At 42.1% G+C, this 144,179-nt stretch overlaps 1 protein-coding gene across 3 annotated transcripts; it reads left to right on the top strand.

Moving 5' to 3' along the window:
• Positions 1-23,165: 23,165 nt before the first annotated feature.
• LOC137298022 (muscarinic acetylcholine receptor gar-2-like) lies at positions 23,166-135,037 on the top strand. Of its 3 annotated transcripts, XM_067830054.1 has the most exons (5): positions 23,166-23,466; positions 57,881-57,941; positions 80,420-80,484; positions 102,831-102,908; positions 129,404-135,037. In XM_067830054.1, the coding sequence occupies exon 5, from the start codon at positions 129,427-129,429 to the stop codon at positions 131,533-131,535; it is 2,109 nt and encodes a 702-aa protein (XP_067686155.1). In that variant the 5' UTR covers positions 23,166-23,466; positions 57,881-57,941; positions 80,420-80,484; positions 102,831-102,908; positions 129,404-129,426; the 3' UTR covers positions 131,536-135,037. The 3 variants fall into 3 exon arrangements, with proteins under 3 accessions (XP_067686155.1, XP_067686156.1, XP_067686157.1); XM_067830055.1 differs by lacking the exons at positions 23,166-23,466; positions 57,881-57,941 and adding an exon at positions 79,414-79,522; XM_067830056.1 differs by lacking the exons at positions 23,166-23,466; positions 57,881-57,941; positions 80,420-80,484 and adding an exon at positions 98,007-98,323.
• The last annotated feature ends 9,142 nt before the right edge of the window (positions 135,038-144,179 follow it).

Here is a 144,179-nt window from a genome sequence, read left to right as displayed (position 1 = left end):
ATCAAGGATAGTTTCCGTTGGGGCAAGTTCACTTTCAGAATAGGATGCCACGTGTCTGCGAGACAAACACTCAAAATGAAACATGACCATGTGCACGTGTACTTAGTTTCAATATGTACCCCACCACCCCAAAATCCCAAGATCAGATTAACGAATACCCGATAACTGGATATGGATATGTATTCAGAAATAATCTTTCCACCATGAAAAGTTGGCTAATGAACGCCTCACCATATCTACGTGAGGACAATATTCTGATGTCTTATTAAAACTTCTTATGGTTTCTTAATGTGAGAGACGGTCCACAAACCCCAGACAGTATAGATAGATCAACGGCAACCAATGAATATCAGGAGATGGAAAAGGTAACGCGAAGATCAGCGTGTACTTAAACGCTTATATGCAAGAGAATGTGCCCGTAGGAATACCTATCAGAAACATCAATGATTATGAAGTTGGAACTGGTGTATTCAAGCGCTCGTGATGGTATAAACATTTGAAGACGTGTCTGTATGCCACACTGATAAGCAACCATGAAGCCAGGTCTAACGTTCAAATGAAATTGCTCAATTTTCATCATTACAGAAGGCAAATAAGCTTTTCACGTTTTTGTAAAGGACGTACAGTTAGTTTATGCACATCATTGCTGAACTGATTGCACATTCAGTAGCTTCAACTGTTGCAGCCACTGATGATATCGATGAGATATCAGTAATACTTGGATATATCCAACTGGCTTGAAAGCAAATGAACAAATATGATCACACTTACTTACTTTTAGTATTATTATTTATACAGGGTGTCTTTTCTACTTGTGGGGAGAAAATGTATAGAGAGATGCTTACATCAAAGTGAATTCTAAAATGTATATATTCGCATTTCAAGTCTGAACATTTGCATAGTGAACAGTTCTCTTTGGCAGGTCATAGAAGTCTACCACTTTGGTAAAACCACGGGATTAATTCGTACTGAAACATAAATGCAGTGAGTGAGTGACTTTAGTTTTAGAAATATTCCAGTAATACAGTTTAACGGTTGGAGACGTCAGAGTCGACTTCACGAACAAACGAGCCAGCATGTTAAACACGTGAGGCTACCCTTTCGCCCCAAACATAACTGGACAGGGATCCAGTAATCAACAAAGTCCGGCTTGCCCAGAGTGATTGTAGGCAGGTATGTGACTGGGGCACCCTGGGTAGACATATAACGCTGTTTCACATTTTGTCCATTACAACATCAAGACTTGAGTGTCCACCATGGTTCCTGTACGTGGGACTCTTATAACCTGGAGAGTGACCTCTTCATCCTCGTTCTGTTCCTTCGGCGTTATGCTATGGTGTTTGTATTCATGACAGAACTAAACAAATACATTTGATCTATCTCATCATTTCCGGCATGTCAAGTCATGGCTTCACCGATCTGGTTTACACGTGTACACTTGAACAATGTACATTATTGCCAGAGCAAAAACCGTTTACGTTTTTCTGTTTTCCCAAGACGGAAGTCAGATGCGAAAGATATGCAGACTAACATCTAATGAATCTTATTATTATCCATACAGTGAAACATAACCGAGTACATACAAATCACATGTTGTACACGTGTAATAAACCCTAAAACGAATTTTACTGGTCATTTATCCGACCATGACCCCATTGGAATGTGGAACTACTTTTTTCATTCATAACTTTTTACTACAAATATACTACGAATGCTATCAAATACAAAACGTTACAAACAAACAATTTTTCACACACCGTCTTTATTGATATGAGATTTCGTACAACAGTAGCTAGTCAATATGTCGCGTTCTTTTCTTAGTAGCATTACACAGGGAGTTTACGTCCATAGTGCTGTATTCTTCATCACTGTATTCTTACGCGACCTTTATCTTTACGTCAAGCGACAACAGCTTATTTCGTTTTACGTGGAGTTGTTTAGAAATTAAAAATTAGATGCAAGTAGATAATAAAGAAATTAACACACTCGCAAGTGTGCCATATTGTGTCATAGCTCGTGTCAGAAAATTCCATCTAAATAATATGTATTTTTCTGACACTCGTTAAAACAACATGACACTCGTTCGCGTATTAAACTCTATTAATCTGCGCAAGACGACATATTGAGATAATGGCTTTAACACATATGCTTGAGCGTCCCCTGATACAACATTTCTTTTTTGAAAATGCCATCTGTTTAGTTATTCAGTTATTCTCTAGAACATTTACATTTGCATAACACATATCAATAAAAAACTGAAAGCAATAGGGTAACGTTTCTCGAGGTGATGCAAAACTGAAGAATCAGCTTCCAGAGCACATCGGAAAGTATCTCTGTTTAGTGTGATTTACATTGTAGTCACGTTTGCAGGCATATAGCATCTCTGGGTTTGTTGACATCTGCATCATGTTTCTGTACGGTATCTGTGTCTATGACATTTTCAGATGACATTTCGAAACGTTAATGGATGGGGTGGTGTTTAGCCTCGACAATTCTGAATCGTTAATCGATTGTTTGTCTGATCGTCATGGGCAGAAGGTGTTACCGTTACAGCATTCAGACGTTGTTCGTATGTCAGCACATGGGTACAAGACAGGTGTCAACTCCACCAGGACACATTTCTTTCTGATACGTCGTCACCCTACAAGTTCTATTCAGAACTTGCATCAAAACGTAGGATGTTTGAAATTATCAGATCCCAGCGTATCAACCACATCCGTTGAAATCACAGATAGTCATCTGTTTTGGCTTAGTGTAACGTGTTGCCACGTGTTTGGATTCAACTCGGCTTTGACTCCTAAACCGAAAGTTGCAAGCAGCTGAAGACGAGTCTTCCAGCGGATACCTTCTGGCTCCTCCCGCAGGAAGACGTATAAAGTTTCCATGGCAACCATTCATATAAGACCTGTATTCTGTCCACGTATTCCGTGTTCAGATAATGCAGCGGAATGTGTTAAAAGACTTGCTATGTGTAGGTGGAGAGACATGCGCTGTCAATGCTGGTCAGAGTTCTTTTGTGTCCTAACTGTCCAGACACATCCCAAAAAAGTTGAATTTGAAATTCAAACATCTTCAGGGCGGAAAAAAAGTTCGAATCTGACGTTGATCAGTCATGCAAAACTTCAGAAGTTTTGCCAAGCGGTTGATTTATAAATGATTTATAAGTTTTATTGAAGTATCATTCAATAGAAGAAAGCGGAGTAGTACATGGGTCAGAAACAATTGAACACGTTGTGGTGTAATGACTGGAAGAAGATCGTCACATGGCATTTCACGTCGCAGATATCTTCATGGTGTGTGAAACGACTTCTGTTTGAAGCATTTTCCCAAACCAATATTATTTTATGGGCTGGGGATAAATCGTTTTGTCATTATTTGAATGTACAGTTTCAGATTCATCGTTTCAGGTAAGAGGAAAGATATATCGAAACGGTATATGTTATGTCTGATCCAATTTGTATCTTTGTACTGATAAATGAATGTACTAAGTGTTTCGATTTGAACAGATTGAGAAATTTTGAAGGAAGACAAACACATTATAAAGACTGCTGCGGATATTGGTTCAGGTGAAATAAAAGTTATACATCTGCGAATGAACTGTGCATATATAATGCCAAATTCCTTTTAGCACTATTTGTACAAGTTTTCAAGAAATGTAGAGGCCATCGGTTACTGTCATTCCAGAATCTGCGTTTAAAACAGCCTGGTTTTGCAAAACATAAATAACATTTCCAAATTCTACGGATACCAGAGAGATTACTAGTATTTATTCATGCTACCTGGCATTGACATGTCACACTGTTGTTGAATTACAAACAATATTTAATCAGTTGAAATGAATCGACATGGAAATAATATTTCCAGGGCAAACACAACCAGTTTTTTATTGCTTAGGAACGGTCGTCGAGCAGTCTAATGCTTAGTAGTAATGTTATGCAGAAGAATCCCAACCCCCTGTTATGGACACGGACGTGGTTCAGAATTTACTCATCTGTTGGAGAATATGTGGATCTCTATCTCACTGCCGTTTACCTCCACCTGAAGACACCATATATTGGCAGATAAGCCAGAAAGGGCTCATGAGTTTTACACATCGCTATTTTCTGTAAGAATTCGAATCTCAGATTCACCCCAGGACGGAACCTCACCGGCCTTGGTGAAGTTTTGGATTACATACTATTAGTCATTTCGCTACCATTTTCGCCCACACAACAATCCAAGCAGCGTCTGACCTTTGCCCTCTCCCACTTTCCACAGTGTCATGTCACTGGTTTTGTCAGACTCCGCTTCCATTTGTCGTCTTACAATGTCGTCAGGAACCAAGTCTTAATCTACTAACTTTAAACAACAACATGCACGATGCTCTTGTACTGTTACTGTGATATTTCCGTCCATCACGACGACATGATGGTTTTCGTTCACGTTAAGAACTATACATGCTTTCTCTTCTAGTCGGCGCATGGTCAACAACTGAAGTGAGTTCCCCCATTCCGATCTAAAGTTACAGCTGTATTGATGATTTGTAACTGAAGTAATGGACCTTGAATGCTAAAAATACCTGAAAGTGAGAATGTTGATAAGTACATACGATATCTTGTTAAAGGAAGCATTCTCATTCAGTGTGTAAAATATTGCTACATGGCCTATCCCTCGTGTTAATAACCCAACTCCGTGGCAGCGCGGTAGTGTTTACTACATTCCTTCACCATAGTGGTCCCTTGCTGACGTGCAACGCTGAATTTACGGGGGAACATAGTCGTGTCTGTCTTGTATGTTTAATTACCCTCTTGTTGGTTCCATAAAATGCATGGTCTCAGTTCATACACATCAACAACTGCGTTTCTGATCATTTTGCATCACTTGTTGCATGAAGCATTTTCAGTTTGGGCGAAGCCAGTGCTGGTGCATCACTTACACCAAGAGTTGCAGATCTATACAGCTGTATGTAGCTATCCATATGTACCTCAGATACGTGGACAAAACCAGCTCCGTGGAAGGTTCATCTAGACGTATACACCAGACAGAAGCACGTGGGCGGTCTTTGAGAAACAAAAATACCTGTTCGTCCAGTGTGGTGATGAACCAAGCTTATATCCTAAAAAAACTAGGCCATATTTCTTTGCGAACCATTTCGAGTCTTGTAGATAACAGATGTTCTATGTTTCAAATATATATTCTTTCATCTGAAAGGAGTTTGAAAGATATCTCACTGTGAAAAAACATTACAGAGAAGTCTGTGAAACTGGTCAAATAAGTTGTCACTGATAAGGGGAATAAAACAAAGATGATGCGTCTAACAAACGCGTGGATGGGTGTTAGATTCTTTGTTGGTTTATCGCAGTGTAGTGATGATATACTTATGTTCATAGGTAAGACGTCCATAGAGAGTTTCCAGGCATTTGGAATGTAAATCATCGGGATAGCAAATAGACACGTGCTTACCCCGTACTTCGACACGAAGTGTTATCGAAATGTCCGTAATAGATATGTGCAAGTGATGTTGGAATCATTAGTTAAAAACACACACTTAACAGTATCATTCGCAAAAACACTTCCCCAAACGAATTATTCAGTCAGGTTTCGGGCCGTTCCCATCCAAATTCACTTCTAGCGCTTTTTAATGTCGGGGGCAAACCCCGAAGAACGTCAGGTGTTTAACACCTTTGTAAAACATGAGAGTTGACAAAGCCAATGAAGTATAAGTGATGAAACATAATGTGGGCAATTCTGACATTCGCAGCTGCAAACTAGGGTTTAGCATTAGGACGCACAGTGGTGCTGCATATGGCGTAAAACAACATAATTTTCTGTTTTCATTAAATTTTGACCCCAGAGAAGTGTAGTGGATATTCAAACTCAACAAAAAGCTATCTGTTTTTTTCAAAATCAGTGAATTTATGTTACTGGATTTTCTGGTTCATTTAATTGCCTGGTTTGTTTACAGACCGTGCATTACATGTGTCATGCAACTTGTGTCGCTGGCGGTTCTGTCAATGGGCCTGGGCATACTTACTATATTTCCCTGACGCCGGACGTTGCCGTTGGTGTTCAGGGCTCCCGTCGCTGTTTTGCCTCGCGCCCAGTGAAGTCAATCTCGCAGCTGGTTAAGACTGATTGTTCCCTGTTTATTAATATATACGTCAGATTCACATACATGCACTCATACCATGCATCCATGTAAGAGTGGCTCAGTTTCAACTTGCCTACGTTCTATTTACAACCGAAAACGACAGGTATTTAACTTGTTTACATATATATCATTTCATCTTCCAGGCTCCGAAGTGGCTAGAACAGAGCCTCGTGGCTACACTAAGCGCCGTTGTCAGCCTACATTACATGAACAAAATAATGTTTATGATTACTCCGACAGGTTTAAGTCTGTGTCACTGAGAATGCATCGTGGGATTAATCATCACAGGCAGAAAGTTGTCTCTTGATGCTATAGAATGCATCTACCGGGGAACTCAGAGGAAGTCAATATAGCACGGCTAAAGCGTTCATATGTCATTTTCCCGAGTTAAATTACGACTGTGTGAGACGAGAATAGAGCAAATGGTAAGACCGTTAGTTTATTGGTGACTGATTCCACTTTAGTGTGTTAACTAAAGGTAAGCAAGCCACTTGGGTTTCTCAAGCCTGTCTCCTCATTTACCTGGTGAATGTAACAGAATGTGTAATGATACTAGAAGCTGCTCAGTATAGGCTTTCACATAGGCATATCCAACTCCAGAAGGTCAAACTAATGATGGTCTCTTACGTATTTAAATCATGTGTTTCCTTGGCAACCAGTCTTCTCATAATCTGCAGAGTGAAGTATAATCTCTTTTGTCTCAAATTAAAAAATCTACTGAAAGCGTATTCCTAAATTACAACGTAGACCTTTGCTTATTTCAAGAAGGTGAAATGACATTTCATTTACAATATGATATGGTTTAATGTACTCAGCTAATTTGGTTGCTACTGGTGGTTGTCATGGTGGTTGCTTCTGGTGGTTTTCATGGCGGTTGGTTGGTGCTTGTCACGGTGGCTGCTACTGGTGGTTGTCATGGCGGTTGGTTGGTGGTTGTCATGGTGGTTGCTACTGGTGGTTATCATGGCGGTTGGTTGGTGGTTGTCATGGTGGTTGCTACTGGTGGTTATCATGGTGGTTGCTACTGGTGGTTATCATGGTGGTTGCTACTGGTGGTTATCATGGCGATTGGTTGGTGGTTATCATGGTGGTTGCTACTGGTGGTTATCATGGTGGGTGCTACTGGTGGTTATCATGGCGATTGGTTGGTGGTTATCATGGTGGTTGCTACTGGTGGTTATCATGGCGGTTGGTTGGTGCTTGTCATGGTGGTTGCTACTGGTGGTTGTCATGGTGGTTGCTTCTGGTGGTTGTCATGGCGGTTGGCTGGTGCTTGTCATGGTGGTTGCTACTGGTGGTTGTCATGGTGGTTGGTTGGTGGTTGTCATGGTGGTTCCTACTGGTGGTTATCATGGCGGTTGGTTGGTGGTTGTCATGGTGGTTGCTACTGGTGGTTGTCATGGTGGTTGCTTCTGGTGGTTGTCATGGCGGTTGGCTGGTGCTTGTCATGGTGGTTGCTTCTGGTGGTTGTCATGGCGGTTGGTTGGTGGTTGTCATGGTGGTTGCTACTGGTGGTTATCATGGCGGTTGGTTGGTGCTTGTCATGGTGGTTGCTACTGGTGGCTATCATCAGGCGAGTGTTGTGGTAAGTGTGAAGCATGTCCAGCCAGTGAGACGGCGTGTTAAACTGTAGCTCTGGTATTCAACTCATGCATTACCGTGCTATAAAAGGTACTTCAGTTATTAACGTCTTGTGTACTGGTAATTATGTTACAATTCCAGTTTGATAAGCATCATGGACTTATTTGTGATAACAGTTTCTTGTTGAGCCAAATATCGTAACACTGACAATAGTTGTGCAGTCAAAGGGCTGTTTTACGACAGGTAAAGGTACTGGTGAGGTGCCCAATTTGTCCGAGGTATTTATCAGCACGTTGTCGATGTAGGATGAGCGACTTAAACAAGCTTGATTACTGATAACTAAAACAAATCATAGCTCTAACGAGACCACGGGGTAGGTAAGACCTGAAGCGTCACTTCGAAAACCCGTGTTTACTGCACAATATGGGTAAATCCGAGATGCATATTAATTCACTGTGCCACCCGGCGGCGTATACCCATACTCACTGACTCAGAGTCTTAACAATATTATAGTTCATCACTGATTCTTGGTACACACAACACGTTTACCCCACAGTGAATGGGTACCCGGTGGGATGATTCATATGAGTATTAACCTACTAGCGCCTCACAGACAGCACTAGGAAACCGTTGTGAAATGCTCATAATGCTGCATATTGTCAGCGCTATGTTCATGGCGTTATTATCATTATTATCATGTAATCAGACGTCGGCCAGGTTCACATGGCCAAACTAACCATACCTGAGACACACCGGCGGTAGGAGTCGACTTATACAAAGTACATAAAGGAACATAAACACTTCTTGCAGCATCCATCCCGGTGGTATTCAGGTAAGGCTCGTTTCTCAGTCCGAGTGTGATCACTCCGGTGGCGGAAATCGTTGCTTGCCACATCGATGGATTGTTTGGTCCAGGAGCTATTATTTATAGCTCGCCGTCATAGTTGGAATCCATCGTTACAGAACAAGTAAACTAGAACAAAACTGCATACCCGAAAATATAAAATTGACAAAAAAGTATTCACAGTTACAGATGTAGATGTCACATAGCAAAAGTCACGTTAAGCATTGGACTCCTCGTTCAGGAAAGTGTGAGAGTCCTAGACATGTTGAATCAAAACGGGAACAGTACAGAAAAACAGCGTGCAAAATATCTTACCGATTGCTAAAAAGCTATGGGTTACGTTGGTTGCTGTTGTACAGATAAGTGGAATGTTCTCAAAATTAAACACAACTTAGGTGTGGCAGTGCTTCACACCACCGTGTTTCTTATCAATGTTCACGGTAAACACGCGCTTCTTACTGTTGCCGCGGTTTCATCAAATGTAGGGATCACGGCTGCCGTGTAGGTTAGAACGTGCTCTTCATTTGTCAGCAACACACGCGTACCCGTCAAAATATAACTTCGCAACCTCTAATAGCTCGGAAAAATCAGCCATTTCACAAAATTTCTTCACTTTTCTCTGTCGTTTCCGAAAGTTGTTGGCACTTAGGTGCCGCGTGTGTACAGTCTCAAGTGCAATATCGTACATCAGTGACTGTTAACAATCAAATTAATTTCTTATCCACTTTTCTTCTATATTCAAACTCTTCTAGCAAGCATCCCTATTGACATGACGGTGCCGGCCTTCCATACTATCTGACAATGACTAGGTGTTCGTGCATCAAAATACAAAAAACCTCGTTTTGGTTTATGCAAAGGCCTAATCGACATATGTGATATTTTCCTCTTTAATGCACCGATGTCCAAGTATTTGATAGATCGGCAACATTAAATGTGTGAGAGTATGCAGTTCTTTATGCGAGAAGTTCGAAAGGGCTGACAATATCACGTTTCGTCTTTTGCAGATTATTCGTCACTGCCGTTTTAATTGGTTCTAAAAACTGGAAACGTTCCAAGTAATGTCAAACGAACGTGTTATGCAATCCAACACAGGACTGTATGTAGTGAGAGCTGTGCTCTCTGACCTGCTGGCGGCCAAAATATCGCTGTTATATTACCAAGGTCACACATTAGCACCAACAAGGTCATGCAATAAATCCGACAGTGTCGCCAATACAAATGTGCAAGAAGTCTTGTTGAACAGTCACTGGAATATCGATAGAGGTGCAGAGGAAAGTATCTTGGCCGAAGCGTCTGACTTTTTCATCGGACTGAGAGTTCTGCATTGATTACATGTGGAGGTGCAGATTAATTCAGGAAGTAGTGAGCAACAGAGATCAGCAATGGGTTTTGTTAAACAGGAATACTATAACCGTCCGTGGCCCGAGGGTCACGACCATTAGATGCCACGCACCCAATGAACATAAAGTGTTAACGCACAGGCACGATCGTGAGAGAGAGACACACACACTCGAGCGCGAAAACACACACGCACACACACACACACACATACTCTCTCTCTCTCTCTCTTATATTATGTACCCTCACAATGTATAGCTAATCTTACATATGTGGCATTACGTTGTATATTGACATCTACATTCTATACTACGCAACACGTCTGAAAGGAAATACATCTAGATAACAGGTTTACCCAATTTAAGGTTCAACTTGGCTGACACATAAGACCGCTAAGTACACACTTAGTGTGAGGGACAGGGGCAAGTATCTGCAGAGGAGGTTTCTCCACTTAAAGGTTTCTCCTTGGGGATAATTTTACTAAGTCTCCTATGAGATATGGGGGATTTGTTGTTGGTGTTGCTGCTGCGGTTTGAAAATGAGTCATATTGTCATGATGTGATTATCTTGTTAATGCCTTCGTTTCAAAGCCTATTATCATAGCAGATGTGACCACCATATTTACGCCTGGAACAAAACAACCGATGTAGGTCTTGTGCCCCGTGCTATCATAATGATATGGAGTACTCATCACTGTAGAAGAGTATTTGTGGAAGTCTGTAAATGAGTTCTTGGCCAGACAAACCAAAGTGATACCGCGAACAGCACGTCACGTGTGATACAGTAGGGTATATGAAATCATAAACCATCCTCATTTAATAAGAAATTAATCATCGTCACTTGAGTTTACTATGCTCACATGGACTCGATGTCCCGCTTGGAGCAGTTGGAGATGGCTGCCACAGGCAAAATACTGTCTGAGGCATTCAGAAGCCTTATCTGGGTGGTTTCCATAGCCGTCATGGCGAGCGGGCGTTCAGTCAACAAGAATGGATGTCAAAACACTTCAGGTTTAAATTGATTTTAACAATACTCAACTGCAAAACCGTTAGTCCGATTACTGAAGTTTTTAGGTGCCGTGGCTGTCATAAGAGGCTTACTGTCCTCTCTCTGGGTAGTGATTGATCAGTGAGGATGGGGTTTCAGGGCCTGGATCTAGAAGACCACCTGATCTCAAAATGCTCCAAAGACCTTTAAGATCTGTCAGACTTGGTTCCAGCGATGTGATAATAAAACTCATCTTAAAAGATTCTCTTTTGCTCTTCTTATTCCTGCCTTAGGGTCCTACATAGAATTCATACCCTCAGGTAACGTCAAGTAGTTCCTTCTACCACCCATGTAGTGTAACGAAAGATGTTGTTATATCACAGTAATCTATCAAGGGTTGATAACTGAATTATATACCAGTAAATATAATATAGGTTTCATAACTTCCCACACCATTCGTTTAATAACATCCTTTAGCTGCAAATGCTTGTATGTGAGGTTAATAATCTGATGTAAACCTGTTACACGAACCAATAGCGTTTGTCAGTTCCTTGTTACACCCTATACCTGTTTCCACACGACTTACCACCATTTAGCAGCTTAACGGACGTCTGTTGATGTACGGTCTGCATGAGCTGACAATATAATAGAAAGTTATCCGTTTGAACTTGCGGTTCCCTTTTATAATCGTATGAAATCTGTCATCAAATTATGCCTAAAAATAATAACACCGACACAAAAATCAATCTTCACATCACAGAAAAAATGCTGTGGAAACGCAGCTGAAATTGTCTTGTATGCTCGGTTGGGTGGGAATAACAACTGCCGCAGTTACTGCTACGGCCAGGGCAGGATGTGAGCAGATTACTGATCTAATCATAGCAAAATATAGTTCAAAGGCGAGACACAGTAGCCACGATTAAGTTTTTTAATTCGTGAAATTGAAAGTAAAATTGTTATTAGCTCACATTTTCCAATTCATTTGTGTGACATCAAGTTGCTTTGTACATGTGATTGGGATATTAGGCGAGAGAGATGGCGCGTTGAGTGTTTAGAAACAACCTGAGGAGGTCGGCATTGAGATGACAATGCCCCATAATAGGACCTTGCCTTCAAGGGCCAATGTCAAATCTGGAGCTGTACACATGATGTGGTCTTGTACACCAGAATGGTTTACGTCACAGATAATCAAGTCTTGATATGAATGGGTTATTGTTAATATGAAATGACAGTAGACACATTGTAAAGCACAACTTCTACAACTTTCCTTCCCTTCCTTTACATCCCCGAACACCTTCCTCTCTTTTCCCTTCCAGTTCCCTCTTTCTTTCTCCAGTCCTTTCTCCCTCCCCTGTCTGTCCTCCTTGCCTCCCTCTCTGTAATCCCTCTCTTTCTGATGAAGCATGTCAGAATATCGTTAGGAAAGAAAGAAAAATCAACTTCCATATTCATCCCCGTTTTATCTACGTCACGTTACGTTCGAGGGGGCGTATGCTCTGCTCCGGCCAATGTTGGCAGAGGTAATGATGACGGTGTGCTCCTTTAACCAAATGGGTATCGATCGGACAAAAAACATGTAGTCCCTAAAAGTTAGAGCAATTAGCGGGCATGTCGTCGCAGTTGATGTCGTGTGAGAGAAGGTTGTCGGGGGCGCAGTACGTGGTCACATTCAATTTGTCTGTTTGACGTAACTGTCATGTTTGGACATTGACGTTACGCCGTCAAAAGGTCAGGGTTTAGTAAAGTCAAAACCTGCCAAAACTTCCCTTTCAACGTCAAACATACCTAAATGAACGTCGGAGCGTAAAGTAACTTTTTCACCAGCTGTAAGTAGATAACATAAGTTCCCATATTCTCATTTTCCCTCAAAGGGAACCTTAACATAGGCACATGAAAAGAGAAACAGGTGAAAATAAACTGTGATTATTAAAGGTCTTTGTAAATTTCTAAACTTCATTATCTTACAGTGGCCGTTCCATTATTGGTATAAAGCATTTAATTATGTTTTCTTCACGTCGCCTTTGTGTGGTAATGTGTTTAGGCAACTGCCACTCCTTTAGTCTTCTCGGACTGAATCAGTGGATGCCCCTGGTTCCTGTGCTTGTTTAAGGACATGAGACACTCTCAGTTTTCACATGTATAATGTGCACTAATTGCAACGGAACCACAGTAATGACTGTCTTGCATCCACTTGCCTTGACGAATTACAAGCCGCTCATAATTGAACTTGTTAGGGCTTATAAATCACTTCCGGTCCTGAACCGAATCAATATAAAGACAATTATTAAGAGTAAAGTTTTTATCCAATCTGTACGACCATCTGAAATGGTTAAAGACATGAGTTCTCAGCACCCGGCCAGTTATTCTCTTTGGTGTATATCCAGAACAGATTCTGCGCACGTAGTGTTCAAGTCGTGTGGAATAACTCGATTGCGAGATGACGCGCTCTTACCGCTTATTTCCGAGACAAATCTTCTCAGAGGTTTTTTTGGTTGCTTCGATTCTACTACAGCTTGCTCCAACGTCATGGGCGCACAGCACGATTTGACATAATTAAAAGAAAATGTATTTCAGATATCTGTACTGCCCCAAACAATCGCTGATGCACTAGCTTGCTCAGATTTGTACTGTCTGTGCCGTCCGAGGACTTGGTCGTCAGGTCAGCACCAGCGAGATGTTCATGCCCTGTCCTTAATCAACCACGATACAACGATGACGACAGCTTGTTTAATAAGAAACCATCGCTGGTTTATCAAGACCTGGTGATGATTATCTCCCTTAGTTCACGAGCTATCTTACAATTTTAGTTAATGCAAAACAGGCTCTCTTAATTTGTAATTTATTATCAGAGTGTCATTTAGAAAGAGCGATTTACACCAAGATTTATGTTCGTTAGCTGTATTACCGAAGGCGCAGATCCTGAGTTTCCTGTGAGTAATCTCAGCTACGTTCCTACTGATCAGAAAGAGTGCCGGAAAGGCATGCATGCAGCAAATTGAATGAAGTAAAACATATATTTCGAAGTCAGTGCTAGCTAAAATGATATTTACTAGATGTTTACAAACATTGTTGATATAATAATTCTCAAATCTGCAACACAACAGGCACGTACAGTTGGCTGTAACAAAATCTTATTTTCAAAGTTATCACTGACGATAAAACATTATTGTTCCGTTTTGTTCATTGTGCTTGCAAATGAAATGTCCATCTTCTGACATGTAGTTACCGACGGTATTAAATTGAATGTGTTCTTTGCTAAAGTAATACCTGATTACACAAAGCCATTTAGGTAGTAGTCCAATGTAACATGTGTTATATTTGGGAGTACACTTTCTGAGTAAAGAACAAATTCTAGTACTTGTCTGAGTAGAATCCCATTCGGGATTCGAACCCACACTCTCAGTCAGGCACGTAATCGCCAGCACACAAAGTCAGCCTCCTAATCCGCTCAGAGGGGTACACAAAGTACGCAGCCTGGACTACCAGTAGACTAACAACTATTCTCTGATATGAAAATATTTGACTGAAAAAATTCCATAGTAAAGAAAATGATTATTATGAAATGGAGCCCTATATTTTCACCCTGAAGCTAAGGAAATCTAGACTTGCCACATTTTTAGACCAGTGTGGGCTTTCTTGGATATATTTGCGGCAGGGTCTGTACGACAGACTAGACTACCAGTTGTACGACAGACACGATTACCAGTTGTACAACAGACTAGACTACCAGTTGTACGACTTTCATTTTGGAGGCGGCTGACTTTGTGTGTTGGCGATTAGGTGTCTGACTCTGGGAGTGTGGGATTTAATCTTAAAATGTATTAGAATTTGTACTTCCTAAGAAAGTGTAATCCCGAATATAACTTATGTTATAAAGTAAAAATTATTCACTGTTACAAACAGAATCGGCTTACTGATTCCACGTAAAATGATGAACATGATGATCACTATGAGGAAACGCGGAGCATGTTTTGATGGACCGTGTCACCTGACACAAGCACATGGGGCATGTCATATTTCACATGACAACACAACTGGAATATACATTACAGTCACAGTTAGGAATACGACAGCATTCTTTTTAATTGTACATGAACGTTCCTCTGCACGACCACCACAAGCCTTTCATTTCACTTGTAATTCCATAAGATGTCAAACACTGTTACAGAATGATACCCCTTGATAATAGGAGACATTCTGTTTAGAATACTTTAACATAAACTTTGAACAATTTAACGTGCCAACACTGTTGGTAAAACCAATTAATAGAATAAAACACTGAAGGTAATTTATGCCCTTAAGTTAGAACTGTCAGTCAGCTGCTAGTATGCAATGCACTCCTGTAAATATCACGCCAACCAACAAATGGTCAGAGTGATGAGAGGAAGGGTAAGAGGATTCCATCACTGTGTTGTGCACTGTCATTTGTACCCATGTCAGTTCCATCCAAAGATGTAAGCCTTATATTTTCTTCCACTGGCATGTAAGTCTGATGCTTCCTCGTTACCTAATGTACACGATTCCAAATATACATACATAGCGGGATCAGGTGCGTGGTTGAGTCTTTAGGAGACAGTCTCCATTACTCCAGTCGTCCAAAATTTACAGGACAGTTTGCCGCCTGTCACGATATAACCGCCAGAGTGACCAGGACGGTCAAGCAACATCCGAAGCAGATCTTCCTTAGGTTTCTGAGACATTTGTGAGTTTGTCTTCATGACTTAGTGAGTATGTCCTTTGGCGTTCGCGATCATAGCTCAGTAATATCTCTGAACGTGATCCATCACGCCCACCATTAACACAAAGGTTCATTGAGAATACCTGAATGATGTTCATCTCGACACTGCCGACAAGCAATGGGTGGTAGGGAATATGTAACCCTTGTCACTTCAGCAAGGGATCTTGAGATCACCTTCTTCCAGTCATCCCTGCACTTGGAACGAGCAAAGGGTGCAAGGGAATATCTAACCAGGGTCACACCAACTCCCTGGACCGACACGGTGCGTGGCTGGTAAACATGTAATCCCCAGCCACTCCGACACCCTGAACAAGCAAGATCCACTAGGGATACCTAATCTAATCCCCATCCACGTCGACCCCCTTATCCCAGTCAGGGCATTCCACGTACGTCATACCTCCACAATCGATGTTTCCGTGCAATTATTTACTGATGTAGTACATGCAATACGTCATAGACAGGTGCGTTCCATAACCCATTGACACACTGGTAATCAGGAGATAGGGTTTGATGTTTCCAGTACCACCAACTATGTAGGAGGTTAATGAAATCAGGAAGCCTTCGGCCTGCAGGACTAGTACGGAGCCCCGGTCCAAGACCCTGACAGATGGAACTATTCCTGGAGTCCGACTGTGCTCGCCTTATCTGCGTGACAAACGAGCAAATTATCATATGCCATTTGAAAACAGGTTTGGAATCGGTAAGCCCGATACCAGAGTAAGGTGTACTGAGAATTCCAGATAAACATGTCATTGAGAAAACGGTATCCCATTCACACGAGTACCCGCCGCTTGCTCAGTCACTCACCATAAACGTGAATGAGTCTTTTCGTTTTAACCATAAAGAACAAAAGTAAAAACGTGTGAGATCTATAAGTCTGTCCTTTTTTCTATTCGAGGAAATTGAACTGCGTTGTTGTTAACGGCGTTGTTACATGTGGGTGTATGTTATCCTGAAGCTGAGCCGATGGAGACAAGGTAAAACCCGTACAGTCATCACTGGAAATTGTTGTTGTGGATTTGAAGAATGACACACACATGATTTCTTTCCCGCTTAATTAGTTTACTGTCGGGGAAAGAGAGTGTAAACTTTGCTTATGTTTGTCCATGTATGTAGGAAAGTAATTGCTGGGGATAATGCCTCCCTGACACTCTGGGATATAGTAATTACAAATTAAACGATCATTTTGCTCCGATGCATACTTTCGCGTAATGAACTGCTTCAAACGAAATTATTTCATAGACATAGTCATTTCGTTCTGACCAGTTATTTCGCTTCCAAGTCATTAAGTTCGGCTTCCTCTGTGTAAATCAACAAGTTATAGGCAACACAGCTAACGGGACCCATCTCGGTAGTACCACCAATCCTGCTAGCGAATTCGCATTATATCCCCGTCAAAGGTTGTAAGTTACTATAACACCCCAGGGGCAGCGTGGTTATAATATATCACTAACCCCACAGATCAGGCAAAGCGGTCATTACTGGACGATGGGTGCTGGACAGTGGAGGATTATCACGTCAAAGTCGATGTGTTTCAACGGACACACACCTGTGAAGAATCTTTCGAAAGGTGACGAAATTTGTAATTCGTTAGTAAGAATAATCACCTCCAGTAACTGTATGTGAGGAGAATGTTAATACCTGAACAGTTAGTGAACGTTGCTATCCTGGTAGTGAGAACAACGAGTCCTGGGTCGGGGCGTGTGATGATTATCCCTCCACAGTGGCGTCAGGACTGATGCTTATCCTGCAGAGGCCATGAACTCACCCCTCGCTGCAGTGGTGTATGGACATTAAAGATTATTTATGTGGGACTGTGCGTAATGACTCCTTACATGTACTTTTGATGGGATATCATAAAGTTACCCCACCCCCCACCCCCGATCGCCCCATCATCCTTCTCCTCCCCTCGCACCCCCTTGACGACTAACAAAAAGCACACCTCTAAGACTGACATTGGGCAATTTCTGCGTATATTCATCCAAATGATAGTCCTGCATATACACGGTGCCTATCGTCCCGAGTAGATTTCGATTTATTTTGTGGAATGCCTCATTCCGGCCAGTTTTGTCCAGTCAAGCGAGACTGCCCAGTCATCGTAGGCATAATGGTAGGTAGATGTTTAATTGCCCACAGCACTTGCTTTCATGCTCGCATATTACTGCCCCATCACGTGTCGGATGTCTTCGTCTTCATCACTTAGGAACAGTGTAGCAATAAACACGGTCCAAGAAACCTAATCCTCCATAATGGTTACTTGATGAGGCACTGAGCAATACGCCCAGGAAAGCCCTTGTCAATATGTTATGCCATAATACCTTGATATCTGCGCTCTTCACCTAATGAGAAAATGACGACCATATTACAAATCATGAGCCGCGTTAATAAGATACATCAGCTTTTAACCAATTTCTCTCGGTTTATTCCAGGCCATATGTTATAACTCTTATAATTCTACAAATTTCAGAGGATGAATATGCAGCAACTGTCACAAGTAGAATTGCTCTTTTGGGCTTTGTCATGACACAAACGTCTTCATTGTTGTACAAATACATAGAATTTGATGTTCCAACATGAAGCGCCAATACCTGTGTTTGGAGTGAGTGAATGTTAGTGATGTTACGCCCAGTGGTGTTCTGATATCTACTGCATATAGGTTTCAATACGTCTGTAAGGGAACATCGAACACATGAAAATCAAAAAGATGTTGACTTGCAAAGGAAGCAGATTACTGCGAATGAGACAGTGTGTAAGTGGATATGGATATGCACCTACAATATCACTGCGGGTGACACGAGAGGTGGGCTTCATATTCCCTAGCCGGGTAGAACGAACCTCGGTCATTGATGTGACGACCAGCGTTGCTGGGCAAGTACCGTTATGTGCCTCTGTACACATCTGTACAGTTGACGGCAGATAACAAACCCTTGAAGGACTACAATAGACCATCACCCGTCAGTATACTTAAAGACAGGCAATAAATTCATAACTCGTCGTACACCTGGCTGAAGACAGCAAACCCTTATTCGTTGTACACCTGGTGGCAGACAACTAACCCTGACCCACTGTACTCTTGGCGGAAGACAACAAACCATGTACATGTGAAGGAAGACACCAAACCCTGATCCGATGGACACTTTAAGGGTGTTGTCGGAGAAGTAAAATAGATTCAATATCCTGGCTCCACCAAACGTTATGGTACGGAAGTTGCATGTATGTCTGGATGCAGTAGACAGACAATTCATTATCTGTGGGCCGACATATGCGCCGGCCAAGTGATTTACGCAATTGTTTTGTCACTGCAACTTCAAACAGCTTTGGACTTCCAAGTTCAGCCTTGGTTATCCGATCTAACCTGCTGACTGCCAGAACAGCTCTACGGTTTCAGTCAGGTCAACACCTTTTGGCCATAGCTATTGCAGCATCGCACACGCGTAGTGTTAGATTCGGTTGAATGTCACTCGAGTGATTAGGCGGAATAATAGAAATAAAAAGAAAAAAATAGTGGCTGTAACAGGCTAATGATAGCCATGCTTATTGGCTGACACAATTGTGGAGTTACCTCCCTTGGCCTTCTGCATGAAACGGGTAGGTTCATCATCACTTCCTTGGACAGAAAGGTGTCAGACTGGGATGAAAGGAAACATATAGTTGATCAGTTGCTTCTCAAAGTCTGGAACTAACGAAGTGATTTTTGGGTAATAAAGAAGTGGACGACCACACTCTCTCAAGCGATGTTGACAACATCACATCAACAGGTCTGCCCCATCATAACCCATGTACTAGTTCAAGAGGTAATGTTGAAGAAATTGGCTACAGATCGGCACACCCCATTCAACTCGGCACTTCTTGGTGCCTGGATTTGCTGGTCCACCTCTGACACTGAATCAAAGAGACTCACGCATCTCGCACCATTCCAGTCAGTGTGACATGCACATGTCAAGTGTTAAACGTATTATTTGCTTTTAATTGTCAAAATTTAAATCTCTAAAACCTGCGACTTCTGAAAAAGTTATAATGAAGGCTTGTGTTCGGCTCAACCAAGCATCGCGGGTGCATTGATAAAGAAACTGCTTGTCTCAGTTAATGTTGTGTTGGTAAATAAGCACATGGTCATAGGTAGTACATTTCATTAGGTTTTCAATTTTGCGTTTACACGCTTGGGTTGGTCAGGAATCGTTGCATAACATTTTATGTGCACACGTACATGATCTTTTTCCCAAGCTCCTCTTAGCGATAATTCATTCACTCATGATCAAACAGCCTGCATGGAGATTATGTGGCGAAGGTAACATGCGATGCAGAAGAGCTGGTTATTCATGTGAGTTATGCGAGTTTTATGGAAGATCTATTCTTAGAATAATCCATCATATCTTATTTAGACAGATACATGTGCTGGGAGTGCGCTTTACTTTCTGACCGATCGCTTCAAGTGATAAACAGTAAGCAGATTTCTACATAATCGCAAGCAAATCTCCTTTTCAAAATACTTTAAACTCCTGTCTGGAAGTTTAAATAAGAACATCCCCTGTGTAGAGGCAGGTTATGTTGTTAAGATAAGATCAAAACAATACATATCCCGTACGACAAATCCACCATCACGCCACAATCGCCCCAAAATATTGATTTCAACACAAGGAAAGGCTTTGAGTTATTTGAAGAACAAACCCAACTAATTGCCGCAAATTTGTCATCTTGAGTGATATAAATACATTCAATACTCTCGCCAAAATGTCTTACCAATAACAAGTTTTCACTTCACGTCGGCTAAATATTTGCTCTAGCAGTCAGGAAAACGCTTAAAACTGGTTCCGTCTCGTTAGAGACTGCATTAATACTTGAAGCGCAAGTCTCGCGGTTAATGGCCACACCTCGTTAGCAATCAATAACGTTGAACCCTCGATAACAAAACTTGACCTCCACACTTAAGTAGCCTGTCCTCTGGCGGAGACTGACACGTGTAGGGAGAGAATGGCAGAGCCTCGGGACCTGAATACCGCTAGTAGCAACACTGAGTAAGATACGCCGGTATAGTGAGTGTACCCAGGCAATATGTAAGGTACGTATGTACAGTGTACCCTCACACAGCCTTTGGTATCTAGACACAGTGTATCCCGACACTGCGATATAAAAGTATGCATAAATAATTTACCGTGGCACTGCCATAAATACGCATAGGTATAGTATACCATGACACATACTGTGATATGTACGTGTGTACGGAATTGATATGCACGCAGGTACAACATACCATGGCCCTGTGATATATACGTAGCCATAGTATACAGTGACCCTATGATATGTACATATGCATAGTATACAGTGCCCCTGTGATATGTACGTATGTATAGTATACAGTGACACTGTGTACGTATGTATAATATACACTGTGATATGTACGTAGGTATAGTATACCGTGACCCTATGATATGCACATATGTATAGTATACCGTGTCTCTGTGATATGTACGTATGTATAGTATACCGTGTCTCTGCAATATGTACGTAGGTATAGCATACCGTGTCCCTGTGATATGTACGTATGTACAGTATACCGTGTCCCTGTGATATGTACGTAGGTATAGCATACCGTGTCCCTGTGACATGTACGTAGGTATAGCATACCGTGTCCCTGTGATATGTACGTAAGTATAGTATGCCGTGACCCTGTGATATGTACGTAGGTATAGCATACCGTGCCCCTGTGATATGTACGTAAGTATAGCATACCGTGTCCCTGTGATATGTACGTAAGTATAGTATGCCGTGACCGTGTGATATGTACGTAAGTATAGTATGCCGTGACCCTGTGATATGTACGTAGGTATAGCATACCGTGTCCCTGTGATATGTACGTAAGTATAGTATGCCGTGACCCTGTGATATGTACGTAGGTATAGCATACCGTGTCCCTGTGATATGTACGTAAGTATAGTATGCCGTGACCCTGTGATATGTACGTAGGTATAGCATACCGTGTCCCTGTGATATGTACGTAAGTATAGTATGCCGTGACCCTGTGATATGTACGTAGGTATAGCATACCGTGTCCCTGTGATATGTACGTAAGTATAGTATGCCGTGACCCTGTGATATGTACGTAGGTATAGCATACCGTGTCCCTGTGATATGTGCGTAAGTATAATATGCCGTGACCCTGTGATATTAACGTATGAATAGTATACTGTGACACACTGATATATACGTAGGTATTGTATACCGCTACACTGTGTGTGATATATACGTAGGTATTGTATACCGCTACACTGTGTGTGATGTATACGTAGGTATTGTATACGGAGACAACGCGAAATATACGTAGGCTTCGTGTACTCATACACTGTTTTAGATGACCAAGTACATTGTAGATTCTACTTCCGGTGTTTGCTATCCATGCATTTGTTTCTTTAGATATGACCCATAAGGAAAATTACTATCTAACATTTATGATAATTGTATATGATTATGTTTACACCAACGCAACTTCTAGGATCAGTAAGAGATAACTTAATCCTACTTGATAACGAAGCTTGGATAGCGTTTTTGTTTTGTTTTGTCATGATGTCGAACATACATGACCTCGAACATGGTCCGTGCTTGTAGGCATCTGTTCACTATAACTCTTGAAGGATAATTCCTGGCACAGCTGTAGCACAAAGTTAAGGCTGGCACGAGATAATATCTATATCTGTTGTCATGGCCAGTGCGATGATTAATTGGGTGTATATGTATCCCCACTACCTCTGCCTGTTTAGTATATGTTTATTGGCAGAGAACACAAATCAAGCGTATGTCGTCTTGTCTTGTATATTACAAAACATTGAAGGTGAAATACACGTATCCCCCGTTGCAACGTATCCGCATACAAAATACAAACAGTTTATAGAGACAGACACACAGGATCACTGTAGTTACATAGCAATGACAGCGTGTGCTGGTGTAATGGGTCCAGTGGAGATGTTGAGTGCAGGTTGTGGTCACTCCAAGATGCTTATGGGCACATCCAAGAATCAACTGGTCGGGATGTATTAGAAGGGATCTTCGCAGTGCGTCAATATTCAACACTGTGATGTTTGTGAGGTATTGTTTTGTCAAAGAGACACTACTTCATATGTTATGATACAATCCTAAAACACCTGTTTTTAACGAGACGCCTGGCAGCCAGGAGGTCTCTTTCCTTCTCAAACTAATATTTGTAACTCGCTAAAAACTATATTACATATATATTTTTCAGGGAGCGGTGGACAGATCCGGGCAGTTGACCGTTGACCCATCCTCATGTCCAGGAGGGCGACGTCACAAGGAACCGACTTGTGCTTGGAACAGAAACATGTGAAACTTGCGGCAAGGTGTGGTGTACGTTTCTGAGACAATAGACTCCTCTGATCTGAAGGGTCCCCATCCTCCCTAGTCCGGACACACACATGTGTATCGCAAACATTCATTCGGAAGTACTCGGGCATTTCCGGAAGTTGCTAGCTACCTGACACCTGAGAAACTCTGAAAGACACTTCAGAACTTTAATGGTCTGCGTAGTAGCCGACATGCCTTCAGTTCATCTTCGCAGTTCGGTCTCGAGGCATGCTTTCACTGTTTCGAGTTGCGCCCAAACGCCCTGAAAACTTCACTTGGAATTCGAAGGAGAAATTTGATCCACTGCTGAGAGAGCTGTCTATAAGTATTCTATCCCGTGTCTGGCCGGAGAGAAAAACAGATGATCCAAGGCTATTGGAGGGAGGGGACGGTATATAGACACATAACCTCAGGGGTTAACGAGGGAGTGTGAAGAACATAGAATAATCCAACAGGGGTCCTGACAGTGCGACCTCCAGACCAGAGGCACAGTGGGTAAGTAGACACTCGTGTCCTTGGTGTTGCATGTTACTTAGCTTCGTCTTTAGATCGTCCTCAAATAAAATATAAAAATGCAGAAATAAAAATATCTTTAGAAGGTTTGTCACTAAGTGACGGTAAGACTTCAAAGGTATCCCCACACCATCAGGTGGCGCCTTGCCGCGTTGCCAGTCAGGGTATCTTAAAAACAGACCGTTATTCTAGATGCCCCGCGTTTCTCGGCAGGCAGGTGTACTTGCAATGACGTTGTAGGATAATCGGTGAACTGATATTGGGTTGAGCAATCGTGTCAGTAGGACCGTTACAACACTTTAGAGGGTCTGGATTTGTCATAAGAACAGACACCAATGTCAACTGTCTATCGAGCGGCTGTTTATGTATGTAATATAACTATATGCCGTGACCCAACTGAAGGGCTCGTCAGTGATGTTTTACTGGATGGTATGTTTCTCGGTATTTCACAACATTTTTTTTGTTTATCTTGTAAACTACCCTACCTATACATTCGGGGTTATTAAAATACCATTTCAGCCCATCCCTTGTTTACCTGCATCTGTCTGAATAATATGCATGATACGTTATGGCGTGTGCTATCCTGGGACATGCTGACAGGAAAATGAGTCCAGATTTGACTTAGCTAACGTAACAGCTACATGAATGGGCATCCAGCGCGATTGCTCCTGACAACAGACAGTCTGACGAGCGTCCGTCTGTAGGGCTCGGTGACAAATGGAGGTCGCTGCTGTTTCAAGGTACATGTAATTACTTGACTTGAAACACGTCCGTCGTATCATGTTAATACGCAGGTGTATTTTCGTATTTGGAATTATTTGTGGGGGCAAGAGTGACTCAGTAATTATTTGTGGGGGCAAGAGTGACTCAGTAATTATTTGTGGGGGCAAGAGTGACTCAATAATTATTTGTGATGACAACTAGATCACATTCAGCTGAACCATGTGAGTGGAATATATTTTATAAATGGAGTCAGTGAGGCAGTTATTAGTTTAGTAACACGATCATATTCTTAGGTAATACTAACTTAGCATATACAACAAGGTGAAATGTTCATAGTGTTCCTGACAATTGGTTTCGAACTGCACTCTCGCCTGGGTTGTCCCCTTGACCTGTCAGTTGAATCAATGCTCGTAAAGAGATACTGAAAAAAAAGAAGAAATTGTTAATGTGATTGTAACTGTATGACTCTATAGAATTTTAAATTGATGAATATTTTAACTTCGAACAAAGCAACTCAAGGCAGGATGGCTTGAAGCTCCCGGTCTACACAGGACGGAAATATTCTCTCTATTACGTCACCTCAAGAAAGCCAACGGGATCCATCAACAATCATAGCAAAAACTAATAGACGTTATATCTTTTAAAAATAGCGAAAAAAAAGAAAACCCAAAACGATAGGAGCTTTAAAGGATGTGTTCCTGGAAGGTTGGTACTCATAATACTATCAAGAAGAACATCTTCAAATACGTCTTTGTCGGTGTGTGATGCCGACTGATCTAGAGCAGTGCCAGAACGTCCTGTGATGCATCTCCCTGTGTAAGAAGCTGTCGCTGTAACATCCCTTTTCTTTCCATCGAACACTATAATACTGTCTGGACATACGTGATAATGATGGATAGAAATGACGATCTCCTCAATCCTTGTCAGTGGGAGTCTTCATGTTCCTGGCATTGCTTCATTCTAGCATGGAGAGGCTGATAGGACATCTCTCCTGCTTACATGATTGAAGATGCGGGAATTACGTCCCTGAAATGCAATAAGCCCATTGCCCGTTGCTCTATATTCGGCTCCTAACAGACAATAGAAGGCCGTGTATAGGTGACTGATTAAATCCAACATGCCATATTTCTTCCGCATCGCTTACTTCGTTATTCGTTTGTCATGAGTTCACTAAGGTTTGGGGGAAATGTTCAGTGTTCTTATAAGTTTAGCATGGCAGTAACGTTAATACCCAGAAAGGTATTTAATGTGTGATTTACCTTACACGACAGTTGGTAGCACATAACACGCTGAGAGTGGCATCCAGTTATCGCTTATACATAATGCTACAATAACCACACTCCCTTTACATTCCCCTGATGCCGTGTGAAGTGTCAAGTATTGGATATCACACGAACTTTCACATTATAATTGTGTGCCTGTAGTTCTGTATAAACATCATTTAGTTTTTGCATGAGATTGCCAATACCTTTAACTGGTTTATTAAAACCCTCATGATATATAGGAAGTGAATGAATTACAGCTCATCCCCTCCCAGGTAGCGTAGAATCCCCAAGCTATACGCCTTCAATCTCTAACTCCACAGAGCATCAGTTTCGCGGTGCAAAAAGTCTTCTAGTGGTTATAGAATATTTGGAGAGCACTTCTGACTGGCAACTCGCAATTATGAACAAATTGACTCATAGGGATGAAGCTTTGCTCAATCTGTACGTGGTGCCTACTCCCGTACTGTGGAGCCGTGCCTCGGCGTTCTTTTGATGAGACAAGACAGCGACTTTAGCAATGTCTGCCACAAATTCTTGGACCACAGGTCCTTCTTGTATCCCTCTTGGTCCCGCCATATGTTTGCATTACGGAATCACTGCATAAATGAGGGCAAAAACAACACCATAACGTTGTAAGAACGTGTGACTCTCGACTTGACAAACAGCACAGTCCAGTTTGTGTGAAGGGAGAGGACGTTGATCAGCACGAACAGAGGCTTCTGAGGACATCGATGTCAGGTTTACGTAAACGAATGTCGATTACCTATTACTATCCAACCGATAAGACGCTATGCCTAGGCCTCTCTTTATCTCGATATATACTTCCAGACTACATTTTCTAAAGGTTATGCAGTATTGTTAATGTAGAAAGGGTACTGGAATATAAATAAGCCATGGAATTACCTTCTTGATATATATCGGGACTTTTCAGGAGCGTCCTCTGTACCGTTTGCTTCGTTGATTGTAGCGCTGAGCAGGTAATGATGTAGCATTTCACGGAAGTGGCGGTGCTCAAGTCGCAAAAGACGATTCAGTGGGGATGATCTTAACATCTGTACATTAGTATAACAATATTTCAGAGAAGAAACACTGCAATATAAAGTAATATTTTGTCTCTTAACTAAACCCCTTAGCCAAAATAAAAATTTGCTATAGCCTCCTGAAGGAAGGGGTGTGCTATGGGGGGTGGGGGTGGGGGGTGGGGGTGGGGGTTGGGGGTGTGTGTGAATGTCAAATTCAATATACATGTAGATCTGTGAAACAAGATACGCCCATACCGAAACATATGTCCACCGAATCCGCTGACACCACCATAAGCCTTTCGTAGCATGGGGCCCCGATCCATGGAGTACGTCTTCTGTCGGGTTTGAATCTTCAGTCCGTCCCGATTAAAACCCGTGGTGAAACACCGGGATAGTATTAAACCCTAATGTTATAACGGCCAAGGCTTCGGACCTGATCTAAAATGAAGGACGAAATCAAGTTCTCACAACATTCCCTCAAGGGTCCAGCTAGAATCAACGATCTTAAACTGAAACCCCGTGTGACAATAGCACCAGAGCTGATATCGTTTAGTGCAGGTGATGATGAGCTGTGTGAGGCATGCATGTACAGGTCAACATATTCAATACTGAAGAAATAACTCACTGCAAGGTGTTTTATGCCCAACGGGGACCGCAGCACGTGACATGTCATATTTAACATTTTCTCATCGTTTCACGGAGCGCGTCCGAAATGAAACTACTCTCGACTGGGACATGCGTCGGAAGTCGAGTTAATTTGAATGTTAGAGTAGAACGTGGAAACAGAATGCAACAATCACGCTGCTTTGTTCTCCAGGGGATCTGAACTCTACATAAACCAGGTTGTCACGTCTTCTGTCACAGCGTCAGGATAGTGTTGCTCAAGTCCGTCATCGTAGTTACTGGGAAGTTGGCCAACCCGGAAATGGTGCAGCAGAGCAGCTGAAGCACAGGGAACAACAGAAGGGGCTGAGTAGATATACCCGACCGTTGCATTGCATGTGAGGTAAATTCGTGCACACACGAATCCACCAGATTTGTGTGTGTGTTTCCTGTAACAATATTGTGTTACTGAGGTAGGCAAGGCAGGCTTGTAAATGGTCCACAAAGGAGAACATTTTCTTCGCAAGAGGCTTAAGCTGGGCATGGATTTGGTACTTGTAAGTTCAGATTTTCTCCTTTATTCATTGACTAAGGTTAAAGCCTGAGATTAACATGCATTAACTGCATTTTACGTCGTGTATTTTGCCATGTTCTAATGCAGTACACTGAAATCCCCCAAGTTCCGACACACGGTGTGTGAGTGTATCTCTCATAGTGTTGTAATAATACATACAACAACTTCTATACCCCATTGTTCTCTCACAGGGACTGGTGGTATTTGTTTGAAGTGAAGGTAAATTGTTGAGTGCTTTCAACGGATACCTGGCAGGTATGGTTCTTTGCAAGGTCAGTTGGGACAGTTACAGTACTCGTTTTGACTTTGATGATTGGATACAGATTGGATACAGAAAAGTCCAGGCAACCTCTAACAACATTCAGTAAAGAGTCAGTTTTAAACCAGTTGACAGTAACACGTTTCTCACAATTAATATGCAACAGCGCCTTTTTGGATGCAATGAGTACCGGATATTTTGCATGCTGTTGTTGTCGCTAAGACCACTCACTGCGCAGTTCATCGAGACGGATTACTCTATGATGTTAATGCATTCTTACAGGAATAATCCCCTAATTCATTAAAGTTTCCAAGTGTAATCGTTGTGTAAACGCCATATTCTCCCTTAATGATATAGCTATCGTTGTCGTGTTCAAGCATGAAAACAAGGTGAATGACTTACAATATTAATATCTGAAGCCACAAGATCCTTCCTCATCCGTCAACACCACCTTGAAGCTCTGTAAGTCACTGACTCCGAATTAGTCACGTGAGATGTGTTTGAAGTCTTCGGCTCGATTGCCGCAATTCCTTGTTTTAAGTCACTGAATAGGCATTTAAAGTCTTGTAAAGGCGTCGCCACTCACAGATGTAGTATAGTGGAGTAGGTCCATGACTTTCGTTGTTCTTGTTTTGTTCCTTAACATTGACTTCCATTTCAAAATTCGTTTTCGTTTATTGCCTAGAACTGTGTAAACTGGCTGTTCTGTGTAAAGCTGGTGCCTTGAATAATGTACTCCTGGCTGCATATTTCCGAGGTGGGGTGTTGCTCGGGGACATACAGAAAGGGGAAGACATTACATAGGAAGTGGCCTGAGCATCACAGAGCCACTTACCTACTTTATATCATGTTATGTTAAGTATAAAAAACCGTGATGGATTTCAGCGGTCCCCCCTGGTACCCAAGCACTGCCTCTTGCAGGGTTATTTACACGAGACTCTGTATATATCAGAGGGTTTGGAAATTGGTTCGAGTATGCGTGAAGACTCATCCTAAAAGGTTATAATAGAAAACTCCTATATGTGAATATGGCTGTCCTCAGACGGTTTTCGATGAAGACTACAATGGAGATGGAAAATGGAATATGACTGCAATGGAGGAGACGTCTTGGCGCTTGATGAAATCGGTATTCTGTAAACCCCTTCGACCTAACCTAGTCTCTGTGTCTTTAAGGGAAGAAGAAACCCATCTACATTCATGCAGAACTAAGATCCTGGCGTTGAGAAGGGACGTAATGGTGAGTGAGTTTAGTTTCAAGCAAACTCAGCAGTATGTCAGCTATGTGGCGGGGGTCTGAAAATAATCGACTCTGGACCAGACAATCCAGTGACCAACAGCATGAGCATCGATCTGCGTAACTGAGAACCGATGACAAGTGTCAACCAAGTCAGCAAGCCTGACCACCCGATCCCGTTAGTGGTCATTTACGACAAGAATATTCGCCTTTTATGGCAAGCATGGGTTGTTGTAGGCCTACTCTTCCCCGGACCTTCACGGGTCAGCGACATAATAATGAATCATGATGTCTGTGCAGTTGGTCCTGATGTGCGGTCAACACACGCACGTAGCAAACACGTCTGATGTTAGAGGGCTAGTAGACTAACGTTTGGTCTCTCAATACAGTAACAAATCAAATCCACTTAGGTTGAAAAGAAGCACCTGTGAGATGGGGGATAACGGACCATGACCTTAGGAAACCTAGAATTGCTTCATCCAGGTTAGCATTCCATGGTGGGCATGGTAGTATGGAAACTGATGTGGTTCAGGGACTGGGAGGCAGACTAGCGAGAGAAAAATGGAAGCTTCTGCTTCAGATTAATAATACTGAAGCGTGGGTCTGTTTATACTCATGATGTACAGGGTCACACGCACACTGTGTAGAAATCAAACTCAGTAATGATGTCATTGAATATTAATTGACATAGTTGGCTTGCGGCGATGTCATCCTAGTTTAAACACTGACGGTTTTCACCAAATTATGAAGCAAAGTTCACTCAGAATTTCACCACGTATTCCATTTAACCGATTAAAACAAAGCTTAAGTCAAAATTTTGCAATTATCTGAAACTTTTTGAATTTGTCACGTTTTCCCCGAAGCAAGGATGATATTAGAAAGCAATAAAATACTGATTACAACTAACTTGGCTCTAGCGGTTACTTTGTGCAGATAATGACAGATGTTGCCGTAATGGATAGAGGCTCTAAATGTGATCGCTGGTTGGGAAAGCATGGCCGTGCCTACTTTCGCCACGCCTCGCGCTGCGATGTGGACGTGTTTGTCATCTGCACTCACGCTTGTAGCGATCTGGCTATTTGCCGCCTACTCTCCCTCATGGACAATTTTCCATTTGGAAATGGACGTGGTTTTAAAGGAAATATGTTTTGCAGCACATCAGGAAAGAAATTCCAATTTTGATAACATGGGGCGCATACGTTACGACTTGCAATAAAATGGTTGATGTTTGTTCTCGTGCTATCTTGTCGTTTTTGCTCCTTCTTTGGGCTGATGAATCTGACAATGTAATGTTCACCTAGTACCCTGTTACTCTGTATACACAGGAAGGACATTACCGCGAACAATACCATCTTAATTCATATTTTTCTGGTCCATCCAAAGCAGGCAACTATTGCAGAATCCATTAAGTAACCTTACTGCCTTAATGTATAGGTGGAGTGTGACGGTGTTGTTGAGTGTATTGTTGTGCTTTGGTCAATGGTGACTTCACAGCGGAAGGGGGGACTCTCAAGAATAACCAATGGTAACTTCACAGCGGAAGGGGGGACTCTCAAGAATAACCAATGGTAACTTCACAGCGGAAGGGGGGACTCTCAAGAATAACCAATGGTAACTTCACAGCGGAAGGGGGGACTCTCAAGAATAACCAATGGTAACTTCACATTAGAAGGGGTGACTCTCAAGAATAACCAATGGTAACTTCAAAGCAGAAGGGGTGACTCTCAAGAATAACCAATGGTAACTTCACAGCAGAAAGGGGGATTCTCAAGAATAACCAACGGTAACGTCACAGCAGAAGGGGGGTTCTCTAGAATAATCAATAGTAACGTCACAGCAGAAGGGGTGACTCTCAAGAATAACCAACGGTAACTTCAAAGCAGAAAGGGGGATTCTCTAGAATAACCAACGGTAACGTCACAGCGGAAGCGGGGACTCTCAAGAATAACCAATGGTAACTTCAAATCGGAAGGTATCACTCTCTAGAACAATAAATAGAAACTTCACACAGGAAGGGACGACTCTCAAGAAAAACCAATGGTAACTTCAAACCGGAAGGTATCACTCAAGAATACACAGTTAGGTGTAGTGAGGATGCGTGGCGGGGTGTTGGGTGTCTGGATGTGTGACGGTGTGTTGGGTGTCTGGATGCGTGATGGGGTGTACTCGGTTTGACGAGGACGGGATAGTGTCTAGAGACGTCACGAGGTGTATTAAGTATGGTGAGGCCAGAAGAGAAAGGTGAGGCGTGATGGGGTGTATTAGGTGTTGTGAGGACGGAACAGTATAAGTAGAGGTGTGACGGGGTGTATTAGGTGTTGTGAGGACGGAACAGTATAAGCAGAGGTGTGATGGGGTGTATTAGGTGTTGTGAGGACGGAACAATATACGTAGATGCGTGATGGGGTGTATTAGGTGTTGTGAGGACGGAACTCCGTAGAGGTGTGATGGGGTGTATTAGGTGTTGTTAGGACGGAACAGTATAAGCAGAGGTGTGATGGGGTGTATTAGGTGTTGTGAGGACGGACCTCCGTAGAGGCGTGTTGGGGTGTATTAGGTGTTGTGAGGACGGAACAATATACGTAGATGCGTGATGGGGTGTATTAGGTGTTGTGAGGACGGAACAGTATACGTAGAGGTGTGATGGGGTGTATTAGGTGTTGTGAGGACGGAACAGTATAAGTAGAGGTGTGATGGGGTGTATTAGGTGTTGTGAGGACGGAACAGTATGAGTAGAGGTGTGACGGGGTGTATTAGGTGTTGTGAGGACGGAACAGTATACGTAGAGGTGTGATGGGGTGTATTAGGTGTTGTGAGGACGGAACAGTATGAGTAGAGGTGTGATGGGGTGTATTAGGTGTTGTGAGGACGGAACAGTATGAGTAGATGTGTGACGGGGTGTATTAGGTGTTGTGAGGACGGAACAGTATACGTAGAGGCGTGATGGGGTGTATTAGGTGTTGTGAGGACGGAACAGTATATGTAGAGGTGTGATGGGGTGTATTAGGTGTTGTGAGGACGGAACAGTATGAGTAGAGGTGTGACGGGGTGTATTAGGTGTTGTGAGGACGGAACAGTATACGTAGAGGCGTGATGGGGTGTATTAGGTGTTGTGAGGACGGAACAGTATGAGTAGAGGTGTGACGGGGTGTATTAGGTGTTGTGAGGACGGAACAGTATACGTAGAGGAGTGACGGGGTGTATTAGGTGTTGTGAGGACGGAACAGTATAAGTAGAGGTGTGACGGGGTGTATTAGGTGTTGTGAGGACGGAACAGTATACGTAGAGGAGTGATGGGGTGTATTAGGTGTTGTGAGGACGGAACAGTATAAGTAGAGGTGTGACGGGGTGTATTAGGTGTTGTGAGGACGGAACAGTATAAGCAGAGGTGTGATGGGGTGTATTAGGTGTTGTGAGGACGGAACAGTATGAGTAGAGGCGTGATGGGGTGTATTAGGTAGAGGCTGTGTTTAACATCCCTGATGTTAGTTGTCAGTTTCCAAGTCATTATTTTGAAGACGATGAAATATGTACATGTAAGAATTCAGTTAGGCTCAGACTAGGAATACAGGTTCACCAGGCCGCACGACATAACGATGCTACTGAACACAGCATCCGTGGAGGATCTGTTTATACCGTGGGCAGCTACACAACATCAATTAAACGTCATCATCTCCTCAGACGCTGATGATGATAACCTGATGACATGCGAATTAATACATTTACGTCGACAGCTTCCTCTGTAGTGTTTATGTATATTGTACGTGTAGGGCTCCATTTGTGTTAATTATGATCACTTTGATAGGAAATTAGAGTTAAAAGGTAATTCGCGTCTTCGACTGGTAGTTGACATTAATATGCTAGAAAGTCTTTCATGTATATTAAAGCCCCGAACAGCATAATATCTGTGACAGACGCCTCCTTGAGAGATCGTTATCGGAGCTGAGCTGTAATTATAAGTAAGCGATAGGTAATTAATTCTAAAAACACCTACGTGGAACATTTTATGACAAAGACGAGAGCCAGGGTTTGGAAAACATATGTGTTCTATCTACAGCGAAGCGCTTTCCTATTAGATGGAAAAGTGTGGAAAATAGATAAACGCTTAGTCTCTGAAAATATGTAATGTCGATAGAAATAAATAATTCTATTTCAACTGAAAAGGAACCTGAGAGAAATGGGAGATTGGTTTGGAAAAACACTAGATGTCCTTTATTAAGAACATTTTCATTTCAGAAGGTTTTGCACGTTCGAGAAATGTACGTGTGAGGAATTGAGAGACAGACTAGAGTGTTGTGTACATCTTTAGATGTAGACTTTCAACACTGGATCGTATGTGAGTTAAGACTATGACAGTCTTGAGTGTCGATAGGCTGCCCTGTGTCTCGACCTCCCGGATGTAACCATATCCCCTAACAGCAGGTCGAGATGGTTTTACCGGGTCCATTGGCGGTCGCCTCTGGCGGATAATCTGGACCAGATGGTCCGACCCGGAGGTAGATTGCTTAGCGGTATGTTCATGTTGTCAGTCACTGTTGTCGTCCCAGAAGGAGAACGTTCGTATTGCCGCATTAGAGTTTGACTGTGGCATTTACACACTCCTTGTGCAGCCTTAAGACTTATGGAATGGTAACATGTGTAATCGTAATAAAGCTGTACATCGTCAGTATTATCAATATCCTTGTCGACATTAACTTTCTTATTAACGTGTCATCAACGTTTTCTATCTAAATATCAAAGGCTCGTCTCGCACGAGATTAGTTCGGTATTTCAGCGAGAACGTCGTACATCCTATCAGGTTTCCATCAATCAACATAGTGCAGATTCTGGACCTTGACCATTTTAGCGACCATGCGTTTCCATGGTAATGTGGTCCCGAAGGTATCAGTGTATTTCTGGTGTCGTCTGCGTTCATAAATACATCCAGCTACATGTGGTCTGTATGGTCCGTGCATGACTGGGATGTGCAATGTACCATCCAGGTAGTGACAAGACAGTAGGGTCCCCCGCTCGTATGCGGGGATGTGCAACACTAGTAAAACTGATTCCGAAATTAATACATGAATTTCCGTTGTCGGTTTCATTTGCCGTACAAACGTTGTGATATGTTGAAACACGGTGTAAAATCTCACTTGCGTCAAGTCGCGTTTACCGTTTTACCGTGTGCATGTTTCCCTTGGCAATCAAGGGACTGAGATAAGATAGAACGGGACATACTGTAACTACTATTTTTGTGGACCAGACTGTTCTTCGCAGGTACATATTGCTAAATTGTACGATGTTTTTGATGCAAGACACTCACATGATTATGAACAGATCTGAGCACGGTCACGAATAAAATGCACACAATGCAATTCATAGGCCTCGGAAATGCGGCTTCAAGCGTGGACAGGACAGTTTTACTATGATGAATAAAACATATTAACTAGTCTTGATTATCCTTGTGAAGTGTTCCCGTTTGACGGAGGCAGAACTGGGACTATTAATATTCGAATGGATCCATGAAAAATAGTGATGAGACCAGTGATTTCCCAAGAACGAGCATATCATTGTTAACTGCGTTGATTCGGATCGTTAAAGGTCATCATCTCACATGATAATCACTTGGAATTGTCTTACTCCAACGAGACATTCACATGGGAACCGAGAACCATTTGGGAGTAACACGTGATCCCCTGTCAAACATGCGGCATGCGTTAAATCGGATCTGAAGCAAACTATCATGTATTGGTCAGCGAGGATTCTGTCCGTGGATCATTGTCTAAGTACACTTTAATGATATGTGTGTAGTTTTTGTGATATCTATTTGGATTGCCCTGAGCTTCCCTTGCGGTGTCTTGTTTCCATCGCGCGGTGCCATCTCCGCATCGTCTTGCACGGCGATTGGTTTCAACGTCATCCTCACCAATTCCGGCGTTGTTGATTACCGATCTTTGCGGGCTTAAGAGGCAGTGTGTGTGAAACGTTTCATACGATGCGAGGCTAAACAGTCAGATAATGACGACGGGAGTAATTCAAAGCTTTCGATCGTTTTGTCACACGCTAGTTGATCATTAACATCGCTTCTTAAGAAGTTCACCAGGAAGAAAAAACATATTCTTTCGAGGGCTGCTAACCTAAGATCACCCGTGTTAGTTTCTGAATAAGATAGCCATAAATATCGCAACGCTCTTGCCACTTTGTTCTCGTGACCGCCGTGAGTACAGATATGGCACACTATCACCGAATTGCCCACAACTCATGCCACATCATTGTTTACTCTTTTAACCGATCTCCTGGGCGTCACCTCACATGTCAAAACGTCCCCTCTTAATCTCCATCCAATGCAACGACCTCCCTGTCAACGACCATTTTCGTGCCATAACCTCATATCTTAACCTCAACCTCAAACTCCCCATTAAATCACTCACAAAAATGACAACCTCATCTTATCTTTACACCATGGAAAAACTAAACATCTTGCCTGCATCCATTACAACAACCTCCAGGTCTGTTTCCATCCTTCACAATCATCTGCTCATCCTCGGACACAACCTCACTATCATCTACTCATCCACTGGCACAACCTCACTATCATCTACTCATCCCCTGGCACAACCTCACTATCATCTACTCATCCCCTGGCACAACCTCACTATCATCTACTCATCCCCTGGCACAACCTTACTATCATCTACTCATCCCCTGGCACAACCTTACTATCATCTACTCATCCCCTGGCACAACCTCACTATCATCTACTCATCCCTTGACACAACCTCACTATCATCTACTCATCCCCTGGCACAACCTCACTATCATCTACTCATCCCTTGACACAACCTCACTATCATCTACTCATCCCTTGACACAACCTCACTATCATCTACTCATCCCCTGGCACAACCTTACTATCATCTACTCATCCCCTGGCACAACCTTACTATCATCTACTCATCCCTTGACACAACCTCACTATCATCTACTCATCCCTTGACACAACCTCACTATCATCTACTCATCCCCTGGCACAACCTTACTATCATCTACTCATCCCCTGGCACAACCTTACTATCATCTACTCATCCCTTGACACAACCTCACTATCATCTACTCATCCCTTGACACAACCTCACTATCATCTACTCATCCCCTGGCACAACCTCACTATCATCTACTCATCCCCTGGCACAACCTTACTATCATCTACTCATCCCCTGGCACAACCTTACTATCATCTACTCATCCCTTGACACAACCTCACTATCATCTACTCATCCCTTGACACAACCTCACTATCATCTACTCATCCCCTGGCACAACCTTACTATCATCTACTCATCCCCTGGCACAACCTTACTATCATCTACTCATCCCTTGACACAACCTTACTATCATCTACTCATCCCTTAACACAACCTCACTATCATCTACTCATCCCCTGGCACAACCTTACTATCATCTACTCATCCCCTGGCACAACCTCACTATCATCTACTCATCCCCTGGCAGAACCTCACTATCATCTACTCATCCCTTGACACAACCTCACTATCATCTACTCATCCCTTGACACAACCTTACTATCATCTACTCATCCCTTGACACAACCTCACTATCATCTACTCATCCCCTGGCACAACCTCACTATCATCTACTCATCCCTTGACACAACCTTACTATCATCTACTCATCCCTTGACACAACCTTACTATCATCTACTCATCCCTTGGCACAACTTCATCATCATCTTCATCATCATCTACTCATCCCTTGGCACAACTTCATCATCATCTACTCATCCCTTGGCACAACTTCATCATCATCTACTCATCCCTAGGCACAACTTCATCATCATCTACTCATCCCTAGGCACAACTTCATCATCATCTACTCATCCCTTGGCACAACTTCATCATCATCTACTCATCCCTTGGCACAACTTCATCATCATCTACTAATCCCCTGGCACAACCTTACTATCATCTACTTATCTTCTTGCACAACCTCACAATCTATATTTTAGACCGCTTGGTCTTGTATCCATGCCTTGTACACATCTTACCGTCTTATCTTCATCCCTGTAACAACCCCACGGTCATATCTTCATTCATACAGCAACCCCATCATCTTGCATTCATGCTTTATGCGAACCTCAACGTTTTATCTTCATTCGTGCCACAACCTCACCGTCTTTTATCACCACCTGTAACAAACACTCCGTCATATTCTCTATGAACTGTAACAACCTATTTTTTCATCATTCTCACCATTCTGTTCTGTCGTACAAACCCTGTCCTGTGTTCAGTTCGTTCCCTCTAAAAAGCTCCCGGCCAAATCCCCACTTCACCATCGCTAAACCATAGCACAACTCATCTGGACACCCCAATTGAAACAACTTCGTTTTCTCCATATGCGACTGTCTATGCCATTGAATATTAAAGTATGTGTATTCCACCACTCTACACGTCAAGCAGTTTTTATGTTGGCGATGGCTGTTCAGAGAAGTTAGTTAATATCGTAGTCTCTATGGTAGTCTCAGAGTGGCGTACTGCCTATCTGTGGCTGTTGAAACATCATGGGGAAATACGCAGAGTGAGGTACTGCCTACGTGGGGCAGTGTAAACGTCCGAGGGAAATACACAGAGTGAGGTACGTACTGCCTACCCGGCGGAGTGGAAACGTCCGAGGGAAATACACAGGGTGAGGTACGTACTGCCTACCCGGCGAAGTGGAAACGTCCGAGGGAAATACACAGAGTGAGGTACTGCCTACATGTGACTTAATACGCTAGTGAATAGTTCCCTAGCTAGACAGACATACCCGTGAGACGTTGGAGAATAGTTCACTAACGAGACAGACATACCCGTGAGACGTTGGATAATAGTTCACTAACGAGACAGACATTCACGTGAGACGCTGGAGAATAGTTCACTAACGAGACAGACATACCCGTGAGACGCTGGTGAATAGTTCACTAACGAAACAGACATACACGCGAGACGCTGGTGAATAGTTCACTAACGAGACAGACATACACGTGAGACGCTGGAGAATAGTTCACTAATGAAACAGACATACACGTGAGACGCTGATGAATAGTTCACTAACGAGACAGACATACACGTGAGACGCTGGAGAATAGTTCACTAATGAGACAGACATACACGTGAGACGTTGGTGAATAGTTCACTAACGAGACAGACATAGAGGTGAGACGCTGGAGAATAGTTCACTAACGAGACAGACATACCCGTGAGACGTTGGATAATAGTTCACTAACGAGACAGACATTCACGTGAGACGCTGGAGAATAGTTCACTAACGAGACAGACATACCCGTGAGACGCTGGTGAATAGTTCACTAACGAAACAGACATACACGCGAGACGCTGGTGAATAGTTCACTAACGAGACAGACATACACGTGAGACGCTGGAGAATAGTTCACTAATGAAACAGACATACACGTGAGACGCTGATGAATAGTTCACTAACGAGACAGACATACACGTGAGACGCTGGAGAATAGTTCACTAATGAGACAGACATACACGTGAGACGTTGGTGAATAGTTCACTAACGAGACAGACATAGAGGTGAGACGCTGGAGAATAGTTCACTAACGAGACAGACATACACGTGAGACGTTGGAGAATAGTTCACTAACGAGACAGACATAGAGGTGAGACGCTGGAGAATAGTTCACTAACGAGACAGACATACACGTGAGACGCTGGTGAATAGTTCACTAACGCGACAGACATACACGTGAGACGCTGGAGAATAGCTCACTAATGAAACAGACATACACGTGAGACGCTGATGAATAGTTCACTAACGAGACAGACATACACGTGAGACGCTGGAGAATAGTTCACTAATGAGACAGACATACACGTGAGACGCTGGAGAATAGTTCACCAACGAGACAGACATACACGTGAGACGCTGGAGAATAGTTCACTAACGAGACAGACATACACGTGAGACGTTGGTGAATAGTTCACTAACGAGACCGACATACACGTGAGACGCTGGAGAATAGTTCACTAACGAGACAGACATACACGTGAGACGCTGGAGAATAGTTCACTAACGCGACAGACATACCCGTGAGACGCTTGAGAATAGCTCACTAATGACACATACACGTGACACACTGGAGACTGGTTCACTAATGAGACAGAGATACGTGTGGGACGCTGGAGACTAGTTCCCTGGTGAGAGAGACATACAAGTGAAACGGTGTTGAATAGTTCCCTAATGACACATACACGTGAGACGCTGGAGACTAGTTCCCTGGTGAGAGAGACATACAAGTGAAACGGTGTTGAATAGTTCCCTAATGACACATACACGTGAGACGCTGGAGACTAGTTCCCTGGTGAGAGAGACATACAAGTGAAACGGTGTTGAAAAGTTCCCTAATGACACATACACGTGAGACGCTGGTGACTAGTTCCCTAATGACACATACACGTGAGACGCTGGTGACTAGTTCCCTGGTGAGAGAGACATACAAGTGAAACGGTGTTGAATAGTTCCCTAATGACACATACACGTGAGACGCTGGAGACTAGTTCCCTGGTGAGAGAGACATACAAGTGAAACGGTGTTGAATAGTTCCCTAATGACACATACACGTGAGACGCTGGAGACTAGTTCCCTGGTGAGAGAGACATACAAGTGAAACGGTGTTGAAAAGTTCCCTAATGACACATACACGTGAGACGCTGGTGACTAGTTCCCTAATGACACATACACGTGAGACGCTGGTGACTAGTTTCCTAGCTGTGAGACATACATTGGGTTACTGTAGACAGATTCCAGTTTTGGACCCAACGAGTAGTATCTGTCTTAATGTTATCAGACGCCGTTACCACAGTTTACAAAGTGATCCGATGAAGGAGGGCATGCAGTGATTTAAGCCCCAATTTAATAAATCACAGATAAAGACCCAGGTTTAGTTACCCTGATATTAATCCTGTTCACTGCGTTAGAGGACATTTCAGGAACAGCAGTCAAACCGTTTCTGATGTTCACAATTAATTCGTTGTTGAATCAATTTTATTCTTTCGCATAGGGTAAATTGAAATGTGGCAACTATATCGCACCCAGGGACATTGTTGATGGCATCCTCACAATGCAGCCGAAATACATTCAATTACCATGCAAATCACGACAACGGCGAGTCACGATCGAATTGGCGATCGGAGTGTTTGTCAGACGCAGGTAAATTTCACCGTATGGTGGCGGGTATTTAATATGAGACTGGGAATTCCATCATTTGTTTACGCCATACAAACGGTAACAAATGACGACAACACATGCTGTAATGATTTACAACGTTGCTGTAACTAGCCCTACTGCATAGCTGCGCCTGAGGGGGCACGCTTTGCCTTCATATTTTCTGTTTACAAAGGCAACACACAATCCGGGCAACAATGTAATCAGAGTGGCTTCTGCATCCTGAGTTATTTTCACAAGACGCGGACCACTTATTCAAAATGCTCCTTAGGCGTCATAGGTCATGTTCAGAGGAGCTGGTCGAGTTGGCCGGAGAGACTTGGGCCTCACCGAGTGCATGGGGTCAATGGGTGAAATCCAGAAAGCCAGCTTATAAATGGTCAGTGAAACAGGCGACATGATGTTTTTGTTACATATGACGGGACGTTATATATTTAAAGTCGATACAACGACTAGGGAACTATGATTCAGACCGCGACATTATTGGTACCACAGTAGGCCACCAGTGCCTAGAACGAGGTTAAAATGTCGGTCATCCGTCACGATCCATAAACTTAGGAATCTCCAGATTTCCAACTGGCTCTCTCGTAGCACCATGTGATTTCACAATTTGGCACTTCTACAGCTAGGAGTGATAGACAAGTAGTTGTAGGAGCCGCATGATAGTAATACGCGTGTATATGCATTAGCTGATTAATATCAGACGCCTTTAGAAAATATGATGGGTGTAGATTGTATTGCTGAGACCTGTCATATCGAAGAGGCGAGCGATGAGAGTTTTTATACAGTGTGTAGGTTTTGTAGTGAAGAGGAATAGACACGATTTAAAATTTGATGTTTTTGGGAGTTGGAAAGGGAGAAGAACATATGCTTGAGATATGGGGGAGGAAAAATAACTATGGTTTAATCAGATTATTAAGAACCAAAAACAAGTGTGCTTGACATACTGGCGCGCGTGATTTTTTTTTGTAAATTTGGAATAAAACTCAATTTTTCGCACGACACCAACATCGTCTCGGGGTAGTGGTATATACCACACATCACTCAGGACGTAGATGTATCAAACAAGTACGATAAAGTAAGTTCTGTTATATTAGTGGGGTACGTTTGACAGAGATGTCAACATTACATACGTGGTGCTCCAAGAACACTTTGATTCTTGTGATTATTTGGACCACCAAGCACCTGACGTCTGCCTAGTTGCTAGATCAAGCAACACCTGAATCTTCCGGATCTCAGGCTTCATCTGTACATGCTCTATCTGCCGGTGTTGGTTTATATAAGGATTTGTCTGCTTACGTTATCAAGATAACTTATGTGCCCGCACTTCTGTCTCTCAACAAATGCTGTAAGAAGAGCCAAAACACGTCAGCAGGCTGTACACTCGGCAAGGATGGCGTTTATTTAGAACAAAAAGTGTTTTAAGAACTCTGCGATATTTATATTATATGGAAGCATGTGCTTGCCGACACTTGCGCCTTTACGAGCACGCCTGTTTTTGGGTGAACGTTTGCATTCCATTTACCGTCTGAAAAAAATGAGGAAAAAAGAAGGGAGAGCACTCTGTAAGAGAAACAACTGCATTTAATTTACAATACTGGGATAGAAACTATACACTGCTTCTAGGTCCCTTCATAGACCACATGGACAAAACCATGCCATGCCTAAGATGAAAGTAGAAAATTGAATGTCTCAGTAGAAAATTAGATGTTGTGCTGTAGAATATTGGATACAGTCATAAACTTCCTGAATTGAACCCCACATACCTATTTCACTGTTTAATTAGATTCTCCAGATTACTTCGTGTCCAGGTATGACACGAGGGTTGTGTAATGATGAGTGTTATAACTGATATACAGACCAGTACCCGCAGTGGCTGGGGATGCCCAGGTTATTCTTACTAAACATTATGTATTTCCCAGCAATAGGATTTTTTCTTGTTCTATTCTCGTATTCAGACATAATATACTTGCACAGACAAGTAAGTGCAGAGCTCAGTCGTACGCTGAAGGCGCTCATCTTTACTTTCAGATTAGATGAAGTATTGATTTTGTGAAATTCCCATTTGAATGATACAGAGGCTCTCACACATGGCCAAAGACAGACAGAATCGTGACTTATCTACTTGTAAGTGTAGTTTTTTTCTGTGTACGATCCATGTAGAGATACGTCTATCTGAAACGGCTTAATTACTTCCTGAGTGATTTGATGGTGTGTCGTCCGTCGTCAGTTCCATTTGAGAACAGCGTTTCGGTTTGTCTCAATAACCATAGATGGGAACAATGTGTTTGTTTCATTGGAGCTCTGTGTCTTGATCTATACATTTTTCAAACTGATTATAATGTAAATCCGCTTTCGTGCATCATATGTACGTAAGGCTTCATCAACATCTAGAAATACACAGGCCATGATAACGATCTCTGTGTGAATGGCGGGTGTTACATCAAGGGTGGTCCATGCTTCCCACCACCCCAACTCCTGGTGTCACCATTCATTACATGTTTATGACCCATTCCCATACTGACCACAGCTATATGGCCCTTTACACAATGTGGATCTGGCTTCTGATGAAATTCAAGGCTGGCCATGTTTGTGTACGCGCACGTTGTCTATTTACTGCAGGAGTGCACACAATAAAGTTAATTAGCAAAATTTTGTTCCTGAAATTAGCATGTTTACATTCTGTGAAGAATCGTAGGGAGGGGAGAGGGGAGAAGGCGTAACCTCCGCATTGAGCATCATTCCAACCATATGACGTGGGTTAGTAAATGCTCTGGTCTGGGCTGCACAACCCAGTATCTAGATATGTCCGCTCGACTAGCAGCATACAACAAACGAGTCTGACTACCCCAAGGCGTTATCGGCTCTTACCACAAGCATGGGTACTGAAGACCAACTCCGGGGCGGGTGTTCACGGGGTGTATACGGTACAGTTATATCAGCATCGTGCCATGTGTATGATGACACGCGATGAGCACAAGACTTGCAAACAAATATACCAGTCGCATGCAATCATGATTCAATATGCGCTTTCTGCATTAATCCCATTATTGGGATCAGCCATGACGAGCAGATTGCAATAATGGCCGCACTTGTAACGTGTGCCGACCGACATCTCATATCCACAGTGTGTGCCCACGTGCGAGGGATATGGCGATCCGAAACGAGATATATTTGCGATTGTGTTCTGACGCAAATATCAGAAATGGAAAAAGTCAAGAAGTGGCAAGATTGTTGGACAAACTAAACTGTTATTTTGGATACATTAACAATTGCCATGAGTCTTCTCGAATGATAATGAAGTTTTATGAATAGGAGACGAAACTTGCTCCTCTTAAAGCGAGCACGCGCGCGCGCGCGCGTGTGTGTGTGTGTGTGTGTGTGCGTGTGTGCATCTAGTAATAAGTTACGTCTAGTCATACGCTGCTGTAGAGACCGTACAATACGACGTGGACAGAGTTGACTCGGTGCCGTCATTAATACATTATCAATTGTAGTCCGAGATTCAGGATGCGGGAACCGACCGCTACCAAAAGATTCGTTGTAAAAAGATGTTTAAGAAAGAAGTATGTACAACATGTAGCTTCACAGGTGTGTGTAAAAACATCAGGATTTACAGTTGTTGCTCAAAATATATCCAGCATCCTCACAAAAGCCCAGACCCAGAATATGACATGGTCGGTTGATCGCTAATTATTTCTGCAGTCTTAATCTTTCTGTGAAAGTTTCGTTACATAAGCTGGTGAATTTATCAAACAGGTGACTGGCAGTTGGTGGGGTATGTTTGTGTAGAATATTTATAGTAAACCATAAAAAGTGGTAACTGATGAGAAAGCAAGGTGACTCCTCATCATAGCAATAAAAGAAATATAAATACAATAAACAAACATCTTATGCACGAATGATTAGTTCTCCCGAACGTAACTCCATCACAGATTAGATCGTGCAACAACACGACAACCGCTGCTTGGCGTGTCACTCCTGATTTGAAACTTTAAATGGAAATCGATTAATCGACTTTTCGATTATTATTCCTGCCAGGGTTATTTATTATGCTTATCATGAAGTTGTGATTTGCGTGCATTCATTCATTGTTCTATGTGTAAATAAATAAGAGGAGTCCACAATACGCAGATCGCTTGGCTACAGGCAACAGGCAACAGGCAACAGGCTACAGGCAACAGACAACAGGCTACAGGCTACAGGCTACAAGCAACAGGCAACAGGCTACAGGCAACAGACAACAGGCTACAGGCAACAACACACAACAGGCAACGGACAAAAGACAACAGGCTGTAGACTACCGGCTATAGGCTATATGCAACTGACAATAACCTACAGATTACAGGCTACTCCCTACAGGTAACAGTCTACAGATAACAGACAACACACAACAGACAACAGGCAACATGCAACAGACTACAGGCTACGGTAACAGGTTATAGGCTAATGGCATGCTAGGGACTGGTGGAAGTACTGAAGGCGCCGCGACATCAGTTTGTCCGAGTGTGAAGATAGCTGAATATGCTACAGACATATAAAAACAGGAAATTATAAAGCAGACGACCAACAACGTCCCGGGTCAACTATGACAGTAGACTGGCATGACACCCAGATTGTACGACTTGGCGCTATTTGAAAAGGCGAATATCATTGATGTGAACCTTCACCAGGCTTCTGGAGCATGAATCGCAGGTCTGACTAGACGACCACGTTCTTTCGTCCCATACAAATCATCATACTGCAAATGGACGTTGTTGTGAACACAGACATTTGGCAGTGTGTCGGTTATGCTGTGTTCAAAGCGTGCGGGTTGAAGTTTCATCTTTCAGGATGACAACGTCTCCAGCAACACAACAAGCCGTGACTGCCAAGGTCAGCATACCTGAGACAGATCTGATCACATTGATTAAACCTGGCAAGGGACTACAAACAAATTGCAAACGAAGTGTCATAGAATCTTAGAATAATGTAGGCTCTATTACGAACCAGCCCACAGAACCGTGACCCTTGAAATTTCCCATCTTTCGCCAATCGCCCTCTGCCATTATATCTATTGTAGAACTTCCCGATTGTAATGCCATTCCAGATCGTTAGTTAATTAAAAACGATGGGAACTGGTCATTTTCAGTTATGTACGAGTATCCTCTGGTTTGTCTACTCTCGAAGACTATATGACATTATTATGATTGAATGTTCTGAGACTAAATGAGTATTTGCTGTTTCTCCGGTGGTGTGAACACGTGTGGACAGAGGCGTGTAGCCTGGCCAGGACACAACTCGACACCTTTGTTATGATCCGTTAGGGACTCAAGTGGCCGTAAGGAAAGGCTGTCATTAACGACACGAGGTGTTTATTTTTTATTTTGTTAATAACGACTATTTAATATGCAACCTTTGAAACTTTTTAGGGTGACAATTTTGAATATTTTATCACGTTGTGAGGTCAAGTCTGAAACAGCCGGTTGGTTATCCATGGTGTGATGAGTGGCACAATGTTATAGCGCGTGTACCAGAGAATCGAGTTTCAATCCCCTGTGTAATAAATGTTTGGCCTCTCCTTCCTAGCTACCGATTACAACACAAGACACCTTCATAGAAACATTTAGCGGCTTGGCCAGTGTGCATCTTTATGATTATACCAATTATACATTAGAATACTGGTCTTAAGTTATACACGCTTGTCGTAAGAGACGACTGACGGGATCGGGTGGTCCGGCTCGCTGACTTGGTTGACACATGTCATCGGTTCCCAGTTGCGCAGATCAATGCTCATGTTGTTGATCACTGGATTGTCTCGTCGATATTACTGAATGCGGTGTAAAACTAAACCAACCATGTCCAAGATGTTATACTACACCTGTTCACGTTCTCCAATGGTCCCATAGTCTTGTCGGTCTTGTACAACGGCCCACTGCTTATCTCAAGTTACGGACAACAGTTTAGTTTGTGTGATGTTTGTGGTCACTGAGATGTCTTGCTAACGTGGATTGACCGATTAGAATTTAAGAGACCGATGCCTATTTCGGCATTTTTCTTGATCTATAAAGAACGGAACATGTGTTGCACATCAGGAACACGTGGGTGTGTCCAATGCATTGGTGTTCTGTCTGACTGGACAGTTATGATAAAGCCGTTTGGTATTTCATTTCAAATGACATGTGCTAAACTGCATGGTCTAAAACATTTACGACCTTTTCGGCTTTTCTTGGTCCTGTATCGTCAAACTTATTTTAAAAGATGACTGGTCTCAAGGCATTTCTGGCCTAGTACGTGAAGATACACATCAACAAAAACAGTCGTGCTGAGAAACCACGAATCATACAATCAGGGCGCATCGGCAGTTCTAACGTAGGATGAAGGGTCATAGCTCTGCACTGCCATATACAGACATATTCAGAACACTCAATAGAAATCACTATCAATTTTTCTTTATAAGACCGTTATTTGCTAAAAAGGCAGATTTCACTTCCGGTATCTGCTATTAACAACTGCCTATCTATGTACGTTACTCACTAGTATGAAACCATGATAAACTGTGTTTGTTATTCACATGTGTCTACTATTAACAACTGTGTCTGTTTTCATCAGTATCTGGTATCAATAACCATGTGTGTTATTAACAAGTATCTACTATAAACAACTCTGTATTTTATTTATCACTATCTACTATTAACATATGTGTATGTTACTCACCAGTATATGCAATTAACAATTGTGTATGTTATTAACTATTTTACTCTATCAACAACTATGTTTGTTATTCTTCAGGACCCAGAATTTCGAAGCTCACTTAGCGTTAAGATCGTCGTAAGTTAGTGTAAATGTATGACACTTACAACTATCTTAGCGCCAAGAGAGCTTCGAAAATCTAGGCCTAGTATCAAATATTAACGATCGTATCTGTTATTCACCAGTATATGCTATTAACAACTGTATATGTTATCAACGGTAACAAATGTGTATGATATTCACCAGTATCTACTATTAACTATTGTTTACGTTATTTACATCTGTGTTTTTCATTCATCAGTATCTACAATAAACAACTGGATATGTTACTAGCAGTATCTACAATTAACAATTGTTTATGTTATTCACCAGTATCTACTATTACGGACTGTATATGTTACTAACAGTATCTACTATTAACAACTGTATATGTTAATAACAGTATCTGCTATTACGGACTGTATATGTTACTAACAGTATCAACTATTAACAACTGTATATGTTAATAGCAGTATCTACTATTACGGACTGTATATGCTACTAACAGTATCAACTATTAACAACTGTATATGTTAATAGCAGTATCTACTATTACGGACTGTATATGTTACTAACAGTATCAACTATTAACAACTGTATATGTTAATAGCAGTATCTACTATTAACAACTGAACATAGTTATTCACCAATATATAAGTTATTAACAAGTGTGTGTGTTATTGACGCCGATATCCAAGCCGTGGGGTGTGTGCACAGTGACAATCTAAATATTCTGTATCTAAATGTTTGTGGACTGAAAACAAGACTGATTGTTCCAGAATTTTGTAAACCTATAAATGAGTATAGTATTCTGTGTTTCGTTGAAACCAGACTAGATTACTTTGACTCTATTGATATACCAGGCTATGATATATTTTACAACAACAGAACCTCCCGTACGAACAAACGATCGGGTGGTATACTCGTTGCAATCAGAGCCGAGATTAGCAAATACTTTAAAATGATTGAACTAAAATCGGACTACGTGTTTATCTTTGAAACCTCAAGTGATTATCTTCACTTTAAATGTCCAAATATCACCAACGACCGTGTTTAGATTGGAGTTACCTATATAACCCCTGAGAGATCTAGGTATTTTCATGATGATACATTCGCTGAGTCGAACATTGTTTTAGCTGATATATGTGAACGTTTATTCTTAACCGGGGATATAAATGCCCGTACGGGAATATTGGAAGATTATGTATCATGTGACCATGATATTGGAAATGAGGAAATACTTCCAATAGGATTGTGTGATTTTCTGAATGATGTTGATAAACTACACTCATATGGTATTCCAACCCATAGGTGTAATGGAGACAATTCACATGGTTATAAACTTCTTGATTTTTGTAAAAATAATAATTTGTATATCCTTAAAGGTCGGATTGGAGGAGAGGATAAAGGGATTGTTAGAGACACATGTAAAGGTGTAAACGTGGTTGATTACGCCATAGCAAGCGCAGTTATTTGTCAGCCTGTGACTGGTTTGAAGGTGCACGATTTTGAATCATTGTTCTCTGACATTCATTCACCAGTTTCTGTATCATTTTATACCAAGCCTTTCGGTGTAAATACAAATATCACTCCCATTGTACATAGTGAAACTCCCGAGGTCAGGAGATGGAACAAAGCACGTGCAAGGGAGTGCGTTGAAGCTGCAACTCAGATTTAGTTATACAATCAATTGTGAATGTTCTCGATGAGGGTTCTGATGACCCAAACCATGTAATCACTCATGTTAATGATGCCATAAGCAATGTGCTTGTCTCTACAACGGGTAACAGTTTTGGCTTTAAGTGCAAAAAAAACCAACCACGTCTACATGCCTCGAAAAAGGGTAGCAATCAACCATGGTTTGGCAAACAATGTAAAATTTCACGGGGAAAATACTTTGAAGCAAGAAGGATATACGAGTATTGTAAAACATGCCAGAATCTCGATTGCAAAATGCCAGTAAACATTGCAAAAATGTCTTTTAAAGTTTTCAAATAAACATACTAAATCAATTCAGGACAAACTATCACAACTTCTGAAAAATGATTCACGTTCCTTTTGGGAAATACTGAAAACATGTAAGACAGAAACGGGCTCAGAACATTTTCCAAAAATTGACTCTTTTTTTATTTCTTTGAATCGCAAAATGAAGAGCCACCATTAGATTATAACGATGATGATGACCACCCCATGTCGACAATGGGAATAGCGCTATAGTTAACTCGGAAATTACTACTGATGAAATAATATCATGTGTTAAAAATCTTAAAAAAAATAAAGCCTCTGGAATTGATTATGTTGTAAATGAATCTTCTACAACTGATATATTCTTAGGTATTTATGTTAAACTTCTTAATATTGTACTTGGCACTGGTATCTTCCCAGATAAGTGGCTAACTGGTATCATCAAACCAATTTATAAAAATAAAGGCGATCCGAAACAACACTGAAATTTATAGACCAATAACAATATTAAGCTGTTTTGGAACACTTTTCACATCTGTTTTAAACAATCAATTAAATAAATTCATCGAATCTAATGAAATTCTTTCCGAAGCCCAGGCTGGTTTCAGAAAAGGATATTCACTAACAGACCCTATTTTCAGTTTATTTCATATGTCGGAACTATTAAAATGTCGCAAAACGAAATCATATTGCGCATTTATCGATTTTCAAGAAGCATTTGATACCGTCAGGATATCAGGTCTCTGGAAAAAAACTTCTGCAAAATATGATATCTGGGAAATGCTTCAAGGTCATTTTTAACATGTATCAAAATATTAAATCATGTGTCTGTAACGGCGGAAATTATTCTAATTTCTTCTGCTGTAAACAGTGTGTCCGCCAAGGAGAGAAGTTGTCCCCAGTCTTCTTTTCGTTATTCCTTAATGATCTTGAAGATGCTTTAGCCTCAGACTCATGATTTCAACAAGCGTTTAGGTACGCCCAGTACACATTGCTGTATGCTGATCATACCGTCCTTATATCCTCAGACCCTTGTGATTTGCAAAATGTGTTAGATTCTTTTCATAATTACTGAAAAAATGGAAGCTTAAAAATTAACACATCCAACTAAAACATCCTTATTTTCGGTGGAATATATAAGACGTTTGAATACTGGAGATAATATCCTGGAAAATGTCGACTGTTATCCCTATCTTGGCATTACACTACAAAATAATAGCAAATTTACTAAAACCTAACGTATACTGGTCGAAAAGGCAACAAAGGCAATGTTTTTCGCATCAAACCAAGGCAAAAAACGTAAACTTTCCATTGCTTGTCATTTGAAACTGTTTGATTGTATGGTCACCCCTATACTTCTATATGGATGTGAGGTCTGGGGTTTTGAAAATATCTCTTGCTTTGAAAGTGTTCATCTTCGCTTTCTTTAATATCTAGTATCACTTAGGGAATGTACACCTAACTTTATGTTATATGACGAGTTTGGTAGATTCCCCCTAGTAAATGTTATTTAAAGCAGAATGGTATGCTTTTGGGCTCAACTTTTAATCGGAAAATCATCCAAAGTGCGATTCTTAACATATAAAATAATATTCAACGATTGTATATTTGGCAAATGTGAACATAAGTGGATAATGTATCACAAAAGCATTTTCGACCACCTTGGACTGAGTTTCGTGATATATAGCAAACATGGATTTCAATAACTGAAACCTCCTCCAAAGGAAACATTTATAGCATCTTCAAAAATCCATCACTCACATTTGTACCATACCTCAATTTTCTGCATTATAATAGCTTGCTAGAATTCCGAACTTCCAATCATTTCCTTCCTGTCGAGACAGGTAGATGGCGGCGACGAATCCCAGCAAATGATAGGACGTGTACTTTGTGTAACCTATATGATATTGGTGATGAATTTCATTATTTATTTATATGTCCCACATGAGAATTAGAAAGAGAAAAAATATAGTCAAAAGTATTATTACATTAGACCATATATATATAAAATGAATGTCCTTTTTAACACCAGTAAGCTAGGAACTTCAAGAAAACTTTCAATCTTCTGTAAAATAATTGTGGCTCTATCTAAGAAATAGCCTCATTAACATATATGTAATTTCTTCCAATGTACATTTTATCTATCATACAGCTTGTATATAATTTGTACAAATGTAAACACTATTCATGTACCTCTTATGCTGCAGTTTTGCAGCCTGAGTGAAAATAAAAGTTCAGTTTTAGAAACATCACTGTCCGTGATGGCACCAGCAGAAAGAGAACTCATCTCTGGAACCAGGAAGTCATATTGGATGTCAGTATTCCTGACAATATTCCCCAAAATAAAAAAGATGGGTTCTTTTATTCTGGAACATAGACATCTCATTAAGGGCTTTTAGCACCTGACATTTACACAGTAACCAAGACACTGGCATCTTAATGATGCTGCGTTGCGTTGTCCTGAATCCCACAACGTTTTTTTTTCTGGTTAGCTTTCGAGTTGTTTTTTCACTCTACGATGAACACGTTATTTGAAATGTTATTATTTATGATTAACGCGTCATGTTTGCAGTCGTTCAGTGACGCTGATTGACAATCTGGGTAATGCAGAAGGCTGCAGTGTTTGGGAGCCTCCATATTCTCCGGAAAGTTCTTGGTGGGTTCGACTAGGCAGTGTTTCCTGGGAGAAGTCCCATTCGCTGTCTGGGCTGCGTGTAGAGGGGGCGAGGGCCCTGAGCTGATGATGAGCTTGACCAGCCTGACTGTGCCAGGATCACCTGAACCCTCTCTGCTGCATTTCATTTTTTAATCTGTAAAAAATAATAATAATAATTGGCAAGATTCAGGAAAAGCATGATAAATATGCGGACCTCGCCTTTGAAATGTGTCGCTTGCATCCCAAGTACACAGTCGTCAGGCTCCCCATTGTTCTCGGTGCCCTTGGTTTGGTACCCCCTGATCTCTTGGCGCAGATCAGGAGGGTGCCCGGGTTCTCCACCGGGAGCACAGCCCTTCTGACAATCTGGATAACGCAGAAGGCTGCAGTGTTGGGGAGCCTCCATATTCTCCGAAAAGTTCTTGGTGGGTTCGACTAGGCAGTGTTTCCTGGGAGAAGTCCCATTCGCTGTCTGGGCTGCATGTAGAGGGGGCGAGGGCCCTGAGCTGATGATGAGCCTTACCGGCCTGACTGTGCCAGGATCACCTGAACCCTCTCTGCTGCATTTCAATCTTACACTGTAAAACATAATAACAAAGTCCATTTATCCCGCGCATTACTCCATGCACAATGCTCGGAGCGCCCAAACAATCTGATTATTATTATCCCGATTTAACCCAAGCAGCCTGTTAGGCGCTAGAGGGTTAGTGGTTATATGACGTCCTAGAAACTCTCAGGAGTCAAGCGGACAAACACTTTCACCCATCCAACGACTGTCCGAGCTCTGTGGTACTTAACTTCGTGACCTGAGCTTTGCGCACAGGACCACACACCACCACAATTTTCTCTTGTGGTTAGTCATGTTGTAAGGAAAAGCCTCTCTGATGCTAATCTGACGTAACGTTGTAATGAATGACGCCACAATATAACAGGTCAAAATATGAACACGTCATTTAACCAGTGAATGTTTCCTAATAGAAGCCACAAAACCCTTTCCACATTAATAAGAGTCGATTGTGTTCTATATCATGAGCAGATATTTGTTTCAGCAGTATTAAAGCTGTATGATGTTTCCTTTAGGGAAATGCTCTGCAGCTGTGAACGGAATCATGGTGTCAGATGCCGAAAGTTTAGTGACTTAAGAACGTTTGATGCACTGATGTCGACACAATATTTGGGAAAACATCACGGCTATTATTTGTTTTATGGAAGCGATCCGCCACAGAGGTGGTACAAAAAATACCCCCAAATACCTAACTGTGATGCGGCCAAATGTAACAATGTGATTGATAACCTATCCCCAGACATACACAAAAAAGTGTGTTTGATTATTTTTGTCGGGTTAGTGTGTTGGAATATCTATGTGAGAGCCTTGATTTTCCCAACCAATCCAGCCCTGCCCAAATCCCCAGCATGGGCCTTTTGGGCGTTCCCTTGCCTTCCGTCCAACGCAAATACCACCCTGTGCTGGACTGATGCGTGGAATGCAAGCATTGTCTATTCCTGCTATTCTTCGTGTATCGTTCCACGGAAATGGTTCAGTTGAAAGTTACCCTCACATATTTAGGCAGCAGCATGAGTGCTCGACTAGATGATGCCGCTCTGTCGTGTGTTTCTAGAGTGAAGGAGAATGGAATGGAGTTGAAATGGGTTTAATGTCGGGTTCAAGATTACAACACCTGTGTGGTGCATGCACGTGTTTGCTCTCTGGTGGTCTGGTATGAAGAAACAGGACAACGTGACGCACCTTCCTACCGTGGAACGTTGGGAGACGAACGTGCATCTGCAGAAGTTCAGACTAAGATGGTCTTGCTATCTCTTGGGATAATGTAAATAATCTCCACGTATATTTCAACTTAATGTATCTTCATAAGGTATCTCCACAGCGTAGTTTTGTAGTATATCTTCCTTAAGCATCTCCATAGAGTGTCTTCCTACTGTATCTTGGTAGTGTATCTCCATCATATACCTGGGATATTGGTGAGTGCGACCTTAAACAACAAACCATACATTACCCTCCATATCGGCACCATCATCCGTTATGTCTTCCCTAATTTGACACATTCTTCCATTGTCTTCCTTTGTATCCTCCCCAGTGCGACGCATTCCTTTCCCTTTTCTTCCCGTAAATCTTCCCTAGTTCGGTTCGATTCCCTCACACGTCTTCCTTCTTTAATGTCCTCCATAGTTCGACTCATTCCTTTCACTTGTTATCCTGTCATCAAGTTCGACCTTTCATTTGCTCTCCTTTGTACTTTCATTTCACTATGTCTTCCCAAATCCGTCCCATGCCTTTCGACCCGTGAAGGTCCCGGGGTAGAACATGCTTTCAGCAACCCATGCGTGCCATAAAGACGACTATGCTTGTGGTAACAGGCGACTAAATGGACCGGGTGGTCAGACTCGCTTACGTAGTTGACACATGGCATCGGTTAACAATTGCGCAAATCGATGCTCGTGTTGTTGATCAGTGGGATGTCTGGTCCAGGCGCAATTATTTACAAACCGCCGCCATATAGCTGGTATATGACTGAGTGCGGCGTAAAACTAAACTCACTCACTCCATTCCTTTCATTTGCAATCTTTTATGTCTTCCGTAGGTCGGCTCATTCCTTACATTTGTCTTCCTACATGTCTCCCTTAGTTCGGTACGTTCCTTCCTTGTCTTTCTTTATGTCTTCCGTAGTTCGGCTCACCCTTTTTTGGGTCTTCCTTCATGTCCATCCTCGCCCCTTGCCTTCACCCTTCTATTTTATTTCTGCCTTTGCTCTTCCCCTTCCTTACGTCATAATCCTTCCGTTCTTTACTTTAAGTGTTCTTTCAGCTTAGTTCCATCATGAGAGCGCTGTTTGCAATCAGTCGTGAGTAAGGTTAATTGCATCGAATTTTAAGAGTCTGTTTGTGCAGGTTTTTACATGCAATTAATGGTTTTAAAAACGACGAGAACTCCTCTGTGGGAACCAAAAGACTCTGAGCACCGAAACCGTTTTCCAATGATAATACCGCTAGACCGTTCATGTTTGTATTGGATATTGTGATTACCAGCGAGCTTCTGGTGTTCTGAACGATGTTTTAAAAGTGCCATTTAATCTAAACAGATCATTGAGTCACATGTGCTTCACCTTCAGATTTTGTAACCAGGACCCGTTTCATATTTGTTCGCGGCCGAACAATTGAAAAAGATGTTGGAATAAAGAAATATGAAAAAGCTTAATTTATTACCCTTGGTGATTGCGATTGTGTCATTTTCCGCAAAGGATTTAAAAGGTTTGACATGCGGTGCTTGTTTGGCTGTCCTGGTGTTATCATTGACAACAGGACACGACACCAAGATCGATTTTCCTCGATTTAATAGTCTCTTTCAGGCAAATCAGCTTTTTAGAGTTCTGCATTGCGAACTCATGTAACCAGGCAATACATTATTGAAGAACAAAGACATTTGGAACAGTGCCACATCCTCGGCCACATAATGTGCTTGTATGACAGGCAGTAACAGGTGAAGTCCGCCTGGTGGCTTCAAGGGAGATAACTCTCAAACACCTGTCTCATCAAATCAATCCCAAACCCGACACACCTTCAGGTAGAATCAGCACAGAAATGTTGGTACTGTGTGGGAATATATGTGTCTTGAGTCGGCATTGTTATATTGCTCAATTAAAAATGGACGTTGTTTAGCTACATGTGTGTTACAGTCAAATATGAATTAGCATTGGTTGGCTATGTGATATTTATGGAATATAGTTCGTGATTAACTAAGTTGTATAAAATCTGGCGGACTAAATCTACAGCCGCCTATGTAAATGTACATCATTCTAGATTTTAGGATAAGTTGACACATTTCACCAGCCTCAGGTCTGAATCGTTGTCGCCTCTTTTGCACCGGGTTTCGGTGAATATTATGAATTAATTATAGTTTTGCCGCAATACGTAAATAATGTTATTTCCATACAGAAACAACTGTCAATGTGTAACAGAAACAGTATTATCAAGTGCATAGCTAATCAACTGACAGAAACAGTGTTATCAGGTATCGGAGCAACATACTGACCGTAAAGGAACACTGGCATTATTATGACGGAAGAGTACTATGTGCGTAATGGAAACGTCCAATGACGTAACGAAACAGTGTCCTGATTGTCCGTCAGTTGAATCTCAACATTCAACAGCTTCATTTCATGGGTGTAGTCTTTAGGTTTTGTAGCATTTTGTTGTTATTAATATCAATGTACTCACATGAGAGGTTTCTGCTTCAGTGAACTCTGATGTTTATACAATAAACTCACATGTTGTATTCCAGCTCGGTTTAGCCAAGACGATTACCGGTTCTAATGTGAGCCCTTCTGTTGCCAGTATTCATCGATTAATTTATACCTGCATTACCTTCTCCTGAACTCCCATCAACCTTTAAACTCGAAATTAGTCGCAATTATATGATATTCATCAGATGGGGAGAAACCACTAGACGATGACAGATCGCATTAGACGCGCGGGGATGGAGTTATCGGCCAAGTGCGGGCTGGGTGGGAGGTGGAAGGTGCTGCATAGAGTAAAGAAGCCTGTATACCTGGCTCCCTCCAGTAACATACTGCTCGCTGTTTATTGAATGACTGACTCTTTAAGCTCCTGTGTACACCAAGCCACGGATAAAGGGAGACTGAAAACATACTCGGCGACCTGAACAAAGAAATCGACCACCGGTAGATTGACATAAATATTTATTAGGAGTGGTTGGTTAATCAGGGCCAGTCTATACATTAGCATTGAACAGATTATGCCATTAAGGCTGTACATAATCCTACTCGTATATATGATTTGTATGATTATTGTCAACAAAGTATTCTCGATGACGGGAATCAAGGTCCGCGGTGGTGATTGAGTAAGGTGGTCTAATGGATGAGGAAAGGACGTCGAGAAATAATGTAAAGGTCGTGAAGGAAAAAAATGCATGAATGTTGAAGCAAGTTCTGACGGTTAATTCTCGCTCAAGATCTTCAAATATATTTCGAAAATAATGTATATACATTATTCTGAAAAGGATCAATTACGGTAGATTGTGTAGGAACACTAGTCCAGTTCTATCACACCAATAGGTAATCTGGCTCACAAAAACCTGTGGTTAATAAAATGAGCACTACTCTAAGTAGCTCCCTTCGGTGACAGTAGATGAGAGTCCAATAACTTTGGGAGTTAAACCCATAGTTCCTCTTATTGCCTCTATATCCTGACTCTTAAACCTGTCAGACCGGGGCAGTTGTGGAGGTGCTATGTTCTCCCAGCGCGTTGTAAAAAACAGTGACAAGTTATCTGGGAATATCAAATCTATCTATCATGTGTTCCGCTCTGCAGTTTAAAATAGTAGGTTGCTCTTCTCATGGCTGGCCGAAACAATTCTCATTGACGCTGTATACATGTGTAGAATATAAACCCGCTCAGTATTTGTTAATCACTGTCTGGATGCATTTAATGTACCGATAGCATTTTAGATAAATCTCATCCACACATCAAACCAGAGCATCTGTTCCGTACTCATTAACACACAGTAAGACAGTGTTTGTAAGCAGGTGCGCTGATTACATCACTCCTGGTTTTTACAATGTCTTCTCTTGAAATGTAGTTTCAACAAATAGTGTATTGAGTTACGTTGTATTCAGCAACAGTCCAGCTATATGGTAACGAGTCTTTGAATGTCATTTAGAAGTGAAAATACATAAGAATGAAGATTTTTATGGATATCAACTTCTTTATGGATATCAACTTCTTCTCTCATAAAGAAGTTGATATCCATAAAAATCTTCATTCTTATATATGGTAACGGTCTGTACCTAATCGAGTCTTGACCAGACAGTCCAGTTATCTAAAACATGAGCATCGATCTACGCAATTGACATGTGTTAATCAAGTTAGTTAGCCTGACCAGCCGATCCATTTAGTTGCCTCTTACGACAGGCGTCTGTTACTGATGATAAACTCTAACTCGGATATTCAGAGGTGTTTGAGCTGCGTGGATAGTAATGCTATTTGTTAGGGCGCTCAGTTGACAATCTTTTTGTTTAAGCATTTTGATTGATGTGCTCATACTGAAATTCATTTGACAGGTCCCTCTGTGTGCGTATGCGTCCATGGCTTCCAGTAGCGTCATCCCTGCACTTGGTTAAGGTATGTCCTGATTCATTAGTCTACTCGGGGTAGCATCACTACCAATCACATTAATGGATTAAGACATACCGGTTAACTGGACTATGTCTCGGGATGTTGTGCTCGACTGATTCATTTGACAATTAACAATGTAGTAAATGAAATCTGAAAACGCACACGAGGCCATCAGTTGGGTTTGACGTTCATCAGTGTATAAATTAGACATGTTGTTTCGTCATATTCATTGTTTCGGAAATTGCTTTTGTAGAAGTTCTGTGGATGAAAAACATGTTTTCCGAATTCTAGCTAATTTGCTAACTTCCTTTTGCTTTGGGAGGGACGGCCAGACAATGCTGAAATAAAACGACAGAAATCTGCGATCGTGATTTAGAATACCAATCTGTTTTCGGGTTTGTCCGTATCATTGCAGTGTTTGTAGGTCTCACGAAGTTGGCAAACTTAGGAGACCAGAATTGATTTGGGCGTTCCTCCAGGTTTAGACTTACACATATAATACTGGCTGACTGACTTGACCGTCTTCGTTATGGTCGTGAGATACGATAACATGAGAGAGAGAGCGGAAGAAATCTGCCACAAACTTAATTTTCACACCTAACGACATGCCCAGATATACACCATTAAAAAGTAGGGTATATTGGATTTACAAGATTGATAGAATGCAAATGATGAATTGAAGGAGGAAAGAGATGTGGCAGGGAAATTAGATGAAATTGTGACAATCTATTCAATTCCTTTTGAAATGTTTAATATATATGGATATGCATAACCTTTTCTCGTGTGCATTGGCATTGAGTAGTGGTATACTCACAAAATGGAATATCCCCTACTTTTGTGGATGGTATATATAATATACTGTACCAATAATTACATGGTACTAGATGATGTTCTACTAACTCCCTGTACTCATGCTTGTTTAAACGGTCAAGTACTGGTATCATATTCCCAGAATGTTGGAACAAGTGGAATTAGGTGCACATCCGTGAAAACACGCACTCCAGTGTTTACTGAAATGTTGAAGTGGTAGGAGAAGATCAGATACACGTTTTAAGATTTTTTATCTTTGTAAACCGCTCTCCCTTATAAGAAGTGTGACACAATCCTCATGCCTAAATCCATCGGCGTTTGTGATCATGACTAAGCGTGGACGACCTGGACGTGGACGTGGACGACATCCCACTCTTGTTATCTAAGTTACTGACAAAGCAACACACGACGTACTAGACTTTCTCAGCGATCTTGACATCTATGTTGGGTTTGGTGATACACACGTAGTAAGCTTCTATCCGTCTTGTTGATCTGTTAACTTTCCCCTTTACCCATCCCAGCTAGAAAGAGATAGATTGATACATGTTCACACGACTGCATACCAGGAAGGAGGACATAAAAGTTGGACGTCATTGGTGACATGCACCATGTCTGACATAAGTCCCATTTGAACATGTGCTCCAACGTCTCTTAGCTGAGCAAATGATTTGCCGCGGCACGTGTTTGTGTCAGGCATCATCATTGTAGCTGAATGAGCTTGGCTTTACGCGAACACCGTGTATAATGACTGTTTCATAATGAGTCATGTATATACTTCAAATACACTCATAACAGATTAACAAGTTTGAGTTGCACATTTCTAACTGACTATGTTTGCACGAGAGAATTAGTATGATTATGAGAATGTTTCTGTCTCTTTCATTTATACCTTGTATTATATGTAGACTTATTAATTCAGATATCCGTGTATTCGATACGTAGATATTCAGTGAGTTACAGCATGATAGTTTGTTTCTTTGACATGTAGTGTATGATATTCGCGATGGCTAGGGCACAGGAGCCATTGTATGGCATGTATAAGAGTGAAACGATTGTTTCGGACCTGTATTCCACTTGATATGATATCTAGCACTTGACTTCCTAGACACACGCACAACAAACACCGGAGATCAATCTCCTAGCCTTAACCCCCAGATGCACCTTTCAATGCTCTAACAAGGCTACTGACTAAACGGTTTTTGCAGGAGGTTAAATCTAATCTGCCTGTTCCATTCTTTGAGGATGGGTTTATAATCACAGTTCAAGGCATGGTCAATTTCAAAGCAGCTGATAAAGGTAATCAACAGGTTAACTGGTTGGAGGGATGGTGGCTGGTCTGGCATGTTCTTCCGTGTGGAAATATAGAATGACAGAGTTCCTTTGACCCTCGGGTAATCAAGTAATTAAACACATACAAATCTGGTTCACTTCCGCCTGTCTTCACATGTATACCACAGTCTGGTGGTCTTTAAGCTGATTTCAAGAGCAATATGTTTCAAAAGAACTCTGCTGGAGTAGTGTCGTGTTTCGTGTTGTGAAATAACATGGTGTTTTAATGTGAGTACACATTTGTGTATATACATAACATTTTGCCATGTGTCACACCTGGACTCAGCGCCAGGTACATTGGTGTTCAAGGTGATACGTTACCTGGGGTTCATACAGCTGTAGTAAAACTCATTACACTGGTGAATGAACCTCCGTCAGCCATCATCGTTAGACCTTTGTTGCCCATTACATAAGCAAAATCACGTCAAGCAAGACACGTTAAACTCTTCAGTAGACTCAAACCGCGACCTTCGGCGTGATAAACGGACGTTTGAGCCAGACGAAACACCATCCCATGTCAGATGAACGAGTGTTTGATAATATAAGCATAAATAAAGATGTCAAAATACGTAGTTCAAGTCACATCGACGACACGTCACTTTCTCTGGCGTAATTGCCAGCAGTGTTTCCATAAGGTATTGGAGACGCCAGCTACTCCTACATCATGTTCGGTAATGTATCAAAATGATTTTTATTCATAAAACGAGAGATAAAATATGATATCCAACTGCGACAGGTATACTTTCCCACGTAGTACACATATGCGCGTTTCGTCCAGACATAGTCAAATGGTTTTGTCGTATGCGAAGATAAACTTCTGTAAGCTTCATTTTAAAAGGGCATGTATATAATGGCGCCATTAACTTGTAAGCCCTTTGATGGCTATTTTAGGATACCGGCGAGACTGCTTGTTTGTGGATGTCAGAACCTCCAATAGCAGCTGAATTCACACAGAGGTTGTAGGCACAACGCCCCATTGTTCTACCCCGAACTTCATCACCCGCCGTCAATGGCTGTCAGATTGTTTATTTACCATATCTTTTATCGTCTGTCAATATTTACTCTCATCGCTTAACCTTACAAATAGATACACTGTTTCTCGCTCCTAAACCCGCCTTGCGTGACATTTACACGAACAAATGCCCATCAAGTGGAAATAGTCGCCGGTAGACTTTCAGACCAGGGTCAAAGTGGAATCGAGGCTAACAGGGTCAAAACGAGGCTTTAGAGTCACTCCTTTCACAAATAACACCTCTGACCCGTCTGACGTCACATTGATATCATAGCAGTTGGCTGGCGACGAAATTCACATAAAGGCTGGATTAATGAAAACAGGGATAGGAGCAGTTCGCTTCAGTGGTCAGTCCGATTTAATTTCACGCCGGATCTGCCATTTCTAGCTGTGTGATTTCATTAATGAACAAGGTGGTCAATACCAGCAAACAAATCTGTGTAATAATGAACGCTTGGGCAACTTTACGTATAACATTTTTCACTTTTGGCATATATCCTTTCTAATTATTGACTGATAGCATCATTTCTGCATATAACTTGTCGCTGACGCCCAGATTTTACCACGACTAAAACAGGCTTACAGTATCCAAAACACATTTTTCGGGCAATTAATTTTTTTAAAGTGACTCATATTTACGTCAACTGTTTACACTTACATGTAATGTCGAGCCCGACAGTGCAGGTTATAAAATGTCCTGATAACCGAAAGATATGGCAATACTAGAACGCTCAGTTTAGAAATGAATCCCCTGACATATCGGCAAACATTAAACTGTGCTGTGGTGAAGGAAATCCAAACTGGCCGGGAAATGGAAGATAGGTCTCAAATCCAGGGGGATACATACAATCTCAGCATCTCCCATCACGGGGACTTGCAACTAAACGATTCCTACACCGTTGGATACAGCCAGTGGTATGTTCAACCTCTTTCACGATAGTTGGCGTCAGAAGGAGCTCAGGTCACAACCTTCCGAGTCATGAAGAATCTATGAGTTTTACATTAGAGCGCTTGCATGCACATCATCACCCCCGACAACATCGTGCACGTTTTCTCATAACCCGGAACCATGGGGCCCAGTGAAAGTTAAAATAACACAAAATATGTTATCGTGGAGAAACGCGATCCCAGACTGAACTATCAGTTTGAAGGCAACGCTGATGGTATTAAGCAACTTCTTATCCCTGCCGCGCTCTGAGGTAATGTCCAAAACCGATTTCCCCTTGATATATTTCCTAATAGATGAACTGCCTATGGCTATTATGAATTACTTGTCTCAGCTAGAATGACTTTTGTCTAGGTTTGACATAAAATATCCGCCGGTTGCTCCTCATCTACAAGCAGGATACGAGATTCTATCCGGCGCTTAGATTAGTTTCATATAATCTGACGTTTGATCCTTTCGCTACCTTATCTTGACTTTGTTAGCCAACTGCCTGCTGCATTACACACATGCAGATTAATGTTAAGTCGGAGTTGTTTGGATGTACAACAGTACACTTAGCCGAGGTCTTTTGGAAACTGAGGTCTTCAGGCCTGCTTTTTGACTGAAGCTTATTAAATGTTTGCACAGTCACTACGCTGAGTTTAGGTCCCGATATAACGACGAAGAGAACGGTCAGACATGACAACAGCGGGTCTAATTACCCAGGATTACCATGAACATTGGTAAATTTGTTCTTGTTTAACGTTGCGCTCATCAATACTACAGCTTTAGGACGGCGTACATGTCGCTGGGGAACAGCCCCTGCCCCGCATTATACATGACAAAATACAGGTCACATTAGAACTTTGGGATTGTTTGTGATATTTCCGTTCAGATTAATCCCGTCTTTAACACCCTTAGTCGGGAACTACCCCTTCAGTTTACGTATATGTACATCAACGGTCATGTCCACTTAATGTAACCCAGTGGGACCATCGTATAGAGTACCCAGAATAATTTCATCTGACCTCCAGCATCTCCAGAACCACCTGCATCCCTGTGTGCAGTATTGCCATACTTAGGTCTGATCTCACTTGTCATACAAAAATTATGACTTCAGTTAGTTCTCATTTTTTTTTCGGGAAACTGTCGAATCTCAGTTTAAGAAATCCTTTTCGTCTTCATTTTACAATAACCTATTTTACCTTATTCTGAATTTTCCAACAACATGTTTATATCACGATTACCCCACGGACCAACTCGAGTCACCTCCCCGGACTCTGCCTGACACAGAGGAAACAATGGCCATGATCTGGGCTGTCCAAATTGTTTCACTGAGATATATACCAGGTTCATTAACTATCGTTTTCTCACTCCTGCAAGCTCGCAGGCCTGGAAAGTAGTAGTGATCAAGAACATAAAAAAATCTTCTATCGGATCCATCAAACCAAAACAAAAAAAATGACACGCCAAGTTTGCAGATCACGCCTTCTCTTCAACGAGTTATCCATACCTCGGCTTCAAGTTTAAAGGCATCCGGCATTACAGGAAGGCTTTGTAGGTGTATTTGGATACAGTAATCGGTCTGTTCCGATGAACAGTTGTCTGCTGTCGTAATAGAAAGGTGCACTCAATATCGCGAGGATTGAAAACACATCAAAGGACAGTTGCCAAGTAAAGGCAAAGTGTCGACGGTTTTAAGAGGTAAGATCATTTACATCACTACTGCTAATTCAGGTATCCACCTATATACCAGTACACCTGATCTTGGGGTAGAGCTTGCTCTTGTCCAGACTCAAAACACGTTTCACGATACGTGCATTGTCAGTGAAGTGGACAGACGTTTTTCAACTAATCTTTTCCATCAGCATTAACGTGAAAGTTTTTCCTGGTTAGAAACGAAAGCAGAGATCGTGGGTACTATGTGTTTTTTCTCGAGCGATCTTTGCCTACTTTTTTCGGATCATGGCTGTTGCTGAGACAAGGGGGCTGGTATATCAATTGGAGAAGAGATAAAGACACCGAGAAGCTCGATAATGGGAAGGGTTCTGGGAGGAATTCAAATCGGCTGACTTGGCCATAGACGAGATAGGATAAGAGCACTCCCTGGCCTTATCACTCAGTACAGCAATATTTAAGTAGTTAGTATTAGGTTCATGCCAGATATCCCGAACTCTAGTAAGTAGAATACGACAAGGCTAGTTTCAGCCATTTGAACAAGTCTAGTAGTGTTTCAAAGAATTACAAATACACCAATGGTTTCCGCAGTTTTATCATTCCTTTGTGCCACTAGTACTTCACGGTTATTTGTATATAAATGTTGTTGATGTAGTGGGTATTATAGAGTCTCATCTATCGGAGATAGATATATGATCATGGATAGGGGTATATTGGGTTTATGTACACTGCATACATTGGCCAGGATAATCCATGCTTCATCTTACCCCTTGGACCCGACATTTGCACGGACAGCGGGTTCTTGTATTGACCATGAATATCCTAACATGTCATGAATTATACCGAAAAGTGTTTAGACGTACAACAAACAATAACACGGACCGACCCCCCCTTGGTCATTCCGCGCAGCCGCTGCGGCAGGAAAGAACTCGCGGGATCTTATTTCGAGATATTGAAATGAAACCGAGCAAGATATGAACTACTGATCAACTGTTTCAATGGGAATACAACAATGATTTCAATGGGATCCCATCCCAGAGCAAGCAATAGGCGTGTCTGCCTCGTTAAAGCTGCGACAGGCAGTCTAGTACAACCCCCCCCCCCCCCCCTCATCTTCAGACATACATTACTTTTAGTCAATAAAATAATTTACTTGATAACTCTTTTGTATATCTCCTAAAGTTCGTACTACGTACTATAAGGGTACCATAGTCTGAAGACAAAGGTTAAACAAATGTTTTAATGATGACAACTCTAAACAAGTTCACATCAAGCTTAACATGTGTGGGCTTGTACTTTAATTACTCCTGTACAGAAACACTACTTGATGTTGCTTTAATGTACAAGTAATTGATTTGCCCTGGCTCGCCACGTGACATACGTTCCGCTTCCATTTTCTTTGGTACGGGAAGAATCCAATATTCTAATAGAATGGAATGAAAAATATACTCGTGTGATTGAAAGTTTTTGCCTGTATCATCCTTTTAGCCGAACGGTCGAATCATTAGTTCAGCGAACTTTTTGGGGCAGATGTGCTCATTTTCACTTGAAACCCCGTGACTAATGTTACCAGTATGTGAGTGGTTTTTTTTTGGTAGAAGCAATAAACAGACTTCTGTGTTGGGATGAAAGTGGTATATATTGTGAGACTGGATATGACCAGTAGTCCCATCCGCCTTTTATCAGATTAGCTGTATATACGTTAAACTATTTGTGACACTCTAACTGATGTACCAACAGGGCTGTGTATTAACTTGACTATAACCGACCTGTATTCATATGTATCCGAGATGTAGTCGGTAAAGAGTCTGTGAGAAGCCGTGTAAATCACACCACACACAGGGAGCACATTTAGACACAGACCACGTTGTGATCGGCGCATGGATTTACCTGTACACATCTATCTCTGTGTACGTGCCTCAGTGGGTGGGATGTGTACGGCTGTACTCACATGTAACTAACTTGTGTCATTTTAGTTTCATTGATAGTTTTAAGTTGGATCTATTCTTTCCTCTTCAAATGAACTACGTCGATGGTTGGTGCGGCTTCTAATCATCATTTAAAACGTGTCACATAAGTAAAGCAAGATTTGATAGTGTAGGGGTCAGTTCCGTGATCACAGTCGGAAAAAACATGGACTGAAATCATTGACAAACGACGTCGTTTCAGGAGCTTAAGTGCACGTACGTAACAGACGTCGTATAAAAAGATGATGATGCTTGCAGCAACAGTCACATCGTGTAGTCGTCACGTAACGTAGTTGTAACGACACGTCCCGGCACTCACCACACAGCGAAATACCCCGGATGTGTCAAAAGAGGTATTAGTGTGACAATGCCATCGGTTCGTCATCTTTTCAGTACCAGATATTGCGTACGTCGCGGATATATCTCAGGAAAACCCACTATATTAGCAAAACCTCATTTGCCAGTACATACATATCGACCCCAGGTTTAACCATGTTCAAGTCCAGGGAAACCATGCCATGGAAATTGTGGAGTTCGTAAGCATCCTAAACCATACCAGCTACAGTCACACACTTACGTGCGCTTAATGATACACGGATATTACCATGCTGTCTTTCCTGACACTATTTCATCCTAGAAGAATTTTTAACGTCAACGCACTAAAAAAGAAAAGTATTGATAATCTGCTGGGCAGCAAAAACTGAACAAGAGTGTATGTTATTAATGAATCACCGGTATAAAGTGAAGGCGATAATAAAATCTATTGTCTATAGGACGTGTCATGTCAAGAGCCGATGGTAGTCTGTTTTATTTCCGACTCGTCCTGATTATGAGCCGTGGACTGACAGCACCATCTATGTTCGCTAGGATTTCCCGTCTGGTTTCCCTCCACATTAAACAGACATAACAGTTGCAAGTGTTGACCGTGCAACTACCACCCACACACATGTAAGACTGACATCGCAATGACCACAGTCGTATTTGTGTTCCACCGAAATCTAAATGGCATTGCCTCTATCATGTTGATTCTACATTAAGCTTCTTTACAATACCAAGGAAGAACCTCAGCATATCATGTGTAAGGTAAATAATTATGACTATAAAAGACATCAAATATCCCCATTATCTTAAAACATCTCTAACAAACCAAACCGAATTCCACAACTGGGCGTAATGGCTTGTGCTGTTGTTGTGGCAGTATTGTACCAGGAACCATCTGAGAATGGTGCTCCCGGACCTACGGTCTGAGGAATACCATATCCTTCAACCAGCTTATGCCTTGTTAATCTTGTTATCGTCAGTTGATCATATCATTGTTTTATCTCTGTACTGCCGACCACCAAGTATCGCCTTTTAACATCTCCTCGTGTGACGCAGCCAGGATTGAACTAGCAATCCGCCGCTCTCTTTAACGTCAGATTTGAAGCATTTCCAAAGAATGTTAACTGATGAAGGTTTTTTCCACAATGTTACCTAATAAAACACTAATGTTCCTAAACTTGGCTATAACTATGGACGTATCATTCAACACTGAAATTGAAAATCAATACCTTTATGTACGTAACTGCCTACAAATGGGAACGAAACGATCCTTTTATCAAAAGCAGACAGACTGTTTTAAAGAGCAATAATTATACATGAAATACACGGTAATCAAGCTAAACAGTCATCACAGGACTGCACAAATGAAATGAGTGGAATTTAATGAAGCCAACTTAACCTTCACGAAATAGCCAAAGCTTTCAAGTCTTTACATTTCTATTTCTGAAATTCCACTTCACAACACACTGAACATTGAGTTCATAGCTTCCCCACCGTCGACTACCTCATTCTACATGGAGCAAATCGGGTTGCTGTTACTTTATAAGCTCATGATACGCCTCCATTCCCGCCGCCGGGCAGTCCTTGTACGTAATGTATATACAGATCCACAACTACTTTTCAAAGAGTCTCTAAACTTATTGATTTGATCCGATATTCATAAAGATAAGTATTCGCGTCAGTTGGGCCCGATTATTGCCATTGATCGATTCCCATAATTCACAGGCAGTAAAACTATTCCATGTTTTACGAGGTAGTAGATGGCCACATTTTGTAACAGTGTGTTCCCCACTGTCTGTATGGCCGTGCGCTGTGTTAGTATTCATAGATGTTATGAATAGGCTCGAGTTTAAGTACAGCCCTTTTATAGGAGGACCAATGGGGTGAGTGAGCGAGGTGGGTAATTACAGAATGTTCCCACCACATTTATAGTTTTATACCCTGGCTATATTGCCTCCATCTCGCACATTTAATCATTATAAATATTTGTGTTTCTCCCAATCATTCGGAAAGTAGCTTTCGCCACAACGGTTTTGGAGGCTGTCCAAAATGTAGTTATGGGGATGATTGGTACAGCGTCTTGAGAGGGATTTCTTTTTTTAAACATTTATATCTGGTCCAAAGTTGACTTGCCGAGTCGTCCTAATGGAAGTTAGAAGCCAGGATTTCAGAGGGACTGCTGACAGCTCTCAATATGCTGGTGAGTTGCCGTGAAGGCGTGTTTGAGTGTTAGACAGACAGACAGCATTAGGACCGGGTTTACAATTTTGCACACCCGTTTCCGTTAGCAACAGTGCTGGTCATCGGTTCAGCGACGTTCACTTACTAACTGCGCCTTGGCCTCCGCTCCGCTTGACGAAACGGCGGCGACTGTCATATCTTGATTTATCATCGAGATGCCCAGCGCTGGATGGCGTGTCTATCTTTGGCCTTAAAGAACATAACTGTTGCTTCACATGATCAGTTGGTTTCGATTGAAGAAAACGTACACAGACAGATAAGTGTTCCTGCTGTGTACTTCTTTGACCCTTGCAACCTCTCGTCCAACACAAGTCTCAGAAACACTGCATGAACTTGCCTTGAATAATGGAACTTGAAATCATGGCATATAAGGAATTTGAGTTTCATCAGTTTGACTGTAGAAAGTGAATACGATATCAATAAGTTTCATACGTAAAAGCTTTTCTGAAATATTGAAGAGCGAATATTGATACCGATGTTCGTGGTATGATTATGAGCGAGTGAGTAAGTGCGTTAGTTAGTGAGTGTTTTTGTACATAATATTCCAACTATCCCATGACAAGGGACACCCTTCACATATTGCCGTAAGGAGTGACCTGTACAACTAGACTAACCCACCGCGCCAGCTGTTGCATTAAGCTGCAACTAACACGCTCATTAATAAAAATAAGGAAATAAAGACTTTCTCTCTCTCTGTTCCCCAATCTCTCTCTTGCTTGCTCTCTCTCTCTCTCTCTCTCTCTGCCTATCTCTCACTCTATGCCTGTCTGTCTTACTGTCTCTCTGTCTCTCTCTCTCTCTCTCTGCCTCTCTCTCTCTCTATGCCTGTCTGTCTTTCTGTCTCTCTCTCTCTCGCCTTCCTAATTACCATATCCAAGCTTCCACGAATGAGAGTCAGTTTCAGGCGTCAGTAACAGGCAACAACAGCGTCTATGAACCGGTACAACGTGCACGTGGCGTGAAAAGTAAGACAGTGTTGAAAATCGTGTAAATGGATCACTGACAGTTAGTGACAGCAGGAGTGGTCAAGAACTGGGAAAGCCTCTCCTCCGGCAACCGCACCCAGATAACTGACAAAACCAGGGAAATACGGATAAAAAACGTATTATACAGAGGAAACATGAAAATAGTATTGCTTGTTTCGCAGTGCTGATGCAAGTTGTTCAGACCTTTGTAATGTTTGTTGCAAAGTGGTCACTACCTTACAGTTACCAGCAATGTTGAACAACAATGAAATCATTGTACTCTTTGCTGTGCCTTACAGTGAAGTAATTGTACTCGTTCCTTTACTGCCTGCAGTGCACATTATGAAATCATTGCACTCGTGATCCGTCAGTGTAATGAAAACGGCGTAGAACAGCGTGTGATTGCACATTAACTAGCCGTCTTGCATTACATTCATATGACCTGCTTTGAATCGGAGTCGTTAATTGCTAATGCTGTGGGGTGATGGTTATGGGAGTGTTAGTTCACATATCATGGACGAGATGATGGAGGGATTATGCCTCTCACATCGAGCTTTATCCTAAAGCCTTTTGATAACCCGCACAACGAGCAAACCCTTTGAACATGCAGCACAACATTAAAAATAATGTTTTTCACATTAACAAGAAATTACTGCAAAAAGTGAACGATTAGTAAATTTCTGTTTAGGAATCACCATTAAACAGTTATAATACCAGGTGCTCGCCTAAATGGTGAGTGGATCCTGCCCGGTGAGTGGTATCCGTCAATAGTGCATGCAAGGGCAAGTCAGCTGCTTACTCCCGTTAGGGGAAAAGAAAAAGTTACAACGAACAATACTCATTATCCGCATGCGACAAATTTGTTGAATGACCCCCACGTGTCTTACATGACCCCCACGTGTCTTACATGACCCCCACGTGTCTTACATGACCTCCACGTGTCTTACAGAAATCTCTCCCTGGGCTTCTGCGTGTCACTGAGAGTTTGTACATGGAGTGATAGACCTGTGGTTACACGTGGACAGCGTGGGGTTGAGTTTGGGTTCATTTGGGCTTTACGTCACATTCATTTTCGAGGCAGAAGGTGACGAGATCGTCTGCACTCATTTCCGTTCTGTGCCCATGGTCCAAAAGAATTTTGTCTCAAAAACATATACCTTCATTCCATCAACACCCAAAAGCAGAAAATGTCATATCACCAAAATCAAAAGCAAGCATTTTGTTATTCTGTTTACAATAAAATTGAAAAAAAAATAAAATAAACAATTTATGATACAGGTCAACTTCACTGAGGTAATTTACGATATGTTGCCCGCTCACACGGGAAAACAGATCTTTCAGATTTCTCGCAACATAATAAGATGGACTGCTTGGAGTGACATATTCTGTGTGAGTGAGGTTCCATGTTCCACTGTATGCGAGCTCACAAAGTAGAATAAGTTATTCTGTATGTCTCGAATTTAAGCAGCCACGCGCCCACGTAAATACGGTGGACGTAAAATCATTTTAAACGATACATACATCCCAACCCATCTCAGTCTTCAGCCAGTCATGTTTCGTCGATGAGTCAAATGTATGTGAAGAGTCTCCAGCAGGAACAAAGTGGCGATCAGGTATGAGCGAATGCCAAAACGCTGGCGTGATCCGTGATGCAGTAATGTCACCGAGATACAGTCCATAACCTCTAGAAGACCACATGGAAATCGTCAAATGTTTGGAATGCCAGCTCTAATAACTGATTGACTGACGCGTTGATCATAGCTATATACAGTGTAGTACTGTTACAATGACTGTCTATAACAGATTATGAGTGCGAATATGGTTGCACACTGAACATCCCGGAAACTGAGTGATATAGTTGTTCGTAAGCCACCTGTCATATATATCTCAATTTATGTCTACTGCAGTTCATAAAACCTGAATTAAAGCCAGGCCCAGGCGTCTAATTGGTATCGATTTCACGAATACATTTGATAGTTTTACACATGAAGGTCCATAACTCACGATAGAGTGACTTTATATGCATTCTTATACAGGTGCTGACTTCCTCACATTTACATGGACACAATAGTGTTATAATATTAACAAGTGAATCACACACCTTTGTAGAGATAAACTGATGTACAATAATGCGATTATAACTACAGCTAAACGAGAAGATACGATACAAGTAAAAAGTCAAAAGTATGGCAATATAAATTATTACGCGCACAAATAAAAGTGACGCGTCGATGCTCGAGAAACATTTCACTTTCTTTATTTAGCCTACTAATTTTCCAGTTATTTTCTAATTGAATTCCATGAACTGGCAGGTCAAGGATCAAAGGTCCGATCAATGATCATTCTGTTGATCTCTGGACTGATTATTTACAGACCGCCGCCATTTAGCTGGAATAATGCTGAGTGCGGCGTAAAACAACAGCAAACAAATGCTACCCCATTCTATGGTACAGGAAGTTGAAAATGGCAGGAATAAATAACCATTCACTATTAACTACAAGAACTAACTACAGTATATATCACCGAATGAAAATTACATTCCAAGGAGGTGTCATTCGGCACTACCGTTTACATGTACAGGTTGTCCGTAGTATTGTTTCCTGAGAACGATATTGATTTCCTTTGTCTCAGACCTCATATACACATATACAGTTCGCCGCTAGTGAAAACCCGCTTCCTTCTCGAGTTAGCACGATTTGATTACTGAAGGACATTGAATACCATTATGCAAAACTATCTGGTCAGCAGCTTCAGCAGCAGCAGCAATACCCAAGTGCGTCCATCAATTGTGCCTTTATTAGAGTATCACTGTCGGTAGGGAAGTTGGATGCTTTCCGGTAACCTGTCGTATTAAACTCAATTACAACGAAAATAACGCATGCGTTCTAACATAGTGTATGCACCTGCCGAAAGGGACAAGTCAGTGTATCGTTCAGGGTGCTCGTTTCTGTGATTTGGAATTACAACTATTGGAACGTGGAGTCGACAAATATGTTATGCAGGCTTGTCAGTGACGACTGGATGCTAAAACATCTTTGCTCACCCTATACTTAGTTACAAGGAGGAACAGAGAAAAAGTTGAGCTGTTAGTTTGATAGATTGTGTTGTGGAGAAATGGCACTTACTACCTGCTCGACGCCTAGAGTGACTTTACACAGTATCACTCCAGATTCACCTAACGTTTTCCTTGGCTGTTTTGAAACTGTTTAGATGTACGAGTGGCTACAGGAACCCATCATGGCGGGTGTAACGTGAAGAGCAGCACTCATGCAAGCAAACAAACCAAGGCTGATATACAATAGTTTTATTTGAAGATGCACTTTAGTATCAGGGCCTTCCTAATGAATCACCGTTATGGGATCACGTCAGGGATCTACGTTCAGCTATATTCAGGAACATGTCTATATAGGGAGAGCCGATGACTCCAGATTCCTGCACTCGGACGCAGGCCAAGGAATCACAGCCAAAGTAGCTGATATGATATAATTATGTAGATATATTCAATTCAGGGTGGGTTTGAAAGCAGCCTATTGACTAGTGTTTTCGACAGTGATCATTAAGTGTTGAACTGTGTCAGCATCCAGCAGCCAGTGGTAATGGGCTGGTGGCATCCAAATGTAGATCTGTTATGAATGTTTAACACATTCGGGCCTGGTCGACATCGTGGATATGTTTAAAATACTGATCGGTATTATGTCAGTCCACACCGCTGGCGGGGTCTTGTGGGTAAGGACGTCAGTACTAACCAACATCATCAACACTCTCAGAATAGGTATTCATACGCACATTCTGTTACCGTGTTTTCAAACACTCGTGGTTCGCGTGCTACTCAAAACGCTATTATCTGGTGACTACAATGTTACATAAGCCCCTGAGAGTTGCGATGCGAATGGCACGTTATTCTGACGCAGGCATAACTCAATCTTTCGCATTGTTACCTAATTCCTATTGTTTGGCCGCCTAAGCTTCACTGTTAGCCCATCGCTATTTGCATTGAAAGCATGCCGTGTTTTCATTCGCGTATCAAGCCTGCTTCAAGGGCTGAGAGTCTGTTTGGAGAGTAAACGTTATGTCATGGTGTTTTTGCGAGGTTATGAATATTTCCACCCTAGTGCAATGCTGCTTATGTCGACACCAAGCAACAGCTGTCAGTCAGGCTGTATGATAACTAGATTCACGCTCCAGCGTGACGTTTCCTTGTTTCCCGAGTACCTCGCCAGGCAAGAACGCCGGTTTCTTTGCCACCTGTCAAATAGCGTACTCCCAACAGCTCTCAAGTAGAAGAGTGTATCTCGAAATCTTAACATGTTCTCTGTGGTCGACTCCTTTCGGTTCAATTTTCAATCTCTTATTTTTAGTCTCGGATAAATCTAGAAGCCGACACTTCGACCGCTTGATGGGATATAGAATGGAGTAGAGTAGGTTGTGTAATAAGTACTCTGGTGGCAAATTGATTTCCATTACAGTCGCAACCTTATACAGTGTTGGGATGGAGGTTGCCCATATGTACAAATCTGTATTGAGAGCAGCCTGGGTTCGAATCCTACATACAAAGTGGGTTGGAACCCATAAAAGCACTTACATAATGTAAATCTTTAAAAGTCGACAAATGACGACAGAGACGGTTGGAAAGAAATGCCAATGGACTGTGCAAGACAGACGTGATTGGATGTATTCATAATTGCTTCCAGTATCTCACCACCCATGGGGATTCTGGGACAGAATAGGTCGTGCTTGCCTGAAATATTGACTAGAGTTTGGATGGGCTCAGGCCACGTGACATTGGTCATTGTGTGTAATCCTTGCTTTTGAAATCAGAAGATTGTTGACTGACGCGTGGTCAAACAAATAAACCTATGACATCTTCTGGTTGCCAGGTAAGTCATCAGTACATGGTGCTAAATTCGTAAAGTTGCTCACATCACTCAGAATAGCTGTAATGGTGGTTGAATCATCTTGAAGGTGCGGACATATCCAAACATCATCATGACTTGAATGTTGGCAGTATACGTTGTGAACAATGTAAAAGTTCAGCCAAATAACTTTATGCGCATTCTGCAAGTGTCGTGTGTGTAGCTAAATAGCTTCCATAAGCGATGACGTAAACCTCCTCGTGACGTCACTGGATATGCCTCCCCACTCCTCCAATAAGTAATGTTGCAGCTGTTTTGGTTGCTCAGCAGGGTAGGACACTGTTGTATCAGTAGCCAGAGAGTGCCATCAGTGACAGGCCATGTGATCGTTACAGCCAGACAAAGATGGATACTTTATTGTTGTTGAAAGAGTCCTCGATTATTCCAGCAGTCAGACACGTCGCATTGTCCACCAGGAACAGTATGCCCGCTTCTTCCAAGAGATGGGAGACAACTCCATTGAAAACAAGAATGGGAACCACGAAAGGTTAGGAATTCAGTTTTCACGGATGACATGACATTTCATGTCACCAGACATGGCGCCTACTTCCGACCATCAGGATAGAATATGGTGGCCTTGGTGTCGTGGCTGTACAGAACCCTTGACCAATCACGTCGCTACCATTGTTGCCTAGTTGGGATCCACTGACATCTTTTTACGCCAGTAGTGAGGGATGAAGACCAAGCCCGCCGAGATCTTGGCCTGAATTCAGGCATCCCTTAAAATTGGCTGTCTTTCACCCTTATGTTTTAGCTGATACGGCGTGGTATCTCCATCAGCGCCATCCATTGGTCGTCTTTCACCATTATGTTTTAGCTGATACGGCGTGGTAGCTCCACCAATGCCATCCATTGGTCATCTTTCACCATTATGTTTTAGCTGATACGGCGTGGTAGCTCCACCAATGCCATCCATTGGTCATCTTTCACCATTATGTTTTAGCTGATACGGCGTGGTAGCTCCACCAGCGCCATCCATTGGTCATCTTTCACCATTATGTTTTAGCTGATACGGCGTGGTAGCTCCACCAGCGCCACCTCTTGGTCATCTTTCACCATTATGTTTTAGCTGATACGGCGTGGTAGCTCCACCTGCGCCATCCCTTGGTCGTCTTTCACCATTATGTTTTAGCTGATACGGCGTGGTAGCTCCACCTGCGCCATCCATTGGTCGTCTTTCACCATTATGTTTTAGCTGATACGGTGTGGTAGCTCCACCAGCGCCATCCATTGGTCGTCTTTCACCATTATGTTTTAGCTGATACGGTGTGGTAGCTCCACCAGCGGCATCCTTTGGTCATCTTTTACCAATATGTTTTAGCTGATACGCCGTGGTTGCTCCACTAGCGGCTATGAAGCGCTTGCGTATGCGTAATGCTTGCCAACGTAACGTGTGCAGAAGCTGGCCCAGCTGGGGAGGCGGCTCGCCACGTCTTCTGTTTCCTCGCCTGTCCCTGGTGTTGCCGTGTAGTCTTTGGCTAACGCAAAATCTCTATTCTCATGGAAACAAGTAACAGTACACAAAGACAAACGAAATGTCGCTGGAGGTTGCGTAGACGTCCAATGGATTGTTCTTGTTAATCTCTCGTCAACCTTGCCAGTACTGCTGTGGTCAGAAAACAAATGAATTTATGACTGAATGCATGCATGTTGTACATGCATCTCGATTCTGATCTGTGTTTGTGCCAACTGTAATGTGAAAAACATGTTCATGTTTTCCTCAAAGTTGACTTCCGCTGTGTGTCTTAGAAAATAAGGTTCAAATGCTCCATTGCGTTTGCCTTTCAGTATATGTGGAGAGCCAACCAAAGCCAGATGGGAACAAATCTGGGTCTTACTACTACTACTACTACTACTACTACTACTACTACTACTACTACTACTACTACTACTACTACTACTACTACTACTACTTTGATGATGGTCACTCTCCTACAGTTCTAAATCAGGCTACTGGAAGCTGCCAGTGACTCAGGGTGAACTCGCGTGAACTGTATGTAGAGAATACGAATGTTTGCTTGGAGTCAGTGTGACACTTTATTCCACTAAAGCACCATGAATCATCCCCTGATTGAACTAATTTGTTTTTCCTAACAAGAAAATAAATATGGAATCAGTGGAGTAACTGATCTGTCTGCGAACTTTATATAATGTTCCCAGAAAACTCGTTGAGCATGACGCCGTTTAATTTCTACTGATATTCTTCAGCTTATACCGCTAATGGTTATAGCACGTGGCTGTGATATAATGTTTACCAGTAGAACGTTTGCAGAAAAAAAAAATCAATAAGTGCTTCCGAGACCCGAGTTCATGGAGGCAATAGGATCGAGTCAAAAATGTATATGTGGTCTTTGATGTTAAGGACGTGAAAATTTAATAAAAGGTACCCCGTTACCGAAGTCTCCTCCATTTCCACGTTCTCAAGTTCTTGGCGAGATCGGCTAGTCTTCTCTACGCACGGCTGTGGAGAAGCGGCGGTGCTCCTGAGTTTACCTCACTGTAGCCTTTGGTGTGAAAGTAATTCTTTGATGTTGTTGTGTCACGTGACACATCCCACGGTATACGTAAGTAGTCTGTCACCAGCTTACGTAAATCATTAATGCAACCTCACCCAGTCACAATACATACAGATGATAAAAGATTCTCAAACACATCCTTTGCTTTGAGAGATATACGGGAGCACACGCAGCTGCCCTTTTAACAGTGGAGGTAATGTATATAGTGGAATAAACTGGTACTTGACATTTGAAAGAAACTTAGTTTCCAGAAGTTTCAGCGCCATCAACTGTGCAGACGATTATGGCAACTTGCACTAGACGATTACGACAACTTGCACCACGCGCACTCTCGCTTTTTGACATATTTAGAAAAACCCAAAACCTTTCTTAAAATCTTTTTGGACTATTGGGATTTTATTATATTGTTGAAGACTGTGAGATACTGTGAAGACTAACTAACTAACTAACTAACTAACTAACTAACTAACTAACTAACTAACTAACTAACTAACTAACTAACTAACTAACTAACTAACTAACTAACTAACTAACTAACTAACTGGACATTGCTGCTTATCTGTGTCGCCGTCATTGTGTAAGTCGGTAAAGTCTCAGGGCAGTGTAGCCAGGTCCACGGTCTCATCATTTCGTTATATAATGTGTACTGTATTACCTGTATATATTACTGTATTATGTGTACTGTATTAGAGAGAGACGTGAACAGTGCATCCTGTTATCGATACCACCGACAACCTAGTTGTTGCAGAGCCAGTGTAGGATATAGATGACTGAGCTACGGACACCAGGTATCAATGCGGAATTTCTGTTGTCCTTTTATACATTGTCAGTGTCTACATCTATCTTGCCTCACACTGGAAACCTTTTCGTTGTAGCAAGTTTGCTTGCTATCAGGTGTCAACTTTTATACTAACTTTCAGTTTAATTCCCTTACTATTAATACTTATTTAAGGATGATTGTGTTTACTGTTATGCCACCTTTAGCAACACTTCAGCAATATAACAATGTGGGAAACCAGAGATGGTCTTCAAACATTGTACCCACGTGGGAACTCGAACCCGGTTCTTCGGCGTTTAGGAGCGAACGCTAAAACCATCATGCTAAACCACCGCCCTGTTGTCAAGAACTACTATCACCATAACATAGAACATCCGAGTCAATATGAAGCATTATGTAGTCTACGTTTTGCGTTGTTAAAACTAAGAATGTCAAGCTTACAAAATGTTGCAAAATGTAAGTTTTTCTGTATATCAGACAGGTTTCCATAGTCATATCAATATGTCTGATAACTGGTGTAAAGCCGCAGTCACTATGTATAACGCAATGACTAACTGGTGTAAAGCCGCAGTCACTATGTATAACGCAGTGACTAACTGGCGTAAAGCCGCAGTCACTATGTATAACGCAATGACTAACCACATCAAACACCGTCCGTCCATGTTAATGACCCAGGGCCCTTGTAGGATCGTGATACGCGGGCCCCCATTGCAAGCCCCAATATCCTAATCGCCCTCAAACTGGTTTTGACAGCCCAAATGGAGTCTTACGGGAATTGCTATTTTCGTCCATAATGGAATCTCTTTATTCGCATTTTTAGCCAAATCTTCCACTTTAATTGACCTCACACCATGAAAAAGTACAATCCTTTCCGCGATTCCGCGAAGCACTGATTTCCATTGTCCTGAACGTGTGCATACATCTCATGGAGGGGTGTGGAGGCAGAGCTTATAGTTAATGGAAGATAGGGGCTATAATTATGATCGCTTCCTCCACTTGACATGTTTAGATTGACTTTCATCAATTCTAACTTAAGAATCCACAGGAGCAATTGCTACTTTAATCAATATTTCTACAAACTGTGCACCCTGCAAACAAGTGACGACTTGAGGCTCCTGCAGCGAGATGGTTCCTCCGACATTGGGTGTCATTGGTCCTGTTGATTGCCTAGGATGAAATGAAGCGATAGCGATGATATGGCAATTTGTATGCGGAAGGAGTGTTGCTTCGTTATGAAACTATTTTTGTCCGTCAATTGCAAGTGTCAACAAGTATGATGAGTGAGCCGACCCTGAGAGAGGATCTCGTAAACTGTGTTGCGCACGAAGAAGTCAATGCGCTACCCCCCGAATCCGTGTCTATATTTGTACGATTGATGATATGTACGTACTTTGATGTAGAAACCGAGATCAATATCGTTATAACATTTTTCTAGACTGTTGGTAAACTGTCAGATTAACCATGATTTACTTTAAAATTCAATTTCATGGACAAGTTTTACAGCTTTTCTGGTTATGAAAATATTTCTGGTCAGTGTGCTGTGATTTTTATTTATGTTCTGATTCGGTACTTTAAAGTGGACGTTCATGTGGAAAATAGAACGGCAAATGAACTATTAGGAATATTTAACGCTTCTCTAATTCAATATTCGTGTTTTACATCGTTTACAACTGACTAAGATGGCCAGATAGCAGTGCATTTACATGAAGAAGCACATTTATATGCACTAATGAATAAAGGAACATACATAATTCAACAATGTTTATGCTTTGATTCAACACTTTTGTCTGGAAAATCATCTAAGATGCCGATTCTCGTCCAAAATGCCTTCCCTTTTTAGAACCAGGATCCCCAAGTTTCTGATAGGCGTTTGTAACGAACTACAGTTTGTCATAGACACGTCACACAACATGTAATGACCCAAACTGACCAACCCTGTGATTCTCCAACTAATGAAATACAGTGTTCCGTTCACGAGCGCTGGCCAACTCGTTCTATACCCTTGGAGTAAAACATTATAAGCACAGACTGTATCATTTACTCTTCCATTTCATATCAGCGGACTCTGTGATCGCACATGTTGAGACCACCTGAGAAGTCTCCAGCCTACTATCGGTATATATGTGTCGCATGGTGTGTATGATTTAAATAACATCTGCCCGGTGATCTTACACCGATCTGTTACATCAAGGGCTTTTAGCGGAGCCCATTCATCACTGTTCCATGTCACATTGCTCAATATAGATGTCTCGGAGTGAAGGTTTAATTGTGACGTCTGTAACACCGACTGCGTTAGCATCGGAGATAAGATGACATTGGTCAGCTACCTGGAGGTGAACAAAGTTATCGTGATGTAAAGAAAACACAGCAATGACTTAACCTCCTCCCTGTTCTGTTTAAAACGGTCATGCATATTGGATTATCTACATTCTGATGAAATAATGACACACAACCAAGATATCAGTAATTCCTGTCAGAACAATAACCTGTCAACCCAATGTTTTAGGAGTTAAGAGTTATCTTCCCTAGTCACATCCTCCTATCTTCTTGTACAATATAGTATAAAGTTTAAACATGATACGGATCGTGAAATGTTCTCATTCGTTTACAGCCCGTGCGATTTCAAACATGAGTATTTATCGAAAAAAGCAAACAAAACACCTGATGTAATAAATGCATTAACGATGACATCCCTTGCGTTGTTTAACGGTAAGCAAATACTGCTGATCAGAGACAGCATGACCTTTCTTGCTCAGTAATTGTCAAAATTGTCATTGTTTTTCTCACTTGCACGTAAAACTCAAGTAAGATATTTGAAAATTACCATACGGCTGCCACATGAATCCGGTCATAGGTCATAGGTCTCGTGTTTCGTCCTGCGTAAGCTTAAACTGTGCTTCTTATATACCACTGTACCTTGTTTGTCTCGAGTCTGCTGTATCTGTATATTCTTTCCGTTCATTCAGTGGTACGTACCTTTACTCTCCTTGTTGGGGAAATGTATTTTATACATGGCGTCCTCTGTTTCAGTTCAGAAGAATGCAATGGAAACTGCGGCACCACCTTAAGCCTTGTTCGTGTAGAGATCGGAAGTGGTAAGAGACACATTACACTATCGTTATGTAAAATGGTCTGTCCATATAACATCCTGATTCCGCAGCAGCATCTGCAGCTTCACCTTTCACTGCAATATAGACTGTCGTGCCTTCCTGAGTTCCATTAGTGCCAACGTCACGTGACGGGAAAGTATCTTAGTACTGAGGGTATCCTGAAATCGTTGAGGGTATGAGAAGGTCTGTGGCCAGGTCTGGTTGCTGTGGTGTGGTACCGCCTTGCTCACCCTAATCTACTAACATAGCACTAAGATGCGTGCCTGATGTCACACATTCCTGTCACTTGAATACTGCGATACAATCATAATCACTGATTGTGTTTATGTGAACACTGCTCATATTCTGCTGATTATTCACACGTCTACAGATTTCATTACTACTGCTAAAACAGTTGGCCCTCCTCTCCCAGTGTAGCTCTGTTCAGAACCTCTCGTTCCCTCACTGAATCCATTACTGTATACAGCATAGGCACACACTGGAAATTCGTATACGCCTCAAATGATACAAAATATCTAGCCTCTTGCCGATGTATATTGTGCCAGAATAATTAGTAAACTGTGATACACCCCCTGCATCCGTCCTAAACCCACCCTGTCCATCCCTGGACGCCGTACAGTTCACACTCAGACCCAGACTCAGAGATTTGGAGCAGAGTATATAATTGACATGACCCCCATCATTGTTCCATCTTCCAGTCTGCGGTTTTCTCCTGCTGTCAGACTGGCAATGGCTTATCACCCTTCTGGTCAGCCCGGTATTCTGGCTTCTAGCTGCCGTCGTTAATGCTCTATCCCCGAACTGTTTAAGTCCATATCATGTTTATATCCTTGTGACGCCCTTTCCTAAAACCTAGAGGGAATGTCTTCTTCTTCACATGCCCCTAAAATCAACCCTTTTAATTAATTCGCCAGTTATTTAGCGTCATGTGAATTTGCCGTTATACGTTCCAAAGACTTTCTTCATTCATCCGTCTCTAATCATTGGAAATCCTATCTGATTTCTTTGGCACTGAACTCCCCAACCCTTCTAGTCCATCTACCTCCAAACTCCAGACACGCCTCTCCGTCAGCCTGTATACCCTGCACATTCTATTAACTGCGAGTTCGAGGAATTGACTCGCTTGGCGAGAGGTATGACTATACCAGCCCACACACAACACCCGAGTAAAACAAACAAGGAGTTTAATACAGGGCAGTGACAGGATCATGTTACATGATAATTCAATAGTAATATGTAACAATTATAGTTATCAATCAGCTTTCAAAGAACATAAACAATATACGTAGATTCGTTATACATACTACATTAATCACGATACACACTCAGAAATATACAACGCTATGTCATTCTTTTCCACATTGTGCGCAGTTACAAAACAGCATAGTATTCACAACGTAATACAATAGATAAAATTTACTAGACAGCCACCCCCTGATTTGTGACTGCCATCGTACTATATACCTATTCCAGCTATCGCAGATAATCGCTTTTACAGATAAAACTTACGATACTGCTGTTATTGTGAACTTCAGATACACTATGGTATTGTACACTCCTTAACTCCGCACACATATTCTCATCTCAGCACACAACTCTTCTCATCCTTCTCCGAAGAAACAAATCACCCACCCGCCTGGCTACCTTGTGTATTCCTACAGTATCTGCAGGTCCAAGTTTTTTCCCCATCTCTCTCCTGGTCGGGTCCTCCAATATCGCTGCATGCAGCATATCGATCTAACTTGTCCTCTGTCGCCCTAGCCTAGAAATTCCCGCTTTTTGCTGTTACAATACCATGCTGATACCCATTCCTACCGTGTTGCTTCACCCTGCAGATCCCTACTCCTCCCGTATCCCTTCACCCTGCAGATCCCTACTCCTCCCGTATCCCTTCACCCAGTAAATCCACTCCCCCTCCACCCTGAAGATTCCCATTTCTCGCGTCTTGTTTCACTCTGCAGATCCCCATTTCTCCCGTATTGCTTCATCCTTCAGATCCCCATACATCCCGTATCCCTCTATCCTGCAGATTCCATTCGTTTCGTATCCATTGACCTTGAAGATCCCATTCCTTCCACACCCCTTCACTCTGAAGATCCGCACTCCTCCTTTGACCCTGCAGATCCCTATTGCTTCCGTATCGCTTCACCCTGAAGATCCCCAATTAAGTTCAGTCCCTCCAACCTATTCCTATTCCTCTTTATGTCAGGTCATTTTTTTTGTCCATTACGCGTTCTCCCTTTCTCTCCGTACACAAATCATCCGCAGTCTGGTACTCTAAACCCCCCTGCTGCGCATGTCAAGAACAGCTAATTTTATCAAAGGAGTCCGATATGAAAGCCTGTTTGTGTTGATAATATTTGACACAGAACATCTCACAAGTATTCTATATTTACCCACATGTTTGAGTGATATATCCATGACATCAATCAATGTCGAATCCATCTTCCTACTGACAGACAGTAGCCAACATGTCTTCCCCTGACACATCAGTGAACCACGCCTCAGTGGTTCGACCCACAACACACCAGGTTATCGGAAATATGATTCCTTGGCCCACCGCTCACTATGCTTGTAGTCGGGACGCTATGGATATATATATTTAAAAATAAAATAAAATGAAAAAGAATAGAACCACCGAAATGAACAGTAAACGTATCTGTGTGAAAGCCAAAACATTTTAACGTGTTAGCCGTGTGTACATGTTTAGATGGGAAGGAAATCCACATGATGTTAACATATCGTATGCAAAATACAAATGATTTTCTCAGTTTAGTAGTTTCAATTTCCTCCTACATGCATAAAATTATGCTTAAAAGCATGTTTTTTATCGTGCATGTTATGCACATTTAGCCGTGTTTTCACTAAAGTGCCTTCTTGTCATCTTCCGCGTGCTAAATGAAGAGCTGATTTTACGGCGCGAGTGCATCGCAAGGTGTATGTTTCCCATTTAGCAGAGCGCCTGGAAATCAGTGATACATCCAGATATCTACCCTGCGTGGATGTGATACAAGCAGCTTACGGTAATATGATACGATAAATCCTCACTGATATACTCCGTGATTCAGTTCTGTGCACAGACGTTCCTCGACATGTTTATGTAATGAATCTACAAGTTCAACCGTAAACATAAACGTTAGCAACATCTCGGAATATTGAAAGCGTTTCACAGATGTGTCATATAGGGGAATCAAGCCCGGTGCATGTGCTTCACAATAGAACACTTTAACACAATCGCCACTGAAAACTAATGAACTGTGTGAATGTACATGTCACATGGCAGTGTGTATTATCTTTATTGTATATCTTTCGTGTAGGTAGTTTCATAAGCAGTTTTGTTTTGTCAGCCATTTCTGAAAACAAATTTATGAATGTCTCAAAGAATAGAAAAGCTTCCTGTCAATAGTATGATATTTACAGAAGTAGTGTAACGTCGCTGACAGTGGTGTATTGTCGCATTAAATCTCTGACAATGGTACAGTTTTTGTCATTATCAGTGTCATGGTCTCGCTGACTATAGTCTACACAGTAGTGTCTCTGAAAATTGTGCAGTGTCTCTGAAAATTTCTTAGTATCATTTCAACCGTATAGCATATCTCAAGAAGTGAAGTATCTCGTACAGTTCTAAAACATCCCGGACAAGTCCATGTTATCTCTGACATGCAAGTGGACTCATGCAACACCTGTGTTAACATCACCTCGTGGAGCAATGTGCTGGTCCATGTGAGAGGATGACACATATAGATATACATCTTGGCAGTGTTCTTCCCATTTTCAGCTCTCTCATCCATTCTAATTATGAGCTGACTAAAAGCAGCCTGGTTTGCATGTGTTGGGTAGAGTCACAGCCACAGTCGGTGTGCTGCTGGGCCAGTTACAGCTGCGTTTAACTGATAGTGACATAATGCAGCTGTACAACGGAATACGATGTCAACGATGTTGTCGTCAACTACTGCAACTGAGGTATGGTATATCGACAGGCGCACTAGTCTTCCATGGCAGGCAAGGTGATGACGTGGAATGGTTGCGTAGGGGCTCGGGGACATGAATGCTGTTCTGGAGTCCTATGACTGTTTTGTCAACACAAAATTTAAACATCAACACCACAGAAAAGACAGTCTCGGATTACTCTGGACACAGAAGGCAACATGTCAGCGGAAACTCTATGAATGGATCACAGAGAGCGACATAGAGGTTGCCGGGTACATTCCTACTTGTACGATTGGTGTGTATAAAATCATTAAGCCAAATGATAAACGTGATAGCGAACCTTTAAATCTGGCAGCTAGCTAATCAGAACCTAACGGCGGGTCATGCTTTCAAACAAAGTTCATATTCACTGTAACGAGCAAATGACCTATACAACATACATGGATAGATACACACGTAAACAACACATATTAGGTTTAACTCTACAACGGAGTTTCAGACATCCACCCTTGACATTAACTGCACAAGGCAGGGTCCCTAACCAGCACCACCGACAGTTTTATCAGTGTTTTCTGGCAGAATTCATAACGTTACCGTACCCCTATCTGCACCGGTGCAGTTGATGAGCCTCATCCAAGGTGTACTCCAACCCATCCTTGTGGAATCTTAAGGCTGCAGACAGTACTTACTGTTGTGAGGTATGACATTATGTTGATGTTCCGCAGCTATGATCAGGTATTCTGAGTCAAAATTGTTCAGGAAACGACACGTTGATGTACAACTATTGACATGATCACCTATTCTGTATCTATTTTGGAGTTTCAACACCTGATATGATTTTAGCTACGACATGGAAAGTAATCACTACTATCGATGGTGATATGGAGAAACAATATCTATCCTCCTAGAGTCCTTGTTGATGTTCCAGATGTCTGAAAGCACGAACATTCACATCACATTTACTTTTGCCTATGAACACATGCCATTATGTCCTGAGATCGCATTACTTCATCTCGGCTAATAGTTTCACATCAACGGTTATTATTTCATAGTGTTCGGTGTGTGAATCAGTTATTTACGTGAAATAACTATTAATGTCACAGCTAGTGTCAAGCTGGAGACACATGAATATATTCCTGATATTTCCCGATTGAATACTCATCGAACCGGTATTGCTGTATCGTATATAGAAACCAAATCTACACACATGACTGGATGTACGTACTGATATACGGTTGGTGGGATTTACATTCACGTGTCTTTTGTAGCGTTCGAATTCGTACGTTCCTGATACCGCAGTTTCTTCACGGGATTGGCTGAACTGACCTACTGTCTGACCCTGATCCCCCAATATAAAGTATAGGTGTGCAGATATCCCGCGCTGTGTGGAATCTCCCCTTCTCCATCAATCCAAGTGTGGGAAAGAGGAACTGTGCAGAATAAAGGCAGATCAAAAGCGAATGTTGCTTCTCCACTGAATGACGGGAGGTTAGTTCATGCCAGTTGTAATTGGCCTACAGATAGCTGCTCAAGCGGGCGTTCATTGATTGGTAGTCTAGCAAATTGAGGTTGCCCTTTTGTGATAAAGACGATAAGTCAATCAAGAATCACACACCATGATGACGTCACGAGGATACGTGGAGCAATTTTCCGTCATGCTTGTTTGTACGAATACAATTCGTCTTCATTTTCGGGCAGTGGACTCTGATTGGGGCGTTATTGTGTCATTAGCTGTGATTGGTCAGAATGTTCATCTATCTGAATGACACAGATGAGGATGCAGAGTGATAACGAGAGAACTTCCCTACACCAAGAAACTCTCAAATGATAGCCAAACCAACACCAACCCGACACCACAGACTGGCCGTCTGCAATATACTCATCAACATCAATGCTCAACATTTACATTATTAGATGGTGCATTTAATAATCTCTTGAGCTTAGTAATATTCCTGATTTCTAGCCGTCAAAGGGATCCTGGGTTTGAATGGTGATCAGAAACCCTAATCTAATGGCTTTCCTGAGTGCGCGACATTGTACACCGACGGCGTTAATAGCTGATCATAATGTCAGCCATTGGTTTGTCGTATTTCGAGCGCTGGTTGCTAAAACTAGGATTAATTTACGTAAATATACATTCTTCGGGTTCATTGAAGACTTATGTTGAGAAATTGTTCTTGGTATCTGAAGCTGTGACCACAACATGGATCTGCCTCTGCCTCTGAAACCTCATGGTCAGGCCCTTGTACATGATGGCTCTCCAGAGCTGCCCAGTTGTATATGTTATGAAATACTCACCCAGTGTTGCACTGTTCCAGCTTACACATGCCAAGCCTTTTTAACGTAATTAACTCCTGAGGGATGTCATTTTACTGCCAATCATGTGACTTTACACTTTTCAGTGTTCGTCTAAATTATTTACAATTGGACGGACAAACATCTCTCATAGGTGCTGCAAATATACCCACCAGCTAGAATAACTGTGGCACTTTCAACAATGCACTCATCTTCACTTTCTTACTTCAATTGCTTCATTTGCCAAAGTCTCGTGTTTCGTCATCTAATTCCCTTTCGCTGACAACACATACAGACAGTTATTAGAGGCTAAAATCAGTGACTGACATTTGCTCCCTCACCCACATATGTGGATGTTTTAATGTCAGTGTACACTGCACACATCATCTGAGAGCTTAAACTATTTCCTACCATTATATTGTTTCCTACACTGACATCAGTGTGCTGGTATCAACGGCATATGGGATGTAATTTCCCCTTATCTGCATCTTATCATGTCCAACTGGATTATCATTAATTTAATTACATATATACTTCATGCACTTCGTGAGACACCTTCCATGGGGATGGAGAAACACATGTAGGTGTCTCGACCAGTGTGCCACTTCCTCCTTTATGTCGACTATGCCACCACAAAGGTGTGGCCTCCGTGATTTCCATTGATTTTGTCATTAAACTACTGATCCCACATAGTTGCTGATTTTATAGGTGTTAATGATAGTTAGAATCGATGGATTGACAGCGTAGGGTAAAGGCTGGATTCTGGAGTAGGAAGTGCTGTCACCTCCTTTCACGTCACGCCAGATGTCCAGGTCTATACAAAACTGTATCAATCTGTAGTTGTCCATGGGAGGTATTCAACAATATCAGCACCATATGGCACCATCAGCTACGTAGTTTTCATCTCAACCTTGTACTAAGTACATACATTTTACCAGGACATACTGCACAGGTTGTGAGGAAGTATAATCAATTTATATCTTCGTGTATGCTTGAAGCGCAAGCAGTCTCAACTGAAGAGATTTGATGTTGGCACACATTAGTGCAGACAGTGATATTGTGTGAAGTTTGTTATACAGTAGAATTAGACATGGCGTCGAATCGTGTTTGGTTCTGATTATAGGTGGTTTGTGTACTCCAGATCGTAGCCAGTCTCAAGGTGGTAAACGTTTGAGACCTACTCATTTTTGGCTTTCGTCCCACCTTGAGCTAGTGACACATTGACTAACTTTTATAATTTCAAAATGGCCTTAAACCCCACCCCTCACTCACTCAACGTCAGAATCCCTTCACTTGGCAGGGTTTCTTGTATTACGTAGAAATTATTTAGAATAAGAAAACTTCGAAAGAAAATAATGGTCGATTTTTGTATAGTTCTGCAAAACACCTTAGGCCACTCTTGACGCCCCACACATACGCCATGTTGAGCTTTTACAGCATATGAGTCTATATGTCACGTGACCTGTCCTCAACCTTCATCGTCTGTGACTAACCACGTCACTGCCATCTCTTTGTATCAATATAATGTTAGCAGCTGTAGCCAAATACGCAATATGTTTCTGCTTTCTGTTTTATCGCATAATGGTATTCTACACATAAATACATCCAGCATATATGCCTTGATGTTAAGATTGTACCGTATCAACATAAGCTATTTAATAATAATTATATTTCATTACTTTGTGGAAAATTCAAATTAAGTTGAATTTGTTCAGTTCACAGCATCTGCAACTCTACATTTCTCCTTGAGATTCGAAAATACTTTAGTTAACGTTATCTGAGACCTCGACGCGCTACAACATTTGTCGCGAAAACATTAAGCCAATCAGGCGTCTCGGTAGTTGAATAGAGCATTTCCTTGTGTGTGCAGCTCGTGCGATCTTCGATGTCATGTATATATATGTATCTGCGCGTTTGTGTGTGTGTGTGTGTGTGCGTGTATGTGTGTGTGCGTGTGTGTTGCAAAACCTGTCTTTCATTGACCACTTGTGTTATTTTAGTAAAATGCGTGTAACAGATATTGACACGTTTGTTATTTAATCGAGATCCTATCCATGCACCACAGATGAAATAACCCTTTAAAAGGTTAGAAGAGTGTTTTTACATGATGAGTTTCAGGTGAACGATGAACTGTTTGAATTATGTATTGAAATCAGTATGATCGTTCATCATCGAGTTCACACCTCGCTTTCAAAGTGGTTGATTTATCGTCAGGCACATCAAATGAATAATAAAATCGCCATTACTCACACGTACTCAAACCGTACCATCTGTTGTGTAACTACTGACACCATCATTTGGTGTGTGTGTGTGTGTGTGTGTGTGCGCGTGTGTGTGAACTATAGTCAGAGGGAACGTGCAGGCAATGGTGTTATTCGGGGTATGCTTGGTGTCTTTCACGGAACATGATCGAGCTTAATGCCTTCATACAAGTATGTCAACGAAGCCTTCATCAAACATTCAACGATAAACTATCAAAAATGATTTTGTAATCAGAGTCCGTTTTAATTTCCTATTCAATTTGTTATCGATCTTGAATATTTGATCTTACTTTTTACACCGCCCGTTAATATCCGTTTCTAAACAGTATTCAAGATAATCATTAGGAGTGTTTTTAACAGCGTCCTCCCTTGAGACCAGTGTTTCTACTCGGAATCATGGTTGTCGTGTCCTTCTTTCGTTCTTGTTCCAGCTGCGATGGGAATTGCTATTCTTATACCAGAACTACAGCTATGTTTGTTTTCAACAAAGAACACAGAGGTATTAATGTGCATTAAAGTGCAATGCCAGAAACCAATGCATATCGGTGTGAAAAATGACAAATATCTGACCACGTGGCCAGCCCATGCTTTTCAACCAATGCTTCATACATTCTCTGTCCATCAACCGGAACTGACCTTTCACGTTATGAATTATTCAGTGACCTCCTGTTGTGACCTGGATTATTCGCCTGTAAATCATCTTCTTCAAAGAAGTGAACCTAACAGAAAGCTGCCCGCGTTTAGACGTCATGTTGGACAACGGTGCCGTCACTTGCGTCGACATCCTTAGGCTTTGATGTCTGTACAGTGTTAGACAATGGTAATGGGCATGGTGCCACTCACTGGTCGGGATATGTCTGAGAGGATGTGGTGCCTTCTGTTTAAGGTTTATCTGAATTCTCTTTGCAATTTTTACCTTAGTAAATACGTGTTACAATAAAGATTTCTCTTTTGCTCTTGAACTTTCTTCACTCACACATTTCCGACATTCTAATTTGTCATATATGGGGATCGTGCTTCGTTGTTTTCTGGTCTTGGGTTTTGTAATGTGAGACAATTAATAATGTCAACTAATGTAACTACCGTTACACATAGAGTTGGCTTGGAATGGTGACATGCATGAGCGAACAAGCTTTTGACTGGTGCTCTATGCCACCGTATATGTTGAATAATCATAAAGAGTTAGGTCGTAATTTAGTCTTAGAGTGGCGATGGCCATTCGTTACTCAATAAAGATGTTGGAAATGTAGATATTTGTGTCGTATTTCTTTAAGAAACTTTTTTTCAGAATCGTCAACGAAAACAGCACCAGACCCTATGAAACGGTTGAAAGTAATGTTATATCGGTTGATTCTACCGGGAAACATAAACTTTGCCGTTCCTATATATATCGTTTGAAACTCAAACGTAAGAAAACGGACAGCCTAAAGTTTCAAATGTCCGTGTGGTAAAGGAGTTAATGATTGTGTCCTTCTTTATAGTTTGAGTTTGCAGTTTATACGTGTATGCAGTATTTACTAGAATGTACCTGATTGTCGTAATGGGTACGTCATTGCTCCCACAGAATACGAGTCTGATAGTAGCTTAATAACCCAACCCACCATTCCTTGCTTTAATCTGCCGATATGCAGCCGGTATTTATTCTCCAAGTACTCCCCATCCACCGATTGGGTTCTTTGTTCCTCTAATCAGCCCCCTAGTCATCTACTGTTTATGTTAAAGAGGATTAGACGATGAAAGACACAGCCTTGTGTGTCCGTCTGTCTGTGACAAGCTCTACTGTGTCCCATTGAAACGCCGACCTTACTACTGTGCTGAGAACAGTGCTCAGTGCTTTACTGAAGCCCAAACATTGGTGCAATATTGAAATCTAAACCTCAGTAAAGTAGTGATCCCTGGACCTAGGTGCAACATTTAATCCATACCTTGATGCCATATTAAAATCTTAATCTTTGTGCTGTATGTGCAACGCAGTATTGGCACACCAACCATGGAATATAACAATATAGGTCTCGGCCACACGACAGAGAGGAGGCAGGAAACATTATACCTCGCGTTGCTGCGATCATATTCTATTCATATCTCCGTTGTCCGTGGCAACAATTTGCAAGCGAAAACTAACACAATGACAACAGTTTCTGAAAAGGATAAGCCTTCTGTCAGAAAGGAAACAGTTGAAACGGATTCATCAACCGAAGACTTTCATTTCGTGATATTGTCTGACTCGGTATCAGAGCTATCATGGTGTTGACGTCGAATGCTTTATGCCACGGGCCCCATATCTATTCTCTTTGTGGTCATCTCCACAGATGCCTTAATCTTCGGGGATCTGACTTCAAGCCAACTATTAATTAATACGTTGTATGGTAAAAGCCTACTCGTAACCAGACACCTTGCGATGCCAGTGTTAATGTCGCCATTGAATGTGTTTAATTTGCTCCAACCTGTTTCTGAAATAGAACGTCCATCTTCCTATTCTTCTTCATTTGCGTTTCTGCAACAGTTGTAGAGTTGATGGTACAGAGGGCTGGCAGCGGGCTATATCTTGATGGCAGCGAGGAGCACGGACAGGTGTAACCCCTCCCTCACTGACACCACCCATCACCGTCCTGGATCACGGCAACTGAAACCAACACACGTGTGGCAGACACACAACCCCTGACTGTAATCAGACCTAGTGTTTAGTCTTTATCATCGCCTCTGTAAGATGCAACTCTAGGGGCGTTCTGTGTCTGGTGTAGTCCGATTTGTGGGCGTGCCACTGAAATACCACGGGTGACATTTATCTCCACAATAGTAATGATCAAAAACGAATATCCGAGTGAAAATCGAGCAGCGAACTTTGAAAGAGACGAAAAGACAAGTTCTGCAAAATTGTCACTTAATGTTGGTTAAGTTCTGATTTCCCTGTGGGGCAGAAGGACCCATGAACAACATACAAAGTAACAACGAAATACACGCTAAAATGAATTAGTTAGCATCATTGTGTTTGCAGTGCCATGACAAAATGTAGTCGTTTTCATGAGTGTACGTGTCCTCGTTTATTCCGTGGACTTTGTAGATGACATCGAAGATCGCGCGAGCTGTGCTCAAAAGGAAACGCGCTGTTCAGCTACCGAGACGCCTGGTTGGCTGAACGTTTTCGCGACAATTGTTGTAGTGAGTCGAGGACTTATCACCTTCTAGCCAATCAGGCGGAAAGATAATTGATCCTGGGGGACTATTTTAGCTAGATTCCTCCGCGTGGTAGCTGCTTGTAGATCCGCTCTGAGACTATCCCCTAAATGTGCACTATTTGATCGCTAAACGGAAGTGTGTTAGAAGGCATATAAGTCGACATCGATAGATGGCTGCCGGCTGCACGACCAGGCGTAAAGACAATCTATTCTCTAGGGTAGATCCATTCTTCTCTAAACACTGTCGCGAACCGGTAAAGCAGCAATGGCACCAAGGAAAATTAACCATTTTACGGCCATTTGCCCTGATTAAGTGGAATATTTTAGTAAACGTATTTGGTGAGGGCGAATAGCCATACAGAACAAAAGCCAAGATATAAATGAGACAGACCCGGAGTCAGTCACAACTAAAGAGTAAGCATATACCGGACAGTGACATATTCTTTGACGGTAGAATGAATAAAGGAACGTCGGCGGGAGACTACAGGACAGGATCACAGTGAAGACACACGTGCCCTAAAGCACGTGCACACCACCAGTGAACCTTCTCCGATTCCACGCTTCATGATCCAGGCAGCCACCCCCACCAATCCAATCAATCCATCCTCGTACCATATTACGTAATCAATATTCATTCAATAACACACTATTTGATCCAGCTGGCATCTGTTTAGTACTTTACGTCAGTTATGACGGTAAACAATATTGTTGATGTGGATTTTTAAAAAAGTATATATGTTAATATATTCTGCTTTCGGAAGCCATGCAGTCACCATGAAGAGCCCAGTCATGTCGGTAATTGATTGTTGTTGGTTCCCAAAAGTTTTGTTAATAAAAGATTTATGAGCGAACACTAGCACTGGCAGTTAACACCGTGACGTCACAGTGCGTCTATGTGACATTGGTTTGAAATAACAAACCGTTATATTTGTGAAACGAAGCATGTCATTGAAACCAAGTGATGCATAGGTTTTTAGTCATGCATAGTGTGGGGTTCTCCCGAAGGTCTTGATTATAACATTTTGTATTTAACTAGTCATTGAACTGACGTCACGATCAAGTGAGACGCAGTTATCTCTGTACTCGGTTTCAATGTCGTTGCCCTGTCCTCTTCCCTGTCCTTTATCACATGTGACGAACGTTTGTCTCTTATTAATGGTGTGGTGAACGGGCGGCGTAGAAAGCCATTACATGATGCTGTTTACGTCATTCTTGGCGTCGTGTTGAAAGTGGCATGATGCTGACGTCTTATTAGCAAACCTCTCATACTGAGCTGGAACTTGAGTCTGTTCCCACTGCCCAGGTGCTAATGAGTCCATCTTCGTGTGTGATGTGCCTTTGATACGTTGTACGTCCAAACTAGCGGACATTCAAGTTAAACATGAAACGTTTAGAGTGAAAGCAGCATTTCGTAAACGTCCTGAATGTGTGACAAGACGTCGGATCTCTTCATCGCAGATGGGTCTGTTCCCTGAATCACACTATGTCAGCATCACCTGACATATATAATTATATTGTCATAGGTTTAATGGGCCATGCATATACCCATAACTCAAATAGAACTAAAGTATGTCCCTTATTTCTCCAGGTGCCAGTTCGTACGTCAGTAGAGAGAAACACAGTCATTAAAACTCGTGCTACGTGCGCACGTTTAAAAGGTTCAGTATGCTGATTGGGTAGAGGATTTCTTGACTCGTAGGGAGTTCTAAGCAAACTCCCCAAACAGTTGGTCCATGCGTCTTGGGGACGAATACTTGACTGTCCTTTCTGAAGCGTTGTGATCCCCATGCTACATTGTGGAGCTACATGCCACGGTACAACTCGCAGAAGCAGCTGTGTGTTGCGTTTCATTCGTCTCACAGTCTGAGTCAGTTTCACATTCAATCGATAATGTATGTCTTTTTAATCATACAGATAAAGTAACTTAATTGGGCAGATACCAAAGACTTAATTGCTGTTCCATTGTATAGGTTGTTGTGCAAACAAGTGGTATTGAGTGGACATAGCTGTGATCATTCGTTATGGATTCAAACGGGTTCGTAACAAATATCTGAATTGCTATTTCATTTTAGTCGTCAGCATGGCAAACAAATCACAGAGGGGAGCAAGCAAGGAGCCTATGTTCCACACCTTGTGATGTGTGTGTCATGCAACTTGCTTTGTCTGTTCAATCGTTGATTTCAGACTATGTGATTGCCATTTCCAGGGTAAGTAGGTTAGACGAATAGACAGATGTATCAACAAATACAGCTTGGTGTATATTTCTCGAATGTAATAAAAGAACATGCTATATATAGAGGTAATCTAGATTTACGATGAAATGGGAGTTTTTCTGGAATCGAAGCCTGAACATTAGCCATCAATACAAATGCTATTTTGACGCCATATCAAATTACAGGCTGAATATACATTAGCCAACAGTGATTTTGCCTACACGTTGTTATTTGAAATGTGATGAAGTAAATGTGTAACGTTCCGGTTTGCTTCTCACAACCAGGATAGTCTGTGAATCTCGTCAATGCATCTGTGTGAAGGTTATGAAAAGATTTAGCACCATATGTTGTTTTGTAGAAGGAGTAAATTGCAGGTGTTGTTCAATATCGAACGACTGGGCTTTATTTGTCTCCACAACAAAGGCGCTGGAGATTCATTATGAATAAATTTAGGCGTAGTGGTTGCACACTAAGGATAGCATGGAATCGCAGAGAGCGAGCCTAAGTTCGACTGGTAAAGGGGATCACTTGGCCAATACAGTTTCCAAGTGAGTAGCGGATCCTATGATTCTAATAAACTACCCATCGAAAGTTTATACTCACTGTGTAAAGGCAGCCACCTACCTTAGTCAACTGTTCTAGATTGTGCACAATAATAGTCCATACTGTTTATAGGTTCTTTTTATAATCGAACTGTTCAATAAATGGTGAGAGTGAGTGAAAATTGGTGAATCCTTAACAAACCTTTACATCAAAATGCAGCTGTAATCATGCATGATATTTGCACATGATTTTCAGCAGTTTCTTATGGTTTGCAGTTCGTTCTCCAAAGTTACTGGAGAAATTCATCTTCGATATAAGCATGTCTGTGTACATAACATATAGTGGGTGTTTTAAGCGAGTCTAAACTTTAGCTGGGTAGTATGTAAGTTAACCATAGAGGTGTCCTGAACGAAACATCTTGGTATCAGCTATTACTCCAGTGTGTGATACAGGCTGGAGACATCTAACTGGTATTTTTCTCAAACATGTTCTAATGTAATAGCTTCTAAAATGTCCTTTGTCGCGTTACAAAGGAAATATTCGCCCAAATGTCATCATGTGCAGCCAGTGAATCTACAGGCCCTGTGAAACAGGCTCGAAGTGAGAAGAAACGAACAGTATTTCCACATGTTATTTAAGCAGAAATTTACAGCGTCTGACATATATGTCCATGGGAGTTATGTTTCCATAAAGGGACAGCAGACGAAGGGGTGATCCTGTCTATGACACCTCGCAAAATCAATATTTGCCAAAATGTATTCAGTAGATGTTCAGCTGTTATCCATCGGCACACGTGTTATGTTTGTCAAGTCCCTTTGTGCAATGAAGTCTAAAGTAAATCCACATCAATCAACTAGGATTCAATTTTTCTTCAACTCGACACATGGTATGTATATTTCATTTCTCAGCTCTCCACCATGTGACACCAGGGCTTCAACACACATCATCGTAAATGTCAATTTCATTAGTGAATTGGTGGTCATAAGTAAAAATACAGCTTCTGTAAGCTTTACGAATGATGGTGTAAATAATTGATGTTGTTGGCTTGTATGAATAGGCTTGAATGAAGTAACAAGGCGGTTATTTCCTAGGACTGTAGGATGCACGCCATCTATCGAACACAGCCACAGACAGCAATCATGTTCACATGCCCCTGTACACGTGTCTCCCCCGGGATTCCCCGGAACAGAGTAGGTGGGGAACTCTACCACTGGGGCGACAGGTTGGCAGTACGGCAGTTTATTCTGTACTGTGGGGAACGCTTCAAGTGGACGCGAATGTGGCCGGAGAAATGTACCGAAAACTATCAGCAGGGTCTGCTGTATTGTACTACAGGAAAACATCACAGATCTAAATGTGATAGGTCAGCAAGACTGCCATGGATGGTACTCTACAGTCAGCGGTGGATGTGAGGATGGTTGTAAGAAATGCATCACAGATCTAAATGTGATAGGTCACCAAAACCAAGGGTGGATGTGAGGGTGGCTGTAGAAATGCATCACAGATCTAAATGTGATAGATCACCAAAACCAAGGGTGGATGTGAGGGTGGCTGTAGAAATGCATCACAGATCTAAATGTGATAGGTCAGCAAAACTGCCATGGATTGTACACTACACCGGGTGATACCAATGGTGGAGGTTAGGGTAGCTACAGAAATGCATCGGGTGATAACATGGGCGGATGTGAGGGTAGCTGTAGAAATGCATCACAGAGCTAAATATGATAGGTCAGCAAAACTGCCATGGATTGTACACTACACCGGGTGATACCAATGGTGGAGGTTAGGGTAGCTGCAGAAATGCATCGCAGATCTCAATGTGTTAGGTCAACAAAACTGCCATGTACGGTACACTACACCGGATGATAACATGGGGGGGATGTGAGGTGTGAGGGTGGCTGTAGAAATGCATCACAGATCTAAATGTGATGGATGGTATTATACAACGGGGGAAACCTAGGGCGAATGTTAGGATCGCTGCAGACATGCATCCCAGATTTAAACGTAGAGGGTCACTATTACGGTGGTTTGTGGTACTATGATACCTGCACGTGTACTTTGACTGGACATAAAGACTAGTAGAGGCATGTGTCGAGAAGTGTCATACTGCACATCCTCTATACGGCGATGGGTGTTTTTCATTCCGAGGGTGCGCAGGTAGTGTACTGGAGGCAGAGGAAGCAGTGTTACTAGTACACAGTAGTGAACAGCACCTGTTTCATCTGACCTGTAATAAGCTTGATGAGCTGCATAATATAATGATTGTTTGAGAAAGTTGTATATTATCTAAACTGTACTTTTTAAGGATCTGAAACACAGGGGCATGACATCAGAGTGACGTATCTTTAAACCGGAGCGACTGAAACCCGTTACGGGCTTGGAATACAAGAGTGGCTTTACTCTGTATCACCATGCACACCCTCAACAACTTCTTGCGACGTCACAAAGCCTTAAATTCTAGTAAATTACGGGTACATAATTGTACAGATGCAAAGCTCGTGCGTGACAATGCAATTTCTGCTTCAAACAGCGCATGCTCTGTTGATGTGCTCGCACGGACCACATTTCATCCATGTACTGACTGATCCTCACTCCAAACTATTCTATACCAAGGAGAGACAGGCTTTTGAAAAAGAATGAAGCTTAGAATAAGCCTGCACTTCCCTTGTCCCCCACCCCATGACCACCCTGTGTGGAATGTATGACGGCGAATGTGTACCCGACGGAGTGATCCTGTTAATATGGGCGCTAGAACTGGCAGATCGATCGCTCCAGCGTGATTATACCGACCAAGATTAGATTAACTATTAATAAGGGATTACACCGGCGATATCGGAGCATGTCGCTCTGTTTCCAGGCTAACAGGATGACTGAAGGGTCATTCTTCCGCTAGCCTCACTTCAGTAAACGGCCGCCCATCACTCCCCTCTCTCACTACGTATGTAAACGGCGGTTGTCAGTTGTATCGTGTCCGCTGCTCACAGACTCGCTGAAGAAGTCGGCGCCGATCCTCGGCCAGCTAGCGGCGAACAGACACGATCAGTCACAGGAGGCTGGCTAGCGGCGGACATCCACGAAGAAACCCTGTTCAGTGTTTGTCTCTCCACGTGGAGGCATCAGTGTGAAGGTGCAGTTCAGTGGTCGGTGTTCTTTACAGGAATGTTTAAACACTCGCAATGCGGTTTCCGAGGTTACCTGTGTTTGCCCACGCCACAGACTGGCTAGCCTGATCTGGACCCCGGTGCTGCTGGACCCATCACCGTGTCTCCGGGGTGCCAACAAACACACAATCTCGTGGATACACTTCTGCAGGTGCTTTGTTCCATCAGCAACAGAAGATGATAGCGGTGTCTCTTGATGAGGAGTGCGCGCTCCAGATGCTGAAACCAGTTCTGATGTGTGCAAGGTAGGGAGATCTAGGGGCGCAAAGTAACAAAAAATATCTATACAACCTGCTGTGCTGAGAATTTCTTTTTATGAAAGCTACTGTTGACCAACCCAGTGTTCTATGGCAGTAGGGGTGACCTGTGACCTGTGACCTGTGTATGTGTGTGCATTCATGGTGATCATGTGTATGATTCCGTGAAGCTCAATCCCGTATGTATGGACATTAAACACACCTACTTACAGTATTACATATTAAGCTTACCTCTCATTGTCGATGACACTGTAGGATGATATCAGTAACTCCTATCTAAATTGTTACCTTACAGCAGATACTCATGTACACCGAGTTACGTTAGCATGTGTGATACACAACCAGCAGCACATCGTGTTGCTGGGTGACATGGTAATGCTGTCTGTAGCATCTACATGGTTACACAAGCACCTGATGGACATATTTGTAGCGTTTAGCTAGACATCACACACTGGTTTTTGTAGCCCATGCCGCTGTGACTGACAGAAGTAGTCACAGCTCTCATATCAATATTGCTACAGACGTGAGAGTGATTCTGCTGTGTGTGGTGTATACAGGTGACATCGCAGGCCTGCAGTCTAGTGTCGTGAGTCACGCTAAATGTAGCACTGTTGAGTTGGAGTGGTCCTAACTGACATTACCAGGCTGTCTACTGCTATTCGCATTTTTAATATCACACAGGAATCGGCACAGAATAGTCCATTCCACAGCTACAAAGTGTTGTTACCGCCCTTGCTTAAGAGCTCACTAGAGTGAGACTGTTCAACACATCCAGTAAACCTAGAAGCAAGTGACAATTTAGATATTGCCGTATAAAGTATGCTTTATGCTGTGCCCAGGAGCACAATGCACGGCCAGCTCTGCAAAAGCTGCCCAGTGAGTATAGATTATCACGCTCTCTGCAGCGCAAAGTACAATTAGTTTGGTGAGATTCGTCAGGTTATGATTAGGTCCCACTGTGTTGTATTGTTGTAAACTGATTCAAAGCTCTACTGAAGCTGCTTTACAGAGATGCATGCCCCTAGATGATATTTGTGTATTGGTGATGACGGAACTGCCTCCAGTGAGTGACGAGCTGAGGGGGTCTAGTTGTCATTAATTCATTGTCTCTAAGTGTTCTGGAATACGTATTTTTTGCACCGGATACTGCACACCTGGTGGAACCACTGCACTGTAAGTAATATACGTACTTTAGTAATATATGTAATGGTGGTATGGTGACAACTACACTGAGACTGTTATTATTGTGACAAAACCACTGTCCGACGCAATTCCGTATTTTACCTTGAACATTATGGTCCTGTAATTTATCAGATGAACAGTTGACTTGTCCCCACATCTGTTTGTGACGGAGGCACCCGGGGTGGGTGGGGGATGGGTGGTTGTATGGGGTTGGGGGGTGGGGGAGGGTAGTGTACGTTTACAGTTTAGCGGTCACCTGGTATAGAGCGTCATTCATGAACGCATGCTAAATATACACTCAGGCAGAATGGAGTTTCAACGGATGTTTTCCAGCATTACCTAAAGAGCTTTATCTCTTTAATTTACAAAGATAATGCATTTTAACAATAAACTAGGTTCAATGACACTTTTTTGTTGAACATGTATTGTGTGCATCCACAAGACAAACAAAAGTTATGGCACAATTGTGCAGCAAAGCAGGAACGTTTAGATGCTATACATGTATGCAACTTATGAATGGCTGACAGCCTTTCTTGTGCGTTGATAATGATCAAAGTGACTTGAAACTGATCACCCGTGATGCGTTAATAATGACTGTATTGATGGTCCATTGTGCAAACACAGATAGTGAACCGATTGTCAGCGGCCTCAACACTTCCTAAACTTACAGTGTTGATAGTTACTGGGGAAATGTGTCGTGGTATTGACTGAGACAGCTGACGTGAACTCCTGCGGTGGTCAGTTGGTCAGCAATAGCAATGCACACCTCAAGTCAGCAACTGATACATATTCATCTGATATATTCCTGTGATGACTGCACTTTAAGTAGCATCGATTACAGCATTTCGTTACTGCGGGACGCGATGAGGGTTCATCGAACCGTATAGGTAATTATTGATGGACGTCGGAACATAGCGGTAAGTTATCGAAACGCATGATGGAGATGCTGACAGTGCAGTAATGACATAATTATCAGCTGTTAATGATTGACGTACTGCAAATGTGACTAATTACTGTCTGATTACGTCGACTTTGATCTTATGCAAATTGTTAGCCGGTATGCAGTGATCATAAATAATTGTCCTTCCATTTGGAATACTACATGCCAGTCTACTTAGATAGAGAAGCACTGCCTTTGTATCTTTTCTTTTACTAACTTTAGATGGCACAATACCTCCTTTGCATCCGTGCACAAGGACATGGATGACGCAGGACACTTGAAGGGGGGGGGGGGGGGGGGGGGGGGCACATATACCATTATTTTAACTAAAGTATTGATATAATGTTTGTAAGAATTTGTTAACGGAATCAAATCTCATTTGACACTATGTTTAAATATTAGGAAATCTTATAATTGAGCAAACTTTGCAGGAAGGTGAAAGTGAACCGAAACTACAGACCACTGTTTTTGCAGTTTTACAACGTATGCTATATTGGGTGTTTAATTGCTTTGATCTATACTTGATGATAGTGTAAATTCCAGCAATTGAAGAGAAATAGTATCATAGCGTTTATTAACTTTCAAAAGGAGAAACAACAATTCTGTCACACGTCCATTGTTGATGCCCTGCAGATTGAGAGGAACCGATGATATTGTGTGCTGTCAACATTAACAGCAAGGAATCATATTGCACGAGTAACCAAAGGTGAAAAGAAAACAAGAAGAAATACAATTTTTTTTGTGATCGATCACTACAAACTTTGTATAATTATGTAAATTGCGTAGCAGGAGACACTTGCTGCTCACCTGCGTGATGATAATGGGGAAACTTTCACACCGGGAGTACTGTAAGTAGGAGTCTTCGCAACACAGACAGGTGTTACAAACACTGTTTTTCACCAAGCGACAATCAGATGTAGTTGAACGATGTCACGTTTTCAAAAAGGTGTATCGTATCCATTGTCAATAAGTCAGTTAACGCCAGCTACAAGTGCTTAAGGACACATGTCCTTCCCTCTTACAAAGTGGCAAACAGAACACAACTAACATGTGCCAAAGGACTGTGTAGTTTCGTTGTGAGGCTCTCGTGGATTTCACTGCAACGTGCCCACAGGTTTTTTTTGTCAAGTGAGTAGCAAACACATTCGTCTGTATTATTTCCAGTCCCAAAGGAATTGTAAGCCTAAGTACGTATCACTGAAGTGAACTAAATGCGGTTGGAGAATGTATGTGAAGATTTGTTTGGTGAATCATATGTCTTGAAAGATTTGTAATCGGTGACTTATTTTTGATGAATATGTTGTTTCTAAATATGCATGTTTGGTGAAAATAAGGCCATGCTCTGTATGTCACATTTCCGATGGTTTACTAAGCGAGCAGTGCGATACTTACTCTTTAATTCCACAATAAACACTCCGGTGTTTGACTTTTTCCAAACACAAATGCAGTAAAACAGAGTAACTGAAGCCTGAAGCCACACAAGTACGGCGTTGGAGAACAGTTGGATGTTCCCTAAAACTGGATGTTTCGGTTCAAAAACTTTATAAGGAATGTGAGAAAGTCAGTCATTGTACATAAATCTATCATTTTCTGTAATGTTTGCCTTTTTAGTAAGTATTAGACAAGTACATGACGTGAGCTGCAGTCATAAGGCGATCAAGGTTTCTACAGACCGTCACGTGCAGCCAGAGTGAAATAAATACACACACTGAATAATTCCTATGTATACAATGCATTGTGCTCTTGTGACATCGCCGTCTGGTTTACCCACGTCTTGGGATCGCGGTAGCGAATTGGGACCCGCCGACTTACGGATCTTCTGTGAACACCGTGTCCAGGAACTGCACATTCTGTCCAACACTTCCAGCTACTTTTGTAGTATGCAGTGGTACTGATGTCCAAATTAATGTCATGCATAGACAGTGTTCATGTAGTTTCCTTTATGAAAAATAAGTGCAGTGTTTATAATTCAGACATAGGTCACACAACTCTCTGCTAAAATCACAGCGTTTAGCATTCCGATTAACAGTATATAACAATCACTAGTAAGCTACACGTAATGAAACAAATATGACACCAGGTGTTTGCATAAAGATGCACTAACCCTGTCACAGCCGTCACACAAACAGAATGATATCCGTGACCGGTTACTTCAAACATATTTGATCAAAAGCGCCAACACGCTCCCATCTATCTACTACCGGTCTCACATGAACAGAGGAGTCTAGCTTTGGATTGCGTAATGATGTCGATTTTTCAGTCCTCGAACTGGTTGATTATGAACGGGTAAATGTACATATCATGATGTAACGTTTGATGTACGATTCCGGGGTGTGGCATGTACGATTGTAGCCTGTGTTTTTTTGTCTACAGATGGTGTTCTCCCCGTGGCAGTGATGGAATATCTCACACGTGCTTCTCCCCAACCTACACCAGCGTGCTCTCGTCCAGGTAGGTCACACTGGAAAACGTCCTCGAGCAACAAACTTGATGAGGCATGTGATTACTGAGGATGCTTCCTGTATCATCCTCATGACTGAGCGTCATCGAGTCGTGATGACCTTTACATAGAAATAATACATTTGCGTGCATCACGTCCTTTGAAGTATGCACTTGATATTTCGAATGAACTTAAAGCCATTGATATGTTCGAGGGATGAGTTATCGCAACATTTAAGACTGTTATATTCGTCCTTACAATGCAATCAATATATCGTACACGATACCTATACCAGTTCAGCTCACGTGGTTCGGTCAATGGGATATTTGAAATGCAGTCACATGTCCCAGAACATACCCAGCATGTAATACTGTAGACATAGTTATCATAATGAAGTATCCCGGGTTGTTTAAAGTGTGTTGTGGGATATCTGTCTCTTCAAACACAGGAGTCCATCATTGGGTCCACGGCACTTTAGTTTTCTTCTAGATATAGAAATACATGATAGTGCAGCAACGGCTAGGCAGCACCACAGAGGCTTAGTCGCTGATGGGGGGGTCAAGTCCCGTTACATTCAGAGTTCATTGTCTATATGCTACTGACCCTATTATCAAAGTTAGGATATCCTAGGGCTAGGAACCTTTCGAGAGTAGGGGTCCTGTATCGTACTACGATCATGTATGGTCAGCTTGTAGTATCAGCACCTCATCCACAATGTTAAACTTCCGTGGTGAAACTGCCATACTCTAAGGTTCATTAAGGGTAATTACACGCAGGCAGCTGGCCATGCTGATAGTCATCATAATAAGCTGCTGATATTTCATTTACACTGACAGCACTGTCATTTAGATAGCACAACTTTATCTTAACGCAGACAATATACAAACATGCCCATATTCCTCTTCGTCCTCGGTAAAAGTTGTCTAAACATACTCGTCCATGGTATGAAAGAAAACCATAAGGGATAACGCCTGTGTGGCGACAAGCTGTTGTTTACATGTAAGGAATGGACACGTCTTTGATGTGTACATCTTCCACCAGCATTTCAAATATTACTCACCTGGAATACATGGAACTATTCCATTAATATTCTGACAAGTGCATCACTATGATCTATGTTCGAACCCACATCGTTTGGGGTATGAGTGTGTCACATGGTCACTCTTTGCTACAGCGACATATGGCGGTAAGAGGTGAAATAAATCAGTGAGCATCTTCAAACACGTGCACAATCCTTGACAGCTCGAGAAGTAATGTTTCCGTGATGAGGTGCATTTTCAAACACGTGCACAATCCTTGAGAGCTCGAGAAGAAAAAGGGTTTCTGTGATGTGGTGCAACATGCAGGGCTGTTCATACATCATTATGTCAGCCAGCATGTACTCGGCAGGACCAATACTAGTTCAGGACGTCATGTATTATGTATACTATCATAATGGACATTGGTTTGTAAGTCCACGAAAACAATAAGTGTCCCCCATCGGCCTTTAAGAATAAATACTTTCTCGGGCGCTTCCTTCTACTTGTTTACGTGCTGCAGGACTGAACGTGAAAATGTTGAAATAGACCTCTCTGTAGGCTAAACGTGTTTACGTGCTGCAGGATTGAACGTGAAAATGTTGAAATAGACCTCTCTGTAGGCTAAACGCTATGTTATTTTTAATTTTTACCTTTCACTAGTATGACACATGCAGGATTACTCGTCTTAACGTCATAGTTGAGTAGTTCGAGCAGTCACACCGCTCCATATGCGATCAATAATTGCCAGTAGTCGGTAATGAAATATTGATGCACCAATTTGTCACGCTTCGAACACTTATCTAAATGCAACTTGACAGAGGACAATTTTCTCCATTCCGACAGTATATAATGTATGTTTTCTGTAAAATTGGCGTAGTTAACTCGGGTCAATTGCCGGTCGTTCAGCACGTGTTTTGCCGATGCACGATGAAGACAAATCGGTACTCAGAACCATACGGATCTCGTTCTGTCTTCCAACACGTTTTGTCGAGCATTCGAAAACTTATTTTTGGCGGCCTACTGCTTGGTGTGAAGTCGAATTTATCAAGTACATTCGCCCTTAAAGCTTGTAAAGAGAGACGACCCATCTAAACACGCCCTAGAAGTCTTCAAAATGATATTTGTTCATCGCATTTTTAAAAACTAAAATAGAAACAACATTTTGCATGAATCATGTGACACTGAATGACTGGATAAACCAATAATACACTGAGTGGGCGGGTTCTGTCGCGCGTGATATTACCACATCTGTCACCTTGGAACAAGAGTCGATTGCACCTAGTCGGAGAACAAATTCAGTGTTTACAGTTGGCAGTTTCAGGATTCATATGTCTTACATGAACACAGACTTGTGGTCCATCGTCAACAAACGAATTATTATTCAATTACATCCCACGATGTTGATGTGTTAACCATATTTAGTACAATGTAAGCATGACACTACTTAATATTCATAATTGATTGTATACCAGCTCAGTATGCCTACACACGGCACGCACACGTGAATACAATGTAAGTTCTGTAGCAGATATACTGTCCACGGTCATGTCACATGGGTACTGACTTAAGCCCGTCTGTGACTCCAGGCATGGGTTGTTCAGTTTGTATGCATTAAGAATGCATAGCACACCAAGACAGATTCTATAACTGACTATACACTTGTTAGTTTTTGTAAGCTTAATTACACACCTGCCATCCAAATGAGCGTGTAGCACGCTTACCACTCTCGGTTCTGTTAGTCAGTTTTACGTTTCATTTCCCCCATGTCGATATGTGGCGTTATTGTACTGATCGCTTCACGAGGCCTTGCACTAACTTGTTTAGTCATTTTCTACACATATCTAACAATATACACTTTCTTCTTTGTCATCATATAAAATATGTTATGGACATTTCAAACAATTTACATATTTTCTTAGTCATAATACCAATTTGTTCTATACGTTTCCATCAATTCAACCTGTCTACACTTTCCTCTTAATAGAGCTGTTATGGGTGTTGTGGGTTGGTGACCTGTTGCTGGACTCGATACTTCTCAAACGTGAAAAAGACCTCAGACTGACAGATGCTGACATGCATTGATTCCACTGCTTACACGTGAACCGAAAACGTTCCAGAAATATACTTCCTTTCAAAAGTTTAGACTCACTTGAAACACTCATGCATGCTAAATTATCTATATACATATGGTTGCATCGAAGATTGATTTCCTCACTCACTTGGGTGAACCAACAGCAACCTTATGCAAATGAATTGTACCAGGATTATACATCAGTTTCCTGGAAAACATGCGGAAATATCTTGTATGTGAACAGCTGCGTTTTGGTGTGAAGGTTTGTTGAAAATTCGCCAAATTTCAGTGATTTTTCTCATTCATTGAACTCATGACAATAATCTTTTCACCGTTACCAATGTGCTTTACTACCCATCCGTTTGTAAAAGTTAGTTTAGAACACTTGTCTGAAGGACGTTGTTATGTTCACACAAGTGAGTATAAACTTTTGAAAGGAAGTAGGATATGTTAGTTGTGCAACGACGGCAATCTCACTGTCCAGCCTTTGGTATTGGTGGTGGATACTCTTGGAGGATATGTTAACGTGTATCTATGTGCATGCTTGGTATTAAATAAAAAGCGAGTAGTTGATCTTGTGAAACATTTGTCTCTCCATGGATCGTGGTGTTCGTCTGGTGTGAACGATCAAACCACGGCGACCGGAGGGGCAACTGATACTTTTAGCGTCGGGAAAGCAGACAACATGGTATTTTGAAAATTTGGAAACGGTTGCTCTAATCTTAATCAGGCTACACTTGGTGCTGAGGTAAACACAAGATAAGCCTCATCTCGAGTAGACCGTTAATTAGGCACCACCGATTCGCGGACTATTATTAGGTTAGGTATATTTGCTGCGTTTTCGTTACATGCTGATATGTAACCTGCAAGGTACACAACTGGCAGTCTTCAGGGACATAGGTCGTGGATCAGTATCATCCGTAGTTCTCTCTCTCTGCATGTCTCTCTTTCACTCTCTCTCTCTCTATTTCCAAACAAAGTTGTCATTACGTGAAGACCAAAACTGTTCACCTGAAAACCACCAATATGGCTATTTGACATTATGCTGACGTCACCTTTCAAGTCTTAAAACATACATAAAAAAATAAATAACAAAACAAAAATCAACAAACAAGCAAAAACCAAAACAGAACAAGCAAAACAAACAAACAAAAAACCCAAACAAACGAGAAAAAACATGTAAGAGTGACCACAAATTCTGTCAAATCTGCCTTTACAAATATAACATATTTACCATGGGGATATGCAACGAAACCATACATAAGAGCAATGTGTATTGTTAAAACTTCCGTGCTTCTACACACGATTTAGTCATACAAACAGCAAGTTGACTCGCTAGTACTGCTCCGTGATTCTTTGACCTTCCGTGTTGCATGGTACGAATAGGAATTTCCCTACGGCATTATCGTTTTTAAGTTTTAATAGCCATCAACATCATAGCGCCACAGTCTGCCGTTTCTGTCTTGTGTTGATTACATAACGTCCAGACAGATGCAGCCATAACAACACTTTCCAACGCCATTCTGGGAAAAAGTTGACAATTTTCCAGAAACTACTGAGGACATTATTTGAGCTTACGATACACGATTTGATATTATGTACATCTGTTTCCATCCGAAAAAGAACGCTTACTGAATATTCTATTCACGACAGTTCGGTTGCTCTTTATTTACGATATTGACGGGTCATGCACGACATAACAACCCAGTACTCTGCATAACAAATACTAAGGGAATGTTACTTTATCCACGCCTGTATGACGACCCAGTGTTAAAGCTACCCACACCTGTATAACTTTCTAGTGTTAAAGCTACCCACACAAGTATAACGACCTGGTGTTAAAGCTACCCACACATGTAAACGGCCAAGTGTTAAAGCTAGCCACATCTGTATAAGGACTTAGTGGTAAAGCTAGCCACACATGTATAAGGACATAGTGTTAAAGCTACCCAAACCTGTACAACGACTTAGTGTTAAAACTACCCACACCTGTACAACGACTTAGTCTTAAAGCTACCCACACCTGTAAAACGACCTAGTGTTAACGCTACCCACACCTGTATAACGACCCAGTGTTAAAGCTACCCACACATGTATGACGATCTAGTATTAAAGCTACCCACACCTATATAACGACTTAGTGTTAAATCTGCCCGCACCTGTATAACGACTCTGTGTTAAAGCTACCCAAACTTGTATAACGACCTATTGTTAAACCTACCCACACCTGTGTCAGGACATAGTGTTAATGCTACCCACACCTGTAAAACGACCTATTGTTGAACCTAGCCACACCTATATAACGACTTACTCTTATAAGTACCCACACCTGTATCAGGACTTAGTGTTAAACCTACCCACACCTGTATAACGATTTAGTGTTAAAGCTACCCACACCTGTAAACGACCTAGTGTTAAAGCTACCCACACCTGTAAACGACCTAGTGTTAAAGCTACCCACACCTGTATAACGACCCAGTGTTAAAGCTACCCACACCTGTATAACGACCTAGTGTTAAACCTACCCACACCTGTGTCAGGACGTAGTGTTAATGCTACTCACACCTGTAAAACGACCTATTGTTGAACCTAGCCACACCTATATAACGACTTAATCTTATAAGTACCCACACCTGTATCAGGACTTAGTGTTAAACCTACCCACACCTGTATAACGACCTAGTGTTAAAGCTACCCACACCTGTATAACGACCTAGTGTTAAAGCTACCCACACCTGTATAACGACCCAGTGTTAAACCTACCCACACCTGTATAACGACCTAGTGTTAAACCTACCCACACCAGTATAACGACCTATTGTTAAACCTACCCACACCTGTGTCAGGACTTAGTGTTACACCTACCCACACCTGTATAACGACCTATTGTTAAACCTACCCACACCTGTATAACTTGAGTATTTTCACCTGAAGGAGACATTCACGTTCATCATATATTTTCGATTTTTTGTGACTTGGGATAAAATTGTCCCCATTTCCAATCGGTGATGAAGAATTGCACTTTTACCTTTATGCTGATGGATTACAAAATAAAACTATTCTAAGTAATTCCCATATAGTATCTATGAAGACATGCGGTGCGACATGGCCAGCAGAATCAAACAATATGTGGAGGTGTGGTTGATTTATGTGACAGTGATTATAATATTCAGTGACCTCAGTTGATAGCCTACAGCTAACCAGCTGCAGTCGCAGATGGACATAAGGTACCATTTCTAGAGACGTTCATGATTACTGATTTTCAAGGTTCAGATGTCCATATTATTACTGGTATCCACTGACTAACAGCAGACGCTCAGGCATAATCTTGAACTCTACGTGTACTTCATGACGCTTAAAAAAAACAACTGTGATTACTTCACCTGTATATTCATAGCCTACAAAACCCTAGACGTGCTATGTAATGTGATCATGGCGACGATTGCACAGTTGCAATAATCACTTGGTGTCCATTAATGTGAAATATTCACCCTTGCATGTTGACTGACTAACAAGTACGGTGTGTTGGTTAACGTGTGGTCCACTGAACTGTCTCCTCTTAGCATCAACTGCAAACAACGACTGTCTGTGTAGCAACAAAATATATCAGACGTCTTCGTCCATACATGATACACACTTTCTCGCAGTTTAAACTACAGGATACATAGACGGTAGATACGGTCTTTCTATGTCTTGTCTCTGTGAGAATACTTGGACCGTTTTCCATGTTTTAATATTGTTAACAATACATAGTGCCGTACGTCTCCGCGTGAATGAGTCATTACAAGTCTACACTTATAACCTGGAATGTCTGGGCTGCAGTCGCTTCTGTATTTGGCACTGGTCATAACAGTTCTTAAACAAGTCCTGAAAGGCCAGTGGCGGGGAAGAAAAAATTGTGACGTACGTAGGTCCTAACAGCGACGGCTGATCTACCGGTTTAGTTCCCCGTGTCACAACAACTCGATGCTAATGGGGTCAAACTCGCCGTTTTCGTGGGTAGGTGTGCTTTGAGGCGTGTTACTATTTCGGGAAGTAACACTGACCATCAGTCCAGCTTCAACAGGAGGGGGCAGTGAACCAACTATTCCCTACTTGAAAGTGACGATGGTTCAACGTGCAAGAACAAGCCCAGGTAGTGACCCTTTAAGCTATGTATTGGAAAACTTTTAGAGTGTATTATCTTCAATGCCTTGAATTTAATGCACCAAAATTCTATTGCTGTAATTACAATATTGCAGGGGAAACAGCTGTTACGTTCTATCCAACCTGAACAATATTTTGATATTCAAGCGTAATGATTTGTAACGTTTAATACGAAACAAAAACCACAGTAATATATTAGATATATATCATATGCTGGAATTGATCAACGTTGAAGATTACAAATGATCAAGATAAAATCATCGTCACACAGTCATTAGTTTACTGGTTGGATTAAGTTTCAGTGTATGACGTCGTTCATGTGATGTAGTATCAGCTGTCACGTTCCCTGCAGTTACTATGCACCAAGTGCATGGAAATGCATGTGCACCGAGACATTGCTTGTGACGTCATGCAGTAATTTCTTTGCGTGATCATGTAGGTTTAGTCACGGGGAACTGTTGTTTTACAGCTGTGTGTTGTATGTACGTCGTAATCTGTCGACACTGGCCACTAGCATTGTCGAAGGTTCATTGGGGTAAACAATCAACGTGGTTCGCATTGGTTAACGATTACTACCGGTCGTACTCGTAGTGGTAAGCGATCGGAGTGCTGGTTATACCACCAACCTGTTTCAAATAATGCTAAGCGATCAATGTGGTTCATGGTGGTGAAAAATTAACGTGGTTCATAGTGCTAGACGATCAAAGTAGTTCGTGGTAGTAATCGACCAAAGTCGTTCATAGTGGGAGACGATCAAAATGGTATATGGCTGCACAATCAAAGTGGTTAATGGTGGTAAAGGAGTACCGTAGTTCACAGTGGTATACGATCAAAGTGGTTCATAGTGGTAAAGGAGTTTCGTGGTTCACAGTGGTAATCGATCAAAGTGGTTCATAGTGGTAAAGGAGTTTCGTGGTTCACAGTGGTAATCGATCAAATTGGTTCACAGTGGTAAAGGAGTTTCGTGGTTCACAGTGGTAATCGATCAAAGTGGTTCATAGTGGTAAAGGAGTACCGTGGTTCACAGTGGTAATCGATCAAAGTGGTTCATAAGGGGTTAACGTCGTTCGTAATGGTAAACGATCACGAGGATGAACGGTAGTAAGTGCTCTGCTGTACTCTGGGCATTGTTTTGTAAAATTATGTTTAAAATTCGTCTCGGAATGTACTAATAAACATTGACAACGTTGTTCGTAAATGCAATAAACACTTGTCATCCGTCCGTGTTCGTTGATGCCTCTTCGTTTATATTCTATTTTGGAAGACGCTTCCATTCTCAAAACGCATGAGGTGAATTGCTAGTGTACTCATTGCTCGGAATCAAATTAAGAACATGGCGAGGCCTTCAGCTGATCAGTACCATGTCATCAGTGGATGATCATAATGTGAGTATTGATATACTTTAAATTTTATTAAAACAGTCTTTTGTTAAAATATATGAAAGAGCTGCGTGTAGGTGAAAACCGTTTGAATTGCTTGTTGACAGCACCTGGAATGACTTATCTCCTGTTTACTGGGTCGAAGGTACGTCATATATCCGTTGACCGAGGATCGTGCCCGAATACTCACAATATTGTTGCTCTTAGGGCTCGATATGATGTTCCGTCTCTTCATGAAGCTAATCTTACACATTTAAGCATCAAATTTCCATAATCCGATGTGTTTTAGCTCACGTGTGATGTGTTATTTGTCCACGCATGAAACAGGTCACACTATGATTAATTGGATTTAGGATGTAACGTCTTTGAGCAAGCTATTTAATAATGGTGTTGTCCTACTTCTGTTTTAGATTATGTAATTTTTGTGATTGATTTGGGTTAATAAACGCCAGAGGAGATCGTTAAGCAGAACACATTTAAAGCCCATCATGCCTGACTTTTGCAGGAACAACACATTTTATCTTAACTCAGTGTATCATATGACCAACTGGGATTGCACAACTAAGAAATCTTTTCTGAACATTGCCTCTCGGAATACTGGGTGCAATACTTTTCTGCTCAGAAAATTAATCAAGATAGTCGGTCGTGTTCGTGTACCACGTGATTTATAGCTATTGACGGGAAAATAAACACCCACGCAGAGACTATAGATCCAGGTGACTTATAGACTTCCGGGTACACAGACGTGGTGGGGTGGTGGTGAAGGAGATGCGGTATTGGGTAGAGGGTAAGGGGCAGTGGATGGTGTTGAAGGTGAATGTGGTAAGGTGGAAGTGGGGGTGTTAGTTATGGTGAATGTGGTTGGGTACCGAAGAGTGGATGGGGTTTTTGGTGGTGAAAGGTGTGGTGGTGGCGGGGTGTGAGTGTGTGTATGGTGTGTGAGTGTGTGTATGGTGTGTGTGTGTGGTGCGTGTATGTGTGTGTGGTGTGTCTGTGAGTGTGATGTGTGTGGTGTGGTGTATGTGTGTGTGTGGTGTGGTGTGGTGTATGTGTGTGTGTGGTGTGGTGTGGTGTGTGTGTGGTGGTGTGTGTGTGTGTGTGGTCTTGTGTGTATGGTGTGTGTGCGTGTGGTGTGTGTGATGTGTGTGTGGTGTGTGGTGTGGTGTGTGTGTGTGTGTGTTGGGGGAAGGGAGAGCGGTTGATGATAGTCAATGATGTGGGGCAAGGGGGAGGGGAGGGGTTGGTGGGTTATATTGGTGGTGGATGTAACTGGCCAAGACGATCGGAGAGTTGATGGTGGTGGTGCAGGTGGAAGGGTCTGGGTCTGGGGATTGTGATTATATCTGTCCGGTGTGACAGGATATACATTCTCACGTGACATGATGAGGGTTGGGTATTTCCACCATTTCACGCGAGTTTGTTTTGGAATGGTTAATATCCTGCATTAGGAATAAACAAGGCCAAGGCTCGCTACATCCACAGGGTTTATTGCTATTGCAGGATATTAACCGTCCCAAAACACTAGTGTGATAACCTATTTATCATGTAATATCAGTCTTACTTTATAATTTGAAAACAAATGCGATTTCATTTGTCACAGATCGTGAAACTAAACTTCGCAGGATGTGCACACATATGTATGACATCAACAATAGGTGCTTCGTAATACGTGACGTCACAAGCTCGGTGACGCAATTTTCTCCTGACCACTCAGCTGAATTTATTCGGTCTTCTAGTTCCCAGTAACTTGTTATGTTAAAGCATTGCTATGAACAAATCTTAGCTTACGTTTGAAAAATAACAACAAACCCGCGTGCAACATCAGCAAACTTCAATTAACCTTTTGAACAACAAGTACACTTTAATGTTCGCATGAGACTGTGGACCTTGATTCCTGTTCGGATCTGTCGCTAACTCAAACAGTCGGTTGGGGAATTTATGTGAGTATTTTCGTAAGTCTGTGAATGTCTACGCTCTGTAATATCCATCTATCATAGCCAGGCATGACTTTTCTGCGATCAGAGCAGTGACAGTAATGTAGGTACGGCCGTCAATCCGGACACAACCGCCCACCCGTGACACCATGTTTCTTTACACTGTGAAAGTAAATTTGCACATGACCTCTCTAATTTCCATCGATATCCGTATATGACCCAAACGGCTACAGAAGATATCCGATGGCTTCATCCTGCCGAGAACATTATCCTTTGTATGATAAATTGTGATATGTGTTAGCTCTGAGATCATATATGCAACATGTTTATCAAGGAAAATATCATCTTGTAAGATATCATTGCTACTACATGTCATGCACCGTTGAAAGGTATGATCCTAACATACTATAAACATGAAGCTTATTTTATCACGATACTCAAATAATACAACTACAAGTTAAATAAGTGATACGTGACGTTATAAAGCTTACACTATAATGTCCAGATAAACCACACAGGAAGCAAAAAAAAATACCTACATTTTTCCATTTGTAACATGGTATAATATCACTCACCACTCTTCGTGTCTTTTTTTCATTTTACGTAATCTGAAAATCATTATAAAAAGATTTTTGAAATAATATTACTGTGGATACTAGTGACTTTCCGCGCGGCGGTGACATGATACATCAGCGGGAAGGTTTCATGATTAACTCGGAGTAACTAGAGTTTCTTTTCCAAAGGTAAGAAGCGATTTTATTGGATAAAATTGTTTTTTAATAACTTCTTTAATAAACCCTTGGTAACGAATTGAGTCAGATAGTTTCTTGCGAATATCTGTTTCATTTTTTTCTGAGATTATTTAATTTTCTTGTTACTGATATTCGTTCATGGCATAAGAAACTTACTTACAGTGACTTCCGTGTTGTACTATAAAATACTAGGTGTAGCCATATTTGGCCACTAGAGTCGCCATCCGACCTGCCGGAATGACACGAGTAGTTACGAATGTCTGCAATAAGGATCGTGATTGGACAAAATCATGCACGTGTGCTAAGGCAGTTGTTATTACAACAATGAACCGCCCTCTTAAAGGAAACTTTTAGAATTAGACGAATTATTTAGGTAAACACATCATATTCTGAACTGGTCACGATGGAAATCATCACCTAATCGAACTTAGTTGACGTGTCGTGAAGTTCGTGGCAACGTACGTCGAGATGTTACATGTCATGATACACACAAAAGATGGAAAATAGTAACTTATAATGGACGAAATGTTAGAGAGGCATTCTAGAAGTTGCATGTAATAGGAATGACAAGTCTTTATGGATGATCAACTTTTTCAGTGTATAAAAGCGACGTTTCGCTATTGATACGTATACCCTTGTCAAGCTTGTTCACACGTAAGGTGTACATCTGACAACTTTTATGAGTACTCTTGTTGGTATTATTCTTTAGTTTATTCAATTTGTTTAAACATTTCCTCGAAACATTGTTACCTTGCTATTTCACAACTTTTACTCATGACGTCTTGGTCGGGTTTCAAGCCTGCAGTGTTGCGTGGGTTAACTAAGGTATTGAAAGTACTGTTATCCTTGTTTTAAAGCAATGTCACTGGCCACTGCCAGGACTCAGATGCGATTGACCAGTTTGGCAAAAAACATTCTCCATTAATGCATAGTATTACTAATATAAGGGAAATACACATTTCATTTATAATTTAGTATTGTCAGCACGAAAGTAACAGATCATTGGTCACGGGTGAACCGGTTTGCGAAAAGCACACATTTAACCATGAAATTCTCCTTGAGCGTTTGCTCAAAGAATTGGGTTTGTCCAATACAGTTCTTGAGTGGCTGAGATCCGACCTTTCAGACAGAACCCGGTCCATTCACGTCAGAACATCTTCATCATCCAGTCACAACCTAACTTTTGGAGTTCCCCAGGGATCAGTTCTTGGGCCCATTCTTTCATTCTTTCCCTGTATACTCAACCGCTCTGAAAACAGATGCCTGCTTACCATGTCCTTATTATTTCTATGCAGACGACTGCCAACTGTTTAACAGTTTTACGTCTTCAGAACAAAGTCAGCTAGAGTACACGTCCAACCTTGGAGCATGCCTCTCCAGCACAAGATCCGGGATGTCTGCTGACAAGCTTACAATTAACGATAAACGAAACAATCTTCTTCTTCACAATCTCAAGACAACGAAAATATCATTGATATTTCCATTCTGCAATCTTCGATTCCTTGGTCTCCTTTGGTGAAAACTTGGCGTTCTTTTGGACTCAAGCTTCAGAATGGACAAGCAAATATATGTTCTAGTAAAGACCCGCCACTACCATTTGAAGAACATCAGCAGCATGCGCAAAGTTCTGACGAGAATTAAGCCACTGTTACACTTGTGTGAATACTGATTTTATGCCGCCAGGATTACTGGAACAGTTTACTGTTTCTCATCTTTTCGTCTCAACTCCATCGTCTCCAGAAAATCCAGAACAAAGCAGCATGTATCATCACTCTCACCAGTCCTCGACGTCACGTCTCTCCCATTCTGAACTCTCTATACTGGTTCCGTCATCGTGAAAAGATTGGCGTGAAGATTCATTACAACAACAGGCTATAGCCTAAAATCATTAGGTTCAAGAACCTTTTCATGTGCAACAGCTTCTACGTGGAACTGTCTCCCAAATGAGTTAGAATCACCAAGAGGCATCCCAAACACACCTCAAGACTCATCTATTACTCTGTTACACGTGACTTTTAATCATCAGTACCTGCCAGCTGTATATACTTTCAACTTGAGCTCAGGAACCGCTTTGAGCATATCCCTGTTACGTGAAAAATATAAATGGCCTACTATTACGAGTGTACTGCAATATATGACATTGCGAAGTTGAAATTGCTATACGCCGGTTAACCAGTGTGATATAGTTGGGGTCATAGTGAGTATCGTTTGACGCCGTATTTAGCAACATCACGGCGGGGATTCACACGTAATGCCTATGTAGGGATTCTAACCCGGGTTTTCTACGTGACGAGAGCCTATGATAACGCTTTAAACACTAGAATACCCCAACCAACTGCAACGATCCTTAAGCATTAAAGGTAGAAGCCTTTGAACCTAGCGCGGTGAAGCCTTGTTTTGCACTGGTCATTACGCCAACTCCCTAAAACGAGAAGCCATCTGGAACGGTAATGTGACGCTTGGTGTATCAACTACAATCATATCATGTATTGTGTCAATATTGTGTTCTGTCGTGGCTGTTGAAAGTCCTCCTGGTCTTGGATCATCTTCAAGACTCTCTCTCGCCATCACCCCTGCCATGCCAACAATAGCAGCAAAGGAGGGGGCAGAATTCCACACGCGGACACCGTGTCCACATGGATGACTAGCAGCGCGGGGCTGGATATATTCAATGTGATTTAAGAAAAACAAGAATATGTAGTCACCTTGATTCCGACAGAAATATGCTAGCTTCTTTTACTGGTGTGTTTAGAAGTGGTGAATCGGATAAGGACAAACTTTATTGATGAACAACGTCTTTATTCAGGTGAAGCGACGTTTCGATGAAGATTCTTGCATTGCTGTCAAGGTATATCATATCTGTTCGCTTTACGTGAATAAACAAGTTATTCATCCATAAAGTGTGTCCTTGTCATAAATATGCTGCCTGAAGGTGCATTGTCTTCATATACAGCCCGTAAGCATAGGAGGTACTGTATGCACAGCTACGTTTATACTACTTGGCACTTAGATTCTACCACCCTTGTACAGTGTTTTATGGATGTTCAAATAGTATATCCCCAAAGTGTTATTTTCATGATATTATTTTCACCAACGACCTCACCGTGGAAGGTTTGGAAGCTAGTATAAGCTAGTATATGCAGGGGACACTGTAGGCGTGTGTCTGTGAATCTGTATCAGCTGATGATGAGATTGCGTGTCTGTAGATGTAATGGCTGTTCATGCATATGTATGCATGCATGGTTGTCGTACCTAGCACGCGCAGCTAGTCCGCTAGCTTACCAGCAATAAACATCTGAAAGTAAAGTCGACAGGTGGGTGATTCATTTCGGGCACCAGAGTCAACTAGTGGCAGCTATACAACCCACGGTCCGCAGTGCACTTCAAATCCCTTCTTCTATTTCAAACCCCGTCATTTGTTAGTCTGTTGTCTACTTTAAATCCCCTCATCTGGTTGTCTGCTGTCTACTTCAAACCCCGTGATTTGTTAATCTGTTGTCTACTTCAAAACCCTTCATCTGCTAGTCTGTTGTCTACTTCAAAACCCTTCATCTGCTAGTCTGTTGTCTACTTCAAAACCCTTCATCTGCTAGTCTGCTGTCTACTTCAAAACCCTTCATCTTCTAGTCTGCTGTCTACTTCAAAACCCTTCATCTGCTAGTCTGTTGTCTACTTCAAAACCCTTCATCTGCTAGTCTGCTGTCTACTTCAAATCCCTTCATCTGCTAGGTTGTTGTCTACTTCAAATCCCTTCATCTGCTAGTCTGTCGTCTACTTCAAAACCCTTCATCTGCTAGTCTGTTATCTACCTCAAATCCTTTCATTTGCAAGTCCGTTGTCTACTTCAAACTCCTTCACCGGCTAGTTGCTGGTACACTATGGACACTTAATACAATTTCCCATAAGAAATATTTACCTCAATTTGTAATTCTATTTCCAGACGTCTATTGACACATCTCCTCGTTTACCTGTTATTCCTTCGATATTGCTACTAACGTAGTGACGTCATGTTCATTCACAGGTGTTAACTCGGTATGCCTCAGAGCCCAACGCATCTTACAGTTTAATGGTGAATAATTCATACCTCAATTTCTTTCCATCCCATAATTGCTAAGATTTTACATTTCTAGGGCCCAGCTAAGCGACAATCAAGAGGTCACGCCCCTCATTCAAATTACTGACAATGTTTCTATAAATACCTGTCGAGTGATTGCCAGAGACTGTTGACGGCAACAATACAATGCTTTCTTGTTTAGTTCTCGTTATTATTGTTTAAAGACGGTCTTGTTATTCTGGACTCAAGCGCCACCTGCTTGAGAGGCTTGAGGAGGTCCAGGCGTTTGCTATTGTCTCCTGTTGAATACCGTTCACTATTTGCTTTAAACATTGTTCTGAGTGTGATGTATGTGTGTTTTATTACTCACTATGTGTGTCACTCAACCGCGTAAAACGCAGTCTTTTATCACACTTCCATCCGGGCTTTGCTGTCATGACGTGCAAATCGATACATTGATCTCTGCTGCGTGCGCATCACTGGTAAACTACAACAGCAATGAATCCAGGTTATTGAAGAAAACACATTTAGCGTGGACGTTATTGCCCCTGTGGCTCCCTCACCTATACGACATCAGCTACACCCACCCCGTCCCGCGGCATATTGCCACATGACCAGTACCGCATTAAACACGACGTATGTCATACTCACTGAAGACCTATTGACACACGTTTTGTTATGATGTGCTTTTCCGAGCATCGCCATTGCTTATTTGTCATGTTAAGTATACATGTATCACGTTAATTTCATGCTATCCCCACTCCATGTTTTATCATATCGATATGATATTTTGAAAACTAAACGCAGATGATCTCATCTGTTGCGTGTGCTACTGAGACGACGTTGAATAGCAATACAGTTAAATCGAAATAGAAGCACAGGTAGCTTACACGATGATGTAAATATTTAATACTGATGTACATTTCATCCGTGATATGCACTGGATTTCCAGAGCCTCATCCAGCGGACACCCACCCTCAGCTGTACCAGCGCTGTCGAGATGTTACAAACACTTCTGTGATATGGGTATTGATTAATACGCTAACATTTTACTGCCGCTTATACCCATCTGTCAGGAATGGGAAGATTATCATAGGATCGATGTGGTCAGTTTCTCTTGCCATGAACCTTCAGTCCGTCATTGGGATCTGCATAATGTCTGTCTTAACAGTGTCCGATAGTTAACCGTTATATGGTTACTGAGATTCCTCCCTTTTTCTAAAAGCAGCTGCCGCTAACCTGAAGAGCTGATCATTTGACAGGCTGGCTGATCTCGGGAGATGTAATTGCCGTCAATCCCAATTGTGGGATGCTGACGCTCTATGTCATCACTGGTCCACTAAGACATTGTCACCCCTGTTTTCGCATTAGCCTTCGATCTCGAATTGAATATTTTTCATATGGTAACTGATTTGGCATATTCGTTGGAGATAATGTCACACACACATACACACACACAAACACATACATACATACACACACATACACACACATACACACACACACACATACACACACACACACATACACACACACACATATATTGCTTCAGTTTGGTCAGTATGTATAAATTTGAATGCATGGTTATTTCAGTGAATACAAATTATGTACGTGTGACTGTAATCTTTACCTTAATCATTTCAATCCAACTTTCAAAAAAGTTGTTTGGGGGGGGAGGGGGGGAGAAAGGATCATTTTGAAAATTTATTGGGCAGGAATCGATTTCATGATGTCGTGTAAGAAGAAATGGTAAACATTTTCTAACGTTCACTGGGTGTATCGTTGCCGAGTCTCTCTCACCCGCTCTCTTTCTTTACATACCTCTCGCCCTACCTCTCTCTCGCCATATGAATGGTGATTTAAATAAGGGCTAGTCCATAGGTACTAGAACAATCAACATGTATCTAAATTTACCATCTACTGCAGTCGATTGTAGATCATCACCGACTCCAGGATGCACACAGTGAGGTGTCCATAAACGCTTGTTTTCTCGGGTCATTTGTGAAATTCATTTATATTTAAAATGTAGCTCTGACTTCCCCAAACACTTTTAAAACACTTCAAAAAGCCACGGTTGACCTTCCTCACACAGCCCTTCGTCGACAATTTGTATTTAAAAACTGACAAGCAGCCTTTATCGAGTTTCCAAGGCGTAAATGCCCCCTAAGATTTAGCGTGAGCGCGCAAATTGCTGTAATGCAATTGGTCGTGCTGGTATTGGTTTTATCGTGTAAATTGCCTATGTATAAGTAATGACGGCAATATTGCTGGCCCCGGGTGTGGCGCTCTGTAATTGTCTTACTGAGTCAGCAGCACGCGGAAAGTAAGCACAACCAGACAAAGTTATGGACTTCGGAGGGTGACACAACCTTACAACATTATGGACATAGTATACGATGTATCAATCAATGTTTTGGATATTTTAGTGGGGGGCACAACCGTTTATTATTATGAACATTTTACAGCTGGCACAACCAGACAATATTATGGACATTTTACAGCTGGCACAACCAGACAATATTATGGACATTTTACAGCTGGCACAACCAGACAATATTATGGACATTTTACAGCTGGCACAACCAGACAATATTATGGACATTTTACAGCTGGCACAAACATACAACGTAATGGACAGTGGAGGGAATGCACAAGTATACTACAGTATGGAAATTGGCTAATCAAAGAAACAAAGTGTGGACACTAGGGTGGCTGTCTTATCCATGACACCGAGTATTTCACAATAAACAGTACATCGTATACATTGTATGATTTATCTTTTATGAAATACTATACGTGAATACCTCATACGTGTTTATTAAGACTTCTCCGTGATCAAGTGTCATTCCAGTTCACCTAAACTGATGCACGATCCACGGTGATATAACTGTTTTCGGACATCTGCAGATACACTTTCTGAACATGAGTTATTCGGTGATGCACAAATGTGCCACGTTCAGAAGAAAGAACTATGATATATTTGAAGACAGTAAGTGATGTCATACCCACTGTATCACTGTGCTGGGGTATACGTTGAGATCCAGAGCTCGGGCTCTCCCCATCTACTAAAATATTGATACGTCTATTTCCTTGCAGCTGATTTGAAAGATCAACTCGCACGGGGGCCGCGTATCTATTACGTCCGCATGGTTTTCAAAGGGTCACGATGACCTAATGAGCCGATAGACTGTGATACAGGCGAGCATTAATTGTCTAACGATTATATTGATAGGGGTGTGTTGAAGAAGTGGCTACTGTCACATATATTTATTGAAAGAGTATGTTTGACGAGCTAGGTCGCGCTGAACCAGAGACGTATGGCCATCAGATCATGCTGAATTACATCACATAGATCCTGACATGGCAGTTCCTACAGTCACATAACATGACACGACCAGCTTCCGTTACGTTATACAAGTAATATCCACTGGTCCCAATACATGCGTCAATGAGTTGTTTAACGTCGCTTTGAGAAGCAGATTAGTTATATCAGGGCATGAGTTTGAATTGGAGGAAATCCCAGACATCGTAGACAGTAAAACAGGGAACTGTTATTCAAAATAGCCATGACAGTCTTGTCACTTGATAGAAGAGCTACTCTACATAGTGAATTGTTCCACGTTACACCATTCAGTCCCCACTGACCAATTGTTAGAATATCGTGAAAATACATGAAAATACACCTACCATTCGACCTCAAGTTAATCGTTTATCTTTACAGTGGATGGCCTTCTGATTAGAGCCATCTGGTGGAAGACGCAGGCTCAGTTGCACGTACGGATACAATTCGTGAAGTCGTTTTCTGAAAGGATTATTGCTTGGTGCATTGTTAAACCGGAAGTTACATGGATATTTTGTCATCTGCAGCAGGCATGCATAGCAAGATGCGTTTTTGCAAGGGAGATGCATTGATTCTGAACTGATCAGTAATTCTACGTCGGTCTTGCAGAATCACACTGCACTCCTCAGATAATTATAATGGTAACTGAAACTCTACTAAAGGAAACGATGGTACTTTCGACATGGAATCTTTCTGACAGCTGAGTTTTTGGTTTGGTCTGTAAAAAACCTGTCGACGTGCCAAAGCTTACCATATCTCTGTGTCATTTAATCGCATTCGATAATAAGACTCCGTTTAAGAGGTATAATTATATTCTTATTGATGTTACAAGTCAAAGTAAGAAAACAGGTTCAATAAAGCCAGTGAGTAGCGTCTACCGCACGGTGCATGACTACAGTGAGCTAGTGAGATGTTCTCTGTATTAGAGATAGTCGTCAGTTCAGGGAGTCTTAACCCTACCGTGACTGTTCATAAGATTTTGCAATTAAAGATGTTTGTAACGATGTCCTTCACAAGAGACAGGTGGAGATAGATACGAAGTGTCGGTCGATGCTCCGAGACCACGCGGTTGTGTCAAGTAATAACTTGTTGGAATCTTTGATAGCCTCGCACGAAATGCCCAGTCTTGTTAGGAGCCTCTGCGTCCTCCCAAATTGACTGTCTGTGTGCACACAAGCAGAAATGATTTGGATGAGGCGTTGACAAAGTTATGGTTCGTTCAGGGCCAAGTTGCAAGGACTAATCACAAATCATAGGAGCCAGACGATGGGGCACTTGCATTAGCCCGACATGTTACCGCCATATTAACGAAATTTACCTTATTCCCACAGGACCCGCACTACCCCAGTCCTGGGCAATGGGATTTGTCGGTCCTGCGATCGTCGCTATAATTTGCTTTTCATGTGGTAAGAACGAAGTGCAGCTTCGGCCTGATTAATATTCTCCTGCCGCCCTCGCCTGACGCTCTGCCAGCGACAAATTACTGGTAATAATACCACGTTAATCTAGAAAGCGGATAGATAGTATTTTTTCTGTCATCCTCGACCTATTGCTGGCTTCTAATTGGGTGTCCCTCTCAAGAGAGCCAATGACGAGATATACATCTGGCCAGAATAATGCTCATCCTCCGGGACAGTCTTATGTGTCATTGTAAGGGGGATAACTACGAATCAGATATCGTGCGACATCAAGTAGAAATTCTCTCCTAATTCTTGTAACTTCTACTTGCAGTTTCATTTGTGTGTAATGTGAGGCGTGTGCTATGTAGTCTGGGTGACTTCTTTAACATGACGTCAATTGTGTAAGTAGCTTTATACAGTTTATGTAAACTTTCTATTTCTATTAGTTAAGTGGGTCCGGGAGCTTCCACACTAAAGGGCTCACCATGCCCACACAGATGATTATCAGTTGTACATCAATCTGCATCATATCAAACATGTTTCAACATCAGGATGTAATTCAACAATTAAGGCTTCCTGCAATATCGCCAAATTCATGGATGCAATATGCCTCAACATGAAACCATTTTTCAAATGATTTTTTCAGAGAATGGGCATTGTTGATATTGATGCAATATGTCTCAAAATGAAACTACTTTTTCAAATGAAATTTGTTCAGAGAATGGGCATTGATATCGATGATATTGATGCAATGTGTCTCAAAAAGGAATCATTTTTCAAATGAAATTTGTATAGAGAATGGGCGTTGCGTAGCAAACGTATGAAACACATCGCTTTCAAATAAATGGGTTTGTTTTTCGGTTTGGTAATACATGGGTTGCCTGCTACCCCGACGCAGAGAGGTGAGTGCTTGACCGCTCGTCTTTATCCGAGTTAGACAGGTTGTTAACGGAGATTCTTATTTTCCGCGCTGCGGACTGCAAGCCGCCGTTACCAGCCACTCGTGACGTCTATTGATCCGTTAGAAGCGACGCGCAGGTCGCAAACGTCGTCAGTGTGGTTTAGTTTCTTTCTAGATTAAAAGTTCTGAGATTACTCTTTAAAAATTGTTTCAAAGATTGAACTTTGGCGAGCAAATTATGTGTTCACACTTTTTGTCATTGATAAAAGAGAATAAGATATTAGTGACGTAAAGGCGTAGTCTTAGTTCGATATAGTGCCGCAAACCTTTGTGGTAGTTGTGTGTAACCGAGTCCATGATCGTGACCGCCAATGGGGAGGGAAGGGGAGAGGGATATCAACATGGAAGAAGGCAGAGATGATTTTGGAATAAGAGGGAGGGACTTAGAGGCAAAGGGGTGAGGAAAGGAGAAGGGGTGAGGGAAGAAGAAGGGGGAAAAATGACCACGACAGTATCAGTTTTACGTATGCGATCATGATGGCTTGAAAGTCCATCTCAGAATTACTACGGCTGTCTCGCTGTGTGAGTCTCTTACAGCTGTCTCGCTATGTGAGTCTGTTGCAACTGTTTCGCTTTGTGAAGCTGTTACAGCTGTCTCTGTGTGAATCTGTTTAAGCTGTCTCGCTGTTTGGACCTGTTAGAGCTGTTTCTCTATGTCTATTACAGCTGTCTCGCCATGTGAGTCTGTTACAGCAGTCTCGCTGTGTGTCTGTTACAGCAGTCTCGTTATGTAAATCTGTTACACCTGTCTCCCTAAGTGGATCTGTTACAACTGTCTCGCTAAGTGAATCTGTTAGTTACATCTGTCTGTGTGTGAATGTATCACAGCTGTCTCGCTATGTGAATCTGTTACAGCTGTATGGTCGAAGCACACACTATCCCGAAGCACTCAGCTGCAACCTGAGTCGGACTTACTTTTATTCGTGACACACTGACTACAGTCATTGCACAGACAAGTAGTCTACGAGATTTGTACGAAGATAACGTTAGCTATCTGTTAGTGCGGCTTGAATGATAACGCGTGTTATCGATTACTATTGCCTCAAACTACCATGACAAGACGCACTTAACTCTGAAACAAAGATTTCCGCATCCAGGCATGCCTGCGGCTTGCAACGTCGAAACATCGACTTAATACTCTGGGCTCATTTTACGTCAAGTTGCAGACCTTCGTGTACCCAGCAGAAGCAGTGTCAAGACGCACCAAGGGCACCATCCCACCAAGCACCGAGTGTGAGATACGACTGAGATAAAAACGAACATTGTCGCCCTAGAGTGGTAACAAAAAGTGGATTATACCTATTTCCGAGGTGGAGTGACTTGCTCAAAGGCAAGTACAGCCAGGTATTAGGTTCCCGTTAGCTTTCAGTATACATTTGAATAATTTCTGGATCTGTGGTTAGTGGCGTGGATGAGACAGACGCAGATCGTTGACAATTGATGTAGTGATGGATACAGGTCCGGGAGTGCGTTCTGTGTGTCCAACTAGATGCTGTCAAAGGCTCCGGGATTGTTCAGTTCTAATTATCTTCCGCAGCGTAAAAGCTGATAAATGACATAAACTACAAAGTGCACAAGCCACTTTGATCTGCAGTTTGGAAGAAAAACAAACACAGTTGACAGGATATGGAACTAATGCGTTCGACATAATTTGTACACCTAGAAGTTTCGTTTTTGCGACTACTTCTATAAATATATGTCCAGCTATCAGCGCTGAGAAATCCAAGGTGTGCTGTTTGATGGAAAACGTGAGCCTTTTATGTCAGTTGACGGATCTGCCAGCAAGTCTTCTGCCTGTCAGTGGACAGGGACTGCTTACACACAGCATGCATATGTGGGAGTTTTTGATTTGATGCAAAGTATTATCTAAGTATTTATATATCAGACTCACGAGTTAATGCAAGTTTAATCGAGTAAATTCAAAACGTTAATCCAGGGAATTAACGACTCCCGAGGATCTGCTGAAAGAGTTACCATAGGGCGTATACTGCACATGCGCCAGTTAGACGACGGTTGATCAACTCAGGATAAATCATCGTCATGCAATAGTGACCAAAGTTTATTCCACACTTTGACAGTTCCTGTCAATATTTATCAACACCTTTACGACAATGTCAAAGACCACGTGGTCCTGTTGTTCGGGCGTTGTTTGATCAGGGTTATGAAACTTTCACTTGGTATTTTGATAGTCAAGTTCCAAATCTGACGAGTCAAATCGATGTAACATGCAATCTCTTTCATGTTTTTGTTTTTGTTTTTGTTTGTTCTCCGAAATCCACGCTTACTGTACGTCCACTGACGGAATGGCGTGGTCAGGCACCTAGACATGGTTGGTGAGTGACGGAGTATTCAATTTCATTCATGATGTTAATCAACGAATGTTCTGGTCTAGGTTCGATTATTTGTAGACGGACGTCAGAGAGCTAAAACAATGCGTTTACGACGTTTAAGAAGACACAAACAATAAAAAAATCTAGTGATATTTCAGGCGAACAATTTACTTATCTTTGCATGTGTTTGTGACCGGTGAACAGCTGGTATATTAACGTATTTGATAGTGGCGTCACAAATGTCGCTCTTTCAGCAGAGGATTCTGCACCTTTAAGCACTGTTTTTCATATCCCGTTTATCCCGTTTTCATATCCCACTGGTCACATTAGGGGATCAGTAGGCTGCTAATCTGAGCCCTTGTACTCAACCTTTTTTTTGAAACAAACGTTGTATATATGTTAATTCATGACAAGTCGTTTCTTCTATGAAAACCATTTAAAACAGATTATGTGAAAAATGAAATAATGACAAGTCGCCGTCTGACATTTGTTGTCATTCATCCATATGCTTGTCTGTTCTGTCCCATTCATTGCATGCAGCCATGTGGTGTGTGTCACCATGACATTAGGATAGTTTATATGAGCGGCGCCAACATATTAATGGATCACTGACATTTTGTGGGACTGTGTGGAGACATCTTGCTGGGCATGACAAGGTGATCATGTACATATAGCACGGAATGTATGTATATAAGGGACAAACTCCGGTCCCTACATATATCACATACCGTTTGTACAGGGACAAACTCGCTGCATATGACACATACAGTTTGTAAAGGGACAAACTGCCTATACATAACATAGACCGTTTGTAGAGGACAACCTTCCTACATAAATAAGCAGACCGTTTGTCAGGTGCCACCACAATTTCATGTGCTCTCAGAGCGAGGGGCTTTGGGCTTTCCTCACTAGCAATCTGTAAGTCGAAGTGAAACGTTTCACGTGGTTAGTGTTCAATTGACGCTTGTTTGCAAAATTGCATTTTTCGATTTTTTTCTGAAATTCTGCTTCGAACGCTGATTTCTCAAATGAAGAAACGATACTTTGTCGCTGTAGGCGAAGATAAGGTTGCAAATTATTCCTCTTTAAGTGCAATTGCTTGTCCTCACTTTGAATATAGGAACTAAGTGATGCCGATGCTTAAAGAGGGGAAGAAACACCTCATTCGGCGAGTTTTTACAATTCCACTACAAGCTTGTTAGGTCGACGGGGCTAGCAATTGAACGAGTTAGTCTTCACTGGGTTTGTAGGGGTGAGATAGGGTTCTCACGCTCACTTAGGCTGATTGCAATTTGTCCCAGAAATGAGTTTACCTCATCAGAGGATTCCTTTAATCTGAGATAGATCCAGCTCACCATCGATCCGGGTCAGAAAATTAACACCTACCCCTATTTATTGCTTCTTTGGACGACATTGGAGGGGAGGGGAGATGGTATCGTAGCTCATGGCGCTGCTGGGAAAATTCCTATTCTGGATTTATCGTGGGTTTACAGACTGCGGCGTTTGGGAGCCGCAACAGCGATAGGATCAAGCAATAAATTAGTCAAACATTGGTCTGAAGTTTGGATGCCATCTTCAACTCTTTAGTGGAAAACCACGGCCGGAGACGACTGTAACATTGAAACTGAGCATACTTTTACAAACGTACGCAAAGCATTCGTTAACGTCGTGATTAGAAAACGCTCAGAGGCTGTGTACGGTGTATTCTGGATTAATGTAACTCAGTATCAGAGCATCTGCAGGGAATCATCGAATTTTCCCGATGTTTGTACACATGTATATATCCTCGGACATATCATAATCTTTTATTATGCTCATCCAAACACAATGGCAAATCAAGTATGCTTCGCTGAGCGATCATTCCATCAGCAAAATAAGTGGTTTTCATCACCAAAACATGACGCTGTCTCGTTAAGTATATAATTTAGACAAGGTATATTGTCAGGTCGTATTGTAAACAAACAAACAAGCATGGTGTAATGAAGTACGTGGAGTAGTGTTTATTGAAACAATGTTTATGTTTTGTCCTCTACCTTTAAAGACAGCGTTACGTACATGCATCCCCTTATACAGCAGGGTCATCCTAGGCAATGTTTTTCAGTCGTGATTGGATTAGTCCAACGTAGGAAACACGCTGTTATTGCATTAACAGGCTTATCTTAGCCCATATTAGCAGTAGAGGTTGGCCTTCACGGCAAGGTGCTTGTGAAGTGCAGGGAACACAGAACTGATGCATGCCATGCGGTCGTGGCGCTTTGACAGCTTCCTCCCATGTCATGTACTACTGTGCGGGAAGTTTCCTCAACCAGGTTGGCACTTATGCTCCATCCCCGGGGAGGTACTAAGTAACTCGCTTACTTTCCTCACACAAGACTGATAGGGATGACTCCAGTCGCTCCTTCCGTGCCATTAACCATTAATGACCTCCGACCGTTGGTCATCATGTCACGTGATCAAGCGTGTGACGCTGATTCACGTTAACCTTTGTGGGGAGTTCAGACACATATTAGCGTCATGTCTCGGTGTCAACAAAACACTTCACCATGCCTTCCTAATATGGGAATAGGTTGGAGTGTGGGATTAATTAACAATGTAAACAAGGCCCGTTTCTCGTCCTATAAAACCAAAAGATATCTGGCGTGTATGATGTTGTTGGAAACCATTGTCTATCGTGTAAGTACTGAAGTGTGTTTGCAGAGTTCTGTTCTTGTGAAGCAATCTCACCTCATCTTTCCTGTGTAAAAGATCATTGCATTGTCAATTTGAGAACATGATCATGACTTTGATGTTGAGTTTTCGTACACGGAGGTTAATATGTACAATCCCAATCAACGAAAACAATGTATACCGTTTGGTCAGTTTTAATATACACTGACCAATAAACATCTTTTACTTCACATGCTGAGTTTGATTTTGTCTCAAGGCAACAAAGCGAAATACAAGCTGGAAGCGCTACTGATGTGACCTAAAGTATTTTCGATATTAGTAGAAAAATAGTAATTATTTTGTCATTCAAATAACGAGGGTGGGATGTTTGTAATTCGTGTATATATTTACGACTGTATGTGTTATGGCTTGATTGTTGAGTGTCATGCTGTTATGTATCCGTCTGTGTTTCAGATACCATGACAGTACAGTGATGGATGGCTAGCCCTTCAGCAGCTGCTTCTGCTACAATGGATAACAACACTGGCGTTATGACAGATCCGGGAGGGTTCTTGTTGAACAAATCTTTGGGGATGAACGTCTGTGGAACTGCTACATCTGATATGAACATGACAGCGTGTATACTGAACTATACTTTAAATGTGTCCGAGTCCCAAGACAATACGAGTTTGGTCAACTCTGGGAACCAAGCTCATACTGCCCATCCAATGTGGCTGACTGTGATCCTGGGCCTCTTAGCGGGAACCATCAGCATTGTGACTATATTCGGTAATATCATTGTGCTGCTTTCATTTGGCATTGAACGGAGTATACGGCAACCCACGAATTATTTCCTTGCTTCCCTGGCGGTTTCAGATTTACTTATCGGAACGTTTTCTATGCCCCTGTTTACCCAGTACTTACTTCTGGACGACTATTGGCCCTTGGGCCCATGGTTGTGTGACCTGTGGCTCTCCTTGGACTGGACAGTCTGTCTCACGTCACAATACACTGTGTTTCTCATCACCATGGATAGGTTCCTGTCAGTTAAAGTCCCAGCTAAGTACCGCAACTGGCGCACAGAGCGGAAGGTGCTTGTCATGATCGCTGTCACATGGATTTTGCCAACTGTAGTATTTTTCACGGCCGTTATTGGATGGCAGTATTTCGTACCCGAGGGAAGGACAGTGCTGCCCACGGAATGTGAAGTTCAGTTCATGAGTGACCCCCTCTTTACATTCATGCTAACGATTGGATATTACTGGATTACGTTGGTGGTGATGTGCGTGCTGTATGCTGGTATTTATAGAGTAGCTCTGACTTTGCAACGGAAATCGGACGCTAAACACAAAAAACTACAGTCAACCATGGAACTCGCTATAGATCATACAGCGGCAAAGGCCACGGCGTCCAATAGTAGTGACAGCATTCCTCAAGCTACCAAAAAAGCCAAAAAGCAGACCGTATCCAACAACAAGACCGCTGCTACTGGAGCTGTCACTACAACTAGTTTCGTCAAGAGGAATAACTCCGAGAAAGATGAAGACAGGTCAAGCAGCCCAGCCTTTGCATCAGATGAAGAAAACAGTTCCAGTCAAGGAACAGCCCAAACTAGCAAGACGCCACTCACAGCCAACAGTAAGCCCCCGAAGATCCCCGACAAAGGCTTCATCAACAACGCGCTGCAACCTGATTCAAGTAAAGCCAACAGAAAGTCTCTACCGACGGACAGTGCTTATCCTGCACACATACCTGACTCAAACTTTCTGGCACCAACTGCCCGAATGGACATTAGGTGCGACTTCATATCCGAGTTTGAATCAGGCACACAGGTGACTGATATCGACAACCTGATTTCGGCGTCAGCTAATGAGATGGATCGTTCGTCTGTGCCCCTCATTCAGAACGACGTCCTCAAAGGCATTCGCTTCATTGATGAGAAAAGCTTCAGCAACTTAGCTGGGGATAACGTAAAGCTTCTGTCCGAGTCGCAAGTTTCCGAAAACGTAAATGAAGATGGCGAAGGTAATTCGTCGCCAATATGGCGTCGACGGAATTCTCTGAATGGCGCGGAAACATGCCAGGTTGAGAGCATTCATGTTCGCGTTCCCTTGGCTACAGAAGATACGTTCGGAGAAAAGCCAGAGGAGCCAGTTGAACAGCCGACAAGTGATGGTAACAACCTCCACCCATATGACAACAAGGACAATGCCGATGACCGTGGAATGCAGCGATTGACTGCTGGCGGGAGACGAAGAAGGAAGGACGGTCGATTACAAACGTTTGTCAAGTCTGTGCGCTCACGAAACAGTCGGCGAAGGAACCGCCGTGAACGAAAGTCCAAATCTGAAAACAGAGCACGCAAAGCTCTGCGGACTATCACGCTCATCTTAGGCGCATTTGTTGTGTGTTGGACGCCCTACCATATCATGGTGTTTGTGATAGCCATAGCTGGCTGGGACAGTATCAACTCAAGGTTCTACAGTTTTACATACTGGCTGTGTTATCTCAATAGCCCAATCAACCCATTCTGCTATGCGTTTGCCAATGCCCAGTTCAAGCGGACGTTCCTTAGGATATTTAAACTGGACTGGCATCGGACGTAACGCACAATGTGCCATATGTAGTTCATTGTTACATGTAACCGTAAACTGATCTGGATTCGTGTGATAGTATTCGACTAGTGTTGATCACGTGACCTGGCGGTGATGAATCCAGATCGACCGCATGAATGGAGCCTGCGGGCCAGGGTGTGAATGCATCGATGGAATGTATCGTGTTGTTAAGCCTATTTATAGAGTGATTATACAAATCGTATCATGTCAGATAGTCCAGCGGCCTGATTCACAGGGTGTTTCCTATAACTGCTCCTCCTAAAGAAGTCTCACTGTAATTTGTTATAGTTTTATACGGCTACACTGGACATTACCACTGTACTTCCACAACGACAAGTTTGTAGAAATGCAATATTCGTATAATACATCGGATCCCATACGATGAACTCTCAGCTACGACTGCTTGGTAAGCTGAGTTCCCCTGAGAAGGCTGGTTTGGAATCAGACCATCATTTGCTGTGGTATGTACAGAAAGAACCCTGGTCGTAATGGTTACGTCACTGGAACCCCGGTAGCAAAGACAGTCTGGAGTGGTGTAGAAGAGTTATGTCCCTTTGAATGAACCTGTGATGATATGTCTATGTAATTTTTAGGCGGGATTGAGATGACTTATCAACCATGTGTTTTATCAACAGTGCGTTAAGTTTGATTTTTCATTTTGTAGATATATATATTGTTCTGTTAATTGTTCATGGAAAAGTTTATACATATATATATACATTAAATATCAAGCAGTATGTATTGTTTCAGTAAAATGAAGATATTCAAAATCTATTTTCTATGGTTTTGTAAGAAAGAGCATACCTGTTTTTATGGCTTACAAACATGTTCAAAAACAAGAGACGCATCGATAACCCCCTTTTGATTTCCTCGAAAACATGTCATGATTATTCAGAAAATTGTTTAATGCATATTTATTAGATTCAGAAAAAACACCGTCCTTCCAACTTCCTTAGTCTTGCCTCTCAGAACAATTTGTGCAAATGTCGGAGGCAGTGTCTTGTATTCTGGAAGAAATCCATGGACGACGCAGCGGCGACTGCACAACCTACAGGACAGTAGCACACCTGTAATCGCTTGTTTAAACCATGGGGTAGGAATGGTTATATTATTGTTTGTCGAAAGACTTCTGTCCTAGCGTCCGCCCTACAATGAACTATGTCACATTACACCTGTCCGTTACCAACCACAACAAATGCTGCCATATGAGAATTTGTTCCGTTCAAAATACAGCGGGCTCTTATTGTCATCAAGTCGAGGCAAGCAGTTGGACCCTTACTAGCTTTCCGAGACACAGGCAATGACAAGAATTTCCACATATTCTGTCCAGACAGTGACATTGGTTGAATCCACACGCCAAGGCTCAGTAAAACATCCTGATGGACACCGTGTTGAAAAACCCTTGGATACAGTTGTTACTAATGGTCGGAGACTGATGTTGATGGGCAGTATAACATTATGTATCTGTGGACGATAGGATGCGAGCCGGCTGTATTGGCGAACGTTTGCATAGTGGAACTAATGGGCATTTGTAATTACTGACCTAATTATTTTGTTAGTAATGACAGTGGCAGCCCGGTATGCTTGAGGCCAGTAGGCCAGGGATGTTGTGACAATGCAAGCTTTGGTGTCAGTACGATGCAGCTAGTTGCCAGTAGCTTGTCTAGCAGCCTGTCTGTAGCCAAATAGTGGGTCACGATGACAAGCTACAAGTTCGCAAGACGGGTTCCGATTCACTCAGTGTTCATGTAGTCACGGGCAAAATGTCTACACTTTCTCCCAGGCTTGAGAGGCTTATATTCAATGAAACAATTCCAAACTAACACAAATGAACATTCAGAAATAGCATAAGTTAGGTAATAGCATACTGAACGAAAAACCTTAATTCAATACACGGATAATTGTGTTTTTAATACTAATTCACCTACCTCTGCTCCCTTCCCATGTGGAAGGTCTTTCTCGTTTCAGTGTGATTGAAATTCAAATTGATATGTAGACGTACAAGAATGTTAGAATCGTTTGATCTGCAGAACGTTGGGTTAGTTAACAGATCACTTCACTGTCAGTTTGTCGATCTCGTTCTGGTCATGTTTCGAATATATCAAGGTGTCCGACATCAGAAATAACCGGAAGCACCCGTTAAATCTCCACGGTAACAAGCCCGGGGGAAATAAGTGACTGAAGCCCTCCCACTTTGATATACACGCGGCGTATGTGCCTCCATGTCCGTTCTCTGTGTCCGCATGTCCTCACAGGGCTGTATGACAACTGCCTGTACTCTATCTGTACTGCCAGTGGACCACTGTATACCCGCCATATTTGTGACCTTGACGCGGTATTCGCACCTGCTTCTGTTATTGTAGCCTCCTAGTCCTAACTAGTGTACTTCGTTAATGTATGAACATATGGTCGTAATTACAGTTTTGTATTCACTATCATTTGAGATGCATTACTAAACACCTAATATAACCAAGGATCATTAGATACGTCATCACGTTGGCAGTAACTTGTGACGTAACACCATCGTCAGGTCGCTGCCGATGGCGCTGTGTGTATCAACATGGTAAGTAATAGACGTATTAACATGAAATTGCATCTGTCTGTTTAGGAAAGTATATGCCTTGTACTATCTGTCTGTATCATTAATATATACACATGTATGTTTATACACATACACATGTATGTTTATACACAAGGTATGTATTGTAATAAAAACTCGCATGAATTCAAATATTAGGACAATGGCTTGTTTCTTCGTGAAAGCGGCACATGACCTTGTTCTTGGCTGTTGTGCAAGGATGTTCACGTGGAAGATTCTAAGAAAGTCAATATCTGTTGTATACATTAAGTGAACAGAATCTTTTATATTTTTATAAACGTGTCATCGACGAGATTTACGGAAGAAAAGTCTGTTTGTTAAACACGATCCTATAGGGACCAAACGTAGCTTCTATGGAATGTTCGTTAAAGCGTTTACAGATAATTATATAATCGCCTCATGTTGTCTACTCTCATGCATGTTCCATTTCAAAAGAAATAATTTGAGATACAGTCGAGTAATCAGCTACTCGTTAACGCGCCATAATTAATGAAGAACGAATCATGTTGGTTCCAGAAACAACGCATATTTGTAGATAGAACAGAAATGACATATATGTGATGTATCGTGAAACGTGCAATATCTGGTGTAATTGATTGGAACTACATTTGTGGTAGCTTTCACATACATCTCTGATTAGCCATTGCTGTGTAATGTACATTGGTAGAGAAATAGAGTCGATGGCCCTACCCACAAATGTTGTTCCAACTCGAGCACGTTACTAGCCCCAAATGCTATACACCTAGGTCTGTGACTGTACTGACGCTGTATATCCCTGTGATTATTCTGTGCTGGGCTGACCTCGGCAACGTGGTCATCTGGACGTCAACGTACACGCTCAGTTACACGACGACGCTCCGTCCCAGCACTACACATAAAACCACTCACTGTCAATAGTCTTCTGTTGTTTGTTGGTGAGGACAATCTCGCTCAGGAATTAACTAGAGCAGCGCACGAACTGGACAGACCGTGAGGATTCATACAGTGGAAGGTATATCATAATGTAGTCACAATGGCATCACAGTGTTGTCACAGCCTAGTCACAAAACAGTCACTATGAAATCATGATGTATGTACAGTGGACACTTATAACCAAGCGAGTAACATAACCTGATTTGTTATGATGACATGATTTGGTTTGTTGTTTATTCACTCAGCTATTGTCGTTTATACACGCTGTGTGTGTGCTAAGAGGTACATACATAGTTACGTACTCAATCAAAACAGTACCTGTAGAGATAGTTAAGCATAAGAACGAAGTGGCAATGTTTAGAAAGGGTTTGATTCTTCATAGCGGTGAGGAAGGAGGATCTTTTTGGACGAGGCTTGATGAGATCAGGAGATCGTTGCACCGTTCATGGCAAGGGTGATGTGCTCTCAGTATAAACAGTTTTGCTTCAAACAGCGCTGGGTCATCATTCGGTTATGAGGATACCGTAATGTCTTTTTAGTCTCCATACGTCTAAATGTTAATGATCCGTAATAGTCGATGGACAACTCTTTTGTAAACTAGTATTGTGGGATTTGTGCATGCTGTCCATTACATGTTTACCTGGTGAAAATAGAGGCGTAAAACACTTTCACCGAGTCGAGCCAAGCAGACCATGGAGAAGAAGGTGCGAGGGTCAACCAATGAAATACCAAGCATCATTTGGACAATTTCATTTCAATTAAAAATCGTCTATCAGCTCAAGCTTTAAATACTGTGAACAAACATTTTGCCTTCAATATTGCATGGTCCTGATGCCCTTTTCAGGCGTCCCGTTAGGACAGGGCACAATCACTAGATGATCTAAATATCCAGGTTATATTCTCAGTTATATCCCTTTACGTCTACACTGACCTCGGTCAGCGTTTTGGTAACGAGGTATCCTGAGTAGAGATAGGGGTACGAGTAGTAGTAGTTTCAGAGTGGAACACTATTCATGCCAAGCAGTGGGGACATCCGGCTTAAACCACTAACGAAGTATAAGAAGGTTGCAATAGTTGCGGACAGTGAGGGGGCTAAACATGATAGACAATAAGTAGCGAAGTCAGACTATCGATGGACAAAACTATACCACACACCTAGGGCAGTCGACACAAGGAAAGGAAAACATGACGAAATCATTCATGTGTGCTACTGCTTCTGAACCAAATGGGCGTTGGCCCCAGCTGCAGAGTGTGCTGTGATTTGCTTACCTATGCCCCTTAGTCTCTTCACCCAACACCCGCTGTCTTTTATTTCTTCGTGGAACTCTAATCGCACCTGCGTGGTATAATCTCTTCCGGCAACAACGAACTAATTGCCATCAGACCTATATTGGGGAGACCAGAGAATGCTTGTCTGGGGCAGGGATAACAAAAGCTTGAGATCCGAGGAACCAAGTGTATTGAAGTTAGAGGAGGTCACATCAAAACCGAACCTGGAAACAATTTGCTTTTTTAACACCACACACCTTCCGATTTAGCCTCGTACCTTTTATATCGAGATTGCTGTACACGTCCGTTATGAATGCCGCAAATGAAACAGACACATGACATCATGATTCAGTTTAGTGAAATTTGTTTGATGCTGCTGTCAACATGTCAGCAACAGTCACCAGGTTATAAAGTGTAGACCAGACAACCCAGTCATTCTTTCTTAGCAACAATTAATGCCTTATGGTAGACTACCAATACCACAGTATAACTTGCCTCCGTCGACGGGCGTGGATATTACCTCCTGCTATAACATCATCGCATCTTAGAGTTCAGCGATTCACTTTTCGTCGACGGATTCACCCTGTCAGTGTACAGAGATTCCCCAAAACTGTACTAGCACGTGTGCAGGAATTCTTTGGTACGATACTATGATTTCTCATCTCAGGTTGTGATTCTCTTGAACTCCAACTGTGAAGAACACAACTATACCAACCTACAGATCGTCTAATGGCGGAACCACATCCTAACCATCTTTATAGCTTCGTTTTACTCCATTACACTGGCGGCGAACCGACATCAGTACTGACACAAATATCATCTGCTTCACAAACACGCACGTTTTAGGTTTAAGAATGGAAAATCTGTAACAAATAAATTTGGAAATTCTGAGAGAGAGCTCAGGTCAGTCAGCAATAAGAAACGTTTCTATTGAAAAATTCTATTGAATAACGTTCTCTATTGAAAAACTCCATTTTGTCAAAGAAGTGTATGGGAAATATAATTTCATTACTGTTTTCAAAGGATATCAGGGATCTACTTCAGAATTAATACACTCACACGCAAAAGTAATGCAAGTCCAAAAAGTATAAAGAATATATGTCTGTAACGTTCTGAATCAGCATCTGATACAAGAAACACAAACAGGGTCAGTTAGACAACAGAACTGAGTGAAGACACTTAATTGCCTACCAAGACTGGAGACATTAAGTTTTCGGAAGGTAAAGGGGTTGACAAGAACTGGTCTCGCTGGTGTTGACTTGTACATAATGTGTTGATCTTGTCGGGGGTGGTGATCCTAGCCAGGACGACCGGTCCGAGGAAGGTCATCTGTGGTTTGTGTTGCGTTGTATCGATGTTGGATATGGCAAATAATGGCCATGTTTACGTCGAAATGGCGGGCAACATCTTGGACAGACACCCCAGCTTCCAAACGTCCGATAGCCTGGTTCTTTCAATTTGAGTTAAGCGTGGCATTGTTGAAGAATGAGTGATAGACCCATGCATATTTGATTTCATGAGAAGTGTGTGCATGATACCCAGAATGCCATGTTCATTGGTGCGTTTTGGTCATTTGTTGACGTGTTTTAACTCGGACGTTCCAAAACGCAATGTAAACTTATATCAGTTTAAGGTTCAGAGTTTGTTTCCCATTTGAACAAAAAAATGCATTTTTTATGCGTGTGAATGTATATTGTAGTAAGTTTCTCCAAAAACAGAAAATATTATATCGAGTCACAAGATTCGATCGCTGGTTGACGCGGTGTGTCAGTCGTCGCATGACAGGATACTGTTATGTGTTCTCAGTACCGGGTGGTTCCGGTGGTCAGAATATGCTCGGCTACTTGAGAAGAGTGTACTGAGTGATTACTGCACTTGCGCCTGTCATGCACCTTTCACCTTCCATCACGTCAGTAACCCTAAATGTGCTTACTTATATTAGGACTTGACACCCGAAAGTCCTAAGTGAAACAGGCACGGCTTCGAAACCAAGAGAATGGGAACAGTTCAAACTAACCTAAGGATGTATTTGACGGTGAGCAGATCCTTCCATTAGCACGGCACTGTCCCAGTGCAGGGGTTAAAAAATCCCATCCTCTGACGCCCGGGACAAGTTAGATTTCACTTCGGGCAATCAAATCTACCTTGTCCATTCTACTTAGATATATGTCTTCATGCCACATCTACTCAAAGTGTAGCCATTACGTTTCACAAAAACATTAAAGCAGAATTATCTTTCTTTGGTAAAGTGTATTTATCACTTCTCAACTCATAGTCCACTAAACATTAACTTCAAATACCATGGTGATTTATTTTTTCATAATTACATTATCATGATTAAGTCATAAAAATCAGGGCAAGTGGAAAATTAGGACAAATTTCTTTCTTAAAGTTAATTGCAAGTGGCTTTTTAAAAAGGAATTTAAACCATGCGCTGAAACAGATACCCCAGACCACTGATCTATCATGGGAAGATGCGTGTAAAGCATTGACACATTCGGACTAATAATTAAGTTTTATACCAACTGCTATGTACAGATTGTACCTCGCTAGTCGATGGCACTTGTCCCCGAAAATACTATTAAAATGTCATTATCACTTCCAACTGGTACTTCGTGAAAGGCGCCCACAAGACGCTAATGCCATTAAAACAGGGTGACGGAGTACACGAGTTCATTATCGTGAACCTTACGAGCAGCACAACCAGACACAAATTACGGAAATGTATAAAGTCAAAACAAATCTATCTTTATATGGTTCGATTCCATAACTTTTAACACTTACAACTTCATACTTCAAACTTAAAAAGAAACTAAATTTTCGAAACTTTTCAAGATTTATCTTCTAGGAATCCTATCAATACGTCACTTATTCTGGCGCCATTGTTTGGACACACTGTGTCTGCTACACACCATTACTGTGTCTGCAAATGTCGAACTTATTGTGCACATTTCGCTGGACGTGTCCCCATCGTAACACTTTCACTTCCAGAGCATCAAATAATTACATGTATATGTGTATTAGTACTTACTTACATCACATGTAATTATGACCCATAACTAAAGGGACAGAAAGGGTGGTCCAGTGATGGATCCCACAAACCAATACCCAGGGCACCTACACTACAGGTTCTGTCTGGGGGACCCTATTTCGTACACGGCCCACCTCGAAGTAAAACACATTTTAGGTCAACGTGGCGCACGGCCTAGGAATCATCACGACGACTGCCATCGTAGATCACAGAAGTAAAAGACGATACTCAGAAGCAAGGACAAACCTATCATCATCACCAACACGCTTGATATTTTTTCATTCCCAAATACTCGCGTTTTATCAACTAGACGAAGACTATATGCATCGAATCAGGCATACGTAACACAAACATTTCACACGAGAGCAACTAAATGCCACAGGTACTTCGTATAAGAATGTCCTGCATGCCACAGGTACTTCATACACTACTGTCCTGCATGCCACAGGTACTTCATACACTACTGTTCCACATGCCACAGGTACTTCATACACTACTGTCCCACATGCCACAGGTACTTCATACACTACTGTCCCCCATGCCACAGGTACTTCATACACTACTGTCCCCCATGCCACAGGTACTTCATACACTACTGTCCTGCATGCCACAGGTACTTCATACACTACTGTCCCACATGCCACAGGTACTTCATACACTACTGTCCTACATGCCACAGGTACTTCATACACTACTGTCCCACATGCCACAGGTACTTCATACACTACTGTCCCCCATGCCACAGGTACTTCATACACTACTGTCCCCCATGCCACAGGTACTTCATACACTACTGTCCTGCATGCCACAGGTACTTCATACACTACTGTCCCACATGCCACAGGTACTTCATACACTACTGTCCTACATGCCACAGGTACTTCATACACTACTGTCCTGCATGCCACAGGTACTTCATACACTACTGTTCCACATGCCACAGGTACTTCATACACTACTGTCCCACATGCCACAGGTACTTCATACACTACTGTCCTACATGCCACAGGTACTTCATACACTACTGTCCCCCATGCCACAGGTACTTCATACACTACTGTCCTGCATGCCACAGGTACTTCATACACTACTGTCCCACATGCCACAGGTACTTCATACACTACTGTCCCACATGCCACAGGTACTTCATACACTACTGTCCTGCATGCCACAGGTACTTCATACACTACTGTCCCACATGCCACAGGTACTTCATACACTACTGTCCTACATGCCACAGGTACTTCATACACTACTGTCCCACATGCCACAGGTACTTCATACACTACTGTCCTGCATGCCACAGGTACTTCATACACTACTGTCCTGCATGCCACAGGTACTTCATACACTACTGTTCCACATGCCACAGGTACTTCATACACTACTGTCCCACATGCCACAGGTACTTCATACACTACTGTCCTGCATGCCACAGGTACTTCATACACTACTGTCCCACATGCCACAGGTACTTCATACACTACTGTCCCACATGCCACAGGTACTTCATACACTACTGTCCCCCATGCCACAGGTACTTCATACACTACTGTCCTGCATGCCACAGGTACTTCATACACTACTGTCCCACATGCCACAGGTACTTCATACACTACTGTCCCACATGCCACAGGTACTTCATACACTACTGTCCTGCATGCCACAGGTACTTCATACACTACTGTCCTGCATGCCACAGGTACTTCATACACTACTGTCCTGCATGCCACAGGTACTTCATACACTACTGTTCCACATGCCACAGGTACTTCATACACTACTGTCCCACATGCCACGGGTACTTCATACACTACTGTCCCACATGCCACAGGTACTTCATACACTACTGTCCTGCATGCCACAGGTACTTCATACACTACTGTCCCCCATGCCACAGGTACTTCATACACTACTGTCCCACATGCCACAGGTACTTCATACACTACTGTCCCACATGCCACAGGTACTTCATACACTACTGTCCTACATGCCACAGGTACTTCATACACTACTGTCCTGCATGCCACAGGTACTTCATACACTACTGTCCCACATGCCACAGGTACTTCATACACTACTGTCCCACATACCACAGGTACTTCATACACTACTGTCCCACATGCCACAGGTACTTCATACATTACTGTCCCACATGCCACAGGTACTTCATACACTACTGTCCTACATGCCACAGGTACTTCATACACTACTGTCCTGCATGCCACAGGTACTTCATACACTACTGTCCCACATGCCACAGGTACTTCATACACTACTGTCCCACATGCCACAGGTACTTCATACACTACTGTCCTGCATGCCACAGGTACTTCATACACTACTGTCCCACATGCCACGGGTACTTCATACACTACTGTCCTGCATGCCACAGGTACTTCATACACTACTGTCCCACATGCCACAGGTACTTCATACACTACTGTCCCACATGCCACAGGTACTTCATACACTACTGTCCCACATGCCACGGGTACTTCATACACTACTGTCCTGCATGCCACAGGTACTTCATACACTACTGTCCCACATGCCACAGGTACTTCATACACTACTGTCCCACATGCCACAGGTACTTCATACACTACTGTCCCACATGCCACAGGTACTTCATACACTACTGTCCCACATGCCACAGGTACTTCATACACTACTGTCCCACATGCCACAGGTACTTCATACACTACTGTCCTACATGTCACAGGTACTTCATACACTACAGTCCTACATGCCACGGGTACTTCATACACTACTGTCCTGCATGCCACAGGTACTTCATACACTACTGTTCCACATGCCACAGGTACTTCATACACTACTGTCCCACATGCCACGGGTACTTCATACACTACTGTCCCACATGCCACAGGTACTTCATACACTACTGTCCTGCATGCCACAGGTACTTCATACACTACTGTCCTACATGCCACAGGTACTTCATACACTACTGTCCCACATGCCACAGGTACTTCATACACTACTGTCCCACATGCCACAGGTACTTCATACACTACTGTCCTACATGCCACAGGTACTTCATACACTACTGTCCCGCATGCCACAGGTACTTCATACACTACTGTCCCACATGCCACAGGTACTTCATACACTACTGTCCCACATGCCACAGGTACTTCATACACTACTGTCCCACATGCCACAGGTACTTCATACACTACTGTCCCACATGCCACAGGTACTTCATACACTACTGTCCTACATGCCACAGGTACTTCATACACTACTGTCCTGCATGCCACAGGTACTTCATACACTACTGTCCCACATGCCACAGGTACTTCATACACTACTGTCCCACATGCCACAGGTACTTCATACACTACTGTCCTGCATGCCACAGGTACTTCATACACTACTGTCCTGCATGCCACAGGTACTTCATACACTACTGTCCCACATGCCACAGTACTTCATACACTACTGTCCCACATGCCACAGGTACTTCATACACTACTGTCCTGCATGCCACAGGTACTTCATACACTACTGTCCCACATGCCACAGGTACTTCATACACTACTGTCCCACATGGCACAGGTACTTCATACACTACTGTCCTGCATGCCACAGGTACTTCATACACTACTGTCCCACATGCCACAGGTACTTCATACACTACTGTCCTACATGCCACAGGTACTTCATACACTACTGTCCCACATGCCACAGGTACTTCATACACTACTGTCCTGCATGCCACAGGTACTTCATACACTACTGTCCTGCATGCCACAGGTACTTCATACACTACTGTCCTGCATGCCACAGGTACTTCATACACTACTGTTCCACATGCCACAGGTACTTCATACACTACAGTCCTCCATGCCACAGGTACTTCATACACTACTGTCCTGCATGCCACAGGTACTTCATACAGTACAGTCCTACATGCCACAGGTACTTCATACACTACTGTCCCACATGCCACAGGTACTTCATACACTACTGTCCCACATGCCACGAGTACTTCATACACTACTGTCCCACATGCCACAGGTACTTCATACACTACTGTCCCACATGCCACAGGTACTTCATACACTACTGTCCCACATGCCACGAGTACTTCATACACTACTGTTCCACATGCCACAGGTACTTCATACACTACTGTCCCACATGCCACGGGTACTTCATACACTACTGTCCTGCATGCCACAGGTACTTCATACACTACTGTCCTACATGCCACAGGTATTTCATACACTACTGTCCTGCATGCCACAGGTACTTCATACACAAAACAGTCCTACATGCCACAGGTACTTTATACACTACTGTCCCGCATGCCACAGGTACTTCATATACTACTGTCCTGCATGCCACAGGTACTTTATACACTACTGTTCCACATGCCACAGGTACTTCATACACTACTGTCCTGCATGCCAGAGGTACTTCATACACTACAGTCCTACATGCCACAGGTACTTCATACACTACTGTCCTGCATGCCACAGGTACTTCATACACTACTGTCCTGCATGCCACAGGTACTTCATACACTACTGTCCTGCATGCCACAGGTATTTCATACACTACTGTCCTGCATGCCACAGGTACTTCATACACAAAACAGTCCTACATGCCACAGGTACTTTATACACTACTGTCCTGCATGCCACAGGTACTTCATACACTACTGTCCTGCATGCCACAGGTACTTCATACACTACTGTCCTGCATGCCACAGGTACTTCATACACTACTGTCCTGCATGCCACAGGTATTTCATACACTACTGTCCTGCATGCCACAGGTACTTCATACACAAAA

The sequence above is a fragment of the Haliotis asinina genome, chromosome 10 (assembly GCF_037392515.1).
Source record: "Haliotis asinina isolate JCU_RB_2024 chromosome 10, JCU_Hal_asi_v2, whole genome shotgun sequence".
In the NCBI taxonomy this organism is placed as follows: domain Eukaryota; kingdom Metazoa; phylum Mollusca; class Gastropoda; order Lepetellida; family Haliotidae; genus Haliotis; species Haliotis asinina.
The sequence above is the reverse complement of the archived record's forward strand: the minus strand, read 5'-3'. Positions and strand labels throughout refer to the sequence as shown.

Coding starts and splice junctions, on each gene's coding strand:
- LOC137298022 (XM_067830054.1), top strand. CDS start 129,427: ATGGCTAGCCCTTCAGCAGCTGCTTCTGCTACAATGGATAACAACACT.